This window comes from Orcinus orca, chromosome 17 (assembly GCF_937001465.1).
Source record: "Orcinus orca chromosome 17, mOrcOrc1.1, whole genome shotgun sequence".
NCBI classification, from domain to species: domain Eukaryota; kingdom Metazoa; phylum Chordata; class Mammalia; order Artiodactyla; family Delphinidae; genus Orcinus; species Orcinus orca.
In genome coordinates, this window is record NC_064575.1 from 35,167,643 (window position 1) to 35,311,821 (window position 144,179).

A 144,179-nucleotide genomic window follows, 5' to 3' on the forward strand; every position below is an offset into this window, starting at 1 on the left:
CTGTTTATTTTAAATGTTCTCACTGTTGACAAATTTGGCTGCTCTGCAGGGGGAAGGTTGGTGGCTGAGCCAAGATTGGCCTCTCAATCTCCGGAGGTCCTCTGGAAAGATCCGTTAACCAGCACTTGGCGTGGTCCTGATCCTGTGTTGATTTGGGGACGTGGTCACATGTGTATCTTTCCCAGATCAGCGCCTGGACCTCGCTGGCTTCCTGAACGCTTAGTCAAGCAAATAGATGGCTCGCCACAGCTCACCTAGTTCAGAAGATGAAGAAGCTCTGCATCTCTCCCGAAAATTTGACAGTGTTGATTCAGAAAAAGAAGAAGAGGAGACCACTTGCCAGGACGACTCAAAGGAGTGATGTTCCAACTTGGGGACAAATTAAACAACTGGTTTCATGAGCTCAAGAGTCAGTGAAACAACAGAATAATCCTGTTACACCTGTAACTTTATTGTTGGCTATGTTGGCAACCATTTCATGTGTTCCCTCTGTTAATGCAGCAACTTACTGGGCCTATGTACCTGATCCTCCACTATTACAACCCATATCTTGGTCTGAAGCAGAGTTTCCTGTATTTTACAATGATAAATGTTTATGGGCCTCTTATTGGGAATATAAAACAAATCAATATGTCTGTAAATTATACTAACTGGCTTAGTACCCATCCTGTCTGTCTTAGCCCATTGAATCTGGAAACTGGACGTGTAAAGGCTATTAGTTATGAGCATACAGATGTTTATGAGGGAACGGATCAATCAATTAGTTTGTCAGGCTCTCCAGGCATCCTTCGTTTTACAGGAACCAACATTACTCTTACATGCCACGCTACCAGCCGACGAGAGGATCTTAAGGATACCATCATTTGGTATAAAATGGGCAAGCTATTGATATTAGAGGTCAAATCTCATACGCCTCACCACTTAGGGATTCCGCTATTACTATAGCCAAGGTTACAGGTGAAGATTCAGGAAATTATTTCTGTATGAAGCGTTTACTTGGAGGACAAGGGATACTTATAGCTGAACATAAGGTTACTATGCTTAACAGAAAATCAAAAAATCAATTTCCTCCCCTTATGACCGTTAACTTTCCTGGATCCAATTTTGAACATTGCAATGCATCTTGGAATAATAACCAAATATGGTGTACTATAGATTATACCAAGGTGTCAATTCTTATCTCTTCTTTTCCCATCATAGATAGGTTTATCACATTTCAAAAGAACTGGGATATATGGAAACTAGCTCTAACTTATTCCAATACACCTGTTATAACTTGTGTTGCTCCTCCATATACACGTTTGTGTGGTTCTATTAACATTGGTAATTCTTCCAAAGGAGGATATAATATTAGCTGTGTTAATTGTATTTTTAGCAGTTGTATGTTCCCTTCTGCAGGAACGCAATCTGTGCTTATACTAAAGCAACCCATGTATGTTATGGTGCCTGTACATCTGAGAGAACCTTGGTATGAAGATACTGGAGTACAGGCATGGGTGGAACTCTCTAAAGCCTTGCAGAGAGGAGACACTTTCTTGGGTGGCTAATAGTAAGTTTACTTGCGTCGGCTGCTCTGTCTGCTACCGTGGCTACTGCGGGTCTTGCTCTTTCACAGAGTATTCATCATGCTCACTTTGCTAATCAGTTATCTCAACATAGCAGTCTTGCTTTATCTTTACAAAGTCACATAGATTTACAGATTAATAACAAGTTAGATGAATTTAAAAACGCAATTTTGGGGATTGGAGATCAGATGGCAGCATTAAAATTGAGGATGCGTTTAGCTTGTCATGCAAAGTATACATGGATGTGTGTTGCTCCTTAAAAGTACAATGACTGTATTTGGGAATGGGAAAAAGTAAAAATGCATCTGCTGAGTGTTTGGTCAGATAATAATATTAGTCTTGATCTTAAGAAATTAAATGCTGAAATTCAGGATATACAAAATGCACATATTGATGATATTTCGCCAGAAGATGTAATTCAAACTTTACTGAACCATTTAAAGTGGTTAAATCCTCAGTCTTGGATTACCGGAAGGTTGTCAGGATTTATTACCCTGGCCATAATTTGCCTATTATTGATATTAATCTTCTCATGTCTGTTTCGTATCCTCATGCAACAGTATACTACTCTCAGCACTAAACTTCATGGAATTATTTTGCAGCAAAAGTTAAAAAATAAAAAAGGGGGACCTGTGGGAAGCAGTCAGCCTTGAGAGCAGGTAAGGACATGCCAGGCATGCGGCCGCTGCTCGAAGGGACTGTCCCTACTTGTTCCCCTCCTTGTTCCTTTCCATGGGAGATAAATCACCAGGGCCCAGAAATCAGAAAGAATGTAAAATGAGACAAGCAAAGCTGTCTCCCCCCTGCACATGCAGGTTATTTTTGATGCTTCTGGGGTTTATGGGTTTTCTCCCAGGGAAGTTAACCTTGAGCCGAGACAGTCTGTAGATAATGTAAACCACCATCTGGCAGCCTTCCTTTTTCTAGTCTATATAATCTGCAACTGTAGCATAATAAAATTTGCCTTGCAGCCATCAGTTGTCTTGGTCCTTCTGACCCCATCCGTCGGTGCTACTTCAGTTCCTTACTCCTTCCCTTCTGACCCTGGGCAGTGAAATCCTCTTTCTCCGGCTGGTCCGCGGCACACATAAATATATGTTTTTGTCTTGCTGTACTGCACCTGTGCTGTCTAGTAACAGATATTTTGTCTGCTAGTAGTGTTCTAGATTATGTCTTTCCAAAGCGCTGAGGCAGTGCACCTATTCTGTAGTTGCAGCTGATGCCTGAATGTAGCCTAGCTGACAAATTATTGATTAATAAGGACTTGAATTTCTGAAAGATTTGTACTGTTAACCAAAATCTGAGCAAGGAGTCTCAAATGTAATTCTTAGCCAGAATTACATGTTAATGAACTATTTAACAGTGTAAATCAAGGAACATCAGTGTAAGGATTTCTTTTAATTTATTTTTTACCTGCTTGAGATATCAGTTAAAGTTTGCCAGCTTGGTTGCAGATGAACGGACGTTTGAAGTTCACCAAACTACTTAATGTGGGATAGGATAATAGACTTCCAGCGCCCTCAAGGCTGTGACCTTGCAGCCATTTTACATAGCACATCCTCCTCCTATAGGGATGAACCTTTCCCTGGCCCGAAAAGTAGCAGCTCTGTTGAAGCTTTGCTTATTGTAACAGGATTTTGTTTCCAGGTTACATGTCTGTGGAAGACTTAATTCTAATAGAGATATAGATATTACTGGAAACTAATTGTTTTTTCTATTATACTCTGATTTATCAAAAAAGTAAAACATTTAAACTGTGCTACAGAAATTCAGAAGTTGTCTTGCAATCTTTAAACAATAAATGAATGAGTTGCCCTTAAAAAAAAAAAAGGATTAAGCAGTTAAGCTGTTGGTCCCACATCAGACAAATTTTCCTATACCTTCCGTCAATATTGTTAACAGAGACTGTTATTTTATTAATCCTAAGATCCCGTGATTCTTTCTTTCATGTTTCAGGGCACAGCAGGTGAGAGTGTGGATTTGTTAAGCTGGGTGGGTTTATCCTTCTTTTATGCGTTCATTCAATTTTATGTTCATTTACTTATTGTACACACATGGTAATAGAAGCTGCTAAAGCAATCATTGCTATTCTGCAAAACAACAAGGCACAGAAGCAGATGTCTTATTTCTGAGATTTCTCCCCCCAGGATTATTATGATTAAAGATCCTTTCCCCCCACTCCCTGGAGAGGACAAGGGGCTGCTCGCCGGAGGTTTTTTAATGACTTGGGGAAAGGCTCAAATATCCCCCCATTATGGTAATCCACCCCAGGGGCAAACCACACAAGAATATTATGAATTTATTTTATTTTTCTATCCTTGCAAAGGTAATACTCAGCTCATTAGAATATGAAAACTATACTGTCAAATTTCAGAATTACATGGATGAAGAAAATCACCAAAGTGGCATCATATCACGTGTGTTATAGTTGTATTTACTATATTGACTATATTAACTATGTTGTGTTAACAATATATTGTATAACTATATATTGAAAGGCAAAATGCTGTAACTTATTTCAGAAAAAATAATTATGTTGGCAAACCCCAAATTGTACACTGTAGACAGGTCCTAGGAAAAGAAGATTTAATTCATAGTGGACAAGAGGTTAGCTTCTGTTTTCAGCCATGTGCTATTTCAAGAATTAAACGTCATGAATAATACAGGATATAAGAGGAATAGTCTAAAGACGGAAAAGCACATTTTGATTAGGAAAGAGAATTTAAGGCTTAAGTCTTTTTTTTTTAAGGAAAACTGCCTTATTACTATGAGATAAGAAAATTGTTTCCTTCTTTTCTTCCTTGCTTTCTTCTTTTTCTTTTTTTTAACCTTTTTAATTTTGGATATTTGACCTCTAAGCTGAGATGACTGAAAATGCCTCCTCTGGGCATCAACCTTTTTGAAAGACTTTTTCCCCCTCCCTAAGGGCTATTTGTCTCTTGGAGGCAATGCCTGCATTACTCACCAAGAGGCAAGCATTTGTCCTTGCACTAAATGCTGACATCTCCTGATAAGAGGGAAGCTGCAAAGTAGAAGAATTGAAGGTCAATATGTTGATAGTGGTCTCAAGAGCATTGATGTACATTTGTGTATTGGGGAAGGGGAGAGAAGCTTGAGAGTGGGCCAGTGGGGAGGGGTAAATATTTTGTGATGCTGTCTACCTATGGGCTTATAAAGTTTACAGCTGCATTAGGAGGACAAGCATTACCATTAGCATGAAAAGTAGGGCAGACCTCAGTTGCAAAAGCTTCTAGCCATACACATAGGGCAATACGTAAACGATACACCTTATTGCATTCACCCATTCACCCTCCCCTGTTCATGCTAATTGGAAATTTCAGTCCATTTCAGAGAAGTAACACAACTATCGATCATTTTCCCTGGCACGAATCTTCCTAGAGCTCACGCACTAGCCCATGTGTCTTAGATTTACTATCTGCTCACTAGCTGGATTGAAGCCAAGAGGTGGTTCCCAAAGTTGCTGCACATTAGAATCACCTGGGGAACTCTGAGACCTCCCTGTGCCCAGGCTCCTCCCTAGACCTACTGAATCAAAATCTCTGGGGCTGGGACCCAGACACCAATGTTTTTCTTAAAAGCTCTTTAGGTCATTCAAATGAGCAGCAAAGCTTGAGAAGCAGCCCAATAACGGGAACAAACTTACTTCACACAGATAAAGTGGGGCAGTTCATATGTTAAAAGAACATGAATATATGTCCATGCCTCTCTCACGCTTTGTCACAGTTTACCCTTCCCCCTCCCCATATCCTCAAGTCCGTTCTCTAGTAAGTCTGTGTCTTTATTCCTGTTTTACCCCTAGGTTCTTCATGACATTTTTTTTCTTAAATTCCATATATATGTGTTAGCATACGGTATTTGTCTCTCTCTTTCTGACTTACTTCTACACTGTTGGTGGGGATGTAAATTGGTGCAACCACTATGGAAAACACTATGGCAGTTCCTCAAAAAGCTAAAAATAGAGCTACCATGTGATCCAGCAATCTTACTCCTGGGCATATATGTGGACAAAACTATAATTCGAAAACATACATGCACCCCTATGTTCACAGCAGCACTATTTATAATAGCCAAGACATGCAAACAACCTAAATGTCCACTCACAGATGAATGGATAAAGAAGATGTGATATATATAAAATGGAATACTACTCAGCTATAAAAAAGAATGAAATAATGCCATTTGCAGCAACATGGCTGGACCTAGAGACTATTATACTAAATGAAGTAAGTGAGAAGGAGAAAGACAAATACCATATGATATCACTTATATATGGAATCTAGAATATGAAAGAAATGAACTTATCCATGAAACAGAAACAGACTCACAGACATAGCACACAAACTTGTGGTTCCCGAGGGGAAGGGGGAGGTGGGGGAGTGATGGATTGGGAGTTTGGGATTAGCAGAGGTAACCTATTATATATATGATGGATAAACAACAAGGTCCTACTGTATAGTACAGGGAACTATAGTCAATGTCCTGTAATTAACCATAATGGAAAAGAATATGAAAAATTGTATATATGTATAACTGAATCACTTAGTTGTACAGCATAAACTAACACAACATTGTATATCAACTATACTTCAGTAAAATAAATTTTTAAAAAAGAAAAAAAACATGAATATATATATATACATATATATATATATATTTCTTTTTTTCCTCTTTATTCTGTTTGTGTTTCAAATAGGCTTTTTTTTTTCCTTCTGCAAAAAGCGTTATTGTTTCCATTTGGTCCAAGGCTTGGGAGAGGGCTCCAGGGCGGTTACAAAGCTGCCTAGTAGCTGCAGAGCAGGGCTTCAGGCAGAAGCTCTGATGCCAGAGGGGCTCCTCAGAGGCCGCTGGACTTCAGAGACTCCTGTTTGTGCTCGAGGGTGAGCCTTTCAAAGAGATACTCGCCCAGCACAGCCTGCGGACCAGCCAGCCTGCGGAGGTTGGTCAGGTGGTCGCCCATCTTGATGAGTTTCACCTGCTCCTCCAGGAAGCGGCTCTCCAGGAAGTCACAGAGGTGGGAGTCTGCGCGGGCGGAACCCAGGGCGCGCAGATCTTATAGTGCCTGGTGCAGGCTCTTCTCCCTAAGAATGGCGGCTTCCACAGCGTCCTGGGTTTTACCCCACTCATCTTGAGAAGGCTTCCGCGCATCCTGGAAGAGGGCGCGGCCACAGCACTGGTTTTGCATTTTCAAGAGATGCTGGGCGCCCTCACACTTCTCCTCAGCCAGTTGGCGAAAAATGTGGCCTGCACTGTCCAGAGTCCCATTGTTGCTGTCAAAATAGAAGCTCAGAGAGAGGTAAGTGTCCCCAGATGCATGTTGAACAGGCGGTGGACGGCGGCCTCCACCTCGATGGAATAATTCTGACGCACCTGGGAACTCGTGGTTGATCAGTGATAAGGAGCTAAGCTCAAAAAACGGTGTTGGCCTGTCCTGGAGGCTGAGGATAGCTGAGTGGCTGATTCCAAAGGTTGCGACAGGAAGAAAGATTGGAGGGTGGTCGGGGGCTGGAGCAAGGAGCGTCCCTGGGTCTGTTCATTCCAAACACTGTTGAAGCAAAAGACAGAACTGCAGGACTGCCGAGCGCACTGCCTCAAATAGGCTTTGATATAAATGAACAAGAAGTCCAAGCAAGGACAAAACTTACCCTTCCCCCCACCAAAATAGCTGGCGATACTAGAATCTAGACCTGGGAAGGGATTCTTCCATTACTTTCTGAACATTCCAAGCCACTAGAGCAGTGGTTCTCAAAGTATGGTCACCTTGTAACCAAGCAGTACCCTATGGGGCCTTCCTAGGACAGACCCATCCCCCATATCCTCTGCTGTAGTTCCTCTCTGAAGTACTCAGATAATAGTATCTCAGGCATATTTCTTGAGTTTTCAGATGCTCAAAACCACCACCCAATGGAAGAAATTAACTCCTTGATGATCATGAGCACGTAGCCCCCAGACCTTCTGGCACCTAAGGATGGATAATGTTACCTGCCCTGTGGCCTCCACATCAACCAATCAGAGGATTGTGCACGAGCTGATCACATTCCCTGGGACGTCCCTCCCTCACCTGGCCTTTAAACATGCTTTGCTGAAATCCTTTGGAGATTTCAGGGTGTTTTGGAACTCGGGCCACCCCTCTCCTTGCTCGATCCTGCAATAAACCTTTCTCTGCTCCAGACTCCAACCTTTAGGTTTGTTTGGCTTCACTGTGCTTCAGACACACGAACCTGCATTCGGTAACAACCTGACCAGTTTTACCAGCGTCCCCTGATAATGTGTCAGATATTCAAGTTTTAGGGCCCTGTCCCAGCCCTATGGAATCAGCAGCTCTGGTGGGGCTCAGTGATCTCTGTTATAACAGGCCCTCCAGATGATTTTTATTCACCTTAAAGTTTGAAAATATCTGCATTGTCAGCTGGCCAAAGCGTCCACCAGCAGGTGAAGGGGAGTGGTGCCTGGAAAAGATAGGGACCAGCCAAGGCAAGTACAGCGGCATTTGCCGTGGTAGTAATGGAGAATGCCTTTTCTCCACTGGTTGGCACAGACTAGGATCTGGGAGCAGTGGCAGGGTTATTTAGGATGCTTTACATTTCAATGTAGAGGGACCGCTGTCCTGGTTTGCCAGGGACTTCCCCTGTGTGAGCACTTAAAATCTCATCCTGGCAAACCCCTTAGCCCTGGGTTTGAAAAACGTAGGGAATAACATGAAATTTAGGGGAAACATGATCTAGGTTTTGGGCGAGTCACAAGTGCTAATTAAAGCTAAGCAAGTATGGACAACACTAGCGTTCTTTAGCCCTTTGCGGGGAGGTAAATCTGATTGGGTGAAAGGACTTATTGTTAAGAGATCTTTGTAGAAACATCCCCTTCTGCTTAGTCCGCTGGTTCTCAGTTCTGGCTAGACATTGGCATCGTCTGAGGAGATTTAAAATGATTTTATTGGTCTACGATGACCAACCGTCAGTGTGAGGGTTTTTAAAAAGTGCTTCAGATGATTCTAATGCACAACCAAATTTAGGTGCCACTGCTTAAGCTTTTGAACCGCTGCTGCATATTTTCACCTCATCTTCCTATGAGAATATCCAACTGTACTTGAGGTGTGTTTTTTTTTTCTTTTTCTTTTTTTAACTGTCTTATAAGATTTACTGTCTTAAATAAGGTTGAATGTACAGAAAATCTTGCTAGTCCATCTGGTATAGCTGGATACTTAGAATAATATAGTTAAGATATATACCATCTAAGTATTGTGACTGGCCTTTTTTTTGAAATTAACATATGCATTGAATTAGTATGTTCTCTTTTGAAGTTGTTATGTTGGGGAGCTATACCTCTAATCTGCCATTGCTAAATATCTGGACACCTCTTATTAGGAATTGCTTTTAGAAATCTTTAGGGATTAAAACCAAGATTGCTGTATTATTTGTACTGGAACCACAAAAACCTCACAGAGTTCCCCCGCTGTACCTTCTACCCCCATCTCTAACCCTTGGCAACTTCTAATCTGTTCTCCATCTCCACGGTTTTGTTATTTTAAGAATAATATGTAAACATAATCATGAATTACTTAATCTTCGGAGATCGGCTTTTCAAAATTTTTCCCTCGGCATCATTCCCTTGAAGTTCATTTCAATTTTTGCATATATTAATAATTTGCTCCTTTTTGTTGCTCGGTAGTATTCTATCATAAGATTTTATCACAATTTGTTTCAACATTCATCCACTGAAAGACATTTGGGTAGTTGCCAGTTTTTGGCTATTATAAATAAAACTGCTATGAACATTTATGTGTAAGTTTCTGTGGGAACTTAATTAAGTTTTTGTTTCTTTTGGATAAATGCTCAAGAGTACAATTACTGCGTTGTAGGGTGAATCTACTTTTAGGATTAAAAGAGACTGTCAAGCTGTTGATCAGAGTGGCTAAACCATTTTATTTTCCCACCAGTGATGTGATATAATTTTTCTATGTACTCGCCAGCATTTGATGTTGTCACTATACTTTAATTTTAGTTACTCTCTGACATCTCATTATGGTCTTAATTGGCATTTCCCTAATGGCTAATGATGCTGAGCATCTTTTCTTGTGCTCCTTTGCCGTGTGTATATTCTCTTCCATGAAATGTGTGTTCCTGTCTTCTGCCTATTTTCTAGTTGGATTTTTTTAAGTTGTTTGGAGAGTTCTTTGTATATTATAGATACAAGTCATTTGTCTCATATGGGATTTTCAAATATGTTTTCCTACTGTGTAATTTGAGTTTTCATCCACTTAAAAGGATCTTCTATGAAGCATTTTTAACTCATTTTGATGAGATCCAATTTATCAGCTTTTGCCTTTATTGATCATACTTTTGGTGTCAAGTCTAAGAATTATTCCCCTAGTTCTAGATGCCAAACATTTTCTCCTATTTTTTTTCTAAAAATGCCCTGCTTTTACATTTAAGATTATGATCCACTTTGATTTAATTTTTGTGTAAGGTGTGGAGGTTAAGGTTCATTTTTTGTTTGTTTTTGTCGAGGGATGTCCAACTGTTTCAGTACCATTTTTTGAAAAGTCTATTCTTCCTTGATAGCTTTTGCACTGCTGTCAAAAACAAGTTATATGTATTTATGTCAGTCTATTTCTGGGTTCTCTATTCCATTCCATTGATCTATGTATCTACCCTCCATCATTACTGCAAAATCTTGAAATTGGGTAGATTAATTCCTCCCATTTTCACCTTCCTTTACAAGTTGTTTTAGCTATTCTTCAGCCTCTTCTTACCATATAAATCTTAGAATAAGCTTGTCTATATCCACAAAAACCTTGAGGGCATTTTAAGAGTAATTGTGTTAAGCCTCTTAACTTGGGGAGAATTGACATCTTTATCATGTTGTGTTTTCTAATCCATGAACAAGGTGTGTCTCCCTATTTGTTTGGGACTTAAAAATTTTTCTTCATCAGCATTTTGTAATTTTCAGTCTAGAGGTCCTATAAATGTCTTATTGGGCTTATATTTAAGTATTTATTTAGGTCAGTTGTAAATGGCATCACATATTTTTATTTAAGCTTCTACACATTTGTTATTAATATATAATTTGATAAAATTGTGGTGATCTTGTACTCTAAATCATTTACAAACTAATATTATTTCTCAAGCTTTTTGTGGATTCCTTGGTATTTTCTCCATTTAGATTATCATCTCATCTTCAGATACAGACAGTTTTACTTTTCCTTATTCAGTATAATAGGATATATTACTATTCAACATTCAGTAGGATATGTTCCTTCCTATGCAACGTAGTAGGAATAGTCCTTTTATCTTTTAAATAAACTTTTTAAAAATTTAACTTTTAAATTTATGTATTTATTTATTTTTGCTTTATTTTCTTACTAGAACCTCCAGTGATATATTTAATAAAAGTGGTGAGAGCAGATATCGGTGCCTTGTTTCTGAGCTTACAGAGAAAGCATCCAGTCTTTCACAGTTAAATATCATGTCGGTATAGGTTGTTTGTAGATCATCTTTATGAGTTTCAGTATGCTCCTTTTCTATTCCTAGTTTGCTTGGAGTTTTTTTTCTTCTTTTTTTAAAATCATGAATGGGATTGGATTTTGTCAGATGCTTTCTCTGCATTAATGGATAGGATCACATGACTTTTCCCCCTTAATCTATTGGATATGGTGGATTACACTGTTTAATTTTCCAATATTTAACCAACTTTGCATAACTGGAATAAATCCCACTTGGTCATGGTATATTATTCTTTTCATATATTTCTGGATTTAATTTGCTAATATTTGGCTGAGGGTTTTTCAGCCAATTTCATAAAAAATATTGGTCTGTAGGTTTCTTCTTTCTATACTATCCCTGTCTGGTTTTGGTATCAAGGTAATACTGGCTTCATAAAATTAATTAGAAACTGTTCCCTCTACTTGTATTTCTTATCAAATCATGTAAAATTGGTGTTAATTCTTTAAGTCTTGGGTAAAAGTGAAACATCTAAGCCTGAACATTTCTTTTGGGAGTTTTTAAATGAAAAACCAGTATTTCTAATGGTTACAGGAAAGTTGAGATTATCTATTTCATCTTGGCTGAGTTTTGGTAGTTTTGGGTGTAGAAACATTGGCCCATTTCATCTACATTTTTGAATTTATAGTGTAGACTTGTTCATAGTAACTTGTCCCTCATTAACCTGCAGGATATGTCATGGTATCCCTGGTTGCATTTCTGATATCTGTGATTTGTGCCATCTCTCTGTTTAATCTTTGTCAGTCTTTCTAGATCTTTATTGGTTAGATTGCTTATTTCAAAGAACCAGCCTTTTGTTTCATTGATTTTCCCCCCTATTTTCCTGTTTTCAGTTTCATGGATTTCTGTTTCATCTTTATTATTTCCTTCTTTCTGCTTGTTTAGTGTTTTTTCCTCTTCCTTTTTTACTATTTTAATATAGAAAATTAGATTATTGCTTTGAAATATTTTCTTTCCCAATTTAGTGCTATAAACTTCCCTTTCAGCATTGCTTTCACTTCATTCCGCAAACTTTGATCTGTTATATCTCCATTTTCTTTTATTCTATACATTTAAAATTTTTTCCCTTGATGCTGTCTTTTTTACCCATGAGTTATTTGGAAGTGTGATGTTTAGTTTTCATGTGATTGAAGATTTTCCTGTTGTCTTTCTCTTATTGATTTCTAGTCTGATTCCATTATGGCTAGAGAACATACTCTCTATGATTTTAATTCTTTTAAATCTGCTAATGTTTTTTTATCGCCCAGTATATGGTATATGAGTGAATGTTCCATGGACACTTGAATATGTATTCTGCTCTTACTGAGTGTGTTCTTTAAATGTCAGTTATATCCTGTTGATTGATGATGTTTTCAGTTCTTCCATATCCTTGCTGATTTTTCTCTCTGGTAGTTGTATAAATTGCTGTGTTGAAGTCTCAAATAATAATTGTGGATTTAAAACTTTCTCCTTTTACCTTTTTCAGTGTTTGCTTCATGCATTTTGAAGTTCTGTTGTTTGGTGCACACACATTTAGTATCACGAGGTCATCTAGGTGGATTATTCCTGTTATCTTTATGTAATGACCCTCTTTGCCCCTAATAATTTCCTTTGCTCTGAAGTCTACTTTATCTGATATTAATATAGCCATTCCTGCTTTTTCTGATTAATGTTCACATGATATATCATTTTCATCCTTTTACTTTGAACTACCTATATCATGATGTTTAAAGTAAGCTTCTTATAGACAGTATATAGTTGGATCATGCTTGTGATTTTTTAATCTACTCTTCCAATCTCTGTCTTTGACTTGGTTATTTAGATCATTTACCGTTAATGTAATTATTGCCATGTCAAAGATTTGGTCTACCATGTTATTTTTTGTTTTGTCTTTTACCTTAGTTTCTCAATCCTGTGTTTCCCTTATTTTTCCTTCTTGTGGGTTACTTAAACATTTTTTAATAAGTCCATTTTAATTTAATTCATTTATAATCATTTGTGTATACTGTTTGTATAGTTTTCTTAGTGGTTGCTTTTGGCATTACAGTATACATATGTAACTTATCATAGCCTACTGGAATCAGTGTTTCATTACTTCAAGTGAAGTTTCAAAATTTTACTTCCATTTAGGTCTCTTAATATTCCCCAGTTTTAAAGTATGATTTTCTGTAGTATTTCCTTTCTCTACATTGAGAACCCCATCAGATGGTGTCATCATTTTTGCTTTGACCATCATATAGAATTTAAGAAACTCATGAGGCTAATGATAGTCTCTTATATTTACCCCATTTGTTTTCACCCATTCCATTGTTCCCCTTTTCTTTCTGAAGTTCCCAGTCTTCTGTTATTGTTTATGTTTTCATAACAGTAGGTGATATCTTGGATTTCCAGTGCAGCTGGATATGAGTTTCAGGAAACACTGAGCCTGGCTCACTTAATGCTACTGAGTTGGCGGGTTTGTATATGTTGGGCCTGTTGGCACAGCAGATGCTAGCAGATTAGACTAATGTTGATGGGACTAGTGCCACAGGAGGATGGGTTCCCATTCAGGCTATGCTGCTGCTACAGTAGATCAAGTCCCCCTCTACCCCAAGTGTGGGGCAGTGACCTGCTGCTGTCACTGCTTTGTATTAGGCTCCTTTTGCCTCAGGTGTGTCGTGGGATCCCTTGGAAGCTGCTACTGCTGCTGCTGTCAATCACAAGGTTAAATTCATTTCAGAAATACTTAAGTATAAATATATAGCCTGGCTCTTGTAGGACCTCTGTATTTTTTTTTATTGCTTTCATACAAATTATCCCAAATTTAGTGACTCAAAGCAATGTAAATTTATTACAAGTCTGACATTGGTCTCAATTGAGTAAAGTAAAAGTGTTGGCAGGATCGACAGATGAATGGATAAAGATGTGGCACATATATACAATGGAATATTACTCAGCCATAAAAAGAAATGAAATTGAGTTATTTGTAGTGAGGTGGATTGACCTAGAGACTGTCATACAGAGTGAAGTAAGTCAGAAAGAGAAAAACAAATACCATATGCTAACACATATATATGGAATCTAAAAAAAAAAGAAAAAATGGTTATGAAGAACCTAGGGGCAGGGCAGGAATAAAGACGCAGACATAGAGAGTGGACTTGAGGACACAGGGACGGGGAAGGGTAATCTGGGATGAAGTGAGAGAGTGGCATGGACATATATACACTACCAAATGTAAAAGAGCTAGCTAGTGGGAAGCAGCCACAAAGCACAGGGAGATCAGCTCTGTGCTTTGTGTCCACCTAGATGTGTGGGATAGGGAAGGGAGGGTGGGAGGGAGATGCAAGAGGGAGGAGATATGGGGATATATGTATATGTATAGCTGATTCACTTTGTTATGAAGCAGAAACTAACACGCCATTGTAAAGCAATTATACTCCAATAAAGATGGTTAAAAAAGAAAAAAAAGTGTTGGCAGAGCTACATTCTTTTCTGGAGGCTCTTAGGGGTGTTTCTGTTCCCTGGACTTTATCCGCTTCCAGCGGTCACTTGTAGTCCTTGACTCAGAGTCCCCTTTCTCCACCTACAAACCCCAAAATGTTGCATCTCTCTGATTCTGCTTCTATTAGGACATCTCTCTCTTTCTCTTTCTACAGTTGGGAATGGTTTTCTGCTTTTAAGGACTCATGCAATTAGATTTGTTCCATGAGGTAATCCAGGATAATCTTTCTATCTCAAGGCCTATAACTTCAGTCATATCTGCAAAGTCCTCTTTACCATGTAAGGTAACATATTATTGGGTTCTAGGGATTAGGGTGAGGGCATTTTTAGGAGCCATTATGCTGCCTACCACACCCTTAACAAGTGACCTTGAGAAAATTACTGAGACTTTAAAGCCTTACTTTCCTCAAACATAAAATGGAAAGAAAGATAACTAGTTAATATCATGAAAGTGAAACAGTATATATGAAATCAACTAATTCAAAAAATAAGATTTCTTCTTTTTCTTTATGATTGGCATGATTCTCAGAGTTCAGCTACTTGAAGAGTTCCCTTTTTTTAAACAGAACTAAGGAATTTCAGGGTTCAGGTGCTGTAAGATTGTCTGAATTATCTGAGTAACAATTAGCTAAGCACAGGTGTAAAGCATTTGATTTACTCCCTGGTGTCCTTTATCTTCTCATCCCACTAAATCCATATCCCTGTCTAGCTCCAGCCAGTAGAGTCAGAGCTTGTTTTACTGTTTAACTAAAATTCAATTTAAGTTTGCTCTACATCTCCAGATTCTCAGCCCTGGTTGCATATTATAATCACCTGGGGAGACTTCAAGACCTACTTGATGCCAGAGTTTTACCTATCATGGATATTTGAGGAGGGACCTGGAATGAAATGCTCTAGCTTATGGTTTGGGGAGCCAAATCATAGTCTACACTGAGCCAAATCATTTGCGAGATTACCTCTGAAAAGGAATTTATCTGTGGTGACTGATGCTCTTCCTTTGTCAGTATGCTTGTCCCTCTTTGGGGGAAAAAAGAAGGGGAAAAAACCCCCAGCGGTTGGGCTCCCTGAATTATAACCTGATGCTGTGGAATTAGTGTTGGCTCAGAGCGCACATCTTCGGATACCCATTCTCTCTCCTGCTTCCTTGCATGAGCTTATATCCTCGGGCAGTTTTTCATCCACCACCCTCTTTTGCTTCTAATCTTAGCAAGTAAAGTCTCTCCTTAATGAAACAGCATTTCATGAGACTTACTGGGAGCATAGGTCTGTTCCAGACCTATCCTATGTTAGCTAAAGCAGATATAAGTGATGTATTTTTGGCATTCATCCTTGTGGATTGGAGAGAGAAGACAGAATTTTATCCTTCAGGTGTCATATGACTGGGCAAATGGGCTCATTCCCTCTACTGCCTACCATGTAAAATACTGAGGGTGTTACCTCTAGAAGGTATCTTCTAGGTATCAAAATAGCTCAGATAAGTCATATTTCTCAGTAAAAGGTGACAAAACTATGGCTTAGGTGGTGAATTTTCCATGTCAATTTGTCTGGGCCACCATGCCCAGTTATTTGGTCAAATATTATTCTGGATATTTCTGTGATGGTGTTTTTGTGTTTTTTTAAATTTTTATGTTTTATTTATTTATATTTTTGGCTGCATTGGGTCTTCGTTGCTGCACGTGGGCTTTCTCTATTTGCAGCAAGCGAGGGCTACTCTTTGTTGTGGTGTGCGGGCTTCTCATTGCGGTGGCTTCTCTTGTTGCAGAGCATGGGCGCTAGGTGCACGGGCTCAGTAGCTGTGGTGCATGGGCTTAGTTGCTCCACGGCATGTGAGATCTTCCCAGACCAGGGCTCAATCCCGTGCCCCCTGCATTGGCAGGCGGATTCCTAACCACTGTGCCACCAGGGTAGTCCCTATGATGGTGTTTTGGGATGAAATTCATAACTAAATTTGTGGTGGACTTTGAGTAAAGCAGATTATCCTCCATAATATGCATGGGCTTCATCCAATCAGGTGAAGCTCTTAATAAAGACTGACCTCCCTGTCGCAAAAAGGAATTCTGCCGGAAGACTTACAGAAATTGAACTGCAACTCTTCCTAGAGTTTCTAGACAGCCTAATCTGCAGCTTTTGAATTTACCAAGCCTCTATTATTGTGTGAACCAATTGTTTAAAATCTCTCTCTCTCTTTCTCTATCTTTATATAGATATGGATATAGATCTAGATATCAATATCGATATCTAGATCTATATCTCTCAGTATATATGGGCACATTGTATACACATGCTGTTGGTTCTGTTTTTCTGGAGAACCTTGACTAATACAGTGGCCCATATAAATAAAAGGACGAACCCAAGTCCACCCAGGTAGAAAGTAGTACAATGAGAACTGGAACTTAAGGCCTCATGACTCATTCAGCTGTGAACACTGACCCAGAACTGGCGTCCGCACACTCTGGCCCACTGATCAGATCTTGCTTGACTCCTGGTTTTGTACATAACGTTTGGCTTGAACACACCGCATCCATTCATTAACGTATTGTGCATGGCTGTTTCTGTGCTACAGCAGCAGATGGGCAGTTGTAATGCAGACGTATGGTACAGAAAATCCAAAATATTTACTATCTGACCCTTTACAAAAAAGATCTGCTGACCCCTGCTCTAGGATGCCATCTGATTTCTGATAGCACCGAGGAGAATAATTCATGCACATTGGGATAGATTGTTAATCTCATGTCCTCCTTAGGTCAAAGATCTCTTAAATGCTCACCCTTGCAATAGCCAGCTTGGGGAGCATTGTCTGAGGATGCAGAAATTTTTCTTGCCAGGTCTTTCCAATCCACACTGCTCCCTGACTATGGTTCTTAAAACCTATTTTTTAAAAAAATTTTTATTGGAGTATAGTTGATTTACAGTGTTGTGTTAGTTTCAGGTGTACAGCAAAGTGAATCAGTTATACATGTATATATATATCCACTTTTTTTTTTCTTTTTTCAGTACGCGGGCCTCTCACTGTTGTGGCCTTTCCCGTTGTGGAGCACAGGCTCCAGACGCGCAGGCTCAGCAGCCATGGCTCACGGGCCCAGCCGCTCCGCGGCATGTGGGATCTTCGCGGACCGGGGCACGAACCCGTGTCCCCTGCATCAGCAGGCAGACTCTCAACCACTGTGCCACCAGGGAAGCCCCACTTTTATTTTATTTTGGAGTCTTTTCCAAATAGCCCATTACAGAGTACTGAATGGAGTTCCCTGGGCTAATAAGAAGAGCAGGTTCTTATTAGTTATCTATTTTATGTATAGTAGTGTGTATATTTCAGTCGCAATCTCCCAATTTAGCCTCCCTGCCACAATCCCCTGGTAACCCTAAGTTTGTTTTCTACATCCGTGCCTCTACTTCTAAAACCTGTCTATTTTAACCAACTACCACTCATTGCTTACTGTCTCTGGCTTCATGTACTTGATAATAAATCTACTTCTTGTTCTATCCTGGATGACATGTTCCAAGGACTGAGATAATATCTTATTCTACATAATTTGTCCTTGATATTGTCTATCTTGGGGTCTTCATCTATGTCCCAAAGAAGACAGTCACTCTGTCTTCTAGTACTACTACTAATACCACATTTTATGGCATGAATTTGACCCAATGCACTGAACTATCCCTTTAGAAGCTGTACGCAACCTGTCACTGGGTTTTAGCACAGGGGTAGAACTCAGATTAGTGATCATATTTAAACAAATCTACTTGACCAGAAACTTTTTGTCTCACCATTTATTACACAAGTAACTTCTGTCTTTGCATCTATGATGTAAATATTTTTAATTTCCTAAATTATCTGAAAAATTATTTAGAGCTTCCATTTCAGTAGGCATTGGAATTGCTGTGTTATGACTATTTCATTATTTTATTTCCAAGTGTTAAATTAGGCTTCAAGCTTTGGCCAAGAGTAGACAGGAAAGGGTTTCAAAGAAATGAAGAGTGGGAAAAACTTCTGATGCAAGGGAGACTTAATAAAGATTTGATTTTGAATCAATAATTTATAATAAAGGTTTGAGTTTGAATCAATAATTTATGTCATTGCAAAATAGCTCCCTGGTAAAATTCCATTCTTTGGTAATCATTAAGTACAGAAATTAACAATCAAAATATGCAGTGATCTTCTTCATTTTCTAAAAACAAACCTATATCTAGATGAGAGGAGAATTCATCTCATAACTCAGCCTCTGGACTTACGACTCCAAGTCCTGTCTTCTTTCAACCGTACCTGCTAAGTTTCTGTCTAACTTCTTGAGCATGAGGTAATGGCGTCAGCTTTCATCTCCTTCCTCAGTATATAGCTTGGTGAGTATGAGTAAGGGATCTAAAACTTGAGAACCTGGGTTCAAATCTTGACTCTAAAATTTACTTGTTGAGTACTCTTGAGCATGTTATCTGTTTTTGCCTCAGTTTTCTCATCTATAAAATAGAGATACCATTACTTCTCTCAGAGAGTTGCTATGAGGGTGAAAGAGAAAATTCATACAATGCAAGAATTTATCAGTTCTTGGAACACAATAAATACCGAAAAATAATGTTAGCCATTATCAAGGCCCCCTCATTTTATGGATAATATAGATTAGTTTATATAGGTCTAATATTTACATATGCATAAACATTTACCTATGTGTGTGTATACGTTCTTCTTAGAAATTGAGCAGTCAACATTCACATCTAAAAATCTGTGCTCTGTGAAATGTAGATATCCTGTGTACAGACACAGTGCTATAGTTATCTATTGCTACATAATAAAGAAGTCCAAACTTAGTGGTGAAATAAACAAAAATTTTAATATGTGCCCAGATTCTGTGGGTCAGCAGTTCAAACATTACACAGAGGAGATGGCTCGTCTCTACTCCATGACTGATATCTGAAACCTCAGCTCATGAGGATTCGGATGGCTGGAGCTGGAATCATCTAGATAATTTTAATTCACATGTCTGGCCCTTGAAGACTGGGCCCAACAAGGACTGTTGACTGGAGTGCCTATAGATGGCTGCCCAGGTGGCTTGGACTTCTCATAACGTGGTAGTTAGGATTCAAGATAGAGTATCCCAAGAGAATGAGTGTCCAGGGTTGAAGCATTCCACGAGAATCATGCAAAAGCTGCATGACCTTTTATGACCTAGTCTTAGATGTTACATAGCATCACTTTCATTATATACTATTGCAGGCGTTGGAGACCTTTTTCCATAAAGTGTCAGACAGTCAATATTTTAGGCTTTACAAGCCATACAGCCTCTTTTGCAACTACTTAGCTCTGCTGCTGTGATGTGAAAACACACACAAACAATACATATACTAAGGAACATGGCTGTGTTCCAATAAAGCTTCATTTATAAAAGCTGGTAGAGGCCTAGACTTGGCCCACCAGCCATAATTTACTGACCCCTGCTCTATTGTTTGAAGCCATAGAAAGCCTGCCTAAATTCAAGGGAAAATGCCCACATCTGGATGCGAAGAATGGCAATGAATCTGAGACCCTGTATTAAAACCACTACATATGGGATATTTATAAGAGGATCTGTCTGCATACCTTGTTTCTCCCATGTATGGTGGATATGATGTATTGGGACATCTTACATCTCTGTAAGCCTGGGTCAGGGTCAAAGCTGGAATCTGAACTCAATGACCTTGATTTCTGGAATAATCGGTAACTCTAATTATGATTTGCTTACACTCCTTACCCCAATAAATATACCACAAAAGATAGATTTCAAGTAAACAATTGCTTTATGGCAGAGTTTTATTAAGTCTCCATTGACTGAATTATTCCATTTTGGTTGGAAAGCATGAGCTTTTTTCTTTCCTAAAGAGATCTGCAACTTTTCAGATGTGGCATTTCATTCTACTGAGAGGATGATGTAGGTTTTTATAAACGGAAAAAGCAGGGCAGGCTGAGTTCACTCAGATCGTACTAGTGCTTACAGGAATAACCGAAACTGGAACACAGGCTTCCAGGTTTTCCTGTCCTGTGCTCTTTCCTGTAGGTGCCATTGTCTGCTGGGTCTGGCAGTAATAATTTCTGACCTTTACCTCTCTACGCTATTGTGAAGTGGTTTTGGGCTTTGTTAACTTTCTTATTAGTGTGTACTAAATTGTGTCCATAAAGTAAGCTGAATTCCTCAGGGAAGGATAGCTGTTACTGTGTTATTACTGCAAATGTTGTGTTGGTTACCTTTTTTTCTTTTGTCCAGTTGTAACCTGAACTTAAAAGTTATATTATCCGAAATGAAAGATGTGCATCTGGTAGAAAAGACTAATTTAAGAGATGAAAATTCCTGATGATTGCTTCAGTCAACCCTTAATACACACCGAGCTTCATTAGTAAATAGACAACTCTCAGACCATTCCCTTGGAAGAGGTCACGTAATCAGCCTTTGTGTTGATTTCGCGTTCTGGTCGGTAGAGACAGAACAAATTAGAATAATTAGCTGGTACAGGAAAGCACAAAGAACTTTCTTCTGTTTTTGTGATGCATCTCGTAATAAGGGTTGAAAATGAGACTGGGGGTAAGAACGTGAAACTCAGAAGAGCAAAGGAGAGAGGATATTGTTTCTTTGAAAATAGTCTTTCAGTGTTGGCCCAGAAGAAATATGAAGCTGAGGAAATTTTTTTTTTAATGATGATTTTTGTGTTAATGATGTGAGTGTAGAATTAGTAAGAATCAGGAAGCAAACATCCTTTTCCACCACGGACTTGGGAGCAAATGAAACCATAAATACTCCCTGCTCTTGGAAACCCTTTTGGAGCAGTAATCAGAGAAGGGTAAAGGCAAAGCCTCAGGGCAGAGGTGTTCAGAGCAAAGGGATAAGAGGAGAACAAAAGGAGAGTGGATATGTTTAGAGCTGTCATTTTGAAATTTACCTGCTTCTGATTCAGTGCTGCTTTGCTGCTGTGTTGGTCCAGTGGAAATCCTCAAAGCAGGAGCAGCCGTATTTTAAAATAATAAGCTTAGAACAACTGACTTTAATCCAGGTCTCTTTAGCTCAAGAGCACAGAGGAGAGTATGAGGAGTGAGGCCACAAGGAATTGTTCACTGGGTACCTTTTCCCCAAACCTCACTAACTGGGAGAAACTGACCACTGGATTATGTGCCTTGAAGGAAAGCAAATATGTTGAAAGGAAGGAGTGTGGAGCTTGTTTAGAAAGCAAGCTGTATCATTTGGTCACCTGCTGATGATAATAGCATTGGCTGAGACCTGACCGTTTACAATGAAGGCACTTCTGTAGGTAATAAGTTCCAGGAGGGCCCGAACTGAGTATGTCTGTTTCAGCATTTAGCATGGTCTAGCATCTGAGAGGCCAGTACATTATTGGCATATAGTAGACTTAAAAATGAATATTTGTGGATTGTCTGAATGAGTGGATGTGTGTGATTCACATCCTATTTGCAGGTCCTATGCCCTACAGTGGATTTTCAGTGTCAGGTTGTGAAAGTATTTATGACGGGGATTGGCATTGTTCCCTATCTAATGGAAAAAGATTACACATGAAAGGACTTTACATTGACATCCCAAAAGCCTCATAGGAATTACTTAACAAAAAAATAAAATTGGATTCTGTATAATTTCTAATTTGTAAGCTGGCCAGAACACTGGTATTTCAGCCAGTCCTCTGGTAGTTCCGATGACGTCCCCATGATCGCCCAGGCATAATCAGAATGGCTTTAGGAATTGGGAGCCAAAATCTTCCTCAGTATTTATGGCTTTGTTCGTCCATTTAAGAAAATGGACTATTGAAAAAATAGCTTCAGACACAATATGGCATTATATGATTTAGCATGAAATCTGAGAAATATAGAGGTTATCGGAAGCCTGCAGTGGTAACGTTCCCTCTGCTATTGAAGTTATTGTCTTTAAACAAAGATTCTACATCACTAATGCTATATATATATATATATATATATATATATTTTATGATATTCAGGTTAATTTCCTATTCTCTCTAAGGAAGTAATTGGTTGGTGGGTATGAGAGATGGTGTGGCTTCCAAAGGTGAAAAGTATTATTTTGTTGTAATTTCCAGCTACCTAAGGATGGGAGAGGCCAAGGACACTGCAGTCAATATATTATGTGGAGCAGGTTATATTGTGGTTTCTTTATGAACTTTTACGTGTTTATTTTCTATGCAAGTTTGTGTGCTCCTTTTTGAGTTTTGGTAGATAAGTGTTTTGTAACTTTGGAATACTTGGAGTTATATATATAACTTATATATATATATATTTTTAATGTAGTAGTTAAAGCCGTGGAGTGTACTAGTCTACCTAGGTTCAAATTCTGGCTTTACCCTATGACTTCCCTGTGGCTTCCTCTGCTCACCTATTAAAAAGGAGGATAATAAGACTGCTGTGGTGAGTTATATACTAAGCGCTATTTAAGCATTTGCTATAATGATCATGTATACTCGAAGGCAAGGAACTTGCCCCTTGATCGTCTCTGTATTCCTAGTGCTTAAGAATTCCTAGTGCTTTCCTGGTGCATTGTCTTAGGATAGAGATAGCTCAGTATAGTTCTTCTCACTATAAAGTACTGTTACGTTGAAAGTCTTTGCTTGTGTACTAATAATCTATGACATATCTGCTGAGGACAAGGAAAGGAATGGTTTTAAAAGTGCAATGGATAACAAAAGATTGTATGATGTAATGCCTTTATTATGTAATTATAAAACTAACAAATGATCATGGTAGAAAATTTGAAAATCTCCTAGACAAAAGAGACATCAACAAAATTTGGAGTAACTTTCAGAGTGTAGAGTTGTCCATGAATATTAGTGCTTTCATATTTTCCAGGACTTTAAGTAGACTCTGCTTCTTAAGAGTCTATTCATGATATTTTACTTTAATGATGTTTTCATCATGGGGACACACACACACAGAAATCTGTTAAAAAAAAAAAGACATGTAAATCACTGATGTTTCAGATAGCCACATGAAATAAAGTGAGAAAGGTCAACAAGCTGAAAGAATGTGGAGTAGCATCTCCTTAATTGCTTACATAACTCTGATAATTACCTCTTTGTGGATAAAGTAATTAATGGGGAATCTAATTCAAGAAAAATGTATGAACTGCAAGCCTTCTCGAAGCCAAGTATTTCTTTCCACAAAAGGTTACTTTCCACGGCTGTGCTTCCTTATTACCAGACAGGGAAAGAGTATTGTATGGCAAAGGATCTTCCTGAAGGAGGGTGCTTCCCACACTGATTGTCATAAATGACTTCGGAATTACTGTTGCTGTATTAGCAAAATCTTAAACTAGGATATTTTTGACAAATGCGGTCCTTAGTTAATTTTTAGAACTACAAACTGTCAGATGGCTCTGAAATAACAATTGTCTGGCTATTCTGCAGGGTGATCACAATATGGTAATGACGTTGAGGTATCACTAAAAAGCAGGAAGGTGTGAGTCTTCCTTTGGTGCCAGAGTGAAATGCGAGTTGGAGTCGGAAAAGAGGCCCACAACCAAGTGATAGAGAAGGAAATGTGAGGTCATTAGTGAGACACCAGGTTGAAGTTAAGGTGAAGAGGCATGACGAAATGGGCAACTGTTCCAGTATTACAAAGATCATCAAGAAGCATATCCATGAATGTGGTTTGTATTGCAATCTGCTGAAAAAGAGACAAATATCCTGGCCTGGCCTTCATGGAGATTATATTTTATTGATTCTGATAATAGATTATTGTTGATAAGGGCCTCCTATAAATTATAACCATGCAAAGGCAGCAAGATAATTTTTTTTCTTTATGTATGTGTTTCTCATTCCTACTCACTTCTATCTTAGTGGAAGAGAAAATCACAAAAAGCAAAAATGTGAATTCTCAGCTATTCGTGTTCAAAATAATTTTTTTTCCAAATTCCAGTGGAGGCAATAGGTTAACTGTTAAGATTTGTAAGGCTCAAAAAGCTAGATTTTTACAAAGTGTAGCCAAATTTTATTACATAAATAATAGCTTTAGAAAGAATATGTGGTGATGCAAAGTTGGAAAAAGGTGGTTTTTCTTCCGTGAATGGCTTCACTGTGTTGGGAGAAGAGGCACAGAAGAAATCAAAGTAATTAAACATGGGGTGAGTTTTCCTGATAGGGGACTCTAGTGCTTTAAAATAGACTAGATAATCCTAGGGATAATCTGAGGGTAGAACAGACCAATGCCTCATTTCCAATCTGGTACCCTGGAAGAAAACAGTGTATTTCCTTTGAGGTCTTGAGAGGTTTTTCTTCTGCTTTGTTTTGGTTTTGGTTTTGGTTTATTTTGTAATCAACCCTATTAAGGTATCATTTACATACAATAAAATGCAGACATTTTTAGTCAACGGTTCAGTGACTTTTAATTAATGTATACATTTGTATAACTACCACCCCCATAAAGATAGATAACAATTCTAAAACCCTAGAAAGTTTCCTTCCAGGCTTTTGCAAAAATATCCCCATCTCCTACCCCAAGGCAACCACGGATCTGTTTTTTATCTTTAGAGATGACTTTTGCCCAGTTTACAATTTCATGTAAGTTGAATAATACAGTAGGTGCCCTTTTGATCTGGCTTCACTTGCTCAGCATATGGTTTTTGAGATTCATTCATGTTGGGATGTTTTAAACCAGGACTTTAGCCTGGGTGGCTGATGTTGTCTGAAGGCACCTATAGGTACATCTGAGTCTCTGGCATTGTCACTGTCTGTTCTTGGCTCAGTATTTTCAACTTTACTAAGAAGCACAAGGTTGAAGTAAGGAAGATCATTGTCAGTATAATGGAGGTGAAATGGGTTCTGTTATATAATATTCTCAGCAAAAATTGACCTGCTTGGAATCATTGTGTTGATAATCGACAAGGATTCTCTTCCTCCAAAAGCCTTGATACTATATAAAACTTCTAAAGGACGCTGTCCTAGGACCCTTCTTTTAGTTTTCATATTTTGGGAAACATTTCTGGAAAATTCAAATGCTCGCAACCTGAAAGAAGCAATTATTCACCTGAAGGCTAACTCTGCTAAAGTTGAGTTGTCCGACCTTTACATGCTGATAGAACCCAAATAGCCTTGCAAAACAATGCTCTCTTGTTGGATATAAGCATATAGATTGGTTAAGATGGACGTGTATATGCAGTAAAGTGAAAAAACAGAGAATCTTTGAGTTTCCCTTGCTGGGTTTTTTTATTTTTTCATTTAAGTTTCTATAGCATATGCTAATAATTCACAGTAACCTCAGGGTAGTTTTAGGTCCACTCTTTACATAAATGTTGAAGTACTCCATACCCACCTTTTTTCTACCTTCCTTCTTTTCTTCCATCTTTCCTAACTTCTTATAATCCATTATACTTAATCCTGCATTTGCTGAGGTGACAATTAGTGTAGTAAAATACTGTGAAATTTTGCTGTTCAGAACGCATGTTGACCAAATTCTATATTGAGAAAAGGTCTGGATTTACCCAGAGTAACCCTTTCTCAGCGTCTTTGAATAAAGGGCATAGAAAGTGGGCTATATATAGTATCCTGACAGGTATGTAGAATTCATAGCAATTGCCCTCAAAGAGCTTACCTAGCGTAGATGCATATGAATGCATTTAATGATTGCTTTATTGGCAGCAGTGCCAACGTACGCAGTCTGTTTGGTTTTATATCATTCTCATTACCTGCTCTTTACCACTGTATACACTGCTAATGGCGTGGTTTCTATGGCTTGTGAATTTCACGGCCAAATAGTATGTAATTTATTGCACACTTCAGTGTAGAAGATGGAGACTCCATAACTTTTCGTGTGCTCTTTGCCCCTTTGGAATGTATTACACCGAGACCAGTCAAAGTAATAAATTTATTTCAAATGTGCGTGATAGCTAAACATCAATTAGGACTGATAGGCAATATTTCTGCTTCCAGCAACATAACAGTGTTTAAAGACTAAGTCATTGAACGTGGAGTTACTGAACATGGGACTCAGTTCACTGGGATCCTTCTTAGAAAAATAAAGGACAACTTGAATTGGATTTGTGTGGCTTATTCAAGTAGTAACTAATCAGCTACATCTTGGTGAACTTAATTTGTCACAATCGTTTGGTATTTTATTAACTCTCTTCCCCTTCTTCCCCCAACTCTCACGAGAACGGATCATGAGTATCTTAAAACATACTAAGTCGTCTTCCATCCCTGTTAATCTAACTACAAAAGTACATTTTCCTTATCCAATGCAACTTACTGTCTTTTAGAGTAGCTGTGCTTTTAATTCTCTATAAAATTAAAACCAGCAAAGAGAAACATTTTCAAGGAGCCACCACATTGTAGCGCTTTAGAAAGAAGACTTTAGAATTAAGGGCAACTGTATCATTTTATAGCTAAAGCACCTGAGGCCTAATGAGGGAAGGTAACCATCGAGGTTAGGGAAAGGGGTGGAAGATCAGGTTTCCACCTGAGAAAGAGTCTAGAGGGACTCAATCTGAGCAGGTCAAAAACTGAAATGAGGCCACGAATGTTCTGGGAAGGCTGGCATCTGGCCTCAAGTGTGGGATTCAGACAGAGAGTGGACCCGGGGGGAACTGAGCTTCTGCAGTAGGCAGAGAAGTCCACCTCATCTCCGGAAAGTGCCACTGACATCGGAGTTGAGGGGAAAGAGCAATGAATTCCAGTCCACCTGAGAAAGCAGGCCAGTCTGATTAACTCTGAATTTAGGCTTATTTCAGATACTTCTTGAGAAAGAACTTGGACAAGAGCAAGTCCCACGCAGCCTCTTTTAAATCCATGCCCAGTATTTTCTGGTGGAGCTGCTAAACCCTCCAAGTGACTCCAGTATTTTAATTTCACTCTATATTTAATTCTGACAGTTCTATGATGGATTATTTAATGGGAAAATAAGTAGGGTCACAAAAGAGTGTAAATGTATTTTACAAGATGATGATGGGCGGAGTGGAGCAGTCTGGAATGGGACACAAATAAAAAGGGATGTTGGTAAAGAAAAACGTCTATTAGAAATGGAGAGGAATTCACAAGGAAATTAGTGCCTGACACCACGCCCTTCTCTCTTCATGTTTAGAAGCTAGTTTCTAATTTTATTTTCATAGGAGATGTGCCTGTGATGAATTCTCTTTTACCGCCACACCATTTATCACATGGACATATTGTGAAGTTTGTGTGAGAGAAAGCAAGTATTAGAATTTGTCTTGTAAGGAGCTATAAACACTTCCTGGAACAATCTAGGGTAGAAGGAAAAGGAAAGGAAGGTGGAAACAAAGGAGAAAGACAGCTGATGATGCTGGAGTCTCTCGCTGGGATTTGTGGTATCTCTTTTTGAAACTAAGTACAGAAAGTCAGAACTTGACTGATTGTTTCTTGATCACGGTTTGTTTTCAGTTTTGCTGTTTTCTTGCTCTCTCATCAGTTATTCCAGCCATTGGTATGTCATTTTCAGTTTCAGTAAGCATGCCTGTCTTGTTTCCATTCGCATTATTCATGCAAACGTTGATTGAAGTGATGACCCCGAGTTATCAAGGAAACATTAGATACACCAGTAGATACATTTCTTAATTTTAGAAAAAAATTACCGAGTGAAGGTTAAAATAACTCCTCTTCAACTTGTCATTTTAAAAATACTTCTCCTAACATACAATACCTCATTGCCTAACAATGCCAGATAAATGAAGAATTCCTATGTATTCATGAATGCAGGCTAGTCTGTATATTTTTTGGCAGGTATGACCGTTACCGAGCGTAACGGCCTGGTTTGCCGGCCATGTCCTGTCTCCTAGAAAGTTGTACTTTCTGTTGTCTTTCAGTTGGTCCATTGGGTATCAGAGGTGAATTTATAAAACTATACTTCCCTTTACACTTAGTTTTTTCTTTTGTTTTGTTTTACTTGAAGTATAGTTGATTGACAATGTTGTGTTTCAGGTGTACAGCCAAGTGGTTCAGATACATGTATTTCTTTTTCAGATCCTTTTCCATTATAGGTTATTACAAGGTATTGAATATAGTTGCCTGTGCTATACAGTAGGACCTCGTAGTCTATCTACTTTATATATAGTTTACACTTACTTTGTGTGATACACGCTGGTCAGACCACATGATTATTTTCACTTCTGATATAATTTTTTCTGGTCCAACCTCAAATCTTTGATAAGATATTTTTTAGCATGTGTGTGCTCTAAATTCAACAGTAGTTATTAGAGATATGGTTTTGCACTAGGTATTCTTCATTCTTTTGTTCTCGGCCAACCAACTGAAAGTTCGCTTTTATTTTCTGGTTGGTTTGCTAGATGTTTATGACTATAATAAAAGTCTTACATTTTCCCTCATATCTTAAAACACAATCTGAATTAGCAATGGATATTGTGCTATACATAGGGGCTGTGATATAAATATAGTTTCTAACTTCAAAAACATATAGCCTAGAAGGGAACACAGACACATATGCAGCAATTATGGCAACTGCATTTGTTTACTAAGTGAAAGAGCACTGAGATGGATAAAGTGCTAACAAGGCTTGAACAGCCAAATCAGCTTCAAAAATAGACGTGCAGTTCTTTAAAAATCTTTTTAACATTTTTCCAGCTACATGTAGAATATAACTTAGCATAAAAACGGTATGGGTTTTATTTTAAGTAATTTAGCATTTTGATATCCTCATAATGAAATTAAATCCAGAAGGAGGTTTCTCTCCATGATCTCTTGAAATGGTCCTTGATCATCCACAATATTTCCCATCATCACAAAGGTGGTACCAAGGGCAGGAAACTCCAGCATTATTACAGTTTCATAAAGCAAAGTCAATTTTAAGAATATAATGTCCCCAAACTGATAAAGGTCTTGACAGATAATTTCAAGGGAAGCATACATTATTTTTTGTTTGTCAGAGGGCAAAAATATTTAGGTTGAGTTAATGAATGGTAGAGTTTTTGAGTGGAGAGTGTCCTTAAAATATTATGTAGATCTGTACTGTCAACAGATGCTAGCCACATGGCATTATTTATATTTAAACAAATTTAAAAATAAGATTAAAAAATCAGTTCCTCAGTTGCATTTGCCATATTCCAAAGATGTTTATTAGCTCCATGTAGCTATTGAATACTGCACTGCACGGTACAGATATAGAATATTTTCATTATCACTAAAAATTCTATTGAGCAATACTAAAATTATACCCAGATATTCACAGAGAAGGCAACCAAGTCTCAAGTAAATAATATAACTTCCCCAAGATCACACAGCTATGTTTTTAAAGAAAAAGAAAACGACACAAAGGAAATAGTAACAGAGGCATTAATGAAACCCAGTAAGTTTCTGGAGCAGTCAAAGTAGGGTTTAAAAGTGCATACTTAGCTGTTAGCAGGGCTGAAGCTCTTGATGGTTGGTAAGATCTACCTGCCTGAATTTGGACATTAGCATTTTCTGCAATGAATTAAAAGCAAAAGATCCTTTCAGCGAATGGCTACCAGCTCCATAGTTTTAGCCATTGCCGTGCTTCCAGGTTATGTTTATCACTTTCATATACAGGGCACCACTGTGAGATGTGATGGTTTATTTGACCCCAGAGAAATCAAGAAATCTTATGGGGGTTATGGCTATATTTGAAAAGGTTGGTTTTTAAATGCATCATGCAGACTGGCCCTGTTTTAAAAGGGATTCCTGCCATCAAATAATCAAAATGTAAACTCTCTTCTCACCTTGCAAAAGTCAAAGATAGTCCCTGCATCTTTATTATTTCGTTGAAATCCAAATATTATTTTTCCATTCTCTAACTTGTTTTCCTCACAGTGTGATCAACTATTGCCAAGGAAGGAAAGGTTAGATTTATCAGTCAAAGTTTCCTAAAGGCCCCCTAGGTAACTGAACCCTCAGGAGAAACAATCGTCATGTATTCTTTTTCTGTTGTTTCAGTATCTTCGTAAAGAGTCATTTCAGTATGTTTGGTTCTGTAGCAGAGGTTCTGTGAAGTGCTTATCTTCCTCAGAGGTCCAGAAAGCCTGTGAGTCTGTGGGTAAAGATGGATAAGGAGAGAGAGGGAAGGAGGCTAGAGAGAGGCTCAGTGCTGATAAGGACAGAGTTCTAAAGCCTCCTGGGGGTGAGGCTGGGGTGTACAAACACCCACGACTAATCTAGACAGAAACTGAATCATCAAGGGGATGACCACTGTGAAGTCATGTGGTCACCTCTCCCTCTAGAAATAAACATTGCCCTCAGTAAGTCTCCCCCCTGCCCCAGAAGAGCATTAGGAAGGTCTGGAGAGGGGGATTATTGGCAGAAATGGAAAAAGCAGGTTGAAGGGATTAGCCTGGAGCAGAGAGCCCAAGAAACCCAAGCCAGTAGATGGAAGGCAGACTTTTCATGGAAGTCTCCAAGCCCACGTCAAGTTCTGGGACCACCAAGTACAAGTCAAAGAGTGCTCATTTAACCCCTTTGGGCCCCCACGGGAGTGGAGGAAGGCTGGACAGAGAGGGAGAAGGGGCCATTGAAGGTACAGTATTTACTATGGGATTTAACTCCTCAAAGGCCTCCCAGTAGCTTCAGATCTGCTCAAGAATCCTTCATGTCCTGCTGGTTTGCAGTGAGTGGCTCACAGCTTCAAGGCCTCCTCTGCCAGATGGAGAACTATTTCAAACATCCTGCCTCTATTTTGTACTCTAGCAATGCACACAGGAAACGTGACCCCATTTTCAGGTTCTAAAGAGAAACTGTAAGTACCTGAAAGACTGAGGAACATGGTGGCTTTTATTTAAGATGTGGAGATAGAGAGCACATACCTGGACTTGGCCCTGCAGCAGCACCAAGTTGCACCAAGAGTTCCCTTTATTTTCTCTCGCATCTCTGTTCCTCCTTTTCTCTCTGCTGGATTAGCCATGGGGACTCCCAAGTTCTTCACTGTGTGGTCCTGGTACCAAGATTCTCCTGGGAATTATAAAGCTATTCACCTTCTACATCGAGCACTTCTTATTTTTTCCCCAGCAACATAAGTCATCCTTAAGAAGGGTCAGGGTGCTAGCTCTTAAATATATATTAGTCATCCCTTTGTACATTAAATTCTCTTTCTTGGAGACTGCTCCTGAGATGGTGTTCACCGTGCTCCCAGCTGGCCTCCTGAAGTTCTGCCCTGCCTTCCCCACCAGGTACAGTTCAGGAGCTGCCTACCTCAGGGTGATAGGTTATCTTCCAGTTGCTTTATTCCTTTCCGTTTTACATTTAGAGAGTATAATTGGAATACATAAACTTCTCTGTGACAGCTTTATTTGCAACCCACAGGTTTTGTTATGGCATATTTTCATTATCATTGAATTAATAAAATTCTAATTCCCATTGCGACTTTATCTTTGACCTACATAATGATCAGAAGTATGTTTTTAATATCCAACTATTTGGTAAAATATTGGTTATATAGGTTTAAATTTCTCGCTTATTCGGAGTCTTGTTTTATAACCAGAATATAGTCAATTTTATAAATGTGCCACGTGCACCTAAAAATTTCTGCGTGATATATATATTCCATCATTGTTGGTGCGGTGTTTTATGTAAATTTAGGCCGAAGTTTTTAATGATGGTATTCAGATCTTCTATAATCTGCTGATTTGTTGTGGTTCTATGTTACTGATCTAGGTAATTTAGATTTTTCTATTTCTACTTAGATTTTTGGAATTTCCCTTCATATATTGCATTGAAGTTTAGATTTATAATATATTCCTTGTAAAGTAACAGTGGGTTTTATTATCCTGCCTTATCGCCAGTGATACTTTTTGCTTTCAAATCTATGTTAACATTAAAAAATCTTCTTCAATTTTGCTTATTGTTATGCCATAATTGTTGAATCCTTTCATTTTCAATCTGACTCTTGTCTCTTGTAGGTGGCATAGAATTAGGTTTTTTGTTTGTTTCAATAATCCTTGTCCTTTAATTTGAGTATTTACAGTTAATGTATTTTCTTACAGACCGTATACTCCTTGTTTACTATTTGTCCCACCTTGTTATGTTCCTTTTGCTCTTCTTTCTTCCTTTGAGATTTCTTCAAATTCCATTTTCCCTTGTATTAGCTTGTTACTTTTACATAAATAGCAGTTACACATGTACCATGACTTATTAGCTCTTTTACTGCTTCTCAAGCAATGCTGAGATCTTAAATTTCTTTTACTACTTTTTCCTCTTCCATTTGTTTTAATGCATTCTAATTTTTGATATATTTTATTATTACCCTTTTGTGTTGTTAGATTTTATTTAGGTTTATCCACTTATTTATCCTTTCTGTTATACATAATTCTTTATAAAGTCCTTATTTTCATCTGTGATAATCTTCCTTCTGCCTGCAGGTCTCCCTTTATAATTTAATTCAGTCAGTTCTGATGAGAAAATATTTTCTAAATTTTGTTTGTCTGCAAATTTCCTTATTGCATCTTTCCTTCCAAACAACATTTTCTCTGCCTCTACAATTCCCAATGGGCAGTTCTTTTCTTTAGCACTTAAAAATGTTATTCCATTATTTTCTAGTATCCATTCAGTTTCACTGAGAAGTAAGCTGTAATCTTAATCCTATTGTTCCTTTGAAAGTAATCTCTCTTTTTCGTTGGGCTGCTTTTAAGATGTCATGCTTTTCTTTGCTATTCTGAATTGTACTGTGGTGATCTTAGGTGTGGTTTTCTTTGTATTTGTTCTTGTTGCGCTTTTTTAGTGCTTATTGAATTTATGGCTCCATATATTCCTTTTAGTTTTAGAGAACTCTCAGCTGTTAATATTTCTGAAATATTGTTTTCATCCCAATCTCTGTCTCCTTTTTTCTTTGGACTCCAGTTTATACATATGATAAAAATGTTTACTGTGGCCCATATGTCTCAAATGAGCTTATGTGTACTTTTTATTCTTTTCGTTTCCCGTGCTTTAGTGTTAATATTGTTACTACTCTATCTTCCAGTTCACTTACCTCTCTTTACCTGTGTCCAATCCACTACCGAGTTTTAAATTTCATATAATTTTTAATTCTATCAGTTCAACTTCAATCAGTTTATAGTTTCTAGTTGTCAAGTTAAATTCTTCACCTTGTCATCTATTTTCTTGAACTTGATAATATTTACCAAAATATGTAAGATCTTTAATGTTTAAGTCATCTATGATTCTGATTCTGTTTTGTTTTTTATTCTAATTCTCCTTTTCTTGGTAGTCTTGGTGGTTCTTCAGTGAATACCAGACTTGGGATATGACAAGTTGTAGAGAATCTGAATGACATTACAGTTGCCCTTTGGACAACCTGGGTTTGAACTGCACAGATCCACTTATACATGGATTTTTTTTTCAATAAGTAATACAGTACTACATGAGCTGTGGTTGGTTGAATCCTCAGATTCAGAACCACAGATAAGAAGGGCCGACCATAAAGTTATATGTGGATTTTTGACTGCACAGGGAGTCAGCGTCTCTAACTCCAACATTGTTCCAGGGTCAACTGTATTTTCTTGAGGAGAGAATTTCCTATTCTTAGGTAAGGAGCAGAGGGGAAGATCACCTCAGTCACCTGGACCAACTTCATACTCATTTTCCTTCTTTATAAGGTTCAATGTAGATGTTGCATCAACCTTCCTAACACACACACACACACAGACACACAGACACACAGACACACACACACACACACACATATGTAGAGACTTCCAATGTCCTAATTCATATCATTAGTTTTCCATTGGGCCACAAATCTTTCATAGGTTCTGATCCCCAATTTTGTCTCTTCAGCATTATGAGCCAACTAAGTCTTTGCTTTGACTTCAGTTAGCTTTTGTTTGACTTCTTAGCATCTTGTCTTGTCTACCTATTATACATGGAAAATACTGCAAGGGAACACTGTTGCTGAATCCAGCTCTGTTCTCTGAATCTTTACTCTCTCTGTGATTTTGGTCCTTAAAATTCTAGCTGCCTTGTTATTTCTCAATTCCAACTCTGGTTTCGTTAGTCCTATGACATTGTCCTAAGTTCTACTGGCTTTTCTACCTCCTGGGAGCCACATTTGGTTTCTCAGACTTTTGCTCTTCATCAGTAGTTTCTAAATGACTGGGCTAGAGATGCATGTGCAGAATATTGTTCTCACTTCAGTGAGTTTCTTTCTCTATTTTACTTTTCTAGGTCATGGCTACCTCAGTAGCTTTCTAACGCTCACAGTCAAATGTTGCTTATGATTTATCTGGCCTTTCTAGTACGTTTTCCTAAGGTAAACTGATATAGTTGGAAACAGAAGTTGGTACCCACCATTTAAAAAATTCTGTTTTGTCTTTCTATGAATTCTCTTTTTGTCCCATCTTCTGTCACTTTTTCCTACCCAAAATTCCCATTCTCACAGATAGATTATTTTAAGATTAAAAATTATTATTAAGCTAATATGTTAATTTTGAAAGAAATTAATTTTGCTTTGAACAAGAACACAGATTGGTGAATGGAACATGGAAGAATCCTTAAGACCTTTTTCATCTCTAAGAGTAGTATCCAACCATCGGTACCATCATAAGTTTGTCAACTATGGAAGAAAGCAGTCTTTATAAAATCAGCATTTTTTTTCTTATTTTTTTGGGTGTCACCAGGACTTGCCTTAGACCACAACTCCTGGCAACACCAAATATAAATGAACCCTGTTACCCATGGGCGTTTACTTGGCTCTGCCACCCTAAGAGTGGCCTCCTGGCTCCTTAACCCCAGGGGACTCTAAGCCCTGGGCCACATTCTTGAACCCAAGCCCTGCTCCTCTGTCAGTGGGCAGAATAGTCCTGATACCCCCTGGACCAGGGACTGGGCACATGGCCCACATCTGCCACCACACGGGTCAGGGCGAGAGGGAAGAGGGACCTTGACATTCTCTTCTGGTTTCCCTCTGGGGCTTGGAGTCAGATCCAGGCAAAGACCCCTCCCTTCCGTGTGGAGCTCCTGGCCCCTCATTTGCAGCACCCAAAACCTGCCTCTGGGGAACCCCTCATTTTGCTCCTTTCTTTGGCTGAGGGTGGCTCAGGAAGGAAGCACTGCTGAGACCCAGAATCCCAGGCCAGAAGATGCCCAACGAAGTAGGCTAGGCCAGCCCCAGGACATGATGCTGGAACTCCCTCCTAAACAAGACTGAACTCATCACACAGATGGGGAAACTGAGGTCGAAGAGGGCAATGGCTTACTGGCGGAGCCTGGAGCAGAGTCTCTAATGGACACATTCCATGTTACCACCAAAACATGGGATTTCTAGAGTGCAGCTCACCCCGTGCTGACCCCCCCCCCTTAGCCTGGCCACCAAGGTCTCGCCTCCATAATCCCATCCCACGACACCCCCTTCCTGTGTCCCACACAACAGCCAGATTAGACCCCTTGCCCTCAGGCTGTCGTTCACAGGGCTCCTTCTCCCACCTCTGCCTGCCCAAGTTCAACCAGCCTCTTTAGGGTCCGGCTCAATGCCAGCTCCTTCGTGAGTCACCCAGAGCCCTCATGCTCCTCTAACCTTCCGAGGTGCTTTGCCTCCACCCTCACACCCCGCGCTCTGTTGTCCACGTGAGCTGTGGTTACGGAGTGTGAGCTTCCTGAAGCCGCAGACCACCTCCCCTCTGGACCCCAGCACCTGGCGCAGTACCCAGCACTCAGTAGGTGCTCAGTAAAATCTCCTCCTCATCTGATGCCCTGCCATGTCCTACCGATAACTGACAATAATGCCTATTGTTTATCGAGCATATACCATAAGCCCGGCTCTGGTACTGTCTCCCATCCTCATGTGATGGACCCAGGTCACAGAGGTTGTGTGACTTTCCTGAGGTCACAGCTCTGGAACTGGAACCCCACGGGTTCTTGTGCCTAAATGAGTCTCCTTTCCTTGCCACTCACCTCTTCTAGGTCAGACCACCATCATTTCCTCACCCTGTCCTGTCACTAAAGACTTCCCATGACTCCTTGTAGCCCACTAGACAAAATCTAAACCCCTGAGCATGGCATCTAAACTCTGTGACATCTGGCTTCTTCCCTCTTTGCAGCTTCTCCTCTAGTCTCTGAGCATCATCTCAGTTTCCAGCCTACTGTACCTTGATTTACTTGTAGGCTCTGCACATGCTTTGCCCTCTGTCTAGAACACCCTTCCCCTACTTTTCCTCCTGTGAACTCCTACACATCTCTCAACATCCAAGATCAAGGGTTACCTTCCATTCTAGTCAGATGAGACAAGCAGCAAACGAATTGGACACAAAATTGAGAGTTCTACGAGGGAAGGACCTGTGTCATCGTAGTATCCCCAATGCTTAACCCATAATCAGTGCTCTGTCAACATTTGTTGAATGAATAAATGAATACTCTATATATTCTTGTTGACTAAACGGAGAAATGGCAAAAGAATACAAGGCCACAGTATGCAGGGCTGGAGGTGGAAGGGAAGACACTGAGGCCAGGAAGGCCAAGGACGTGGTGGAGTACAGTAACAAGTACTTCAGGGGCTGCTCTGCAGCAGAGCCACGCTCTTGGCAGAGGGAGTGTTTGTGAGAGACAGAGGAAGGAAAGTGATGGTGTGAGGGAGGCTCTGAAAGTGTGTGTGTGCACGCACACGCGCATGTGAGAAGGCGGTGGGGATGTATGCGGGGGAGTGTGCGTGTGTGAGTGTGCTGCATTTGTGAATCAGTCTGTGAGAGCGGTGCTGAGGAAGTATGTGAAGGAGCGCGTGTACGTGGCTTGTGGGTCTGTGGCGGAGAGCCCGTGCGTTCTATTTGTGCATGGGGGTCTGCGTGAGAAGGCGAGGGTGTGGGCCACGAAGGCTGTGCCGGAGGTTGTGCATGTCTGCAGGGCGAGGGGGTGGGGACAGTGATTGAGAAAGACAACAAGGAGGGGACACCTAAGAGGGGTGTGAGGGAGAAACCGTAAGTGTGCGGGCGTGGAGGGTGTCGTGAGCACGTGCAGGAGGAGACGGTGTGACCGTGAGTGTGCACGACGCGGAGGGTAAGGTAGGATGTCAGGGCGCTGCTGAGGGTGTGGCTGCATGGCCTCGGCCACGGGCCGGGAGCCAGAGGTGGGGGCTGGCCCTGAGCCCAGGGTGGGGGGCTCTGACCGAGCAGAAGGTTCCTCAGAGTTTTCCCTGGAGCCACGGGTGCCAGATCACCACATCCCCAGGTAGAGAGGTCGAGCAGGAGGCCCAGATGTGTGTGTGCGCCTCACATTTTGTCCACAGCAAAACCTCTGGGCATTTATTTGTCTTTGTCTGTGTCCGGGTGTGCACGCCTGTGCTTGTGTGCGTGCTGCCGGCTGTGTGTCTGTGCCTGTCTTTGTCTCTGTATGTATCTGGGCCTTTGTCTCAGTGTGTGTGGCGGTTGGTCTAGGCTTGCCCACAAGATTGTGTCTGGAGTTGTGTGTGTCTACGTGTATCTGTGCCTGTGGGGCACCGGGCGTCCTTGATCTGTGCATGTCTAGGTAAGGCTGCGAGCGTCCCCCTGGACCGCCTGTTTGTATCTCTGTCTGTGTGGCCTTAGTGTGAGTGGGAGAACGTTGTGCTTTGGAGACTGTGGATCTAGATCTCGGTGTATCTTTAAGTGTGAGTGTGTGCTTGTGTATCTGCATGTGAGAGTCTGCCATGCGTTGTAGTATGGAAATGCTTATGTGTGTCTGTGGAAGGTGCGTTTGTGAGACCAAGGATCTCCGTGTGTCTCTGTGCCTCTGTGTGTGTATGTGTGTGTTGGGTGTGAGGGGTTTGTCACAGACTGGTGAGCAAGTTAATCTCAGACTCCGTGACACGTGGAATAAAATCACGCTCCCATAATGGAAGAGAACCAACTCTTCACCCTCTGCCCTGGGGGAGCCAGTGGGGGCCAGGGCCAGGCTTAGGCCCCTATGCAGGGCCCCCTGTGGCCTCAGCACCCTACCCCCGCCTCTCCTCTGCCACACCAGGCTCATTCTGCCTCCAGAGTGCCCCGGTGCCCACTGCTGGCTGGGCTAGGCTCCAGGACATGTGACGGAGCCTTAGAGGCCTGTCCTGGGCCCCCCAGCCCCACCCACTGCTGAGGAGGGCCCTGCCCCAGATGGGAGGGCGGGTGCAGGAAGGAATCTTTGGGCCCCTCCTCCTCGCGGAGGGGAGGGATGAGCTGCAGGCCCGACCTGGATCTTCCATCTCTCAGCAACAAGATTCCTGGTGAGCAGGCTGCGAGGCTTGGCAGGGCACCTGCCGGAGACCCGCCCTCACCCGCCAGGACGCCTGGGTCCCCAGGGCCGGGCAGCAGCGGGTTCCCTGGGGAGCTAGGAGGGCGCCAGAACTTCAGGCTACAGCTGCCCAGGACTATGGGAAAGCCAGACCCTTCCAGGCTCCCACCCACAACCACACACGGCTCCTCAGCCCCCCAGGCAAACTGCCACCCTTCTTCTGGCCTCTCCCCAGCCTCCGCCTTTGCTTCAGAAAGCAGACCAGCCACCCAGCACCACCCACTCCCTACCTGAGCCTCAGCGCACACGCAGCCTGAGTTCAAGACCTCACCTCTGGGTTTGAGGGCTCTCAAGGCCAGGACTGTGCTGCTTATCTCAGAATGGGGCTTCTGAGGACAGGGCCATGTGTCCCGCAGCTGTGAAATCCCTCTTGGTCTTAGCACTCCTTCCTGACTGAGCAGTCAGGCACCAGGAGAGGATTTCAAACCCAAGGCTGGGGAAACTGAGGCAGTGAAGCTCTCTGCCCTGCCTACTGTTATGAATCAGAGGCCAAATCCAGTAGTCTAGACACACAAGTTCTTAATTCTGTCCAGCGGCCGTGGCTGCAACTTATTCTTCCCCATAGGGGGTGCAATTTCGGGGTGGGGGAGGCATCAGTTGGAGGGAGAGGGGAATGGGCAGGTGGACCCCCCTCAACCCTCAGACTTGGATGAGCAGCCGGAGAGGTTTGGTAAGAGATTAAGGTCGAGGAGAGGAGAACCCAGATGCTCCAAGATTTATGACCGTAATTCTTCTCCCTTAAATTCCCCTCCAAGCCCCCCAGCCCTAGCCTGGTCCCTCCAGGGTCATGCTGTGGCCCCAGGCCAATGTCAAGGCCTTAACGCATCCATCAGTTGTTGCCAGGGAGTTTCCACCCCAATGGGTCCCAAAGGGAGGAGATCAACTGACACTACGGGCCCAGACCGACGGGGAAGGGGCATGGCCCTAAAGAGGTGGCCAACAGCCCCCTGCCCCCTCCCAGGATGTAGGGGCTCACAACCTCCAGGGCAGAAGCTAGGCTGGTGGGTGGGGTCCAGGAGGAGGTGACCTCCCAGCTCTGGCACCACTCCCAGCCCCGCCCTTCCAACAGGCCAGGAGACCTGGGATCCCATGGGGCCCTACAGTTTACAGGGTGTGTGGCCTTGGGCCCTTGCTGCTCCTCTCCAGGCCTCAGCCTCCCCACCACACAATGCAGGAAGTGGTCTGGATACCCCAGGCATCCCCCTTCAGCTCCGCTGCCTCAGTGCTAAGCCCTGCCCTCTCTCCAGTCCAGGGGTGTCACCTAGAATCTGGGCCAGATGGGGTGAGGCTTTGACAGTTAACTGGAGGAGCCCCTGAAGCCACCCAAGTCAGAGCTGAAGAGCGTATGGTGCTCACTCCTCCACCGCACATCCATTTTCCAGAAGAGTGAAACTGAGGCCCTGAGAGAAGGTCGGGGTCTGCGCCAAGACCTGAGTGTTACTGGTGGGATGGTTAAGAGCACGGGCTCTGGGGACAGAAAGACTTAAGATTAAAATGTCAGCTGCAACAGAAACTTGTTATGTGAAGTCCCTTGCCTTCTCAGCCTCAGATTCCTCATCCATAAAATGGGCAATAGTGCCTCCCTCCCACGACTGCTGAGTTGAAATAAGAAAACGCACGTAAAGGGCTCGGCCAGTGTAGCAAACTCTTGGACAGTGGTAACTATCATGACTGTGGGTAGTATTAACACAAAGCCAAGTGGCCGGGGGGAAGGGTAGGTGGGGTCCCGACCTGGCTCATCCTCCAGACCAGGAGGGCCAGCCAAATTCCTCAGAGCCCCCCAGCTGTCTCCCCTCTTCGTTAAAGGCCTCTCATTAGTGAGCCTGGGCACCTGCCCCCCCACACGTAATAAGCCTCATTAGTATCTTAGCCCCAAGCTCTGAGCCCAGAGTCTGTGCATGTGCACACGCGTGAGGGTGGGGGGCTGCGACAGGCCACCAGCCAGGAGACAGCATCCCCGCCAACCACAGCCCCTGCCTGTCATCAGTAGGGCCCGTCACCACCCAGCTTGTCACCTGCCTGGCTCACACCTGCACCACCTGTCACCCACCCAGCCCATCACCCACCCAGCCCATCACCTGCACCACCTGTCACCCACCCAGCTCGTCACCCACCCAGCCCATCACCTGCACCACCTGTCACCCACCCAGCTCGTCACCCACCCAGCCCATCACCTGCACCACCTGTCACCCACCCAGCTCGTCACCCACCCAGCCCATCACCTGCACCACCTGTCACCCACCCAGCCTGTCACCGGAGCTGCCTGACAGGCCTCTGGGTGGGGGACAGGAGATGGGGAGGAGAAGACCACAGGGGTGTGGAGCTGGGGGCCCCAGAGACCCTGTTAGACCCCCACTTCAGCTCGGCATCCTGCAGCATCGCCATGGCAACGTCTCAGCCGCAACCACTTTCCCAAACATCCCCCCCGCCCCCCAGGCCCTGCTCTTAGCTGAGCTGAGGCTGAGAAGAGCCTTGACTGACAGCAGAATGGGACAGGAAGGAGCTGCTCATCAGCTGGCTGGCCTTGGCCATCCCTGCCCTCTCTGGACTTGGTTACTCCATCTGCAAAATGGAGGGGCTGGAACTAGGGAGGCCCCTGAACAGTGGGTCATCCCTTCCCAGCCTGGATTTGCTGAGCCAGTGGCCAGTTAACCTGTGAAGGCTGGTGGGGGCGGGGTACAAAAGGACAGGGGGTTCTGGGTTCTTCCACACTCCTTTGCCCTGGCCCAGCTCACACAGGCTGGGCCTCTGGCCCAAACTCACATAATAAAAGAGGAGCAGCAGGCTGGAAGGCAGAGGGGCTCTGCCACAGGACTGCCAGCTGGAGATGATGCCACAGTGGGTGACCCAAGGCTGAGTTGGCCCCCACCTCCAAGCTGCATTATTTATAAAACCCAGAGCTCCTAGCCGAGCAACAGCTGCGGTGCCGCCCCTCCAGGGGGCACAGGCAGCGGTGGAAGGGTGGTGCCTCCCCGGGGGAGCCCCCTGGGGTCCCGGGCTCCCTCCACAGCTGGCTGGGGCAGAGGCTGAGGTGGGAAAGGGGCGGCTGCGCCATCCTTCCCCTCCCAGCCCCCTCTCCTCTCCTCTCCTCCAGGCAGGCGGCGATAGGATTACTTCTGCATGACTGCCCGCTCCACAGGGTTCCAGAGACCCTCCTGCCTGCAACAATCTAAAATTCCTGTAGCCCGGCCTCTCTCCCTTTCTCCCCACAGTGAATGCTCCAGCTTCTAGCACAGTGTGCCCGCGGCCGCCACCACCACCAGCGAGCTGGCCGGGGCCCCAGGTCCCCGGAGCCACGGGCAAAGGTAGACCCATCCTCGGGGTGTCCCTCGGAACCCTCTGAGGCCCAGGCCCTGGCCCATCCCCTCCGGCCCCTGGTGCCCGTCAGGCCCCACAGGGCAAGGCTCAAGCTGCGGTCGGGCCTGCCAGCTGCGCCAAGGAGGACCAGCACATACGTGCAAACACACCTGGTGGGTCCTGGCGTGCCTGGCCACATCCTCTGCTGCCAAAACCTGGATGTCCCCACCTCTGCTCTAACCGCCCCCTCCCTAACCTCACTAATCCTTGCTACCCTGGGGTGGGCAGACAGCTGGGCCAGGCCAGCGCCTGTGGCTCCCCAGGGCACAAGAAGCAGGCAAGAGATCGATCCACTGAATTTTTTAAGGCTCTAATGGAGCCTGCCTCCCCAGACTTGGGGCCTGGGACACAGGCGATCTCTCAGGGACCCCTCCCTCAGCATTGCAGTTGCTTCCTCTTTCAGGTCTAGGGGGTCGGGGCACCTTTCTAGGAGCCTTTCCCCCAACAAGAGAAGAGGCACGAGGGGCCCCTGGGAAAGAGATGGGATTGGGGGGCTGTGAGCAATACCCAGAGGCCCCCCCAGTCTCCCCAGCCCTAATGCAGGCAGAAGCAGCTCAGCCTCTAAATCACTCCCCTCATGCTGCCCTCTGAGGCGGATTCTGTGCATCTGTAATTAGGGGGTGGAACAGATGGTGGAGATTCTGTTTAAAATCATGCATCTAGTAAAGTAACCTTCACTGTTGGAACTGACTCCCAGGGAGACCAAGCCCCAAGCCCGGATCTGGGGGTGGGGTGGGAGGGGAAGCATGTCAAGCCAGCACCTTCTCCATCTTTTTTTCCTGAAGCTCCAGACCCAGTGTCCCCCTCAGGTGAGCCCAAGAAGAGGGGGATTTGGCAAGCACCTGAGAATGTGCAGGCTGGGGGTAAATCCCCCTGCCCAGACCCCCCCACCCCAACCCATACACGACAGAGTCAGGGCATGGCTGGGTACTCAGAGTTCTTGGCTGACACACCAGGATGACCAGGTGCCAAGAGCCCCCAAAGAGGCCCCAAACCCCCAAAGCCCAGGCCAGGGTGCCCAGAGCACAGGGTCTTGGGTGGGGCAGCTTTGAACCAGATGTACAGCCTCACTGTCCAGGAATGAAAGGCCTGGGGCAATGAGGGCGTTGGAGATGCCTCCCCAGGCAGAGGAGGCTCTGGGAAGTGGGGGAGGACCAGGCAGCCGAGAATGAGAGAGAGCACGGAAGAGTGGGCCAGTGTGTCTGCAAGGCTGAGGCTATCTGGGGGGAGGTTGGGGGAGGGAGGCTGGGGAGGACAAGGTGGGGTGGGGGAGCGGTGATGGAGAGCGCTGAGGAGGGAGGCTGTGCTGGAACGTGTGATGGTGGGAGTGCGGCTGCAGGGTGAGGTGTGGGCGCAGGGCGGAGCTGCTCTGAGGGGTGACTGGGCTGGGGCCCTGTGTGTTTGTGTATGAGTGCAGGACTGGTGTTTGGAGAGGGGTGGGGGCTGTCCCTGGGCCCTTGGATGGCTGAGGAAAGTACTGGAGCTGCAGCTTGCTGGGGAACACACAGAGGACTGCTTGTTTGCGGAGGTGCTGGGATCTGGGGGGGTGTGTGCGTGTGCGGGATGCGCATGCACGTGCACGGCCTGGAAGGTACGAGAAGCTGAGAGGACATTACTGTTCAAAGATGCACCGTGTCTGTGTGTTTGAGGTAAATGGTGTGGCTACAGGGGTGTCCTCCTCCGCGTGGGTGTTGAGGCGGTGTGTGTACGTGTATGTCGCGGGGAGAGTTTGGAAAGGTGTAGGGGGCTGTATCAATGTGTCTGGGGACGTGATGAGCTGCAGCGGAGGGAAACGCTGGGGCCATCGGGAGAGTCTGTGGGTGTCTGGTTAGCTGCTGGGACTCTGAGAACCTGAGTGTGTGGAAGGTATTAGGGCTACAGTAGGGTCCTGGGTGTATCTGGGGAGGTGCTGGGATTGGAGGAAGAGTTGATCTGTTTCAGGATGTGGTAGAAGCCTTGTGTGTGTGTTGGGGTGTCTGGGGGTATATTGGGGGTCATAAACATCTGGGTTTTGGTTAAGTACTAGGGCTGTAATATGTGTTTGGGTGGGTAGGCATGTGGTGGTTGTGTGTTTGGGGGCGTGCTGGGGCTGTGTGTTTAGGGGTGCTGGAGCTGTGAGTGGGGAAGTGGTTGTGTATTTAGGAGGTACAAGGGGCTGGAGTTGGGCCCCTGTGCCCAGACAGGTGATGGGGCTGCGGGGTGAGGGCGGGTGCCCCTCTGAGGAGGTGAAGGGCAGAGTCCTGGCCTTTGCTCAGGGGCCCACCTGGGGGCTGCCCGCTAGAGCCCCTCTGCCGGTGGTGCCCGCCCACCCCCAGACCCCACGTCCGGGTGTCGAGACAGGCAGTCCATCTGTCTCTTCCTGTGCCCAGGCCGAAGGAGCAGTGCCGCCTCCTCGCTCCCTGGGGGGGCAGCAGCAGATCCCAGCCCACCCATCTGCCTTCAGATGGTCGAGGCAGGAGCCTCCACAAAGCTGCCTGGAGGGCATCCCTGTGTTTGAAGAGGCACGGGCTGGGGGGTGGGGGGAACTGCACAGCAAACAGTCCTCGTGGAGGCTCCTTTGAAAACCACTGACGCCAGGAGAGACCAAGAGGGAGGACAGGGGCGGGTATGTCTGTCCTTGTACGTCGTGCGGGTCAGCGCCCAACTGTGTGCCTTGGAGCCCCTTCGCATGTGTTCATGCCGGTGGCCTCTGTTCAAGCAGCATCCTTGCCTTGGAAAACAGCCCTCCAACCCAGGCTACGAGCTCACAGCCTCACACAGGCAGCTACCCCCTCATCCATGCACCCTGCCTACACTACACTCACACGCAAACATCCCCCACACCTTCACATCTGCAGAACACGGCACCCTGGTACACATGCCCCTCAGCCCCAGAGTCCCAGTCCTTCACATGTGTACGCCCATGACACACACCCGCACACTGCAAAGCCAGGTACAGCCACATGCACCTGTCACATATGCATGCCTCCACACAGACATACCCGACAAGTAGCTGTCACACCCACACTCACACACTCCACACACCTTGAGGAGTGGATCTCCCTGTCACACCCATATCCCACCTCATATGCACTCAGTCTCTCTCATACACATTGTAACAGATACTCACCATCCCTGATACCTGTACATACGCGCACATGTTTGTACACGTGCATACACACTCTCACCAGCTCTCAGCTCTTTCACACCAGCCAGTTTCTCTGTGTCCAGGCCAGGCCCTGCAGGAAGGCTGCCACCAGCTGAAAGTGTCTCCTGCCTCCCTGCCCTGCCAGCTAGGTCAGAGTGGGGGGCATACCCCCCCACCATGGCTCCCTGGGAACCCTGATCTTCCCCTCCAGAGAGAAAGAGTCCTCTCTCTGCTCTGGGGTGTCTGCCACTGTTGTGTGAGAGTGTGACTGTGTATGTGTGTGTATCAACATGTTTTGAGAAGCCACGATGAGGCCTGTGTGTCACTGCCTGGATGGGTAAGAAAGCATAGGGACAGGTTCACCGGTTATGTTTGTGAGATTCAAGATGAGTGTGAGAGCAGAGACATGTATGCCACAAAATGTGTATTTGTGAGTGTGTGTGAGGCCAGGCCCCTGTGGACAGGCGTGAGTATGGGGGGGTGCACTTACACAAGGAGACACACAGTGAGTGTGAGTGGGGAGTGAGTGGGAAGTATTCTGGGATATTTTCTCAGACAAGGGGTATGTACATTTGTGAGTAGGGGTCAGGGCTAGGAGAGGCACCCTCCGCAACTCCCTCCCCCTACAAAGAGATCAGGGGAAAGGGGTCTCTGGGATCTGGGGGGAGTGTGTGTGTGTGTGTGTGTGTGTGTGTGTGTGTGTGTGTGTGTGTGTGTGTGTGTGTGTGTGTGTGTGTGTGTGTGTGTGTGTCTGTGTGTGTGTGTGTGTGTGTGTGTGTGTGTGTCTGTGTGTGTGTGTGTGTGTGTGTGTGTGTGTGTGTCTGTGTGTGTGTCTGTGTGTCTTCCTCTCTCTCTTTCTCCCTGACCTCTTTAGCAGCTGGAAACTGAGCCGGGGGTGGAAGGAATGGAGACTTGGCTGGCCTGGGGGTTTGGGGAGGGAAGCAGGAGAAAACACCTTCCAGATTCTCATCAAATCCTTGTTTGTGGTTTGTAGCCTTCAGTCTCTCCTCTCTGTTTCTCTCGGTCTGGGTTTCCCCCTTTCTTTATCTCTTCCTGCCCCTCCCTCTCTCCCCCATATCTCTCCTTCTCCCATCTCAGTCACCTTGTCTCCCCCCTTGGATCTCCCTGTCTCCAAGTCTCTGTCTCTGTCTGTCTGTTACTCTCTCCCCAGGCCCTTCCATTTTTCTGACTCCTGTCTCTGCCAGCACCTCTGTATGTCCGTCTCTCCCAGCCCTGGTCCATCTGTCTGTCTCTCTCCGTCTGCCTGTGCGTGGGTGTCTCTGTCCATCTGCTCCGCCACCCATCTGTCTGGTTGTCTGTGCTAGTCCTTCTAAGGGTGCCCACTCGCTCACCAAGACACCCTCCCCCAGGTCAGCAAAGGCCTCTCCTGGCTCAGGGGGCGGGGAGGGGGTGCAGAGCTGCAGCTTCTGGAAGCTTCAGTAGCAGCTGGCTGACCTGGGAGTTTGGGGCCAGCCAGCTGCAGAAGTGGCCCCTCCCCTGGGCTCCCAAGCCAAGGACCCCAGAGCAGAGAGAGGAGAAAGCAGGGCCTCACTGCAGCTGAGTCTGTGTGTGCACGCGTAGGGGGAGGCAGGGGGCCTCACTTTGCCTTCACTTCACCGTTCCCCCCAAAGCCAGGCCCTGTAGGAGAGGAAGCTTCAGTGCCCACCTCCCTCATCCCCTCACCAATGGAAGAGATGCTGGGGATCCAGGAGGGAAGGGCTGGGGGATGCCAGGCCTTGGACGAAGCCATAGCTTCCTGTCAGATGGGTGGGAGGGGGGCTCCTTCCCTCCTCCCTCCCAGGCAGTCCCTGGGGATCCCTCCAGTGCTGGTCCCAGCTCCGGACACGAGGGGCCCCATAGGCAGTTCTCACCAGCTCCCACAGGGACCATTCCTACCTCCCAGCTGCCCCAGAGCCTCTGAGCCACAGGGATAAGGCGGAGGGGGGTGGATCACAAGGGTGTCTCCTCCCTCCCCAAATGGAGGTTGGCTCTGGACATCTGGAGTTCGTGGCCCTGTCTACGCCCTGGCCATCCTGAGAGGCCCCAGGCAGTTCCACCTACCATTGCCAGCCCGGCACCACACACACACACACTGCACCCCAGCACTCGTGGCCCACCACCGCCACTCCCTGGCCCAGCAACTCTGAGGGCTCAAGAGGAGCCCTACCGCGGAGACCTGCACCCTACACTGACTGGTGGCAGCCTCCAGCAGGGCCCCCGGCACAAAGCCAGCAGCTGGAGGAAGTACCCCCCAACACTTCCCAGGAGGCTCTGTTCCTCCCTCTCTAAGAAGAGCTCACAGTCCAAATCCCACAATAGATGGGGAAACTGAGGAAGGGATGGGATGACACAGTCAGTCATTCTTCCTGAGACCCTGGGGTGGGATCATAAATGAGGAATAGGGAATGAAAAGGACGCCGCAGGGGCAGAATCTGGCTCCTTCCTGACCTGCCACGGGCAAAGTCCATGTTGGCTGCACAGCCCTGCACAGCCCTACCGCTGGGCCAGGGCCAGGGGCTGGCTCCCTCCCTCTAGAGCTCTCCTTGCCCCTGGCTGGGACCCCTCCCTCTCCTCACTTCTGAGCAGCCCTCCCTGCCCTCTCCCTCCCAGCTCTGGCTCTCTCATCCTCAGCTCTTGGAAGCCTGACTCACTGTTTCCCCTCCTCTCTCCCCTCCCTCCCTCTCTCCCGGCAGCGGCGCCTCCCCCTCCCCTGGGGGGGCTCTGGCCACAAGGGTGCCCGCCTGCTCCTCTCCCCAGGCTCTGGCCCCCTCCGCACCCAGGAGGCCCCCTGCAGCTGTTCCAGCTCTCTAACTACAGAGGTGGACGGAAAGAGCCTAGGTCCCAGGCAAGCAAGGGGAGGGGACCCCTCTAGACTGGATTTCCTCCTGTCAAACAAGGTGGGGGGGATCCAACCGGATGACACCCCTGGTGTCTCTAACAGTCCTAATGTTCCCCACTTTTAAAAGCCCGGTGCCTCCTGACAGAGCGCCCACAACCTGTGGGGTGCTGTACCTGCCTCAGGCTCCGCCCCCAGGTCCAAAGAAGAGGTCGGCTCTGTTCCCAGACATTTGGGGAGTGGGGAGACACTGCCCTGGGGCAGGAGAATTAGTCAAGTGACCCCTGGAATCCTCCTGTCTCCCCGGTCTCCCTCCTCCTGTGGGAGAGCTTCCTTCTCTCTCTCTCCCACCTGTCCTCCCTTTTCCCAGAGACCTTTGCTTGTCTCTCCTTCAGATACTATCCTAGCAGCAATTGATCTTGGGTGAGAGGCTCTCAGTGCCCACTCATTTTGGGCTGTGGGGTGGGGAATGGCACATGCCTAGGCCTTCTTGGTCCCCTGGATGCCATCTCCAGGGGCTGTGATCCTGGCTCTTCTCCTTGACCGTTTTCTCTCTCACCCCCTCATCCCTGGCTTCTGTCACCATCTTTTCCTCTTTCCACCTCATGTCGGGCTCTCTGGGTCTCTTTCCTCCCCACCTCCCCCAGCTCTCTCCCTGGGGGGCCCATCTGCTGACATTAGCAACAATGTTACCGTTGCTCCCCCCCCTTCAGTTCCCAGCTCCACCCCATCCTGGCTTCCCCCTCCCCGGATCTGTCCCAAGAGACCCAGGGGACCCAGAGGCAGAGCTGGGCTCCATCCCATAATGGTGAGTCTGCTTGACCTCACTAATCATACCAGAAGTGCCTGGGCATCTGGTATGAAGGCATGGCACCCTGTGGTCTTGGGTGGCTGGCCTGAGGCACAGAGCTCTGTATTCCACAAACCAAAAAAAAAGAAGTTGACTTGGGGTGGGGCAGAGCAGAGAAGAGGGGAAGTGAGGGGGATCAGGTTTGCCTGGAGGAAGCCCCTGTCCAATGGGGAACAGAGGCAAGAGGAGGTAGTGATTCGAGCCAGCACTCCAGGCTGATTGAGAACAAGCAATGTCCCTCTGGGGCTCTGCCGGTCCAGATCAGCCCCCGCTAAAAAAAAAAGGTCTTCTGCCAGGGACAGTTTGCCCTCCAAGCCTCCAGCACAGCCACACCAAGCAGGTAAAGTTCCCATCTCTGTCTCTTAATCTCCTGTAGAATCCAAATCCATCCTCCCTACAGTACACCTCCACTTAGCTCAGCAGGGGGTTCCATAAGCCTCCCTGCCCCAATCTAACCAGGTGGAATGGGAGGGGACAAAGCCCCCCAGCTCCCAAGCCCCCTCACCAAAGGCCCCATCAAGGGCTGGGGAGCAATGCAAAACAATCCTGGAACCCATACACCTTCAAACTGAGAAGCAACCCTGTCCATCCACGGCACCTGGGGGTGCTGGGGCTCCCTGCCCCCACGACCCTGTTCCAGACCCCCCAGCCCAGCAACCATAATAAACAGCAAGCTCTTTTTCTTTATGACACCAAATTCCTCCAAGCCGAACAGCTCCTTCCATCACTACCTCAGCCATAGATCACATTAAAAACTCACAGAGGGCAACTTAAACACATCACATTTGTTTCTCTCTATATTATTTCAACAGTAACGGCATTAAAAATGGATTTTACTACAGAAAATAAATATCAACACGTGGGCCGGGAGCCCAGGCAGGGGGAGAGAGCCCACCAGGAGAAGGTCCCTGAGGGCTTAGGCACAGCTTAGGCACCGACCAAGGAGGTGGCTGAGAGGACAGACTACACCTGGGGTGGGGTGGGGTGTGGGGGGAATGCCTGGGGAGGGGGCAATGCCCGCCCACCTGGGCACCTGCCCCAATGCCAGACCAAGAGGGACAAAAGTCACTGGTTTGAACTGGTCCCCCAAAGCTCATGCCCTCACTGATCTTTGCAACCTCTGGAGGGTAGGAGCTCTGGGGCAAGAAGTTCACTAGTTTCTAGAGATAATTCCAACTATTGACACAGCAGAAGAAAAAAATGAATTCAACTTACTATCCAGTTTGATTTTCCATTACTATAAAAATATACATCTGCTCAAAGGAGGGAAATGGCAAGCTGCAGGCACATGCCACCTGGGGGGGTCCCCCTGCAGCTCACCACCACAACCCAGCCTGCCCCTCCAGGCGGCAGGGGTGGGGGCTGTGTGTGGGTGGGGGACGACCAACTGGTAATCTGTCACCTACAGCCCCAGCTCACACAGCTACACACACCGGGCCACACGGAACAGGAACAAGCCAACAATAGAAACACCCCAAATGCTCCTGGCAGGACTCTGCACAGGCCCGGGCGCATGCCCCCGCCCCGCCGGCAGCAGCAGCGGACGAAATGTGGCCACCCTGACCCGAAGGCAAACTTGTCCTCACACCCTGAGCTCTGCCCAGGGAACTGGGGCCAAGTCCCGCCTGACACCAACTGGTCTGGTGGGAAACGCCTGCCCAGCCAGACAGGCACAGGCCCCCCAAGGGTCCCTCCTTGTGCTCAGGGGCCAGGCTGGTGCAGCCTGGCCCTACCTCCCAGGGTGACGCCTGGGCCCAAATTCAGCTGGCCCTGCCAGTCAGGCACTGGTGCAGAACGGAGGGCACCAGGCTCAGCCCCGCCCAGCCCCAGGGACCCCAAGCTAGGAGGGAGGGGGGACTCCCCACCCCTCCACATCTGGCCCTGGCCCCCAGGGTCTGCGGTAGAGAATTCCCGCCCCCGCTTCTCTCTCTCTCCCTCCTCCCTCTCAGTGCCCGCTGCCCGTCTCAGGGACAGCCCCAGCTCCCGCCTCAGGCCAGCAAGGCCCACATCCTTCCTCCCTCAGCTGGCCCCTTCGCCTGGCAGGAGGCTGGGGGCGGTCAGGCTGCTGGGGAACCCCTCCAGCTCCCATCAGTCTTCATCCCCAGCCCCCAAACTCTGGGTTGCTGTCCCTTTTCCTGTAGAACAGGAAACAAGGTTATTTCCTAGACTCAGAGCCAGCCCTCTGCCCCTCTGGCTCTGCCTGGGGACCAGGACCCAGCAGGGGAATGCGCCCTTAGCCAGAAAGCAGAGGGATTCTGCAATTCACCCCCAGCTACCGGCCCAGGGGGCTGACAGCTGTCACTCAGCACCGCACCCCCTGGGGAAGAGGGGGCCGATTCCATCAGAGCCTCAGAGGAAACGCATTGATAGGCGATTATTTATTTATTTATGCAAAAGTGAGCCGACTTTGTTCACCAGGTAACCGGGCACGCGGCCCAACCCCTACGGCCCTGGCCGCCCCCAAATCCCTCCTACGCCCCACACCCGCTCCGGGTCATTAGGTCCCCGCCTCTCAACTCCCAGAGCACCAGCAGAACCTTGGGATTTGGGGGTTGAAGGGGAGGGGCTCCTCCCTCCGCAGTCTCCCCCTTTCCCAGGGCCGTTCCTAAAATCCAGCCTTGTTCTCCGGTCCCACGGTCCCCCCCTTCACCCACCCCCGCCACACACTAAGCAAGCTGGAGAGCAAATTACAGTTTTAAATCCAAAGACGGAGAGAGGGGGAAGGAGGAGGGGGCGCGCGGCAGCGCTGGGCGCGCACCTCGCCCCCGAGCCGGGGGAGCCGCGGGGCGGCCAGGAAACCCGGGAACCCCCCCTCCCCGCGCCCCTTTCTCCTCCACCTCCCCCTCCCCCTTCCTGGCGCTGCCTGCCAGGCTTCGAGCCGAGCCCAGCCGAGCCGCGGGCCCCGGTGGAAACAAAGACCGATCGCACCGCGGGCACCGCAGCCACGGGGTCCGGCGGACTGGACCCCGGGGCGCGGAGGGGGCGCAGAGCACCCCCGGTGCGCTGCACAAAAGAGCCCGGCCGGCCCGTCCCCAGCGGGGGTCTAGGGCTGGGGAGGAGGCGCCACTCACCGGAGTGCTGGGCTGCCGGCTCCGTTGGTCCGAGCCAGGCGAGGGGCTTTGGGGGGCGTCTGTCTTGCGGCCACGGCAGCGACGCGGGCGCTCGGCAGCTTCGCCGCTCACCCTAAAATCGAGATCATATTTCCCTTTGAGTCCTAACACTATGATAATATAATCTCAGTTATGGTATAAAGCAGGTAACTGATTTGAGAAGGGTACTGAGTTTGAGGACATATTGACTGATTCATTCCACAAATACTTTACTAAGCGACTATGCTAAGGGCCTGGGATCCCATGAAACAAAATGCCAGCAGAAGTGAATCTCTTTAATGAAACAAAGTATGTGGAAGACAAATCATTAAATGCTTACTTACAGTAAAGCATGCAATGTATCCTGAAATAGGATATATAAATGACTATATGTCCAGGGCTTGCCCCAAGAGCAAGTCTTCTCTAAATGGATTATTTTCTTTTCTCTTTCTTTACCTTGTCTTCCCCACTTATACCTCTACTCTCTGCTTCAGTGAAAGATATTTCTCCTTTCCACTTCTAGCTGAAAAAAAAACAAGTCTCAGGTGTCAATTTACTATGTAACTGTGGGTCCCTCTCTGTATTACAAAACAAGACTCAGGAGACAGTGAGTCCTGATATCATGACCTCCAAAAGGGTCACAAGGGATCTCTGAAAATTTCAATAGTTTTAGTGTCTTTTCTACATCTTTTCCGATGATTCAGGTATGGAGGTTTCTATATCTTGGGCCTAGAATTCCTTCTACTGAGTGGTGAGTTGATGTGGTTTTAGTGCTTATATCCTATAAGTTCTTTTAATTAGTGTCTTATAGCCTCCCAAAGTGTTTATATATACATATATGACTGGCCACCATTTAAAATGAAAAAAATAATTTACATTGCTACTTATCCTCATTGAGTTGCCCATTTAAGAAGCAGAACTACACTGTCAGAGCATCCACTTTTGTAATACCTTAGCCATAGTATTTTAACATATATAGTAGTTCTCAATATTTACAGTGTATTGGAAGCACCATATTAGTCAGGGTACTCCAGAGAAACAGAACCAATAGGAGATATATAATAAATATAATGTAATATATGTAATTGCTTTAACATATGTAATTGCTATTAAACATATTAAATATTAAATATATTGTATATTAAATATAAGCTGGAAACTAGGAAATCCAGGGGTGTAGTTTTCAGAACTGACGTAAGCCACAGTCAGAGGGCAGGGGATCAGATCAAACACTCAGGCAGAGAGAGCAAATTCTCCTTTCCTCTGACTTTTTATTCTTTTGGGGCCCTCAAGAGATTGGATGAGGCCCACCTACACTGGGGAGGGAAATCTGCTTTACTCCATCTACCAATTCAAATGCTAATCTCATCTGGGAACAGACCCACCCAGAAATAATGTTTAGCAAAATATCTGTGTATCTCAGGATATAGTTGAGTTGACACTTAAAAATTAACCATTACATTCTGCAAACCTTAAAATATACCAATGCCTCAGTCCAACCCCCAGAAATTCATATTTAATTGGTATAAATTACAGGCTGGGCTTTAAGATTATCAAAAGCTCCCCAGGAGATTTTAATGAATCACCAAAAGTTAAGAACCATTAACATCATAGAACATTTCTTTCTTGATGAGAAATCAAAATGCTTCTCACTTTTAGCGTTGATGCCCTGGGAGAGATATTATCTACCTCTGTAAGGTGCCTTCAGAGTATCCCACTGTACCCCACGTAGTCAGTATTTTCAAACAGGCCACTGCAAACATGTGCCTCCAAGTCTGGTAAAAGTCAATCCAAATATTTTTCCCCAATATGGTAGTAGATGGGTGGAATTTCTTTTATGATCACCACGTTGTATGGTAGGCATAATTATTCCCATGTAGAGGGTGAACTGAGATTCAGAGAAAAATAGGGGTGCATATTGCCACAAAGCTAGCAAATGTAAAAAATTAGGAAAAGGTCAAGTTTTCTGATCCGAGTTAAATAAGTAGTAGGTATCATTATTTTATTTATTCCACAGATACTACTGTCAGGGGTGAGTAGAAAAAAAGCAAATGAATAAAAATGTAGTCAGCCTATGAACGGGAAGATTAGCTAGCATCCTTCACACAAAAGACCTGATATGTATTCGGCCACTAGAGAGGTTTAGTCAGCTGTATTTACAGTCCCATAAATGGAAAGAAGCATCATGACAAAAGGAAATTCTATGAATCCAGGAAAAAACACATCAAATTAAATAAATAATTCACAGGCAGAGCAAAGATTACAGAGTTGGCTCTGATAACAAAGTATCTAAAATAAGTGGTGATGTGTTTCTCCAACCACACAGGCTGCCAGTCCAGGTGCAAAGGAAAATAAATAAAACTATTATAGATCTAGTAAGAGTTAAACAGACAATAAAAACCAACAATGGAGATGAATTTTAAGTTGGTGATTCTTTGAACAATCTTCAAAAGGTTTCATTTGCTCTGTTAACTCAATGTCAAGTCCATTTTAGAAATAAAAGAACATTTTTCTGCTTGCTAGAGTTTAGACATAAATCCTTAAACTGTATTAAATCAAGATGCTTCTAGAATCATAGCGCTAAAGATCATCAAGGATTATTAAAGAACTATAATCACTCCCTCATTTTACAGGTGAGAAAACCAAGGTGGTAAATGACTGTGTGATGGGCTTAAAGTCCACATGATTCCCATCAGTGGCCAAAACAAGATTAGAATGCAGGTCTCCCATTTCCTCTTCACTTAATTATTCATCATTCTTTAGTCATTTTGAGCACAACTAGTGCACTGCTGTTTGAAACCTGACCTTTCCAATGGCAGTCAAAATGCCATACTTTAATAGTGCTTCCATTGTCTTTGACCAGAATATTAAATAACTGGCAATCACGTTCTGAGCTTCTTTCCAGATGAATTATACGTTAAGCTCTATTTCAATATTGATTTGTAATATACTTTAAAGCATGTTGATCTTCCTCTGGTCTCTTCTTACAGTTCTGAGCTACATGAATGCTAGAGTTCCTAAAATTTGTGATTTTCTGAATGGCCATCTCTACTATGTCCACCAACCCAACAACAGTCACTGCTTGTTGCTAGACAGAAAAAAAAAAGTTAATAAATTTACAAGTGAAACCCTGTGTTCATTTTTTTTAATGAAAAACAGAAACCTATTTCATTTAGAATCTAAACCCTAGAAGCATACACAGGGCTTAAAGAAATGTATGATTCTTCTATGGAATATTGGAGAATTCTTGTTTAATCAATGGAAGCACATCGTTAGTTTACTCAGGTCCCTAAAAAGGCGGAGGACCTCACTTAAAAGAAACAAGTGACTATCTTAGTTAATGTAAATAGAAATGCATTTCCAGCTTATTTATGGTTGTTCATTTCTATACCATACAGTGGTCTGTTTCTCAGGACATCAGTATAAAAGGTAAATTGATAGGTGAGAAGGGTAAGTGGTATAATAAAAAAGTTAAAAGCATGGGCTACATGACATGGACAAGTTACTCAGCCTTTCTAATCTTCCATATGCACATCTATAAAACAGGGAATAAAACATATTACAAAGAGATATGCTTCTCCTCCCACCATGCTTTGGCCTTCACATGTTTGGGAGGCATAGGAGATCCAGTGCCTTTCCCCTCCATCCTATTCTTGGAAGAGGAATTGTTAATGTTATTGGTCAGTAACCAGAACATCTATGGAGCAATGAGTAGAATTATTACATTTGAAAGTGACAAACGTGTCACATGGTTCTGTCTCAGTAGCTCAGCTTATGTTTCACAGAATAAGGCATGTTAGCTTAAGCTTGTCCCATGACCTAGTCATCTGTGATTTGGGGGCAAGAGAGAGAGAGAAGGAAAGCCTCAATTAGAATTCCAAAATGAAGTAACAGCGACTAGCTCACTAGTAATAAATAATACTTTGGTCTTTTCTGATTATCGTTTCTTGTGTATGGATCCCTTGGCAGGAAACTTAACCACCCACTTCAGAGGTCTGTTATGAAGTCCGATATGGTATAAAAAGTGCACAGTGCAGTGCCTCATATGCAATAAGCTGTCAAAGAATATTATCTAGATGACCTTGGATTTGCACTTAAATGTTTGTTATTAAATCAGTTTGCATGGGACTAGTATCCAGAGCCTCAGGATAAAGTAGATTCATGTGAGTTAATAAATGAAAAGCTCTCTGAAATTCTAGATGGCAGGTCATGCTAACTCAGGTAAGTGGAAGCTGGTGGCTGGGCGTTCCCTCAGGACACGTGTTTTGATGGAATGAGGACTCAGGGTGTAGAAACCAGCTTGGCAGTGGATGGTAAACCATTGCCCAGCACATGCTGCCTCCTGTTAAGCAGAAGGCTCTCATGCAAATTGCTTTCTGAATCATTAGCTGTCGGCAACACTCATCTCTCCTCCTGCAGCTGTTGTTTCTGATTTTGCCTGCAAACTTTTCATATTGGGCAGGCTCCCAAGCCAAACAAGTTGTCCCTCTGCAGGCTTTGTTCCTGGGGGCGAGAAGTGAACCTCACAGATAAGTCAAAGTAAGGATGCACCATGGACTAATACACACTGAAGGAACAGACTCCTGTAAGCTAAGGTGATGAATGCCTTTGAAAGTAATTTTCATGCGGCTTCCTATGGGAATGTCAGCCAGGCTCCAGAAGTTATATGCTGCAATTTTAAAATTATCTGCCTCTGTAGACTTCTAAAGGTTCTATCAGCTAAGAAGTATCTTTTTTAAAAAAGAAAATATTTTTATACAATTTTAAAGATTACTTTCCATTTATTACAAAATATTGGCTATATTCCCCCTGTTGTATAATACATCCTGGAGCCTACTTTACACCAAATAGTTTGTACTTCCCACTTCCCAATTCCAACTCTTAAATTGCCTTTCCCCCTCCCCCACTGGCAATTACTAGTTTGTTCTCTATATCTGTGAGTCTGCTTCTTTTATGTTATATTCACCAGTTTGTTTTATTTCTTAGATTCCACATATAAGCGCTATCATACAGTATTTATCTTTCTCTGTCTGACTTGTTTCTCTTAGAATAATGCCCTCCAAGTCCATCCATGTTGCTGCAAATGGCAAAATTAATTTCATTCTTTTTTATGGCTGAGTAGTATTTATATATATATATGTATGCAAATATATAAATTTAAATTTTATATATATATATATATATATATATATAAAATCTTCTTTATCCATTGATCTGTTGATGGACACTCAGGTTGTTTCCACGTCTTGGCAATCATAAATAACGCCGCTATGATGCTGCGAACATTGGGGTGCATGTATCTTTTTGAATTATAGTTTTGTCTGGATATATGCCCAGGAGTGGGATTGCTGGATCATATGGTAATTCTATTTTTAGCTTTTGAGGGACCTCCGTACTGTTTGCCACAGTGGCTATACCAATTTATTACATTCCCACCAGAGGAATGTGTGGGAAATCTCTGTACCTTGTGCTCAATTTTACTGTGAACCTAAAACTTAATTAATTCCCAGCAGCATTAGCAAATAAGACCATGCATTTTTTTAAAAATCTTTTTTTAAGGCATCGTAAATATTTGCTGAATAAAATGAGAAACTCTATCTCGATTGGGTGGATTAAATCAGCAGAAACTAAGCTCCACCTGTGATTTTAGCAGCTGAACTGGTTGAGAAATTCAAAGCAGAACAGGCACAAGTCCTCTCTGAACAAGGTAAGGTACAAGAAAAGGAAGGATGGATGTTGTAGGCAAATCATAACACTCTATCATGGCTAAATATAATATCAGGAATTAAATAACTTGAAATCATATAAAAATTTCCTTTACTCGTATGCCCCCTCCCGCATAAAGTGGAAGGTGAGCACAAATGTAAATCAAGCAGGCAGAGGCTCCCACTATCTTATATATGAAATCAAAATTTTAAAGTGTTTTCTTCAGAATCCCTTTTGCCTGGGTGCAGAAGAAAAAGTAGCTGATCAGTGCACCCAAAGGTAAAATGAAAAATAGTAAAAGAAAGTTCTTCTACATTTTTGAATTTAAAATCTGAAATACATTTCTTTAACACTCTTCTTATTTATACCCATGTACCTTAAAAACCAAAATTAAAATTAAATTGTATTAGAGCAGAGGAGCAAAAATTTCCAGCCAATCCAAAGGTTAAGTGGTGCCTGATACACTGTTTGAATAAAGTTACGAATCCATATCCAGACTCAGCTAGAAAATTAAAGCGTGCTGTGATCACTCGGTACGAAGAGGGGTCATGGCAATTGATTTTACTTATACACACTTTCATACATAATAATTTATCAAATTTGTCCTATGCCACTTTCCATGCTTATTTAATCCTCATTTAATCTCTACCAAATGAATACTGTGAAACATGTTTAATCATTATTCCCATTTCCAAGATGTGGGAACTGAGGCAGGAAGTATGGTACATCAAAATTCAGAAAGTTTGTCACTCCAAATATATCCAGGTCTAGCTCTTTAACCTGTATAATAGTCTTTTTCTCTTTTCCTTGCCGTGTGAACCTTTCATCTTCTCCTACTGTCAAATTCAAGTGTTAACTCTAACCTCTCTTGACCTCCGCTATCCACTGAAGGATGTCTTCTGGCTTCCTAGAAAAGCTTCACCATTCTTAGCAGAGTACTTGAGATCTAGCAGGTGCTTTGTTAAGTGAATGAGTTAATAAACATATAAGAGAGCATTCAAATTGCCATTTAAGGGATGGAGAAGCAGGCTCTGAAAGATTAAGTAACTTCCTTCATGTAAGGGGTCAAGCTGGAATTCAGATTCTAAAGCCCAAGTGATCATCCTCAGAATAATCTAAGTTATCTTCACTGGGATAGAATATGCTCAGTCTATATCCCTCACTAGACGCTAAGGAACAAGAAGGCAGTACTTAGGTACCTAATGCACTTCATTTTGGGTAAATTTTTCATTTATGCAAAAATACTTGTGTAAAGATAGACTAAAGCCTTAAGCTTTCCCTGCTGGATTCCCTGCTCAACTGTGAGTACTCCTGTGATGAAAACTCGCCTAACGCACTGAATGACCTTGACCAAGCAGCTTTCCTTTACAGCCTCCATTTTCTTTTCTGTAAAATACTGTTGACAGGACATGTTCCACCTGCCTCATAGAAATGCGTTTATAAAGCACTTTGGAAAGCATGAAGCTTTTTTTTTTTTTTTTTCGGTACGTGGGCCTCTCACTGCTGTGGCCTCTCCTGTTGCGGAGCACAGGCTCCGGATGCGCAGGCTCAGCAGCCATGGCTCACGGGCCCAGCCGCTCCACGGCATGTGGGATCTTCCCGGACCGGGGCACGACCCTGTGTCCCCTGCATCGGCAGGCGGACTCTCAACCACTGCACCACCAGGGAAGCCCAAGCATGAAGCTTTCTTCAAAAGCAAGCAAGTATTTTAAATGTCATTATTATAGGACTCCTTAAAAGGAGCCTTTTTATGGTGAAAAGAAACCTTAGCTTATCAATTGTGCAACTCAACCACAGAAAATTTAAGGCGGAACATGCATGACACAATAATAATTCCAAATAAATCCTTCTAATAGTTAAGTAAAGAGAAGTCAAAATTCTTCTCTGGACTATTTTGATTTCATACAAAGGGCATCCCTTTAGAAGTTATGGAAGTTCAGATACAGAGCCTCAAACTCTAGATTGCAATGAGACATTTGTTTCTGAACTTCTGCTGCCAGTCTTGCTAACAGTTCACTTGCAATGTAATATATTACTGCATTTCATTTCTAGGCAAGAACATTATTTACTCACAGAAGAAATACTTTCCTGAGGAAAGACTGTCTTTGGAAACTTTCAAGGACATCTGAGAAATGCTTCAGCCCAAGCCACAAAATTATGAGCATGCTTTTGTGCCTCTCTGTTCCCAGGGCACCATTTTTAAAAATCTTTCATTTAAGTTTATTGCAAGCATCCATCTTCCCTTTCCAGAAAAAATAGCAATTAACACAACTTCATTGATTTCCAGTTTTCCTAGGTGTCATTTCATAATGCATATACTGTAAGCAGTTCACATCATCATTTTCATCGCTTTCAACATTTTCCATGTTGTCTCCCTACCTGAATTGTGACTTTTTGTATGGAAAGTTTTATTTATCACTTGCATCTTACTTTGAATAAATCTGAAATCAACATTCAGTATTATTTATTTTTATTTTCTTCAGTATGTTTCTAACTTAGCAAACTATGGGTAAAAATGCCATGTAACAACAATATGTAATATTTACATAGAGCCCATGTAGTGAACATAGTCCTAAACTCTTACCAAATCCTCACCAGACCTTATAAAGTAGGTACTATTAACCTTGTCATTTGACAGATGAGAAAACTGATGCATAAACTGGTTAAGTAACCTGTCTGAGGTCAGATAGCTAGTGATTACTTTCCCCATCACCGCCATTGTTTAGTTAATGCGTCCTTCCCATCTCAGTTCAAATGGCACTGACACAAAAAAGCCTTTCTTTGACCTCCTGAAAATACTGGGTCTCGTTGCTTTTACAGCATCATATGTTTATTATTCATTTCACATATTTGTGTGATTATCTAATTATATTTGAACGTATTTTTCCTAAGGGTAACTCTAGTCCAGCTGTGCTTTCCAAATTATGAAATCCGGGACTACGTGGGCTATGTCTGTTTTGCTTATTACTGTACTTTCAGTATTTGGTGCATGGTAAGTATTCAGGAAATGTGATGGATGGATGAATACAGGACTTTGTAAGGACAAATAAATAAATGACTGGATCAGTAAATTTGGCTGATCATAACATAAACAACAGTGCCATATTAAAATTTTTCTCTGGGTCTATACACAAACTCTTCTCAGACAGGGTTCCTGTTTGCTGTCTACACTGCCAGTTGGAAGAGAAAAAAGCCAATCAAGGTCTGACTGTCATGTGTACAGGCTGAAGCTGATGCATTAGGCTGAGAGACAGGGTGATTTAGGAATAATTTTACTTCTGGCTGAACTATATATAGAACAAAGTCTTACATAATAAAAAAAATCTACTTTTAATATGATTGTGTGAAGAATGATATAGGAGCATCAAGCCCATTAATTGTGATATTTAATTATATTGTCCCATTTCCACATTCATTTCCATGAATCTGGATGCTTTTAGGTCAAGCCAACCCAAGCATTTACACCACCATGATAAATAGTGAAATATCAATGGATACACAGAAAGAAAATTTCCCAAATTTAGCAGAGGACACATTAGCATGAACATGTAAATTTAACATTCAAGTTCATTGGTGTGCAGAGAACCAAGTGACTTTTGTTAAAGTAGGAAATTTTATGACTATGTGAGGATATGAACATTGAGAAAGTGCTCCCTATTTTAAAACCAGGACATTAGAAATATTTTAATGAATTTATTTTTTGCACATCTGCCATCTAGGTGACAGTAAAACTCAATATTTATACATCAGATTTTTAAAACATTGTGCATATATACTGTATACTGCTACAGAATATAAGTTGCCCCCAAATCTCCAAGATACAATATGGGATCAAACAAACAAACAGAATGACAAGAAAAACCAACTGTAATATTTTGACACCTCTTAATTATTAAATAATTATGTTTAGAGAAATAAAAGTTAAAAAATTGTGCTCTGAAGAGTATTTAAAATATGAATGAACCTTCAAGATGGCAGAGGAGTAAGACGTGGAGATCACCTTCCTCCCCACAAATACATCAGAAATACATCTACATGCGGAACAACTACAGAGCACCTACTGAACGCTGGCAGAAGACCTCAGACTTCCCAAAAGGCAAGAAACTCCCCACGTACTTGGGTAGGGCAAAAGAAAAAAGAAAAAACAGAGACAAAAGAATAGGGATGGGACCTGCACCTCTGGGAGGGAGCTGTGAAGGAGGAAATGTTTCCACACACTATGAAGCCCCTTCACTGGTAGAGACAGGGAGCAGTGGGTGGGGGGAAGCTTTGGAGACATGGAGGAGAGCACAGCAACAGGGGTGCGAAGGGCAAAGCGGAGAGCATCCCGCACAGATCGGTGCCGACCAGCACTCACCAGCCTCAGAGGCTTCTCTGCTCACCTGCCAGGGCAGGTGGGGGCTGGGAGCTGAGGCTCGGGCTTCAGAGCTGAGATCCCAGGGAGAGGACTGGGGTTGGCTGTGTGAACACAGCCTGAAGGGGGCTAGTGTGCCACAGCTAGCTGGAAGGGAGTCCAGGAAAATGTCTGGATCTGCCTAAGAGGCAAGACACCACTGTTTCGGGGTGCACAAGGAGAGGGGATTAATAAAGCACTGCCGAAACGAGCTCCAGAGACGGGCGCGAGCCGCGGCTATCAGCGCAGATCCCAGAGACAGGCATAAGATGCTAAGGCTGCTACTGCAGCCACCAAGAATCCTGTGTGAAAGCACAAGCCACTGTCCACACTTCCCCTCCCGGGAGCCTTTGAAGCCCACCATTGCCACGGTCCCGAATTCCAGGGACAACTTCCGCGGGAGAACGCACGGCGCGCCTCAGGCTGGTGCAACATCACGCTGGCCTCTGCTGCAGCAGGCTCGCCCCGCACTCCGTACCCCACCCTCCCCCCGGCCTCAGTGAGCCAGAGCCCCCGAAGCAGCTGCTCCTTTAACCCTATACTGTCTGGGTGAAGAAAAGACGCCCTCAGGTGACCTACACGCAGAGGCGGGGCCAAATCCAAAGCTGAGCCCCAGGAGTTGTGCAAACGAAGAAAAAGGGAAATCTATCCCAGCAGTGGAATACCTGAATAGACAATGAATCATCCCAAAATTGAGGCGGTGGACTTTCTGTGATTTTGTCTGTATAGCTTTGCTTATACCATTTGTCCTATGGTTCTGTCTGTACGTCTTTTGTTTCTTTGCTTTTTAGTATAGTTTATAGGGCTTGTTATCATTGGTGGATTTCTTTTTTGGTTTGGTTGCTCTCTTCTTTCTTTCTTTCTTTTTTAAAATTACTTTTTAATTTTTAAAAAGTTTTAATTTTTTTTATTTTAATAACTTTATTTTATTTATTTTTTACTTTCTTTTTTTCTCCCTTTTGTTCTGAGCCGTGTGGTTGACAGGGTCTTGGTGCTCTGAAGGGTGTCAGGCCTGTGCCTCTGAGGCAGGAGAGCCAACTTCAGGACATTGGTCCACGAGAGACACCCCCAGCACCACGTATTATCAAAAGGCAAAAGCTCTCCCAGAGATCTCCATCTAAACGCTAACACCCAGCTCCACTCAACGACCAGCAAGCTACAGTGCTGGAAACCCTAGGCCAAACAACTAGCAAGAGAGGAACATAACCCCACCCATTAGCACACAGGCTGCCTAAAATCATAATAAGGTCACAGACACCCCAAAACACACCACAGGATGCGGTCCTGCACACCTGAAAGACAAGATGCAGCCTCATCCACCAGAACACAGGCACCACTCCCATCCACCAGGAAGCCTACACAACCCACTGAACCTACCTTAGCCATTGGGGGCAGACACCAAAAACAGCAGGAACTACGAACCTGCAGCCTGCAAAAAGGAGACCCCAAACACAGTAAGTTAAGCAAAATGAGAAGACAGAGAAATACACAGCAGATGAAGGAACAAGGAAAAAACCCACCAGACCAAACAAATGAGGAGGAAATAGGCAGTCCACCTGAAAAAGAACTCAGAGTAATGCTAGTAAAGATGAGCCAAAAGCTTGGAAATAGAATGGAGAAAATACAATAAACGTTTAACAAGGACCTAGAAGAACTAAAGAGCAAACAAACAATGATGAAGAACACAATAAATGAAATTAAAAATTCTCTGTAAGGAATTAATAGCAGAATAACTGAGGCAGAAGAACAGAAAAGTGACCTGGAAGATAAAATAGTAGAAATAACTACTGCAGAGCAGAATAAAGAAAAAAGAATAAAAAGAATTGAGGACAGTCTCAGAGACCTCTGGGACAACATTAAACACACCAACATTCGAATTATAGGGGTCGCAGAAGAAGAAGAGAAAAAGAAAGGAACTGAGAAAATATTTGAGGAGAATACAGTTGGAAACTTCCCTTATATGGGAAAGGAAACAGGCAATCAAGTCCAGGAAGCGCAGACAGTGCCATACAGGAAATATCCAAGGAGAAACATGCCAAGACACATATTAATCAAACTATCAAAAATTAAATACAAAGAACAAACATTAAAAGCAGCAAGGGAAAACAACAAATAACATACAAGGGAATCCCCATAAGGTCAACAACTGACCTTTCAGCAGAAACTGCAAGCCAGAAGGGAGTGGCAAGACATATTCAAAGTGATGAAAGGGAAAAACCTACAACCAAGATAATTCTACCCAGCAAGGATCTCATTCAGATTTGACGGAGAAATTAAAACCTTTACAGATAAGCCAAGGCTAAGAGAATTCAGCACCACAAAACCAGCTTTATTACAAATGCTAAAGGAAATTCTCTAGATAGGAAACACAAGAGAAGGAAAAAACCTCCAATAACAAACCCAAAAGAATTAAGAAAATGGGAATAGGAACATACATATCAATAACTACCTTAAATGTAAATGAATTAAATGCTCCAACCAAAGGACATAGACTGGCTGAATGGACACAAAAACAAGACCCCTATATATGCTGTCTACAAAGGAACCACTTCAGACACATACTAGGGACACATACAGACTGAAAGTGAGGGGATGGAAAAAGATATTCCATGCAAATGGATATCAAAAGAAAGCTGGAATAGCAATTCTCATATCAGACAAAATAGACTTTAAAATAAAGACTATTACAAGAGACAAAGAAGGACACTACATAAGGATCAAGGGATCAATCCAAGAAGAAGATATAACAATTGTAAATATTTATGCACCTAAAATAGGAGCACCTCAATACATAAGGCAAATGCTAACAGCCATAGAAGGGGAAATCAACAGTAACACAATCATAGGAGGGGACTTTAACACCCCACTTTCACCAAAGGACAGATCATCCAAAATGAAAATAAATAGGGAAAGACAAGCTTTAAATGACACATTAAACAAGATGGACGTAACTGATATTTATAGAACATTCCATCATAAAGAACAGAATACACTTTCTTCTCAAGTGCTCATGGAACATTCTCCAGGATAGATCATATACTGACTTGTCACAAGTCAAGCCCTGGTACATGTAAGAAAATTAAAATCGTACCAAGTACCTATTCTGACCATAATGCTACAAGAGTAGCTATCAATTACAGGAAAAAAACTAAAAAATACAAAAACATGGAGGCTAAACAATATGTTACTAAATTACCAAGAGACCACTAAAGAAATCAAAAAATACCTAGAAACGAATGACAATGAAAACACGATGGCGCAAAACCTACGGGATGCTGCAAAAGCAGTTGTAAGAGAGCAGTTTATAGCAATACAAGCCTACCTCAAGAAGGAAGAAACAACTCAAATAAACAATCTAACCTTACACTTAAAGCAAATAGGAAAAGAAGAACAAAAAAACCTCCAAAGTTAGCAGAAGGAAAGAAATCATAAAAATCAGATCAGAAATAAATGAAAAACAAATGAAGGAAACAAGAGCAAAAATCAATAAAACTAAAAGCTGGTTCTTTGAGAAGATAAACAAAATTGATAAACCATTAGCCAGACTCATCAAGAAAAAAAGGAAGAAGACTCAAATCAATAGAATTAGAAATGAAAAAGGAGAAGTAACAACAGACACTGCAGAAATACAATGGATCATGAGAGATCACTACAAGCAACTCTATGCCAATAAAATGGACAACCTGGAAGAAACACACAAATTCTTAGAAATGCACAACCTTCTGAGACTGAACTAGGAAGAAATAGAAAATATAAAGACACCAATCAGAAGCACTGAAATAGAGACCATGATTAAAAATCTTCCAACAAAAGCCCAGGACCAGATGGCTTCACAGGCGAGTTCTAGCAAACATTTAGAGAAGAGCTAACACCTATCCTTCTCAAACTCTTCCAAAACATAGCAGAGGGAGAAACATTCCCAAACTCATTCTACGAGGCCACCATCACCCTGATACCAAAACCAGACAAAGATGTCACAAAGAAAGAAAACTACAGGCCAATATCACTGATGAACATAGATGCAAAAATCCTCAACAAAATACTAGCAAACAAAATCCAACAGCACATTAAAAGGATCCTACACCATGATCAAGTGGGGTTTATCCCAGGAATGCAAGGATTCTTCAATATATGCAAATCAATCAATGCGATAAACCATATTAACAAACTGAAGGAGAAAAGCCGTATGATCATCTCAATAGATGCAGAAAAAGCTTTCAACAAAATTCAACAACGATTTATGATAAAAACCCTCCAGAAAGTAGGCATAGAGGGAACTTGCGTCAACATAATAAAGGCCATATATGACAAACCCACAGCCAACACCGTTTTCAATGGTGAAAAACTGAAACCATTTCCTCTAAGATCAGGAACAAGACAAGGTTGTTCACTCTCACCACTATTATTCAACATAGTTTTGGAAGTTCTAGCCACAGAAATCAGAGAAGAAAAAGAAATAAAAGGAATCTGAATTGGAATAGAAGAAGTAAAGCTGTCACTGTTTGCAGATGACATGATACTATACATAGAGAATCCTAAAGATGCACCAGAACACTACTAGAGCTAATCAATGAATTTGGTTATATAGCAGGATACAAAATAAATGAACAGAAATCTCTTGCATTCCTATACACTAATAATGAAAAATCTGAAACACAAATTAAGGAAACACTCCCATTTAACACTGCAACAAAAAGAATAAAATACCTAGGAATAAACCTACCTAAAGAGACAAAAGACCTTTATGCAGAAAACGGTAAGACACTGAGGAAAGAAATTAAACATGATACAAACAGATGGAGAGATATACCATGTTCTTGGATTGGAAGAATCAACATTGTGAAAATGACAATACTACCCACAGCAATCTACAGATTCAATGCAATACCCATCCAACTACCAACGGCATTTTTCACAGAATTAGAACAAAAAATTTCACAATTTGTATGGAAACACAAAAGACCCTGAATACCAAAAGCAATCTTGAGAAAGAAAAACAGAGCTAGAGGAATTACAATCCCAGGCCTCAGACTATATTACAAAGGTACAGTAACCAAGACAGTATGGTACTGGCACAAAGACAGAAATATACATCAATGGATCAGGATAGAAAGCCCAGAGAGAAACCCACGCACATATGGTCACCTTATTTTTCATAAAGGAGGCAAGAATATACAATGGAGAAAAGACAGCCTCTTCAATAATGGTGCTGGGAAAACTGGACAGCTACATTTAAAAGAATGAAATTAGAACACTCCCTAACACCATACACAAAAATAAACTCAAAATGGATTAAAGACCTAAATGTAAGACCAGACACTATAAAACTCTTAGAGGAAAACAGGCAGAATACTCTATGACATAAATCACAGCAAGATCCTTTCTGACCCACCTCCTAGAGAAATGGAAATAAAAACAAAAATAAACAAATGGGACCTAATGAAACTTAAAAGCTTTTGCACAGCAAAGGAAACCATAAACAAGATGAAAAGACAATCCTGAGAATGGGAGAAAATATTTGCAAATGAAGAAACTGACAAAGGATTAATCTCAAAATATACAAGCAGCTCATGCAGCTCAACATCAAAAAAACAAACAAGCCAATCCCAAAATGGGCAGAAGCCCTAAACAGACATTTCTCCAAAGAAAATATACAGATTGACAACAAACCCATGAAAGGATGTTCAACATCACTAATCATTAGAGAAATGCAAATCAAAAGTGCAATGAGGTATCACCTCACACCGGTCAGAATGGCCATCATCAAAAAAATCTACAAACAATAAATGCTGGAGAGGGTGTGGAGAAAAGGGAACACTCTTGTACTGTTGGTGGGAATGTAAATTGATACAGTCACTATGGAGAACGGTATGTCGGGTCCTTAAAAAACTAAAAATAGGACTACCATACGACCCAGCAATCCCAGTCCTGGGCATATACCCTGAAAAAATCATCATTCAAAAAGAGACATGTACCAGAATGTTCTTTGATGCTCTATTTACAATAGCCAGGACATGGAAGCATCCTAAGTGTCCAGCGACAGATGAATGGATAATGAAGATGTGGCACATATATACAATGGAATATTACTCAGCTGTAAAGAAAAACAAAATTGAGTTATTCATAGTGAGGTGGATTGACCTAGAGTCTGTCATACAAAGTGAAGTAAGTCAGAAAGAGAAAAACAAGTCCCATATGCTAACACATATATATGGAATCTAAAAAAAAAAAGAAAGAAAGAAAGAAAAAATGGTTCTGAAGAACCTAGGGGCAGGACAGGAATAAATACGCAGACATAGAGAATGGACTTGAGGACATAGGAAGGGGGAAGGGTAAGCTGGGACAAAGAGAGAGTGGCATGGACATATATACACTACCAAATGTAAAATAGACAGCTAGTGGGAAGTAGCCACATAGCACAGGGAGATCAGCTCAGTGCTTTGTGACCACCTAGAGGGGTGGGATAGGGAGGGTGGGAGGGAGACACAAGAGGGAGGAGATGTGGGGATATATGTATATGTATAGCTGATTCACTTTGTTATAAAGTAGAAACTAACACACCATTGTAAAGCAATTATACTCCAATAAGGATATTTAAAAATAATAATAAATAAATAAAATGTGAATGACTGTTTTACATGTGGTTCATCACAAAATCTTAAAAGTGCAATTCTCCATTGTATATGTTTAAGAATATATTCATGATGCTGACTAAGGTCCTCATATGACTGTGGCTTTGGTCTTGAAACATGTAGAAATTTTTTCTTGAATTTCTATCAAACACAACTACCCAGCTGCCATTAACAAGTGATGTGCAAAGTCAGAGAGGGTCAACGCTTATAGGATTTGGGAAAATTTTCTCCATTCTGTGAAGTGTTGAAGTCATTTATTGAACACCCACTAAGTGTAAAACAGGGCAGGATACTAAAATACTGAAAAAATGGACAACATATACTTTAAGTCTTCAAAGAGGTGATACTGACATTAAAATACGTGAAAATAACCAACAAAATGAAGAGTGCTATACTATCATTTTAGATAACAAATATGTGAGTTAAAATACATTTCTATGTGATCAAATATAAGCTGTTATTATTAAGGATTGACAACTACATTTGTATTGAGGAGAACTGTATTGAAGCAGCCTATGAACTTATTAATGGTTTATTGATTGATTGACTTATAGATCTTGGAAAGCAAAAATTTTCTTAAGGTCAAGTTGTAAAGGTAGGAAAGTAAAGACCATGTAGTATTTAAGATTGTGAAGAAGTTGAAAGACTTCCTAGGCAGATGAAATAGGGATATATTGGAATATAAGGAAAAGAACTTGTACTCCAGATGAGTGAATGCAGTTGGGTGAATGGATATTTGCTGTATGAAAGAAGTGGGGAGAACTACTGGAACTGGATTTTGGTGGATTAGAGTATGAGTATCTTGAATGCCAAGCTAGGGGATTGAGATTCCATCTGGCAGGCTGTTTTTGAAGGATGGCATGCTCAGGAAGCCAGGGCTGAGTAGTTCATTGCTAGTCATAGTCAGGGACTCAATCATTCAGCCTGGTTGTCTAATTTTTCTACTGCAGGAAATTCATCTGAAGAAAGGTTGGGTGGAAGACTGTGACGGGCTGAAGACCACTTATCCTTACCCTTACTACTAAAATCACTAAAATGCTAAACCTTTAATGGAACAGCCTTCTGGCTTGACTAGGAACACTACTTCACAAAGAAAGGATGAAACCAAAAGGTTTATCCAACTCAGACCTAGAAGTGGGGAGAATGGTGGGAAGGCTGCAAATAGTCAATCATTTAATACTGAATGGAGAATTAAGGTCTCTAGTACTAACCTTTGGAGAAAAGTAAGAACAGAAAAGATAAGATTTGGAACACTCATTATTATTCCTGTTTTCATATAACAGGGTTTCTTGTCATCCAACTATTCGTTATCTACATCCTAATTTTAAGGTGTCTATAGATTCCAGCCCTTCTAAGTCAGCAAACTGCTCATCCTGTTTCAGAAAATTACTCACTGATGGATTCATAACATAAACATAATACTGTATAATAGAAATAAAATTCAAATCAACTTTAAAGTGAAATTCTGAATTTTAAAGATATAATATCATGAAGCCATTGTAAATAATACCAGAGATCTGCTGGGTTAAACATACAAAGCCATTGATAAATGAGGATGTGCAGTTAACAATTTAAAAAAGAGATACAATAGAAGTAAAAGAAAAAACAATTGAGTATCAAATAATTAAGAGAAGGCCTTGGAAAACCGTTGAATTTTTACCAGAATTAGCCTGTTTGAGCTGCTAACATTGAACATGCAGGGAAGGACAGTTTACTGTCCCATAAACCAGTTTTGCTGAAATAATCACTCGAAATAGAATGTAATTCTTTTTTTTAATTGTAGCACTTGTGCTTAATTAAAATTTAACCTAAATTTTACTGGCTATAAGAGAAAATATACTGGATTCGTTTATATCATAACATATTTTGACATAAACTTCAAATGAAAATTATTTTCAAATGTATTTTCAATTACTCTTCAATCACTATTTACAGATGATTTTAAGTATATGGATTTTTTTTTTTATGTACAAATCATCCTTGAAAAATAAGGATTCTTTTACTTGAGTAGGACTTATCTTAATCCAGAGATCAGATCTAGGTCCAATAGACAAAATTTTAAAACTTAAAATTTTCTGAGAGTAAAAGGCACTTAAAAAGTTAAAACCTCCTAACAGACCAGCATTCCGACTATAGAATCAGCTGATTTATGGGTAGTGAGCATTTTGTTATCAAAATACTCATCCACAGCTGAGTGAGCCTATAGCATGGATACATGGTAGATTTCTGTACCAGAAATTGGATGAGCTTGTGTATGGATCTCCTTCCAAATGCTAAGATTTCAAGGGCTTAACTGAGACCAGAACAGCATTTTCCAAAGTTGCTAGAAACAAAGAGTCCTTTAAAATGTTCCACTGACAAAGGGTTGTAGAGCCAAATAAAGTTTAAAAACACTTCAGACCAAACTCTACTTAACAGTGAAATTCACAGAGCACATTATAGCTCATTCCACATCTCAAAAGTCCTCCAGTCAAGAAACATGTTTAAATTTCCTGAACCCAGGATTTCTCAAATTTATCTTACTACAAAATCCTTTTTCTTACTTTTTTTTCTTTTTTGTTGACTTCACATTCACTAATGTCCCATGGGAGCATAGGTGATATTCAAAATATTTAACAAACTTCAAGTGAAGGCACTAAACAATCAGAAGGCTGTCTGACTAATTAGAATGACCGTAAAACTAGTGTTCTTTGGATCACTATTTAGAGGAAAAATCTGGTTTAAAACTGAGATCTTAAATGATAATCTAACGCCATCAATCTACAAAGTTGCCTTAATTAGTAGGGTTTTTCTTTCTTTTTTTTGGTTACAGTTGCTGGACTTAAAATGTAGCTGATATAATGTAAATCATTTCAAAAAGGTCAAATGTATGATGTCACATGTTCTCTAGCATCAAATCCATTTCACTAAGTCTAAAATAATCTTTCAAGAGACGCAATATTTTTTTAACCCTGGAAGGTTCGGTTCTAACCTTAAAACAACTTAAAGACACTTTTCAAAACTAAACTAAAAATTGAAAAAATAAATAATAAGTAGAAAAGGGCAAGAGCTAAAGTAAGAGACATTTTCACTGGCCATTCAAAAAATTCTCTTCTTAAATCTGATTTTTAAAAATTAATAGAAAAGACTGGCAATTAACTTATTTTCCCTGGTGACTACTGCCTGTTTGGGGTGACACAAACAATTACCTAGATAACTGTGCTTTAGGAGTAATAAGAATTATATTTTTGGTCTCTGTCCCAGTTTCTGCCAGAGTTTCTAAAACCCTTGGGATTTCCTAAGTGATGAGATGATAATGGTGTCTTTTGTTATGTTAACAAGGTGATCTTTGGAAAGCACCTAAGGATGGAAGCAGGCAGCCTGTGGAGCCAACCTTGTGATTAGAGGTTGGAACTTTCAGTCCCACCCCCTTGCCCTCAGGGCAGGGAAGAGCCACTCAAGATTGAGCTCAATCGCCCATGGCCAATGAGTTATTCAGACACACCTGTGTACTGAAGCCTCCATAAACCCCCAAGGACAGGGTTCAGGGAGCTTCCCAGTTGGTGAGCACATGGTGATTTGGGGAGAGTGGGCTCCATGCTTTCTCTCCATACCTCGTCCTATACATGTTTTCTATCTGGCTGTTGCTGAGTTTTATCATTTTATAATACACCGGTTAATCTAGTTAATATAATATTGCTGTGAGTTCTATGAGTCACTTGGGCAAATTAATTAAAGCTAAGAAGGGGGTAGTTGGAACCTCTGATCTGTGGTACAAGGGTCAGAAGAACAGGTGACAACATAATACTTGGTGACTGACACCTGAAGTGTGTGTGTGCATTCCTGCTGGACTGAGCCCTTAACATGTGAGATCTGATGCTATCTATAGGCAGATAGTGCCAGAATTGAGTTGAATTATAGGACACCCAGCCGTTTGAGCACTGCTACGCTCTCTCAGTGGAAATGGGGTGCCCAGGACCACTTAATGCTTTCCAGGCTCTGGCTTCTGTGAATTCATGACAACAGTAATTTCTGAAACATACACATGTACCTTTGCCACAAAAAACTTCTGATAGACACATAAGAAATTAGTAAAAGTTGCTAAGAAAGGGGGCAAGGGACCTAACGTTGGTTGGATGAGGGGCAAAAATATTCCAGAAGGAATTACTACTACTATTTATCTTTTGATATTATGTGATTTTTAAATATGCGATATCATTAGATTTTCCAAATACAAATAAACAAGATAATTATCATTTTTTAAAAAAAGGCTGAAGAAAATGTAGTTTTATATACTTCAGAAAAAAGAAAATTGAAGGAGGATTTGATTATAGCATTCAGTAGGCCAAGAAATGTGAATAAAGAAACAATTACTATAAAGGGGCCAGAAAAATGATTTAGGAGACAAGACTTTAGGAGACACTTTCTGATAAGCAGAGCAGTAACTCTTGCCCATTTCCTTTGTTTTTGGCCACGAATGGTTAAAGACTCCTGTGACAGGGCTACAAGGGGACTAGTGTCCACATCAAGTAGATAGCTTAGATCCTGATACCAACTACTGGAAATTATCCAGGGCCCAGGAAAGAAGTACTGGTAAGTTGCAGTTGCCAGCACGGTGCTTGGTAGATGTAAATATTTGTGGGTCTGCTAAATTAACGGTAAGACTATAATTCATAATATCTTGCACACAAACTAGATTGGTAAGTTTTCAGTGGATGACTTTATTACCATTCCGAACTCAGTTAGATGGAACAGTACTCCTCAATGATTGAGAAATCAATCTTCCTCAATCTTCATGTATCACCATCTGCAAACATTGCTCTCTCTCACAGATTACCTGCCTTCAGCTATGGATGAGACAGTGAGATGCATTCCATTCTCCTCTTCCTGCACACACAGAACAATGACCTTTTCTAACCTCCCTTGGAGCCAGGCAGAGGTCAAGTTTTTGCATTCTTGTTGAAAGTGTATGGGTCTACCACTTTCAGGCCTGGCCAGGAGATATTATGCATGACTGCCCATGTTCCCTTCTGCTGTAGTTTAGGTAGTCATGCATTTAAGACAACACCTCAAGGTGGAGGGGGCATGGGTTCCTGATTCACTACTTGAAAGCAATCTGCTAAGAATGAACCACCTAATTCACACTGGTCTCTGACAAGAGAAATAAACATTTATTAAGTTAAGACACTTGGCTTTCAGGAGTGTTTGTTAGACTACCTAGCATCAATTACCTTGAGTAATTCATTGCTAAACTGGTACACCGGTAATAACCACGGACTAGTGATGAGTCTACTTAATTCCAATCCTCTCCATTTCTCATTGCTGATTTACTCTATACTCACCAGAAATTATTTTTCATAGGACTTCCTGATGACCATGTCAGTCTAGAATTATCCATAGTACCTCTATGTCTATCTCTTCCCCCAATTCAACTTCCCAGTAGGGGACCTGGCATTACCCCTCTGTGTAGATACAACCATGGAGGATCAGGTCCTAACGAGATCGTATCTAGAAGGGCCCTGTTCTGCAAGGTTTATGGTTTATTTTGCTATACCTTGGATTCATATGTTGGTTTAAAATAAAAAGTGACATGATTTCTGAAGGTTGAAGCTGAGTGGCTGAACCAAATTTCTATAATCAAGTTAACATATATTTTCCCCCTGAGTCTGTACTAGGTCATTTCTTAAAAATTATTTTTTCTATCCTATGAATCTATATGTTTACATAAGCATTAGCTATTATTCCCAACGTCTATGTTATGGACGGAAAATAGGATTCTTCTCGTGTCCCAACTCAAATCAAACAGTAAAGCATTGTTTACATTATACAAGGTTTACATTGCACAGGACTGTTTATATTCTACACGGATCCTGAGGTCATGTCTAGACCCAATGGGAAAAAATGTCATAATAGATTAGTAAGGACTGTAATGAAGATGGAAGGGGAAAGTGGTGGCATATGTGCTAGGCATTTATTTCCCTAACTGAGGTCATTTCCGTGTCATGTATCACAATGCTACTGTAGTTGCTCATGTGCTGCAACCAACTGCTCACCCACCACCCATCTAACATTTTTGAGGACTTAATCTGTGCCAAGGACTCTACTCTCTGCCTGAAATGCAAGTGAAAAATACAACCCAGGTCTTTCCTGAAAGAGCACATAAAGGAAGACTGATCTCTGAATAGTAAGTGACACAAGATAATGGCTGAATGGGTGGTTTCTTTTATCGTGCACTTGCAGGATAGAAAGCAGAGAGGAAAATAGCTCCAAAGAGTTGGACAGTTATATTATCATTGATTTTCGAGTGACCACCAATTAAAGGGCATGCTTAGCAGCTAGAAATGAGGACCTCATTAGATGACTACAAGAGCCAGACACTTTCCCCTAAACTCTCAGTTCCATTTTCATTTCATGAAGAGACAGCTTGGGAAGTAAGAGGTCACGCTCTTGTCTGTCCACAACAGGGATGATTTAAGGCACCGGTAAGCTCCTGCTGAGCTGCCACCCAAAGTCATACGACTGTGAATCATGGCGGGATATAATGACTTGGGCAACATTCTTTCCTGCAAATACGTACAAGATGGATGATGAATAGTATTGAAGTATAATATATGGTGCCGATCATGAATTTAAATTCCCTCAGAAATGGAGGAGAAACAATTAGCAAAGGGCATTCTTGACTTCGTTGAGCAGCAATGCCTCTCTGACTCCTGAGACACTCATTTTCAGCAGTCAGGCCACAAGATGTGTCTTCAATTTCTGCAAAATCTAGTTCTAGCTAGATTTTGGGCACTAATGGGAACATGATCTTAATGGATGTCTCATGTTTCTCATGCAGTGTGGCTGTGGAAGTTAATGGGATGGAGTCAACAAAAAAGACAGGTCCTTTTTTACAGCATTCTTTATATCTGTTCAATCTTGTCACTACCATAGTGTCCTACTAAAAGGACATTTCAGGGATTGTGTGAGGCCTGGTACAGTTTGTTTTTATAGTGAGAGTGGGTCAGCGGATGGAGAATCACATGAGAGAAAACAAGAGGATGAGGTGCTATTCCTGGCTCCGGCTTCACCTCAGAGAATGACCTTGGCAGAAGCACTTAACCTCACTTTGAATCTTTGAACCTCAGTTTTCTCATCTGTGAAATGAGGAAAGAACATCTGCCCCTTTGCTCCCTCTCAGGGTTGTTGGAGGATTAAACAGATCAGGGCTATAACCTGAACTACGGTGACCCCATGAGGAAAAAAGTTAGACATCACTTAACTATATAATATTCTTTTTAATCATTACTAATTTCCAAAGGTGAAGCAAACCTTGTTAAAAAAATATGTAAGCTGATTGTTTTTCTGGAAACAAAATAAAGCCTCAACTAGGAACCCTGCATTAAAAAAGAGAACCTGAAATTCACATTCCAAATCTACTTCGAGACAGAAAGACCCCCAAATTCCTTCCAGTTTCCTAAGATTTTTCCACTGTAATTTTTTTTCGTTATTGTCTTCTTCATCAAACGTTAGTTATATTTTGGGGGTTTGCTATTGCACAGTTTAGCATATATAAGGAAATCGTCTTTCCAATTCACTAATAAAAAAGGGAGGACAGGAGAGAAGAAGGAAGAGAGGGAAGGAGGAAGGAATAAACAGAGAACAAACCCACGTGGCTAAAAGAAACTGACCTGAGAAGACAAAACAATTCATAATTTAAAATACTATATAATACAAATGAAGTTAAAGATGTGTTTGCCCAGAAGAGGACTGACTTGAAGTAAACTGATATGATTTTCTGGATAACACCCTGTATTTCCCTCCTTTAGTGAAACAGTCAGTCATAGAAGAGCTCTATCTACAGGGAAATTATGAGAGAAATAATCTTCATTTCTCCATGATTCTTTAAAACCAAATTGGACTTTATTCCTTCTTATGTCTCTCTCAAACTCCACTCCTCGACATAGAAAATAGCATTCTGGAATGACTTAGAATTAGAGAGCAGTCAATATTTCATGATTTTAAGGTTCTTCATTAGGAACAATGTGAATTTGGGCCCAATAATCCTAATCCTAGCTTTTTCTTTAGTTCTATAGTTCTATTAGGCCATGTTGTTAGAGCACTGTTCACACTTATTGCCAATAGTCTCTGGATTGGAGGTCAAACTGTCACTTACCTTCTTCAGCATACCCTTCAATGATTAAATGCCCCCAGGGACTTTTAAGAATCATTTTCATCTTGTAAATATTTTTAAATTGACATCTTAACTTTATAGTTGCTTCCCCTGTGAGGGAAAGAGACTAGGGTGATGGAGGGTTTTTGCTTCTTACTTTGTATTTTTTCAAGTACTTATTACTTTTTAAATTAAAATCAAGGAACCAGCACAAGAATGCTAGTAAGGTATAAGTGAGATGTAATGCTTGGTGTGCATAAGGATTCAATAGTCCACTGTGAGAGTGCAGCCTGTTGAACAACCTCAGTGATAAGTGGGAACCACTTGTCCAAGACTATTTTATTTAAGATGCAATACTCATTTCTATCCCCTTCAATACATTTTAAGTACCCCAAGCTAGAATAATGGGGCTAGAGGTGCAAGAAGAATATTATACCAAACAGGGGCAATATAAAAAAACATTACAATCAAATTTTCCTTATTAAAAATATAAGTCAAAAACCTAAATACACTATTATTCCACAGAGTTTTAAGGTATATTAAAAACATTGTGATAGGATGTTTCAAAAATTATGGTACAATCCCCTTCTGACACCCTCATTCCTGAGTCACCACTTCAGCAGGACTGGGTTTGGCATACTCAACCCACATGATGAGACAATAGCAAAAGAGCTTGATGGCTCAGTTGCCGAGAACTAGCCCACTAGGTTCTGAAGACAAGTGGACCAGGTGCTCCCACTGTCCAAGCCAACCACCAAACCTGTGAGTGAGGCTGTCTCGGACCAGCTCTCACTCAGCTGATCCATCAGTTGACTAAAACTGCATGAAGGAGCCCAGATAAAACCAAAAGTAAAACACTACCCAGATGAATCCAGTCCCAAATGGCCAAGTAATTGCTATTTTAAGCCACTAAGGTTTTTTTGTTGTTGTTTTGTTTTTCTTATCTTTACGGGAGTATAATTTCTTTACAATGGTGTGTTAGTTTCTGCTTTATAACAAAGTGAATCAGTTATACATATACATATGTTCCCATATCTCTTCCCTCTTGTGTCTCCCTCCCTCCCACCCTCCCTATCCAACCCCTCTAGGTGGTCACAAAGCACCAAGCTGATCTCCCTAAGCCACTAAGTTTTGAGGTGGTTTGTAATACAGCAAAAGCTAATCTATACTATAATACGATTTGGTCAAGTGGGTTTATCCTTGAGAATGCACGGTTGGTTCAGTATCAGCCAGTCAAATCATGTGATTCCCTGTATTAGTTAAATAAAAGGAGAAAATCATATCATCATTCTTTTTAGATAGGAGAGATAAAAAGCATCCCATGAGGTTCAAAATCTATTGGGTAGGGTAAATTTTATAAAACTAGATTCAAATAATACCTATCTTTCCTTGATAAAGGCTATATACCAAAAATACATGGCACATGTATACACTAACAAAAATTATTATACTACTAATTTTTTTTAAAAATTAGCATTTCCTTTAAGGAGAGAATTGAGATAAAGATTTCTAACATTACTGGTCTATTGGAACCGACCTTTTTGGAGCTGTGTATTGAGAGAAATAGAAAGAGAGAGAAGGTTTAGAAGAATATAGATAAAAATGTCATATTTATAGATTGTTTTGATTATGTATGTCATTGGAAACACAGGAAAATCAATAAGCTATTAAATCTAAGAAAAGAGCTCAACATAGGGGCTGGAAAAAAATTAATACACCAAAATCAATTGTGTTCCTCCATAGCATCAATATCTAGATACAATACAAGATGAATTTACCATAGTAACAAAACCTATAGAGAGTATGGGGTTTCACCTAATAAATTATGCAGAAAATCTTCATAATGAAAACTTTATTAGAGGACAGATGAGTAAAAGAAATATATATCACAGGTATGGATGAGTTGACTTACTGTAATAATATAAATGTCCTTATATTAATCTATAAAATTAAATGCAACTGTAATAAAAGGCCAAGCTCGTTTGTTTTTTTTTTTTTTGAGGGACAGCATAAAAAAGTGATTCTAAAATGTCTCTGGGGGACTTCCCTGGTGGCGCAGTGGTTGAGAATCCGCCTGCCAATGGAGGGAACATGGGTTCAATCCCTGGTCCAGGAAGATCCCACATGCCACGGAGCAACTAAGCTGGTGCACCACAACTGCTGAGCCTGCACTCTAGAGCCCACGAGCCACAACTGCTGAAGCCCACGAGCCTGGAGCCTGTGCTCCTCAACAAGGGAAGACACTGCAATGACAAGCCTGTGCACCACAACAAAGAGTAGCCTCCTGCCCCACCCCTCGCTGCAACTAGACAAAGCTCACATGCAGCAATGAAGACCCAATGCAGCCAAAAAAAAAGAAAAAAAAAGAGCAGATTGCTCTATCTTCTATAAAAAAATTAAAATAAAATAAAATAAAATAAAATGTATCTGGAAGAATAAAGTTCTCCATACAGCTAAGGTAGTTTAGAAAAATAAGCTCAAAATAGAGAATGTGCCCTACACATTAAGATATATTGGGAAGTCATGATAGATAAGAACTGTGTGATGCCCTTGGAAGAAACAGCAAACAAGAAAACAAATCAAACAGGTGGCCTAGAAATAGAGCTATATACAGATAGGAAGTTGGCACATGAAAGAGATGGAATTATAGTCCAATGGAGGAAGCTGAATTACAGCTTTTGGGGAAACAGTCTCATTTTAAAAAGAGATATGAGACTGGATCTTAACCTAGTGATATCACTTATGTTGTACCCAGTCCTATATAGCTCACCTAATCTTCACAAGAAAATCCACAAGGCATAAACTATTATCCTCATTTTACAGGTGGAAAAACTGAGGTATGAGAGATAAAATGACTAGCCTAAGAAGTACATGGTGGAGCTGGAACTTAAACCCCACAGAAATCATTCTATTAACCATTATGTTATATAATTCCACCTAATGTACAAAACTAAAATACAATAGTTTTAATATCTAAATGTGAAATATAAAATCTAGAGAGAATAAAAGAAATTGCAAGGTAATATATTTGTGATTTCAGGGTAAGAGATGAAATAGATCTTTGAAAAATAAAGAAGCATACATTGTATGAAGCAAAAGTGATGAATTTAACTATATATTAAAATTATAAATTTAGTAATATAAAAAATCTGATTTAAAAAAATGGGCAGAAGACCTGAATAGACATTTTTCCAAAGAAAACATACAGATGGCCAACAGGCACATGAAAAGATGCTCAACATCACTAGCCATCAGGGAAATGCAAATCAAAACCACAATGAGAGATCACCTCACACATGTCAGAATGGCTATCATAAAAAAGAACAAAACTAACAAGCCTTGCCGAGGATGTGGAGAAAAGGGAACCCTGGTACACTGTTGGTGGGAATGTTAACTGATGTAGCCACTAGAGGGGTGGGATAGGGAGAGTGGGAGGGAGACACAAGAGGAAGAAGATATGGGGACATATGTATATGTATAGCTGACTCGCTTTGTTATAAAGTGTTAGAAACTAACACACCATTGTAAAGCAACTATACTCCAATAAAGATGTTAATAAAAACAAAAACAAAACAGAACTACCATATAATCCAGTAATTCCACTCCTGGGTATATATCTGAAGAAAACAGAAACACTGATTTGAAAAGATGCATGCACCCACATCCAGTGTTTATAACAGCATTGTTTACAATAGCCAAGATATGGAAGCAACCCAAGTGTCCATCAACAGATAAATGAATAAAGAATACGTGCCATATGTACACAATGGAACACTGCTCAGCCATAAAAAATGTTAAATTTTGCCATTTGCAACAACATAGATGGACCTGGAGGGTATTATGCTAGTGAAATAAGTCAGACAAAGACAAATACTGTAATGATATCACTTATAAGTAGAATCTAAAAAATAAGACAAATGAATGAATACAACAAAACAGAAACAGATTCACAGATATAGAAAACAATCTAGTGGTTACCAGTGGGGAGAGGGAAGCGAAAGGGGCAAGATACAGGCTGGGAATTAGGAAGTGCAGACAACTATGTATAAAATAAATGAGATACAAAGATATATTGTAGGGCATGGGGAATATAGCCAATATTTTATAGTAACTTTCAATGGAGCATAATCTATAAAAATATTGAATCACCATGTTGTACACCTGAAATTAACATAATATTGTAAATCAATTATACTTTAATAAAAAATTAGAATTTTATGTACAATAAAGGATACCAAAGTCAGACTGAAAAACAGTTGATGGGTAGAAGACATATACATTATCTGAAACCTAACAAAGGACTCAACATCTGAATACAAAAACTTCTACATCTCTAAAGACACACAATACTCAATAGAAAAATGAGCGAAGGTCATGATAGGCAATTCATAGAATGGAAAGCATGAATAGCAAGAAAGTATATGAAGACCTAACTTTTCTAGAATCAGAGCAATGCAGAATTAAAACACCTTACTTCATATGAATCCACACATGCCAAATTTCCAGAAGTTAAAGTGCAAATTATGCTGTGGAGCAACTCCGCCTGCACGCCACAACTACTGAGCCTGCGCTCTAGAGCCTGGGAGCCACAACTACTGAGCCTGCGCGCCTAGAGCCTGTGCTCCGCAACAAGAGAAGCCACTGCAATGAGAAGCCTGCGCACCGCAATGAAGAGTAGACCCCACTCGCTGCAACTAGAGAGAGCCTCAGTGTAGCAACGAAGACCCAATGCAGCCAAAAATAAATAAATTGATTAATTTTTAAAAGTGCAGATTAACAGCATGTGGTGACAAAGGATATGGCAAGAGAGAAATTCCAAGTATTGCTGGTGAGGGGAAAATGGTACAGCTATTCCAGGGAGGAATCTGTGAAATAAGGCATATATATGACTTCTACCTCAGCCATTCCACGGCTGCACTGTTACTCTGCACTGTTACTCAAGGGGACATGTGGAAAGAGTGTATTAATGCTTTATGGTGGACATAAAGTGTTGAAAATAGCCTAAGTATGTATCACCAGGGTAATGGATAAGCAAAACATGGTATTAACATATGGTGGAATATTAGACAGTGGCCAGAAGCAATAATTTCTATGGAGCAACACAAATTTTAAAACAATAACTTTGTGTAGAAAAAATAAAAGAATAGGATGTGATTTTTAGTCGATACTACTTTTGCAAAAATTAGAAAATACAAAACAATTCGGTATTTCAAATATATACATATGTTTAAAATAACTATGAAAGGTGAGTTGGGAAATTACATATTAAATGGCCCAAATGGTGCTATATAGGGGAAAATAAAGGAAATAAATCTGGCAGAGGAACGTCGGGGCCAAAACCAATCTTAAAAGTATTAGAAAATAGAGTGACCATACACACTGATGATCGAGTGACATGAACTGAGGCATACGGTCCCTTTTGAGTAAATGCCTTAAATACAAACTAAAAAAATAATGTCATAAGATTTACAAGTACTATAAAAATATTTAGCATTATTGCAGTAGATAGTAGAAATATATAACCTTTCAACTTAAATAAAAACAAGACTGATGAAATATCATCTTTGTTCCCATGTCATCCATGCTAAGGAAGAAATAATAAATCAGCTTTTAAGATAGAATTTTTTACAATGAGAGTTAAAAAACAAACAAAAAGAAACCCTAACTGTTTATCCCATGAAGGGAGAAAAAAACAATTTGAAAAGTCAGAGTAGAACTCTCTGAGGACAATATTTAACATCAATTTTTGTAAAACAGAATTTTAAGAAGCTGGTTTTGAATTGTTTATAGAGTTTCTAATTAGCATGCTGAGGAAATACAGGGTCCATCTTAATCCAGAAGCAAATAAAAAGTTCTGACTCTTAAAATTCTAGGTTCTAGAGTAGGTGCGTGCTGGTGTGCTGGTATGTATGTGTGTGTGTGTGCACATTTGCTGTATGTTTTCAATAAACTCAAGAGTACATAAGGGTGTATGTTATTACATTGTAACAATTCTTGAGCAAGTCTATCTGAAGGTCAGTAGCAAACAAGTAGATGCCGCTTGGGTGGCCCCCCAAACTCTCAGGTAATGAGCAGATCTGGCTTGGCAATCATGTTCTGCTTTTAGACATAATGCATTTTTATGTTCTTGTTAGCATTGAAAGACTAACTTGAATATTCTGCAACTGATGAAATGGACAACAGAGCAGTAACCTAGAGTTTACAAGTATTTGGGGCAGTAAAACTTTAGTTCTAGATTTAACTTGGATTTTAGTCCTAATTTAACTTGGATTTTCTACAACGCATTTTTTTCCTATAAACTGGAGGTATATACCACCATAATCCTAAAAAACCTGTGACTTTGGGCTTCAGGGGTCTAAGCCTTCTCTCTAAGTGACTGAAAGGTACAACTGGATATTAGACCTGTCTAAAAATTGTCCTTTTCTGTCCTCACATACAAGGGTTCAGCTTGATTTTTGGATAGCTGTCATTAAAAAAAAAAAAAAAAAGTGCAAAGAGCTAACGCCTTTTGCTACAAGACAAAACAATTTCTCCTGGACATGCAGGAATAGGAGGCAATGCCATGTGTTGGAAGCATGCACATATTTTATGATAGATATTAATCTGGAGGTTAACAGCTAGATGCTCTGGTTGAAGTAGTTTATTTCAAACATACATATAATGTTAACCCACTTTGTAACAAAGCCTTCAACATTTCATATGCAAATTCGTTTTTCTTTCTAGTTTAAGCCCAAGGAAATCCCTATAAGTCTTGTCTCCAAAGAGAAAATATAAAGAATTCATAAGATTAAAGAGTTCTTATCAATTGTATAAAAAACTAGAAATGTACTAACTAGACAAAAATGTAGACGTCTAAGAGAACGTCCAACAAATAGAAAAGTAGAGGACTGCACTGAGATTGCAATCCTGAGAAAAATACATTATTTCTCAATGAAGAAGTAAAAGGAGATAGTATAAATTAAAGCCAGAAGAAAATTTAAAACCTACAAAAATACGAGTCAATACAAAGTTAAAAACCCATGAATTTTACTATATACCCAAAGGCTTCACAAAAGATCTCATGAATATCACAAATTAAAATAAAACAAACAAAAGCCAGAAATACTGTTTTCCCCAAATTGTACTACTACCTGCTTATTGCTTCAGTGGTAAGAAGAAAAATTATCTTCAAATAGTTAAATTGTATACCTACTTATATTTTAACTCTTAGATGGATCTTGTTATATAATATATATGATCTTTAAAGAAAACTTGTTGATTGTTTATTTTGGCATCTCTTAGGAAATTCCTATTAGATAAATCTCCTTAGATAACTCTTAAATAAAAATAGATGCAAATACAGTATGTTTCATATCATTCATTTTAGACCTCTAAGAGTTGGAAAAGCTCAACCTGGAGAAGAAACTAGTTTTATTGAGGGAAGAAACTACTTTCCAGTTTAGAAGAGGAGGGATTATCCCATTTCTGTAGAGGAAGCAATCAGGAAGATACAAAAAGAATGATCCTTGCCTAGTGCTAAGGCCAGAACTACTGTGCATATTGTACCAGATCTTGTAAAAACAGTCAATGTGCTGGCACTCACAGGCCTGGGTCATGGTGTGTTCAACAATAAAACTTTGTTCCAAAGGATGGAACTCCTTCGGGCCAAAAAGCTTTCACCTGTATTACATTAACCTCACTGTTTTGTTATGGGAAATGCGTTTATTTTTTGAAATGACATTGAAATATATGCTTAAAAGAACACTTTAGGTCTCAACAAGATTCTCTTCTCTTTCAGCCAACACATTACCTTTTAGAAATCAACAGTCTACTTCTTTCTTTAAATCATCACATTTCAAAGCTGTAGCAGCTAATAAATGTTAATATAATTTTTCCAAAACTGCAATCTCCCTAAATTTCTATGCTGTCTTCTTTATCCTGTCTTTTCAAGGTAACGGTATCTTTCCAGTTTTCTTAGCATTATCAGGATTACGGATTTTGTTCATTGTTAAAGTTCGTTATTTATGGACATAAGTTAATGTAAATGCAAAAATATCTCGTATTATTCACAAGCTGGCTGACTTAAATCACTCGCTCTTAAAACAACTTTACTGCTCTCCAATCTGTTCAAATGCATGGAAATATAAATTCAGGATGATGTGGCTTTTCTGCAATGCTTCCTTTTCAGGCTGCAGTCTACATGACAGCGTTATATCTTATCCTTGCTGCTGTTGTTGTTCAATCTATAAAATCTCTCTTGAAGACCCCCAAAACAGCTTGTAATTTAAACTTTTACTTTTGGTGACTCACTGTTTTCAAATTGCCATCTCTGACCATATCCCCCTTCCAGGGGAATTTATGCAGACTCTTAACCCATAATTGCTTTACTCTTTACCTCTATTTCTGGGTTCTTAAATTAACTGTTACATCAGTGTTCTTCATTACTCAAATTATTTTTTCTTAGGAACTTTTCCTGGAAGTAAGTTCATGCTATTTTTGACAAGCAAACATCTGACCTCTGAAAGCATTCTTACAGAAATGGGTTTATATCCCAAATGCACCACCAAAAATCTTTGTGACCTTGCATAAACGTCCCTTACCATTTCAGGTGCTATCTTTGCTTGACTCCAAAGGGAACTGATTAAAACTATGAGCATCTAGCTGTTATGCACTTTTGTCTCAGTTTGGTCAATGAAACTCTCAAAAATCCATCAGATTTTCATTATTTTTATCATTAGCCTGTTTGTGTAAAATAAGTTACCATTTATGGAGCCAGTGTTCTCCTTTATTCTGGCATCCAATCATTGTAAATATTTCTCATGGACACATTCTTAGAAGGCCTATGAATAACCTGGACTCTTACTGATTCTCCCTTTTGGAGTCTTACTAGCGAGACTTCCCCAATAACTTTCAGAGAGAGTTTTGCCCCTTTCCGGGTCTTCTTTTTGACTTCTACACGCCATAGAACTTTCAAAAGTCATCACACCAATACTAATATTACTACATACCCTCCAAAAAGCTCCAAGCTGTTTATGCCTATTCATTAAGTTAATACTTTATCAAAACTTGTCCAATTGAGTAGTTTTAGCACAGATATTTACCCAGCTTCACCAAGGTACTACTAAATTTTTTACTCTTATTCTCCTCTCTTTGCTTCATACTGCCATTGTCACCAGCCCAGTCAAATTCACTTTTAATTTTCCAATGTTAATGAAGGAAGTAGAAGGTGGAAATTGAGGTTAAAGGAGGAAACTTTAATGTTACTCAAGGATGACTTCATCTTAACTTCCAGCCTTCGTCTACCCATTCTCTGCTCCAGTCACACGCAGAGTATTTGCTATCTCTTCCGTAAGTCTTGACTTTTCCTGTCTTTATGCCACTTTTCTTTTCTCCATTTGCAATGAATCTCCCTTTCCCTTGGTTCTTCACCATTTCTTACTCCATACTCTCCATTAAAATTCAAATCTACCTTTAAAGCCCAACTCATATACCAGTTCTGTCCTGCAGTCTCCTGGATCTGCCAAGTCAGAACTAACCACTTGCTCCTCCGTGCTCCTGCAATGGCAATGATGTTAGAAGGGCGAGTGATTTTACAGCTCGCTCACCACCTATGGGAAATATGTCCTATTTGCCCTTCCACATCCTTTCTCCACCCAACTCTATATGGATGGCTTGCATGGCCTATCTTAGTAAGTGTCCTTGCTCTGGCTTCTGTTTGGCTCAGCAATGAAGAGTACCAATAGAAGATTGTAGGGAATGAAGGAGGGGAGTTAGGGTATTAATTCTTGCCAAATTGCTGGGAGTTGGCTGCATCCCCCAACTAACATATAGTGCTTCTCTGTGGGGCATCACAGCATCTTTGGGGAGGACTCTCTCTCCAGCAAGGCTTCCTTTCTCTTTCATCTCCTATACAGTAGCCACACTTTTACTGAACCCAGGGCACTACACTATCTCTTGATTCTCTACATTGGGCTCAATTTATCCTTATTGATGTACCCCTGATTTCCTGCTGAGACCCTGTCTGATGAACTTCGTAATATGCTCTTCTAAGCTGTTAATTTTACAAACCACATTATTACACTTATTAGAAGAATGTCTTCAGGATATGTCAGTAAGCTCTGATTGATGATAATGGTAAACAGCTAGAATTTATGGAACATAAAGCATGCTTTGGTTACTCTCTTGAGTACACCGTATGCATTATTCTAATTAATTAAAATCACTATTAGCTAAGCAAGGCACACAGATGCTAAGAGGTTCCCAGAAGTAACTTGCTCATGGTCACCCCAGTGTCTCAGTAGTGTTTAGGACTCAGATCTGTCCAAAGCCTAAACCTTAAGTTCTAGGTCTAAGCAGTGGCTCTCAAACTTGAGTATGCATCAGCATCACCAAGAGAGCTTGCTGAAACAGGTAGTGGGCCCCACCCCGAGAGTGTCTGAGTCTGTAGGTCTGGAGCAGGGCCCAAGACTTTCACTTCTAAAAATTCCTACGTGCAGCTGATGTGCTGGTCTGGGTACCAGACTTTGAGAACCACTAGTCCAAGCATTTTAGGTCCAGAATTTCAGGTGTTAGAATAATTTTCTGGTGATAAATGTCGAAAAAAAAAGCACTGCATTTTCCTGTTTGTAAGGAGGTAATACATTCAATGTTAAAGAGTCAATAATGGGGCTAAGTATCTAAGAAAGAAGAGTTATTCTCCAGGAAGATGGGAGGAGATGGACATTCTAAGGACAGGAATGCCCTTTCAGGAAACTTGCAAAGGGAACAGAAAAATAACATAGTAAGGTTCTGCTATCCAGTGTTCACAGAACATGAGTGGGATACTCTTGACTGTAAAATGGGAAGCCAACTTTTGCTCACCATATACATACCTTATTCAGTACAAATGTTTATTAAGAATCTCCAAAAGCTAGACACTAGGCATCAGGGCTACACTGATAGAGCAGATAAAGTGCCTGGCCTCACGGAGCTTGTGCTTCAGAGATGTACATCAGCTAGACAGACTGAATGATGCATACTATATTGGGTTCACACTTCGTCTCAAGAAAAACATATATCCATAGACGTGATCCAGGAGTCAAATGACAAAAGACCTAGCCTCAAAGTGAGTGTTAATTTCACTAAATGGTAGGTAAAAATTATTTTATATGCCGAGATAGGCTCTGCTTAAAAGACACAATATTCCTCCAAACGTATTATTCAAGCCAGCTTATAAACCTGTGACTTTTTCTAGGAGAAATGTTGCCTTCTTTCCCAAGAAGGGAGCAGTAGGGGTCGGGGTGGAAAGTTTCATCATCAGAGGCACAGTCTCACTACTACTGCTCAGCTCCAATTCGCAACCTTCTGAATGGTTTCCAGACTAAGTAATTTAGCAAAGTGATGAAGAAAACATGGCCCATTAATCTTATGATGCGTGTCATAACTTAACTCTGGGTTTAGCATACGAAAAATATTATTTGCATTGATTAGATATATGATTTATGGCTGCATATATTATTCACTCTGAACATTCTAAAATTATTAGCTGGGTTGACATGATGAACTGCACAGGAGTACTTCTAGATGACATCTCAATGTCATCTGTTACTCACATCATATAGGTCTAGGAATCAATATGTATTTTACTCAATATGAGATCTTATTCCAAACACCAAAATATGCCTGTTTTTATTCGATGGTTATCATCATGAAACTACCAGCTAAATATCATTTAGAAAATTCAAAGCAAGTAAATTACTGTATTAACTGTCCAACTATGATTATGACTTTCCTCCACTTATAGCTGAACCTAATATAATGATCTGGTCAGTCTGACTAGGAGGATTTATTCATTAATTTACTCAAATGTTCTGAGGTATATTTTGAAGGACTTAAATTATGGTCTGGTTTGTAGGATCCAACAGTAAGGCTGCAGGTTTATCTCCTACAAGCTCTGGGACCTTGCCCAAGTGACTTAGCATCTCTGAGCCTCACCTTCCTAATCTGTAAAATGGAAACAATAATAGAACCCAAGTTGTAAAGCTGAAGGAAAAAAAGTAATATGGTAATGTATTTTGGCACAAAAGAGCAGTTACGCTGATGGTCATTATTTGTGAATACTGTTGCTAAGATTATTGAAAACCTGTTTTGTGTTAGGTGCTGTTCAAGGACTAGAATTTTAAGACTGTTCTTCACCTTTATCCCAGTTTTACCTGCAAAGTTCTGCCATGCACTGGAAAAACATACTGGTATTTCTAGGGAAGGGGACCACTCAGGTGACATTTTTGTTTCACCAGGTATATAAAGTATACAAAGGTTATAGTGTATCTTTTAAGTCCTTTGGACGTCTAGTTACCTTTCACTAGAATGATTCTAGTAGATCCTGATAGATACCTGAGACAAGGTCAGGTCAGTGATGTTGGTACCTTTTCTGGCTTAAGAGCATAGGGCAGGGCTTCCCTGCTGGCGCAGTGGTTGAGAGTCCGCCTGCCGATGCAGGGGACACGGGTTCGTGCCCCAGCCCGGGAAGATCCCACATGCTGCGGAGCGGCTGGGCCCCTGAGTCATGGCCGCTGGGCCTGCGTGTCCGGAGCCTGTGCTCGGCAGCGGGGGAGGCCACAGCAGTGAGAGGCCCGCGTACAGCAACAACAACAACAAAAAAGAGCATAAGGCAGAAACACAGGAAGAGAGGTCTTCCTTTTCCACTCCTGTTACTAAGAACCCTCTCGAATAATGACAATCTGAAACAGATCACTACATTGTTCATGTTGTAGAATCAAAGCAGTGTACAAAGCAAAGAGCACTGGCCTCCATTGTACTTGCATTTCACTTGAGATTCACTTTTCTAGACCGTGGAGAAAGCAGATGTTCCAACACTTTCCAGGTACTGGAATATTACAAGCTGGCAATCTCCACCACTGCATGTTTGATCACACCATTCCCTGCAAATGGAATGCTGTTCCATCAAGGTCAGACTGACCAGTGCAAATACCTCATTTTATCGTACGGTGAGAACCAAATTAACTTACTGAAATTCTGCCCAGCTCAGGGTCTACCTTCTCTGTGAAACCTCCTGTGAGATCCCAAGTTACAAACAACTCTATCTTCTTCAGAAGACATTGTATACTATATAAATAGTAATTTACATATAAATATATGTATATGTGTGTGTATTTCTTTGTTACATTAAGTTACAGCTCCTGTGGTTTCTCTTCTTAACTAAACTGGACCCCCTTATCATCACAGTGGCCATGTACATCATTGTATCCTCCAAAAAATCCAGATAATAATATCATGGATTCAGTATATAGTTGTTTAATAGAAAACAATTAACTAACCACTGCAGAATACTAGTGTCTCTCAAGGTGTGTTCAGTGGATCATAAATCCTATGAGACAGTCCATGAAGGAAAAGATTTCAAATAAATTTGGGATCTGTTGTCCACTACATCTCCTTATCAGAGACTCATAATTCACAAGACTCGTAAAAAGCTCTGTAGCAAAGAAACTGTTGACTTAGTTTGACCCAGTATTTCTCTTACAAGAGTATCAGTTCTGGAGGTCAAGGACATTTTCCACCTCTAATACAACATCTCTACTGCCTAGTAGAGTGCCTGGCACTTAGTAGACACCTAATAAATATTTGAATAAGTTTCAACATACATTCCCCTTTTAAGCTATAGAAGAAAAACACAGTATATAGTAGATTTTGATTTACTTGGGGAGAATAATAATATGAATAGATAAATTTACACAAATCATTTTGAAGTATATATATTTGACAATACTTTTTTCCACAAATCTACATAATGGCACATTTAGTGGTGATAGCAAACAAACTACATTTGCTTCGGAAAACTTGCTAAGAAGGATGGCTACTAAAAACTACAACTTGAACCCAAAACAATTGATTTAGTTCATTGGTCCCCACTCCTTAGCAGTTTTAACATAGAAGAAAATAGACGCATATATTTCTTTTCTGCCATAATATGACATCACATAAGGAATGCTATGTTATTAGCTAGAAATAAGATTTGCTTTTGTTATTTTAGTACATGTGATCACATAAGAATAATTCTAGATTTTCCCCCTCCTGTGACTCTCACAGCATCCCCATCTAAAATAGACTTTGGAGATTTAGATCAAATGTCATATCAATTGTCCTAGACTGCTTACTATGTGCTTTCACTATAGATTTTAATGGCAATAGAGAAAGGAGAAGGAAAAGTCAGAGGCAAATGAAACAGGTGTATGCAACACCCCTCTCTACTACCGACATTTCTCAGAATTCTGGGGGAAGTTGCATCTGTAAGTGGAAAGTTTTTCACCATGGAACTCACGGTGGTTGAACTTCTCATGAAGAATTTTTTTTCACTACTGAAGAACAATATGTTTGATTTTACCATAACTGAAAAGTTCTCCTGTTTCTACTTCTGAGGTTTGCCCTCAAGACTACTGTTTACCTAATGGAAGGGACTCCTATGCATGGAGGAAAGAGTGCACCATTTGAAGGAAAAGCTAAAGGAGTGATATTCAGGTAGCTCCTCATTCCACCAATGAAAACATACACATAGATTTTCCACTTTACACCTCATTTTCCACCTTATTTTCATGATTTTGAAATGAATATGTAGGGTCTGATGAGTTTGTCAATAGTCTATAATTATTAGTGTTATTAAAATAGAATACAAATGATAAGCCATATGTAAAAATGCTGTGGGAATAAACTGCTATACCCCAAATAATACAAATGAGTGAATGGCAGTAAATGCTAAGAGAGATTAACAACATAAAGGATATTAAAAAAATGATGACCGTATTTCATACTTATGTGTCTTCTTCTCTCTCACTTTTTTTTTTTTATTGCGGTACGCGGGCCTCTCACTGTTGTGGCCTCTCCCGTTGCGGAGCACAGGCTCCGGACGCGCAAGCTCAGTGGCCATGGCTCACGGGCCCAGCCGCTCCGCGGCATGTGGGATCTTCCCGGACTGGGGCACGAACCCGCGTCCCCTGCATCGGCAGGCAGAACACTCAACCACTGCGCCACCAGGGAAGCCCTTCTCTCTCACTCTTACTCAACTCCTCAATAACTAAGAGAATATGCTCACAAATGGTAAGCATGTTTTGGATGTTCGATGTGTGTTTGTGGGAAAGAACAAAAAAAAACCTGCCTCAGTTAGGTCAAATATCATACAAGAGATGAATGAGATTAGAGTTGGGACTGGGATTTGTGTTAGTTACTCAATAGCTAACCAATCACGGATATGACAGTGCAGTGCAATATGCAAATATACTTTTAAACACCTTCTCTTAAGTTATCTACTGTCTGTAAAGACAATCACACTCAACTGCTCTGCACTTAACCCCAGAGCTTCTGAGTTAGAATCTCTTAGAAATAGGTACACGTTTCATTGCTTTGGCAACATTTACATGGCTCTGCATCAGGCAATACAACTGCTAAGACCACACTCTGGGAATTCAGGAAAGGCCAGTGTCCAGATCTGGTCGTTCTACCACCCAACTGTGATCTAGGGTAAATTCCTGATAAAAAAAAAAAAGAAAAACCCTGAATATTCTGAAACAGTATTTCCTACTTCACAGGGTCGTCATGGGGATAAAAGGTCATTAGGATAAAGTGCCTCTCACCCAGGAAACACTGATAAATGCTACTGACGCTACCATCATCATCATCATGACCGATCAAGAACATATTGCCACATGGAAATTCAACATTCCCTGGGCCATTCACAACTCTCCTTTAAAGGACTCATATTCTATGTGGGGTCTTAACACCTTCAAATAACAGAAAATACAAGTCTTTACGCCTTTTTTTCTGTAGCTAATTTTGGCATCTTTCACCTCTGTCCACTTAACTGTTGGTTTAGCACATTCTTGTCACACAAAGAAGCTACTTCCCAAAGAGAGGAACAATGTGTCAAGTGACAAAGACATTGAGTGAAGTCTTTCACATCCTAGATTGCCCACGGTACAGCTCAGCTGGTCTCTGGGTTGGAAGGCCTGGGTCTACCTTGCTCGTCTGTTACAGGGGAAGGGACATGGTCCTTAGTATGTGCTCTGTGAAACAGAGGCAGCTGCAGGTAGAATTATAACACAAGCAGAACTGGCTTCAATTCTTCCTTCTTAGGTCTTTTTCTTCTTGTTCAGCTGTTCAAGGAACTTGCCTGCCCTCTGTCCCTGCCAGGACGATGTTACATCTGCCTGGATAAGTAGGTCACCATTGTATATCAGGAAAGGTCTTATTTGTAATCATCAGGAACCAGATACGGCTAATTTGAGCAGAAAAGGAAACTTTTGGAAGTTTATGGTTAGGTCTCAGTAACTAGACTAAACAACCGAAAGCCAAGGCTATGCTATTGCAATTATAGGATCAGGCCAAAGTGATGTTATAAGTCCTAGCTGGCCTTGCTACCAAGCAGGAACAGGAAACAGGAGGTTGACCCAGCACTGCTGGCCTTGCTTCTTTACATCATTTATTTGTAATTCAAAACCCAAGAGGGGGTGCAGTTGGCCAACCCGAGGTCGCCCGACTGTTTTCCATCTGTAAGGGAGACTGAGCATGTGAGTAAACAGTGTATCTGACATGTTCAGCTTGTATAACGAGAGGAAGGCTCTGTTTCTCACCAAGACCCACAAAGTGGAAAATTCCCCAGAGAAAGGAATTTCAGATCAGATGCTTGGAAAGTTAAAAACAACAACAAACAAATGCAGATGTGGAATTAAAGACATGGAGTCATTAAGAACCTCTATGTGGAGTGATTCAGACCTGAGTTCACATCTGGAGCAAGCTACTCAATCTTGCTGAGCTTCAATTTTCTTTAAAGGAAACAACGTGGAAGATGATATCCACATGTAAATTGTGGTACACATGAAGGAGGGTAGTACAGTATATGATGCCTGGCACATCCTATGCATTTGCTAAAACTACTAGTAGTACTATTATTATTGTTACTTATTATACAGTTTATTGTAGAAATTAACAGGGAGAGTATTAATAAATGTTAATACAGTGCTAAGTGTCACATTTATGATCTCAACTAATTATTTGTTGATTCAACAAACATTCCACATATCAGAAAATAACCTGTGTGTGTATATATATATATATATATATATATATTTTTTTTTTACAGAAGAAAAGAAACCCTGAGGCTTAGAAAGTGTAAACAATGTACCAAAAGTCACTCATTTAAGAGGTAATGGAGTATTATTCAGCCTTAAAAAAATGAAGGAGATCCTTTCATTTGTGACAATATAGATGAAACAGGAGTGCATTATGCTGATGAAATAAGCCAGACAGGATAAATATGAATGATATCATTTATATATGGAATCTAAAAAGAAAAAAAGCCACACTCATAGAAACAGAGTAGAAAACTGGTTGCCAGGAGCTGGGGTGTGGGTGGGGAAAAGAGGGGAAGACTGGTAAAAGGGTACAAACTTTCAGCTGCAGGATGAATAAGGTCTGAGGATCTACTGTATAACATAGTTACTACAGTCAATAATACTGTATTGTATAACTAACATTTTCTGAGAGAATAGAACTTAAGTGTTCTTACCAAAAAAAGAAAAAAAGGAAAAAGGTGTCATAAGCTGTTAAGATGTATTAATTAACGTGATGGGAAGGATCCTTTTACAACGCATATGTATATCAAATCATCATGATATACTCTTTGACTATCTTACAATTTTGTCAATTATTCCTCAATAAAACAGAAAAAAAAAGAGGTAATAAAGAAGAGATTCCAATCCAGGATTATCTAGCTCAAAAAACTACACTCTTAACCATTAAAATATAGTATCCATCCATATGTTGTAACTGTAAAATGCTTAACACAAAGGAAACGTTAAATAAATGGTATTTATTCTAACTCTAATGCTTACTAGATATGTTATGTGGTATGTTTTACTTCTAACTACAAGGGTATAAGGTGCAAATTCTTGCTACAGAACATAAAAGCCCCTGTGGTACCCTGTAGGATAAACACAGTACCTGTAAATCTCTCATCTCTCAACCCAGAGTCTCCTCAAGTTGGAGGTCTTTACCCCCTTTATAATGTGGGAATAATGCCTTTCCCACATTTGCACTGGGCATGAAAATCCATACTTTCAGGTGTATACTGAACCTCCACTTAGCTCCTCGTCACCTTGGAATCACCAGACCAAAGATCATTTGTTCCATTAATATAAATGATGTAGGGATAGAAGTACAGAATATACAGAGAGTATTGGAGGAATCCAAACAACAAGTCCTCCACTCTCAAAACAAATTTTAGAGTTCCAAAAGTAAAGAGCAATGTTTGGAAATAAAACTAAAAATGAAACTAACATCTACAATTAGCCAAGTATTTATTATGGGCCAGGCTACTTACTAGGCACTTGATAAACATTACAGCTCATCTTCCTGCAGTCCTTCAAAGCATATAATAATGTTTCTATTTCATAGAGAAGAAAATTGTATCTAAGCAGGTTAGTGATTAGCCCAAGACCACAGGGCTAGGCTGTAAGAAAAGAAGGCCAAAATGGTGATGGATGTTATAACTAGAAGATTATGGCTAATCAAATAAAAATATTCAAAACGGTCCTAATGTATTATTAGGATTTCTTTAGAATAACTTGGGTGCCTTAGTGAATACAGTAGTGGTAGGCACTACAGTCTCTTTAATTTGCTAATCATACAAATCTACTTTAATATTCTTGGTGACAAGGAGCTAACTACTGATAAGACAGCTTCTTCAGTTTGGGGGCTACTCCAGGGTGAAATGCCGGAACGTCTTACTGCCTGCAATGTTACCTAGTTCTACCAGGGGGAATAAAGCAGAACAAGTAGCCACTGTTCTTGACAAATGGATACAGTTTCAGTTTTTCAAACTATAAGTGTCAGATTCATTCATTGTATCAGATATATCTGTCAAATGGCTTTGCCCATTTACTAATGGATGGCACACTGCAGACACACGTTGGATCAAAGGACTCAATGTCACCTCATTGATACTGTTATCAATATAATTTGTATTGGCATTTTGTCTCACCCTGACTTTAAGGACTATGTGAGGAGATCCAAGTCTCCAGACCATGGACTGATCACCTCTGCTTGACACAGTATTCTCTGCTCATTTCCAGAGGGGACCAAGGATGAGCTCTTGTACTTCTGAGTCTATTCACCCTACCTGGCAACACATACTAGCTGGGCTGATTGGATCAAGCAGGAGCCCCAGAGTTTAAATTTCCAGCTGCATTGGAGGAAACAGAGGCTATGCCCCAATCCCATAACCCCTCACTTCTTACTGCTAGCCTATCCTAGGCTGTTCTTGCTGATAGGAGTACTTCATGCTAAAAATTAATTTTGCTTACCTGATGGCAGTCACACAACCTCAAATGCCATTTTTATAAATAAGGCAACCACCAATGGAGTGTGATTTAGGGTTTTTTCTTCTGTAAACCCTGTCTACCCTATAAAATCTCCCATTACTGCATCATGGAGACTATAATCCCTTTCCGAGGGAATAGATTCTTTCCAACCATAAGATGAAATAAGAACTTACATTTCCATACTGCCCAAAAGGAAATACATTGATTACAAAATGCAGGAGAATGACTGATTTTCCACATTTGTTGTGTTCATTAAAGGGTTTTTGAATAGACTTGACAGTATTAAAGAAGTTCAACACATCACAAAATAAAAATTAATAAATGAAGAGAAAAAAATTGCATTTACAACAAACAACAAAATAAACACATTGATATATAAAAGGTTGTTATACATCGATGAAAAATGGATGCCATAAAGTCACAAACTAAAAAGTATTAACAGCCAATAAAGATATGAAAATATGTTCAACCTTGCTATTATTAATCAAAGAAATACAAATAAAATAATTCAGGTGTCATATTTTACTGACTAGAATGACAAAGTTTTAAAAAACTTGATAATACTGGTATTGATAGTGATAATACTGGTATTGATAGTGATAATACTGGTACTGATGAGTGTGTGTAAGAAACCACATTGGATGTTAAATTCTTGGTAGAAATAAAAAGCACGGTAACCTTTCTGGAAGACAATATGTCAGTATGTACCAGAACTGACAACCAGCCATTCAAGTTCTAGAAGTCCATTCTAAGGAAATAAACAAATGCTCAAAGACGTATGAACAAGGATGCTTTTCTCATTGTTTAGCAAAGCAAAACAGGAATAATCTAAATGTTGAACAGTAGGGACTAGTTAAATAAATAATAGAATGCTGTTCAACCATTAAAAATGATGCTGCAGATTTTTATTAGGTGATGAGTAATCATACTTATATTACTAAATAAAAATGTTATAGAACTGTTTTGTAGTTTGATATAATAATTAAAGGTATTTTATACTTGCACTGTATTTATATGCACCCCGTCACAAAAAAGTTTCAAAAGATACCCTCAAAAATGTTACAGAGATGACTTATCAGAAATGGGATTTTGAGTTATTTTTCCTTTTTTCTTTAAATCCTTTCAATTTTGGAGTTTCTGCAATGAGCCTGTATTATTTTTACAATTAAAAATATTTAAATTTACAACAAAAGGATCTAAATTCCTCCAGTTTTCCATTTATTTTCTACCCTGGCTCAGGGTATTGGTGTAAAAAAAAAAAAAAATCAGCTTATTTTCTCTTTTGTATCAATCTAAATTTACTTTTCATAAGTTAACATTTTAGTCTGGCAAAAGTTTCACACAGGAAAATTGTTAAGGTCTGAGTATTCTATTATCTTTAAAAGCACTGGAAACTTTGAAATTATTTCTTTCAGAATTTTCATGTAATACTGAAAGGCGGGGGGGGAGGTAGCAAAATGAAGGGAAATACATAGTAGTAGTCAACTTCAATTAAGAAAAAGCAACAAGAGGCAGTTTGTACTCTTTTGATACGGTAGAAGCCCCATGTGTCAACTCATGCTAAAAAATGTATATATACACACACATATATATGTTTGTGTGTATTATATGTATATGTGACACACACAATTAATCCACAGTCTTAGGCTAATCACTCATTGTGGCAGAAACAACGAGCTGTTGACTACACTTTAATTAGCTCCTCCAGCCTGCAGAGGCATCACTAGGACCAAGATAGGAACAACATTCTCCATCTCCGCTTGCATCTGGGTATGGTTCTATCCCAAAGAATGTGACCAGAGGTGACCTGAAGAGTTTATGTCTGAAGGATAACGAGTTGATAATTGTAGCTTGCAGCTTCCTCTCTCCTTTCCTTTTTAGGACAAACGTAGAGCCACTCGATGAAGGTGGTGGGTTCCTGAATAACTGAGCAGAAAACTGACCCTCAGACCACCAAAGTCCATACTACACTCCGGAGTGAGTGAGAAATGAACTGTCCATGTGTTGCTCCACTGAGGTTTAAGGTTTATTATTTAGTGTCTAACTAACGCATTTTTTCTTTAAACCTCAGTTGCCTTCTCTGTAAAATAAAGTCTTTGAAAAGGATCCACTGTAAGTTTTTTCCATTGCTTATGTTTTTATCTTAGTTTTTAATTCTCAGAAACATTGCGCGCATTTTACCTTTTAAGTTAGTAAGTCTACTTTTTTTCCCACAAAGACGGGTTCTTCAAGTTATGGAGAAGTCATAGCAGACTGTTGCTTCAGTTTAAGATACGCATTCACATATGAGATGAGAAGGGTGAGGACCCAGAGAAACGCCTTTGACAGAGGGGAGTGAGAGCATACTGAAGAATGTTTAGTAATAAAGAATTCAGATGGGAGAAACGGATGGGTTACATCTAACAGATTTGCTCAAAGGAATTCTGGAAAGGCAAATATGTGAAAATGGATAGCAAAGACATGAAATGCCTTTTGGTCCCTAAATGGATTTCATTTCAAAGACGTGCATATTGCAAATACATGTACCATAACACTTCTCTGTCCACTTCTAGAATTTTCTAAAGCCTGACAGAACATCTGCAGAGAGAGGATGTCATTCCAAGATAATCGACTGCAAGTGACTAAATTAAGATAAAAATGTCCTTAACCTTGAACAGTTTTTAAAGAGATTTTAGAAGAAAGGAGCCCTCCAGGGGGTTGTATAACTATATAATTGTACCCTTTCTAAAAGGCTATTTACAGATACATAATGTTTCCCCTCCATTCTTTAAAGTAAAATATAGGATAAAAAAAAATAGTTTGGGGATAATATTTGTTTGGGACAGCAGGCACTGCTAATCAGTACCACCCTCTCCTTATTCCTTACTATCAGAGCCCTGGTTTAGGAGACCCCATTATCCTTAAGGCTAAGGTGGCCAGTTTAAAATCCGAGCTGATGAGATCTAAGTGCAAGTCTGCTGACCATCTGTGGTAAAAAATTTGCTCTCTGAGTTAGACACTGCCTTTTTTTTCTTACTTAATTTCTTTTTTTTTTTTCCTTTTCTTTCTTCCTGCCCAAATTGTTGGAACACTATTGGAGATTGTGGGGTCACTTTGAAGCTATGTGGACGTGCGAGAGATGTGGAAGCTGGAAGAGCGAAGCAACCCAGTCCCCTGGTGATGCCCTTCAGCAGCTGGACTAACGCTAGAGGGACTATTTCCAAACTTCCTGCTACCCGTGGAAAATAAGGTAAATCACTCATTCACTTTCTGTTACCTACTAACTGATCCAGAACTCTAACCTCAGGGTTCTAGAACCCTTCTCAGTATCCCATAGTCATACTCATGTTCCGGACTCCTGATCATCAGACTTGCTTACAGCAGATGTATGGGGAGGGCGGGCTCTTCTGGAAGCCCTCATACTTCCTCCCCTACCCCCACCACACACAAATAATGAACTTTATGTCCACTCATCCTTCTATCTACACTCAGAGGCCAGGGCCCCCAGGAAGGCTTCACTGACAACCTTTTACTCCTCTATACAAGCAGAAAGGGTAGAGGTGTGGGCTCTGGAATCAGACTTCCTAGACTTGAATTCTTAATCTGTTACTTACCAGTTTAGGACGTGGGCAAAGTAGTTACCTTCTCTGGACACCCCTGTAAAAGAGGAACACTAAGTAGCACCTATGTACCTTACTGAAAGGATTAAATGAGCAAATGCAGGTAAAGTTCTTATAATTTTTTCTTGGGTCAATCAATTCTAGCTGCTATTGTTACCTTTGGCTAATTTAGGGCAGAGTCCCTTTGCCCTCCTTTAGTTCTCTGGGCCCGTCTCATTCATAACACACGCAACCGCATACTGCATTCACAACACACACAACTGCATACTGCAGAGTTTTGAAAGGTGGTTCTCAAAATGTGGTCCCTGGGCCAGCAATATCAGCCACACCTGGGAACTGGTTAGAACTCTGGCACTGGAGCCCAGCAATCTGTGTTTTAATAATATTCTCAGGCAAATCTGATGCACACTAAAGGCTGACGACAACTGAGAACATCTGTCTCAGACTCTCCTGGAGGCATTCACCAAAAATAGAGTTACAGGACCTTACACCTGACCAGTTGGAGAAGGGGTCTAGTAATTGCCCTGGTTATCAGGCTTGTCATGATTTTTCAGCACATAAATGTTTGAGAATCACTGCCATTTTGAATGTGTGTTTCACTTGTCTGTTTTTCCAGTGGACTTTACTTCCTTGCAAGGAAGGTTTGTGAAGATTTGTTGTTGTTGTTTGCATTATTAGTTTTATTATGCTAATTCTAGAATCTCTGGTGCATAGTGCAATCTCAGGCAGGAAGTAGTGGCTCATTAAAACAGGTATTCCAAAAGTCTTAGTAGAACTTCAAGATTAATTCCTTCAGGAAGAGGTAAAATTGTCATTAGATGCAGATGATATGATACTATATAAAGAAAACCCTAAAGACTCTACATGAATACTACCACTGATAAACGAATTCAGCAAGGTAGCAGAATACAAGATTAACATACAGAAATTGGTTGCATTTCTTTATACCAACAATGAAATATCGGAAAGGGAATGTAAAAAAACAATGCCTTTTAAAATCACAACCCCAAAAATAAAATACTTAGGAATAAACCTCACCAAGAAGGCAAAAGACTTATACGCTGAGAACTGTAAGACATTAATAACGGAAAGTGAAGATGATTCAAAGAAATGGAAAGACATCTCATGTTCTTGGATTGGAGGAATTAACATTGTTAAAATGCTCATACTACCCAAAGCAATCTACAGATTTAATGCGATCCCTATCAAATTATCCATGACATTTTTCACGCAATTAGAATAAATAATCCTAAAATTCATACAGAACCATAAAAGACCCAGAATTGCCAAAGCAATCCTGAAGAAAAAGAACAACGTTGGAGGCGTAGCCACCCCAGACTCAGACAGTACTCCAAAGTCACAGTAATCAAAACAGCGTGGTATTGGCACAAAAACAGACATATGGATCAATGGAACAGAATACAGAGCCCAGAAATAAACCCACACACCTCAGTTAATCTTTGACAATTAATCTTTGACAAAGGAGGCAAGAATATATAATGGGAAAGAGACAGTCTCTTCCGCAAGTGGCGTTGGTAAAGTTGGACAGCCTTATATAAACCAGTGAAGTTAGAACACATCCTTTCACCATACACGAAAATAAACTCAAAATGTCTTAAAGACTTAAACATAAGACATGACACCATAAAACTTCTAGAAGAGAACACAGGAAAAATATTCTCTGACATAAATCATACCAATGTTTTCTTAGGTCAGTCTCCCAAGACAATAGAAATAAAAATGAAAATAAACAAAGGGGACCAAATCAAACTTACAAGCTTTTGCACAGCAAAGGAAACCATAAACAAAATGAAAAGACAACCTACAGAATGGGAGAAAATATTTGCAAATGATGCGACCAGGAAGGGCTTAATTTCCAAAATATACAAACAGCTCATACAACTTGATGACAATAAAAGCAAACAACCCAATCAAAAAAATAGGCAGAAGACTTAAAGAGACATTTCTCCAAAGAAGAAATACAGATGGCCAATAGGCACATGAAAAGAGGCTCAACACTGCCAATTATTAAAGAAATGCAAATCAAAACTACCATGAGGTACCACCTCACACCAGTCAGAATGGCCATCATTAAAAAGTCTACAAATAACATATGCTGGAGAGGGTGTGGAGAAAAGGGAACCCTCCTACAACACTGTTGGTGGGAATGTAAGTTGGTGCAGCCACTGTGGAAAACACTATGGAGGTTCCTCAGAAAACTAAAAATAGACCTACCATATGATCCAGCAATTCCACTCCTGGGCGTATATCCAGACCAAACTATAATTCAAAAAGACACATTCACCCGGATCTTCACAGCAGCAATATTCACAACAGCCAAGACATGGAAACAACCTAAATGTCCATCAACAGATGAATGGATAAAGATGATGTGGTACATATATACAATGAAATACTACTCAGCCATTAAAAAAAAGAATGAAATAATGCCATTTGCAGCAGCAACATGGATGCAACTAGAGATTATCATACTAAGCAAAGTATGTCAGAAAGAAAAAGACAGATACCATGATACCACTTATATGTGGAATCTAAAATATGACACAAATGAACCTATCTATGAAACAGAAACAGAATCAGAGACATAGAGAATAGACTGGTGGCTGCCAAGGGGGAAGCAGGTGGGAGAGGGATGAACTGGGAGTTTGGGATTAGCAGACGCAAACTGGTATATATAGATTGGCTAAACAACAAGGTCCTACTATATAGCACAGGGAACTATATTCAATATCCTGTGATAAACCATAATGGAAATGAATATGAAAAAGAATGTATATACATATGTATAACAGAGTCACTTTGCTGTACAGCAGTAATTAACACAACGCTGTAAACCAAGTATACTTCAATAAAAAATAAGTTAATTAAATTTTTAAAAAGATTAATTCCTTCAGAAGAACAAGTACTACACATTCACAAAAAAAGCACCCTTTGAAAGTTTAAATTTTTGAATTTCTTTGCCACTTCCTTAGTTTTGATCATCTTAGACAATATATTTTCAATACTGACTTTTAAAAAGAATTGTTTCAGTGTTTGCTATCCTTAGAGAGACAGAAACAGATAAGTACAACTAAATACTTGTTTTTCAAAAGTCTCAAAAGTATAAGGGAAATGAAAGTAATTATATCTTCAAATGATTTTGGGGTATGTTTCTAATTTCATACTTCTGATGCGATTCAAGAATTAAAACTGTATTAAGACATTTGAGACATGCCGCATTGGTATTAAATGAATTTAATTTTGTGTAAAGTGGCAGAAATATTTTCTTCAGCGAACATACCTGCAGATATAAAATCATAACCATACAGCTACAAAAAAGCAAGCTATTGAATGAAATCTGATTGGTTATTTCCCTGCAGTATGGATCTGTTAATAACGTAATTTACTACTTGCTAACAGAAGCCAAAATTTAAATATACATATATATATGTGTGTGTGTATATATCTCTTCAATTTTAAATCATTCATATATATGAACAAGTATACATACACATATATAACAATTGTTCATATATATAAACAATTTAAATTAAAGAAAGTACATCTGGTGGCCTATCTTTTCCCCCCGATTTCTAAAGAACACCATATTCTATTCTAGGCAGTGGAATGTCAATCCACCTTAAGGGTTGTTCAATGAGCATATCTGAGAAACCACTGGTTTAGCCAATGATGTACTTATTGAGGGAGGCCCTAGTGCCACTGTCAAGAGCTTATCCACAGGAGAGATAAGAAGGTACCTGTTTGGTTTGTGAAAAGAAGGAGTAGTGAGGAATGGCAGGTAGCTGCAGGCTGATGACACGTGATGTCCGTATATATGTAGAACCAACACACCCATAATTGCACCCCTTTTCCATACCCAAATCCAAAGCCTTTATATCATTAATCCCAGGCAAAAATGGTAAGATTCATGTGTGTTACTATCCCACGGCTTCAAGATGCCTATAAACTCATGAGTATGTCTTAGTTTTATCAGTGGAGGACAAACCAGGCTTCTATCACCAAGCCCCATTCCATAACAGGCAAACCAGTCCAACACTTCTCTGAGTGCAGCAGGAGAGTCTATGGAAGGGGCGCTCACTCCACTGTGATGCCTAAAATGCCTTTGCACAGAGCAAACATTCAATACATGCTGAGTGAATGAATGAGTGAACTGGCTCATTTCAGGGAAATTCCATTCAACAGGCTGGCATTCCTTCCTACCCATCTTAACTGTTAAGCTTGCCATCAGACAAAAATTTAATTATAAAACGTTAGAGCTGAGGAAATTTTAGAAACTATCTACTCTCCAGAGGTATACAACTTTAATTTAGTGGTAAAAATCACTAGGAGTGATTTAGGAGTCTATCAGACCTGAGTCCAAATTCCACATCTACCATATTTTGGTGAGCAAATAACTACTTCTGAGGCTCTGTTCCATGTATGCATTATGGGATATCATAATAATACATACATTAATTGTATGACTATCAGGGGATGAAATGACACAATCCATTTGCCATGGTCGGCTAAGTAATTTGCCCCAAGTAAGCACTCAAGACATTACCCCATATTAATAGCGGAGAGATGAAAACAAAACTCTGGGACTGATGCCTACCTTAGTGGCCCCAGTGGTCATAATGACTTTCTTCCATTCAGCCTGCTCTCTTCTCACTAAGACTAAGGAAGAGAAGATGAACAAATTAGGAATAACAATTTGAAAATGGTTTTATACTCCCTGAATGAATGGAATTATAATAAAATGATTCATGAGTTCTGCAGAAATATGATGAGACTTTAGATCTTTATGTTAGTTCTCTACAAAACCAATTGATGGCCCTAAGATGTACCTTCCCACCCAGCCCCATCCTTACCAGGGTCAAATATCATTGTAAATGGAAAAGTCAACCACACATAATCAACAAGCTAAGTTACAAGCCAGTGAAGTCTCAGAGCTTTGATAGAGAAAATTCAGATTTATCATTATATGTGAAAATAAGATGATATGAAGAACTCAATCTAAAAAATATTACCTGGAGATCTATAATCTCTACAATAGTGCTATAAAAAGAGCTAGAAATCTATTTAGATGGTTTTCCTTATAAGAAAGCACTTTCTGTATAACTTTTAATGTACTACTGATGAGAACAATTCAACAAAATTCAAATAAATATCTGCAGATGTCCTACGAGAAGAAAAGAACAGAGTTAGATGTGACAGGGGATAACTGGACTTCAGGATGAGTAAGACCCTATACTTGACCTCAATAAATTAACATGAAATACAGTGGATGAGTCATGTACAGAATGTCAGAATTCTAAAAGGCCAAGCTAAGTACCAAAAGGAACACGTGGGGACTCTTAAGAAGGAAATAAAATATTGGTTAGTTGATTACGAAAAGGCAGAAGGGAGTAGGTTCCCTTTGGCTGCTCTTTGAAGAGATCACTTCCTTTCCCCCCTAGTCCTGAGGCTAGGGTGGCATGGGCAATAGAGGAATGTGGGGACTGAGAATCATTTCTACTCTCACCAGAGTGGCTGGAAGCAGATTTTCTTACCAGGATGTAGTAGTATGCTAATATTTAAGGGTTCTTGAGGTCAGAGAGAAGGGTTTGAATACTCCGGCTCCATCTCTTGCTGTGGGTCAAGTTTCTTACCTTTCCAACACCTCGGCGTCTTTATCTGAAAATTGGGGACAATGATAATGTCTCCCACCTGAGTGTGAGAACTATATGATACAGTGCATACGCAGGGCTAAATTTGGTGCCTGGCAAACAGAAAGTGCTCAGTACGGCAGGCGAGTGTAGTGACAATAAAGGCAAAGATGACGGGGGTAGTGCCGGTGTTGCTTCTGCCCCCAGAACAGGCTCTGACTGGGAGAGAGTTAAAGCACCTTTGGGTTCATGGGGGTTTATATAAGCAACGGTTGATCAATGTGAGCTGGTTGTCCAAATGATTATGTGCAATCTAAGAAAAAAATAGGCCTCGGATCTGCTCAGCTACTTAATAATATTAGCAGTGGTAGTAGTCAAAGAAGCTAAATTTTATTACGTGTTTATATGCCAAACAACGTGCTGAACGTTTTAAAAGGATTTACTCACTTATTACAAGGAGGCTATATGCTACGTCCTGATAATGTTATTCGTCTCTTTCAGATGTTGACTGAGCCTCAGAGGGGTTACAAAAGCACCTAAGATCCCCTTGTCAGTACATGACGGAAATGAGTTCAAATCCAGCCTGTCTGACTTGTTCTTAATCACTAAGTTATGAAATTAAGCATGTTGCCCTTTGCCTGATTCTCCTTCTGAGGCCTGAATATTTCACTTAGCTCTCTGAGTGCAGAAGAGGGAAAATTCTCTCTCCTTGACCCAACTTGGCATCAATATCCAACTCCCTTTCTCAAAATGGGTTGCTTCAACGAGCAGCAATGAATGCCGGGTCGTGAACCAGTCACCTTGATGACTAAGAGTCAGACACTAGGGAAAGAAAATGCTCTGTGACAAACCTACCCTTGTACAGAAACAAGACAGAAATGGGGGGACAGGGCAGAAGATAATGGAATAAGGCATAGGAAAAATAGCACCTGGCATCGTGACAGTAATAATAATAATAGTAGTAGTAGTAGTAATAGTAATAATAGTAGACTTTACTATGCTCTAGGCATTGTATTAAGTGCTTGGTGTAAGTGACTTCATTTTAACATTGAAAACAAGTCTACGGGGATGAAATATTATTAACATCATTTTATAGGCAGGAGTATTGAGGTTCAGGTAATCAGGTAAATTGCCCAAGCTCATATGGTTAGCAAGTGGAAAGCAGAGATTTGAACCAGCACCTACACTCCTAACCATTATGCTGTAACCATTATGCTGAAGACATAAGAATTCCAATGGTCTTTCCCCATAACCCACTCCTGCACTCCAGACTTAAATAGTCCAAGATCAAGAGAGAGCAAGCTTGGAGTTGCCACTCTTCAGTGAATGTCAATCATTTCAAAACAGTGTATTTGCTAACAAGATGCAGTTCCTGTGATAATCTTCTCAACCAGGTATCAAGAAACAGGAAGCAAAGATTCAAGTAACAGTATGTTCCTACTTACGAGGAAGGTGGGACAGCACAGTTGACACTGGGCTTAACTGTTCTGAAAACGTGGTCCCAGTAGGCATACACGCTGGTACATTTTCCCCACCTACCAAATACAAAAGAAGTATTTCATTTCCATGTTGCTCTTCAAAGTTCCACCTCATTCGTGCCTGTCATTCATCCTCTGGCCTCTTCCTGTCTCCATTTCTGTACAGAAAGGTGCTGAGTCTCTGCTCTCGGATATGAAAAGGGTGTGTTAGGAGAGGGAGCCATGGTACCTCGATGTCTTTTTTTTTTCATCTTAATTCTATTATGCCAACTCCACTGAACTTAATTAGAGTGAATACAGAATTACACAATTACCCTCTGTTCTAGTCTTCAGATGTTATATTTTGATAAAATTTACGACATGCTGCTCTCCCCCTGAACACCAGATGAACACTAGAAATGGATGTGTGTTGACATAAAATCTGTTATAATTACAATTAAAGTACAGCTTACATAATGATAGTGTTAACATAAAATTATAGATGTGTAGAGACAACGTGGTCATGCATTTTTTAGTATAAGTACATGCTTAGACCAATATCTGTTAGCGGAATGAAGATGGAAGAGAATTTTGGTTAAGCCACAAAGGCTGTTTAAGGACTTGCAGATAGCTAAGGGGAACTCAAAGACCAGTAAGATAATATTTCCCCTGCCATGTTTGCAATTGCAAAGTGAAGGGAAGATGCGAAAGCAAGTACCCCTATGGAAATTACAACACAAGTACATTTTTTTCCTTGAGTACCTGGGTAAATGCTTAAATTCTAATGTATATCAGTGATGCAAATTTTCAACTGAGTTTGATAAATCATAAAATAATAATTATACATATATGTATATAAAACTGCATGGAACTAGACAGTTCAGAATTACTTCTAATTAAAGAGGTACCCTATGACAACTAACTTAAACCTTACAAAATATGGTTCCAAGTACCCTATCAGTGAAAAGCAGGAGACTGAAAGGTTTATTGTAAATGTTTGTAGTCATGGTGTCTTAACTAAAACTACTATGTCACAAATACTATTAAAATAATTGTGACATTTTATTCACTTTTACTGCAAACAACAAAACAAACTATAGGTATTTTTTCATTTCAGGTAATTATTTTAGCTAACAGTTATTAAATGTTTTGAGAAGACAGAGTGCTAATTGCATTACTTCATTTTATCTTTAAAATAGCGCTTCCATGTAATTATTCTTAATATCTCCATTGTATTAAAGTGTATCTCTAGTTTAGACCTTTCTTCAGAACTGCAGACTTGTGTATCCAACTGTGTACTCAGCATCTCTGCTTGGACGTCACGAAAACATCTCAAATCTTATACCTCCAAAACTGGTCTTTAATCCCCCAAACACGCTCTACCCCAAACTTTTTCCATCTTAGGTGACAGTAACCACACCTTTCCAGTTCCCCAGGCCCTACATCTCGAATTCACCCTTGACCCCCTCTTCCTTTCCATTCTTGCATTCAATCTACCACGAAATGCTGTCACAACCTTCCCAATGTGCCACTTCTGAGAATTACCAGCCGCTACCAGCCTGGTGCAGGCCACCAACATAGACCTCGAGGATCCTGTAGTCACCTCCCGAGATTCTCCCTGACTCCACTCTCTCCCCACATCCTCAAGACCACAGATAGAGTTATGCTTTTCAAACAAGAGACAGTTCATGCCACACCTCGGCTAAAATCCTGCCCCTGGCTGCCTACATTTAGAGTAAAAGACACAATGCATGTGATGGCCTCCCAGGACTTACCCAATCCATCCCATCACATATCCGACCTCCAGCCCTCCTGCTGTCTCTTCCTCCCCACTGACTAAGTCAGTCAGGGTGGCCTCCTTGATATTCCTCCAAGCTGCCCGGCATATTTCTGCCTTAGTTTTGGGACTGGTTATTCTTGCTCCCAGGGAGTGGTCTCCCCATCATACATTCTGACAACTCCCTCACTTCAAGTCTTTGCTCAAATGTCAACTTATAAAATCCACCCTGACTACCCTATTTAAAATCAGAACCTACCTGTAACTCCTCCAGCACTCCCAACCCAAGCCTCTTCAGTGAGCTTCACATCCTTTTCCTTATCCCATAGCGCCCATCAACCTGTGACAAGGCACAGAATTTATTTATAACATCCGTTTCCACACGAGAGTGTAAGGAGGGAGAAAGCATGCAAGAAGGAGCACGCAGGCAAAGGCTCTTGTCTGATTTATTCATTGATACGTCCAAGCATAGAGAACAGGAAGATGCTTGATAAATAGTCCTGAAAAAGATACAGATGAGGAAACTAGTAGTAAAGCTCAGAAAGTTTAAGTAACTTCCTCCAGGTTCTAGAGCTAGAAGAGGGTCACAGTAGAATTCATACTTGGGGATGCCTAACTTCAAATCTCTTAGCCTCTCTGCTATCTTTTTTTTTTTCTTCTTCTTTGCGGTACGCGGGCTTCTCACTGTTGCAGCCTCTCCCGTTGCGGAGCACAGGCTCCGGACGCGCAGGCTCAGCAGCCATGGCTCACGGGCCCAGCCGCTCCGCAGCATGTGGGATCTTCCCGGATCGGGTCACGAACTCTCAACCACTGCGCCACCAGGGAAGCCCCTCTCTGCTACCTTAAGTCCATGCAATTCAGGATTTGTTTTAATCAGTGCCATGGAAATTCTCACTCCACTGAATAGGATCACTAAAGTGTTCTCTGTCTAGATTTATATATATATTTTCCATTTAAACAAAGGAAACAGAAGAGGGGAATTCATCATGGGTTATTGCGGTAGTTTTACAGCAATGTTAGCAATAATGACATTTAAGTAATAGTGATATTTAATGATAGCATAATAATAATAAAATAATAGCTCTTAAATGTATTGAAGACGAGTCGCATGCTAAACTCGGTGCTAAAATATTTCCATGTACATTTTGTGCAAAATCCTTATGAATATTCTATCAGATGAGCTTTATGTGTAACTCAACCAGGCATACTTCTCTTATTCCGTTTTCAAAGATAAGGAAATTGATGAGAAGTGTGGTAACCGTTTGATCAAGATGAGACTGGTAGTAAGTTGTGAGTATGAATTTAAATTCAGGTCTAACTCCAGAATTTGATTCTCAATCCATACATGAAAATTCTGATAATTCCTTTGATAAGGGTATGTTCTCTCCTGGAAAACATCCCCCATTATGTCTGCCTGTGCTCATACCTTCAGAACACAGTCACGTTTAAAACATGATAAAAATGTTTAAATAGTCTGCTTTAATAAATGGAAATATCTTCATCTAAACAATAACACAAAATGGCAGGCTGAGCCCTTTGAAGTGGCTTCGTTGCTATCTTCCATCCAAAACAAGAGAAGGAATCAACAGCTGCAGAGTAAAGAAAGCATGAAACCCAGAGATGGAGGATTCTGTAAATGACCAATTACAAGACTACTAAGCCACACTTTCATAGCAAGAGGCAAAATATTCCATTAAACTGAAAATTCTTCTACCCCTCACTCCAAGGCCCACACAAACATTAATGTTGCATTTATTAGGATGTATTTCCTGTGCTCTATCAACTTGACTTTCAGCAACTGTATTAATACAGTCCTTTCGCTTTGCACATATATCTGAATGATGGATTCCATTACTGGAGTTTTGTAGAAAGAGTGGAGTGAATGAAGTAAAGTTTGGGAAGAGCCATCATAATCCATAATGATGGGCACTGAATCAGGACAAGAAGAAACCTCTCTTCTCATTTATTTGAATGAAAATTCGACTATATATTTATTGCCTCTGTACAGGGCCATGTGTTGAATAATGGAAAACAAGCATCTTTCATTTGGAGGTAGGATTTGTGTGCTCAAGTTTCGATGGGCCTGCAGAATTAATCTTGTTTTAGAAATGAAATAAAATGTAATTTCTTACTGTAAGTAGATGTGGTTAAGCAACTGGCAACTTTGATGTCTTTGAATCACTGCAGTTTCAGGGTAGGCAAATCTATAATTATTTCAAGCACTTCTTTATTGGTGCAACAATTGAGCAGTGTACATAGTGGTCAACAACCTGGGCATTGCCAGACGACTCTAAGTTTGAATCTAGACTTTGCCACTCACCAGCTATGTGACTTTCAGCTATGAGAATCACTTTCTTCAGCTTTACAGTGTGGATTATTATATGCCCTTTGCAGAACTACTGTAAGAACTAAATGTATATGGGCACAGTGGCTCATAGTAAGGGCTCAAATTAGTACTGTGGTCACGACTAGTAGTACTGAAAAGAAATTACAACTTCTATTCTCATAAAGTGGGATATGTGTCCCTTTATCATTGTAATTTCATATCATTTTACTTTTGACCTTATAATTTAATAGCTTGATCCAAGAAACATTTAGCAGTAAATATAACTGAAAGAAGATTACCTGTCAAACATGAAATACTGTAGTATCAAGTGTGCTGGCACAATACTCTTCTCAGATAATTAACCTGTAAAAATATGTTATTGTCTTCTTTTTAATTGAGCACATTCAACATATATATTTACTGTGCCAATTGGCGAAAGGTCCATTAATTAATCAGTCTAACTATATGTTGCATAAACGTCTTCTAAACATAATCGTATATGTATTTTATTTGTTGGGAAAATGTGTTTGAGATTGTTCTTTTCTGCCTATTTAAAGTAAAAGAGGATGAGAAGTAGAGTTAGGCTTAATGTACTTTGTACTCCATTATGCCATGAAAATGCTTCTGTGCCCTGGAGACAACAACAAAAGATTTGCTTTAATGACAAGAATCAAGTATGTTCTAAAGCTTCCAGGTAGGAGGCGTATAGGTTGCAGTTTATATCAGAAGTCTATGCTCTCTCTCTCAACTGTGTCTAGATGGGAAAGATGTGGTCACAAATGCTTCAAGGTGATATAGTAAATGTTGGAAAAGAGGGGGGTAGGAGGCAGAGTTTTTAATATCTCAAACCTGAGCTAGAAGGATTTTATTTAAAGAAAATAGCGGATATGATTTTTCACTTAAGGAATGCCAGTCAGCAAACCTGACATTAATGTAGGAAATTAGCTCTTTTAGCTATGATGCTTTCAAATGCACATGGCTGAAAACAAATTCAAAATAGTCAAAGGAAATTTAAAAACAAAAACCAAACAACAACAACAACCTCAACAAACAAGTACTAGAAATTCAGGGATGCAGCCATATTCAGATACAGTTGGATCTGGACGTTCCAGAGTATCAGCAGGGTTCCAGCTCTCTCTCCATCCCTCAGCCCTGCTTACCTCTGCAAGACTTTATTTTACAGAAAGTCTCTTCTTGTGCTGGATGGTCACTGGGAGTCCCAGAGTCATATCTCCCCAGCTTAGAAATTCCAGAGAGAAAAGACAATTCTTCCATTTTGCTCTGAGACAAAAGTCCTGGGGAGTAGTCTGATAGACTTAGCCGAGGTCAGATGCCTACCCATGAGCCAATCACCTGCTTTACTGGAGTTCAGTCCCTGGGCGACTCATCCCCGGGGCCCCTCAGGAGGCAGGATGGCATTATCTGGCAGTTCTCCAAGAAAAGCCTGCTGTTTTTGTAAGATGAAAGGGGAGAGGACATGGATAATGAAACCTGTATCTGCTTCTGTAAAATCCACAGAATCTTACTCCCTGCCCTGTGTCGATGACCATGCAGTAAGCTGACCCAGGAGGTCATTTTTCCCACAACAGTCTTTATATATATGACTAAGGAACACACTGGTAAAAGAATATGGGAGAAAGTCTGAGTATGACAAGTCAGCTAGACTGATATTAACTAAAAAAGCTGTGTGAAAATATCCTTAAAAAGTTGCCCCCAACTCACTCAAAGTCCAAAGTTGGAGCTGGAAATACAATGTCATGGAGTTTGGATAAGAACAGGTTTTCTCCAAGCTGAACTATGACACAGAGATTAGAGACTTCCAGAAACTCTATTTTTCAAAGAAAAAACATCACATGAGAAAAATGAGGCCTAGAAAAATTAAATGACTTAAGCTAATTAATGGCAGGACTGAGACTAGAGTATACTTTGGGTAATTGGCTATGGCCTTTTTTTTGTTTTTGTTTTTGTTTTGTTATCACTTCAGAACGAGACAAACTTAAAGAAAGGAAACACAACCAAAACTCAGTGGTTGGAAAAGAGATGGATGTGAACGCCCACTTGTTTCTTACGTATAAAGTTACCCGTCGCAGTGTTTTCGAGGAGAAAACGCTGGCTCTTCCCAACGTTGGTTACATACACAAAGATTCCAAAGACAAGACAAGTGCTTTGCAAACAAAGTAACTAGAACCAGCTCAGGCTTCCCCGCGCCGGGTCCTACGTTCCACGGTCAGAACCACCAACTGTATCCCCCCGGGGAACAAGGTGATTCAGAAAAGCTGGCGCCTTCAGAGAAGGGAGAAAACTTAGCCGGGAAGAGAGTCAGGAGGAAACTTGCTCAGCTTCTTGTTGGGGTCTGAAACGATCCCAATAGAGTCCTTAAACCCCTCAGGTTTCCCCAATCAAGCACCCTCGCCTCCAACCTGGGCCACCCCAGATCTGACTATCAGACGACAGAAGTCTGCGGACGCACGGAGAGCTGACCACCCCACGAGAGGGACCTACGCGCGGCCGCGCCCACTCACCCGCCGCTCCCCGGGAGACGGGAGACCAGCCCGGGATCCAAGTGCTGGGCGTGGCAGACTCGCCCCTCTCCGGGCCCGGCTCCAGCTCACCTCGGCGCGGCCCGCCTGGGCGCCGCCATCTTGACCACGAAGGGGGCCTCGCGCCGGAGGCCCCTGAGCGGGCGCCCTGAGCGGAGCCGGAGCGCCGGGGAGGCCCAGGTCGGCGCCCTACGTCCCCCGCGCGCTCGCGCCCCGTCCACGAGCGACGAGAGTCCCGCACGCAGCGCCCGACCCAGGCTTCCGCGGAACCGGCGCCCCGCGCAGCCCGCACCGCGGCTCAGGCGGCGCCGAGGGCGGCCCGGGCGGAAGAGCGGGCGCGGGGCACGCGCTCGGTAACCTGGCAACGCGGAGCAACCCGGCGTCCCCGGCAAACCCCAGCCCTCCACCGCGAGGAAGCACGGACCCCCGCACCCGCCGCCCAGCCCTCGCCGCCCCTCGGTCGCTCCGCCCGCCGCTGCCCGCTTGCTATGGTCTTTTAAATCCATGATACAACGTCTATAAGTAACAAATCTGTTAAACCCTAAATGTTTATGATATTCAAGTAATCCATTTTCTGAATTATTCTTGAAGATAAAACATCCAAAGACTTCTTAATTGTATGGGTATACATACATAAAATACACGTGGAGGTAACTTGAGGGTAAGGGGCTAGGTATTATAAGGGGCTAGGTATTATTTATCTTTTTACCTCGGACAATGTTCAGAATGGTGTTTTGTACCTAAGAAGCACTCATGTGTTGAATGAATCAGAATTGGTTTGCCATTCCCCACTGCCTTTATCTCACAGTAACAGAAACATAAAGTGGGCAGAGCAGAAACGACGGCAAATAAATTGGCCTCTTAGTCACAGAATGCAGTTTCTAGAACTTAAAGAATAATTAGTCGATTTTGAAATAATTTTGTTTTACAAAAATTTCGTAAGATTGAAATACTCCAACCTTAAAGCTCTCGATCAACTCTAAAGGAGGGCTTTAATTGGCTCTTCCTGAGTCAAGTGTTTATTCCTGGGCCGATAACTGGGGCCATTGTCATAATAGAAAGTGTGATTTGTTACCAGAGAAAGAGGAAAGTGACGCTGGGCTTGCAAGATATTATATCTTCAGCCAGAGTGCATAGGATCTGGAACTTAATTGGTGACGCAGTATTTGTTTGAGATTATATGAATGAAAAATCTTTGTGTAAGAGTGATTAATCTAAAACTTGGCCAGTCATTGTCCTAGTGTCATATTAAATTGCAGGAGAATCTAGTTTTAGGCACAAAGATCATAAATATAAAATGTGTTCCCAGGTTTGGTTCTGTGTAGTCAGTAATCTATACTCACCCACTCATTAGTAAAAATGAAAGTTAAGGACTCAGTCCTATCTTATATGCTTAGCATTGTATTTTGCTAACAATCTCAGTTTTATTTTCTTTGTTCTCCCCTGTCTATCATCTTCTGCAGAAAATAATGTCTCCACTTTCAATTCCCTGTCTATTTAAATCCAATTTGTAATATATAAAGTTGTCCTCCTTAAGGGCTGCTGCTTCTGCCACAGTAATGTACTCTGGCCATTATTATACTCTTCCATCTTTCATGGAGGTCTCCATCCATAGGTTTTGTTTTCATAGCTTTTTTTGTTTTGGCGGTACGCGGGCCTCTCACTGTTGTGGCCTCTCCCAATGCGGAGCACAGGCTCCGGACGCGCAGCCTCAGTGGCCATGGCTCACGGGCCCAGCCGCTCCGCGGCATGTGGGATCTTCCCGGACTGGGGCACGAACCCGTGTCCCCTGCATCGGCAGGGGGACTTTCAACCACTGCGCCACCAGGGAAGCCCTATACTTATGATTTTATATTTGCTTATTTACTTTTGTCTCCCCCCTCAGCTCAAGAGAGACTATATTCATCTGTGTTAATCACTGCTGTGTTTCCTGAACATGCCTATACATCATACTGAAGAATGGTGCCTGAAATTTGGTAAGGGATCAATCAGTTTTCTTGGCTGGATGAAGAAATGTGTTCATAAATTAATGAACAGATCTTCGGGGCTTCTGACTTGAGGACTAATGGGAAGAGGATGGCAAATGGTTGGGACAGGGTACTGCAAGAAGTAGTATTTGGAGTACTCTGATAGCTATCCTAACAGATAAGATTGTGTTCATTTAAGTAGTTCTAATGAGAGAGCTGGGAACTAGGGACACACAGCATTAAGGTTTTTATAATGCATTCTGTAGAGTTCTTTTTAAGTCTGTACAAATATCATTGAAAATATATACATACATATACACCTCTGTTACTTTACTTAGCGCTTTACGAGAATCCCTCAAGGAAGGGGTAGTAGCAACTCTCAGTATCCTTCCTTTATGATGAGCTTAATTTATTCAAAGTTACATCATAATTTATTTCTAACTGTGAAACTAGACTTAGTTATTGAATAGACCCTCCCTAGAAACGTATGATGTTAATAAAACGAACAAAACTTTGTTCAGTTTCCAATGATAGACACTACAGACTCAATTATGGGCCATCCAGTTTAATGAAGGGAAGAAGTGATTGAACAAATATAGAGCAAACAGAATATGAAGTTTTATCCTCCATTAATATTAGTAACGGATAGTGTGGGCTCCAATGCCTTCAAGATAGCTTGAGACCATCATCTCTGTGTCATGGGCAGGGGGATGTTCAGCCAGGATGTCTTTCACTGTCACTGAGAAAAATTTCCATAATATATAATGATACCTACTGAAACTGATATGGGGCATTTGGGTAATAAGGAATCCATTAGCATATTTTTCCGGAAGCCTTGACTACAAAATGAAGACAGTAGATTTGGACACTTTCAGCCATGAATAAGTTGTTTGGATATTCATCTTTATGCCTAATGAAATAAGCTTATTTCATCTCTGCAGCTTCCCATATACCATTTTCCCACCTCTGTTTTATGTTTGGAAAGACTTTTAGAAATTGAAAGTCAAGTTAAAAAGTGAGTGACGACTTAAATGATATATGGAATATTTTGCTGACTTACAAGAGCATGCAGAATTAAATATGACCCAGTTCAAATGTTTATTTTAACGTGTATGTTGAGGTGGCGTTTCCAAGGTGCCAAAAAATGAGAATTCACCTTCCAGTGTGTGTTACCAGTTCTGTTCATTGCACAGAATCATCTTCATAAAACATACTGTTTTCTATGTACCTGGTATATATCTCAATTAGTTTGAAGAATTTCTCAGATACCTCTTAATATGTAGTGCTCCAATTCCAATCTTGCCATGTCCTGTACCAGTGACACAGCACACAGGAGTTTTATTTCTCTTTATTTCTCTGGGTTGTTCAGAACCCAATGAAAGAACAATGGAATGGGATCCAAGAGATCAGGGTTCTTGTCCCACATTTACCATAAAATAATTGTGTCCTCTTGGGAAAATTATAGTCATTCTAGGTCCCTTTTCTTTACTTTGACAGAGCTGCACTAGATGACCCCAAATAATATAGCCCTCTTTCAGTAGTCGCTTAGATGTTATTGGTATTCTGAAACAAATGAAGACAATGACACATGGAGCTGTGCAACATCTCTGTAACTCTGTTGTCTTAGAGTTGCCTCCATTTTACAGATGATAAGATGACTGTGCATAGAAGTAGATGTTTGGAACCAGCAGTTCCAAAGTAAGTGGAGGTAAACCGCACATTTCCTTCCTTCCTGAAGCTCACTTAGCCAAAACATAGGCTTCTGAATATTAAGCTGTAAAGCATATTATCAGTACATTTTAGAAGAAGCTATTCTTCTAGGATTTCCAATTAATAGCAGGAGGTTTTGAAATTCTTAAAAGATCATCTAATTTTGTGAGATTTACAGCTCTATTTTCCTGTCAGGCACGTTGTATTAGTGCCAGACAATCATCTGAGCTTCTGGATGCTTCTCTGAACCTCTTGAAGTTTTCTTCTTGCTATCTGAAATTCATGCCAGATAAGCCTTTTTCTAGAGTGTATGTACAGACTTGTGTATTTTTATATAGGAAAGCGATGCAGTGAGTCAAGTCGGGGGTTAAGCCCTCATTCTCAGAGTGGTATTGAGCTCCTGGTGAAATATAATCATCATTTCCTCAGAATCGAAAAGCAGTTATCTCAGGTGTATAATCCCATTAACTATTTATACATTTACGTATGATACATGGATTTATTGTACCTACGAGGTGTGTTCTCTTTGGGAAGTACAAAGCTCTTTGAGACATAGGTGGTTCATTTTTTTGTTTTCCCACAAATACTGTGACCCTTTGAGCAGGAAGGTCTATATTTTACTAACATCTAGAACCAGCAGTTAACACGGTGTCTAAGATGTAGTCAATAAATATGAAATAGATAAATGAACACATTTTTATGTAAGGGCCAGGACATGGACAAATAGAAATTTTTCGTTTTCAGTCACAAAGCAACAACAGACATAAAAATGATACAACAAGTGCTACGGTCATTCAAAGAAGGCATAGAATAGATAGAAGGATCTCCTCTATGGCACAGGGAACTATACTCAATATTTTGTAATAACATCTATATGGGGCACCTGCTCCACACCAGGCCCTATGACAGGTGCTTACATACTTTCCCTCTCCCCCATCCTATGGGGAAAGTACCTCTGCTATAGATTTAACATTTGCCTCCCCCAAAATTCATATGTTGATTCAAAGTGATGGTATCAGGAGGTGTGGCATTTGGGAGGTGATAAGGTCATGAGGGTAGAGCCCTCATGAACAAAATTAGTGCCCTCATAAAAGAGACCCCGCAGAGGTCCCTCGACCTTTCTGCCATGGGACGTTACAGAGAAAACACGCCAACTGTGACCCAGGAAGAGGATACTCACCGGACTGTGAATCTGCTCGCACCCTGATCTTAGACTTCCAACCTCCAGAACTATGAGAAATAAATTTCTGTTGTTCATAAGCTACCCAGGCTCTGGTATTTTGTTATAGCAGTCCAAATGGATTATGATCACCTCTGTCCTTAGGTTTCAGACCCAGAAACTCAACTTTGTAGAGGTTACGAGGACCCTAAAGCCACTCAACCAGGCAGAGGCAGATTTGAAATTGAAGTCTCCAATTCCACATGTAAGTCTATCAGACCCTGTCTCCAGACATGATGTCATGAACAAGAGCTAATGCAACAAAGAGTTTACATGCAGCAAAACAATTAGCAAACAAAGTAAGAATATAGTAGACCGACTGTTTTGGTCACCCAATAGCCATTCACCACTCTTCCAGTTGAACAGAAGCCATGCCCCGTGGGCACATTCAGCCCTGCTGTTTTCACTTCCCAGATTTGAGGGGTAGGAAATTATTATCCCTCCTGGCCATCAGCACCCTGACCTCTACCACCCACCGGGCCAGCTTCAAGAACAGCTGGATCCACCTGTTCAAATCAGATAAACAGTAACTGTTTTAGTAGAAGTATGTTGCATGCAATGTTGAAGACACCCTAAAAAGTCGTGGTTTTCACCTAAGGTTCAGCTTTAACTGAGCGCCCCGTGTGGGCTTTGCCGGCTGTGGTGGGCGCCGAGCGGGGTCGGCGGGGACGGGGTGGGGGGGACTGTGGCCCGAGCCGGGTTGCACACCCAGCCCACAGCGTGCAGGGAGAGAGGGGCAGCCTCGTCTCCGCTGCAGGAGCTGAGACGGGGAGAAGGGGAGCGCCCCAAAAGGAAACCAGCTGCCCCTCCCAGGAGAGAGGAGATGGCTGTTCAGCAGCCAGAAACAGCAGAGGAGCCAGAGCACAGAAGCGGCGGCCTCTGAGGACGCGGCGCACATATTTCTGGTGGGCGAGGGGCACGCGGGCCGGTCCGTGGGAAAGAGGGGAGCCCGCGCCGGCCCCTCCGCCTCCCGAGTCTGTGCGTTTCCCTAAAAGAGCAGCAGCTGTGCAAACTGACCGTTCACAGTTGTGATAAATCGCCTTAGGAAAGCACTTCGATTAAAGTCACATCTAACTAGAACGCAAGAAGTCACCCCTGAACAAATCAATTGCGAGAGGGGCAGCTCTGGGCGCGCCCCCACCCCGCTGCTGTTTTGCTTTCCCCGCAGGACGAGGGCCGCTCACTGGGTCGCGGGGACAGCGCGCTGTCTCAGCTGGGGAAGAGGCGCTTCCTCAGGACACATGCAAAACCCAAAGTGTGAAAGGAGGCCTTTATTCCATTCCTTTGGGGGATTTCTTAATGACGTAAAGCCCAACTTGGTTTCAGATCTGCCTGTCGTTTCCATGACAGAACCTTCCTGGGGGGTCCACCAGCAGCGGGGTGGCCAGGCGCCACAGGGCTGTGCTCTCCTTCCCAAGCCAGTTCATCTCCATCTGTAGCATTTTCAGAGAAACTCTCGGATAGGTTTTCTCCAACAGGTTCTTTTTCCTTCACTTTATAAAGTCATTCTCCTGCACAAAATGAACGGCCTGAAGACATCACTGAGCCTCTTTTTCTCCCAGGGTCAGGGCCAGCACGGCCCCCAGACCACAGGGGCGCAGGACCTCACAATGGGCTTCAGGCCTTCCCCTCCCCTCCCGCCCCTCCCACCGCGCCCTACCCCTCCCCTCCTCCCCTGCAGAAATCACATCCCTTTCTCCAGACTCCCCACTTCAGCTTGACTTCCAGCAGATCTTTACCCTGCCAGTTAGTAATTCAGGACTAATTAGGTGATTGCTTTCATTTATGGTAGCAGTTGGGGCGGGGGTGGGGGGGTGGGATGAAATGGCTTTGCCCCTATTCTTGTTGGAAAAATAAATCACACCCACTGTCACTTGAGATCTTATTTTGCCCCCAATCAAGCAAATTAGCAGCGTGGTTCATTTCCCCAGCATTCACTCCTGAACAGACGGCAGTGCCCTGGAACATGACTTAGAGCTGTGTGGTCAGTGCAATTGTTTGGGGCTGTTTGTGCCGACAATGAGAAAAGACGCCTTGTCTCCGGAAAGAAAAGTGGCCCTTGTCTTGCTTAGGCCAACGAGCTGCCCAGAGCGCTGCCCGCCTGGCTTCTGAGGAAGATGTACACCGCCATCTAGTGGATATGAGGGCTCACTGCAGTGTGCTCGCTCTCCCGCCTTTCCTTCTGGCCGGTAAGGACAAGCAATAATGCTTCTTGTAAATTCCTAAAAATAGGGAGGTCTCATTATATCACCAGGAGTGAAATGTTTGCCTCAATGTCTGTAATGAAAGTGCAACCCCATGCTTGCACAACGTCTGTCTTGTCAGTAGCCCTCTTTCATCCCGATGTTTAGGTCCAAGACAGGATTGTCATTGTCTGAGCAATGGGTATATCTGTGAAGGTGGGTAGTTCTCCCCTGTCCCAAGTAGTGTGGGAGGAGACAGTCAGCACCTTCAGAGGCGCCTTCATCTCTGCAGCCTTGCCATCACTCCTCATCTCGCCCACAGCAAGCCCTATTCCAAAGTGCACAGGGTAGAGGCGTTCGAAAGTTGGCTTGTTCAACCAGGGGCATTGCCACTTCCCAGCGGGAGCCACAAACACACCCACATCCTAAGACGCTTTTCAGTCTTGGTGTTGAGGGGGTTCCCACTCTGTCCCCTGCCTACACACAAGTCAGCGTCTTTTTCCTTTCCACTCATTCTACCTACATGAAGAGCACGTTGATCTCCCCAGTTTTAACACAGGAACCATGATTTTCTTGGGTTTTGTGTACTGGGGTGGGGGGAGATTGAGAGAGAGAGCAAGTACATCCCAATATGGAAGGGCTTGGGGCCGTGGTTCTCCACCAGGGGCAATTTTGCACCCAGGAGACATTTGAAAGTGTCTTGGGACACTTTGGATGGTCACAGCTTACGCGAGGCTAAATGTCCTTCCATCACAGGACAGGCCCACAGCAAAGAAGCATCCAACCCCACCCAGCCGTCGTGCTGAGGCTGAGAAAGCCTGGTTTAGGCTCGCAGATATCGCCCTCCAGCAAGCCGGTTGGAACACTGATTGTCCTCAAATGGGCCACAGTGCAGAGGCTGTGGATAGATAATTCATCCTCTCCCAAGTCAGTACTGACTGCCGTTTTTCTTCTTTTAGACTCTTCCATTTTAAACATAATTTAGCTGTCTCTTTTTTGTCCCTCTGCTCTGCTGGGAAGAGAAAGGATTGGAAAGGGGGAGGGGAAGGTGACAGAAAAGGAGGATTAGAGGCCTGACCTGTTTCTCCTGCAGAAGCTGGGCACATTCCTCTCTCACAAGCTTTGTGACCCAGCAGGGTACAATTAAAAGCACAACAATTTGCTTGTTATTCAAGTCAGGCATTAGTCCGGGTAATGGCATGCTTGGTAGAGAGATGGATTTCCTTGTTCGGAGCTAAGCACAGGACTAGCTGAATTCTCCATGGAGAAATCTTGATTTGTTCAGGTCTTTCATGTTTTCTACAGAGAAGGGATTATGTCTTCCTAAAGAGGGGCCTTGCTTAAAAAGCTACAAAGGTATAAGAAAAGGATTTAGGGCAGAGGGGCCTGTGGTTACGTAGCTGAGGGGTACAGGGAATTTCAGAGCCAAGGATTATTTAAAGCCATAAAGTTAAAAAAATAATTGGTTTAGGGACTCCCCTGGTGGTGCAGTGGTTAAGAATCCACCTGCCAGTGCAGGGGACATGGGTTCGAGCCCTGGTCCGGGAAGATCCCACATGCCACGGAGCAACTAAGCCTGTGCGCCACAACTACGGAGCCTGCACTCTAGAGCCCGCGAGCTACAACTACTGAGCCCAAGTGCCACAACTACTGAAGCCCACGCGCCTAAAGCCCGTGCTCTGCAACAAGAGAAGCCACCCAATGAGAAGCCCGCGAACCGCAACAAAGAGTAGCCCCTGCTCACCGCAACTAGAGAAAGCCCGTGCGCAGCAACAAAGACCTAAGGCAGGCAAAAATAAAAATAAATAAATTTTTTTAAATTTATTTTAAGAATTAGTTTAGCACTACTGCATCCGTGCTGGCGAGTATGCTGTAAAGGCAATTAAGCATGAGCTAAAATTCATTTTACTTTGGCTAATTACTGCATGAATCCAGGAGAGGGAGAGGAAAGAAAACATGCCCCCTCCCTGGCAATCAGGGAGGACGTTGGTTTTGGTTTCTTTGCCTTATAGGCACGCTTATTAGTTGGGGTGCCCAGAATCCAGCTGTCACAAGGGCCTTATTAGTTAAAACACAGGAAAATTGTTCTCTTAAGGCAGAACAGTGAATGCTCTGCTGTCCCAGTGACCAAGCAGAAGCCACTATTAGTTTTAACTCCATCAATTATTGTTAGCCAGAGAGGACATGACATACACAGTCCTAACTTCACCCATGTGCCTGCTGAGCCTGGGTCAGGGGCTCTCAACCCAGAGCAACTCTGCCGCCCTCCCCCCAGCTCCCCGCCCCCGGGACAATTGACAAGTTCAGGAGCCATCTCTGCTGTCACAGCTGGGGAAGGACTGCTGGCGTCCGCTGGGCAGAGGCCAGGGATACTGTAGGAGTATCCCACAATGCCCAGGACAGCCCACAGCAAAGAATCATCGGACACAAAATGTCACCAGTGGCAAAAGTAAGAGGTCCTGGTCTAGACAGAGGCAATTTCCTCTCCTTGAGTAGGTGAAGATCTTCAGAATCTTCGCTTCCTCAAATACATAATGGACAAGTCATCAGATGACCATATTTCATGCTAACTAACACGTTTTTCTTCCCCCTTTTCTACACTGGGTATTCATTCTGCCACTTCAGGAAATCGAGTGACGCTAAGAAAAACGTGCCCTGGAAGCATGGTCCACGGGGGCGAACCGAGACCCAAGTCGGTGCCCGCCCTCTCCTTCCCCGATTCACACACACGCACCCAAGAGAGAAAACAGCGAGCTTCTCTGCAATCCCCCGGTTCAGAGTTTTGAGAAGTTTTATTCCCTTCTCTGAGATTACCCATTCTTCCCTGCATGAAGCATGTTCAGCGAAGTCATTTGTCCTGCAGCTTTACAGGAGTTAAGAGCCCGCAGCAGTGAGATATCCATTTCCTCCCTGGAGAATGAGGACTCCCGCTGAGGGAGGTTAATGCTCAGGACAGGAGCATCCCTGGAGCTGGTGACAGCCAAGGGGCTGTGACTCAGGACTGTCCCAGGCAGGCCATCAACTCTCTGGGAGAGCCTCAAGGATGTACTTAGCCTCCGTTTACAGGAGGTGAGGAGGGCAGAGTGCTGCAGACGGGGAGCGGGGCGGCCACACCCAGACTGAACCCTAGCTGGCACCCTGCAAGAGACAGAAAACCTCTCCCCTCAGGTCCCACCAGCCCTGCTCTCCCCTTCTGTGCACCCCTTTCAAATGCGTTTTTCTGCTTTGCCCCCTCCCATTCAATCCGTTCTAGGTACAGCAGTCACGGTGATCCTGGTTAGTCCCAAGTCAGATCGTGTTGCTCAGAGCTCAAAACCCTTCAGAGGCTCCCATCTGGATTCAAACAAAAGCAGTCTTCTTCCCCTCTCCCCCTCCCCATTCCTCTCTCTCTCTGTCTCTCTCCCTCTCTGTCTCTCTCTGTCTCTGTCTCTCTCTGTCTCTCTCTGACACACACACACACACACACACACACACACACACACACACACACACACACACACACACACCGGCCCTCCCCTTCCCTCAAGCCCTTCCAGAGACACTGGTGTGCTGTCGCTGGCTGTTCCTAGCAGCTCCCTCCCCATAGCCTCCTGCACTTACTATTCTCTCTGCCTAGAATGTTCTTTCTCTCCATAACCACAGGGGCTGCTCTCTCCAGTCTGTCCACATGTCCCCCTCAACTTAGGGTAGCCCTCTTTCCCTTTGATGCTTTATTGTTCCCGTAACCTACATCATCTGGTAACATGCTAAAAACTTCCATGCTTTCATTTGCGGGTCCTTCCCTACCCCACCTCTCACTCCCAGATTGCAAGGATCTCTGTATAATTTTTTCACAGCTGTCTATCTCGAGGACCAAGTACAGTGACTGGCTCCAGCAAGCACTCAGATATTCGCTAAAGAAATTAGGAAATGGACCAGGCTACTTAGCTTCAGAAGCTCTTTCATGGAAGTTCCCATCCCCTCCGTACCAGTTCTCAGCTAGTTGACTGAAGACTAGCACCCTGACAATGAGGCAGCTCTAAACTGTGAACGACAAAAATATTTACTGTGTCTCCGAGGGGCACTTGTGTTTGGTATTTTATTTTTTAAATAATTTTTTTAATTAAGTTTTAAATTTATTTATTTATTTATTTTTGGCTGCGTTGGGTCTTCGTTGCTGTGCGCAGGCTTTCTCTAGTTGCGGCGAGCGGGGGCTACTCCTCGTTGCGGTGTGCGGGCTTCTCACAGTGGTGGCTTCTCTTGTTGAGGAGCACGGGCTCTAGGTGCATGCACTTCAGTAGTTGTGGCACACGGGCTTCAGTAGCTGTGACTCGCAGGTTCTAGAGTGCAGGCTCAGTAGTTGTGGTGCACGGGCTTAGTTGTTCCGCGACATGTGGGATCTTCCCGGACCAGGGCTCGAATCCGTGTCCCCTGCATTGGCAGGCGGGTTCTTAACCACTGCGCCACCAGGGAAGTCCATGTTTTGTTTTTATTTGTAGTGAAATGCACATAAAATTGTATCATCGTATCACTTATGAGTGTAGAGTTTAGAAACGTTCAGGACATTCACGTTGTACGGCAGCCAATCTCCAGAACTCTTTTCTTCTGGAAAAACTGGAACTCTCTGCCCTCCAGCAACCGCTACCCCCAGCCCCTGGCACCCACCATTCGACTTTCTGTCTGTATGAACTTGACCACTCTAGGTGCCTCATACAAGTGGAATTGACAGCATTTGTCTTTCTGTGGCTGGTAGGTTAGCATCATGTCCTCAAGATTCATCCATGTTGTAGCCTGTGTCAGAACTTCCTCTTTAAGGCTGAATAATATTCTGTTGTGTATACATCCCGTTTTGCTTATCTATTCATCTGTCAGTGGGCAGTTGGGTTCCTTCCACATTTTAGTTATTGTGAACAATGCTGCTATGAACATAGGTATACAAAGTATCTTGCAAAACCTGCTTTCAGTTATGTTGGGTATATACCCAGAAGTGGAACTGGACCATATGGTAATCCTACTTTTAATTTTGAGGAACCACCATAATATTTTGCACAATGGCTGTGCCATTTTACATTCTCACCAGTAGTCACAGGGTTCCAATTTCCTACATCCTCATCAACCCTTGTTCTTTTTTGTTTTCATAGTAGCCACCCTAATGTGTGTAAGGTGGTATCTCACTGTAGTCTTGACTTGCATTTTCCTAATGATCGCTGATGCTGAGCGTCTTTTGAGGTGTTTATGGGCCATTTATGTATCTTCTTAGCAGAAATGTCTAATCAAGTCCTTTGCCCATTTTTTAGCCAGGTTGTTTGCTTTGTGGTTGAGTTTTAGGAGTTCTCTGTGCACTCTAGATATTAATCCCTTATCAGATATGTGATTTCCAAACATCTCCTCTCATTCTGTGATTGCCCTTTTCCTCTGTTGATAGGGTCTGGATGCACAGAGTTTTAAAAATTTTCATGAAGTCAATTTCTCTATTTTCCTTTTGTTGCCTGTGACTTCGGTGTCATATTCAAGAAATCATTGCCAAAATCTAATGCCATTAAACTTTGGGGCACTTGTGCTTTTTAAAAGGACCTTTTAATGACAAGTTCCCCAGTTTGGGGAGTTCAGAGCCCTGAAACCTAATTATAAGTGTTCCCAATGCAGAACGTACATAAGAACCAGAGTGCTTAATCAACATTTCTGTTGGCAAGCAAGGTCCCAAGGAGCGTGTGGAAGCACAGCAGAAGTAACATGGAGGACTTTTAGGAACGTTCTCTGCCACCTTAGTTTCCTCCCTCTTTCTCCATATATCCCTCCCATTTTTCCTTCTTTCCTTCCTTTCAGATAACATGTCTGGGGCAGGATATGGTGAGGAAAATGCTTTTACCTCACTCCCCTATAACAACACTGACCACTCCATGAGCCTTGGAGAAACAATCTGCCTAATTTGGAGAGAAAAACTCCATTCAAGCCCTTCTGGGATGCAAGTTCAAATCTGCATGACCACAAAACCCATGTTCATGGACACACTTGCCTCTATTGCTTTTTTAAGCTATAGGAATGCTGGATGAGGAATGTTGTCTGTTATTAACTAGCAAAACACGATCCCCCTTTGAGCCTTCATGTCATTATCTATAAGATGAAAATGGACAAGCACAGCACAGTTCCAGTGTTACTTTTGAAATTTTCAGTGCTATTTTACATGAAAATAACTTGAAGACACAGAAGCAAACCTGCCTTATTCTCCCTTATGCCTTGACTTCTTGGCCTCCAGAGAGGCCTCCAAGACCCTCCTTGGACGATCCAGGGTTCAGCCCAGCACTGAGCTAGACGACCACGGGCTCCCCTTCCAGCCCAGTGAGTCTTTGCATGACTGTTTTGGGTTTTTTTTTCTAGACTCCCATTTCTTAAAAGTTTGAGAACCAGTCACAGACCGCCATTTCACCCAAGGGCTGGCATGTCACGAGGTCACCAATATTTGTTTTATGTACTGCTAAGAGATTAAGGGGCAGTATAATTTCAGAGAAAAGTTAGGTTCCCTGGAAGTCAGGAACCCCAGCATCCTGCCCTTAAACACTCGAATGACCTTGAGCAATGAAAGGTCTCCAGACCTTCATTTCTCATCTTCAAATGAGAAGACAAATTGGACAACATCACTGTTTCCTAAAGTGTGGTGTGTACACCGCTGTGGAAAGTAAGCAATAGGTAGAAAAAAGTTAGGTGCTTTTATCTTATGTATATATCTATAAATACTTAAATAGCCTCTCAGCTCTACAGTATCTTAGCTATTATTGCTACAGCAAGGCTGAAGTCGGTGACACACACACAAGCAAGACCCAATGCTAGTACATGCGGTGAAGGTATCGCACCTTCAGGAATTGTCCTTTCCACCCAAACTGTCCAGAAAGATTGACACCGATGAAATGGATCACTATTGTGGATCCTCATACACCAAATTCCCATGAGCTTTGCTGAGAAGACCTCAGCATTGCATCAAAGCATCCCTTTGATGCAATGTGAATAAAGTTTAAAAAAGTTATTAATGTGGCTAGTAACTGACTGCAGTTTGGGAAATCCTACACTTGATTTCTTGGTTTCTTCCATGTCTAGCTGTCTTTGACGTGTGACGTGCTTAGACGAAAGTCAGTGTGCTCTCTTCAGGTCAGTCTTAATTTATAACCTGTGTTATACATGTGCCTCATTAAGGACAAATTGCTAGCTCCAGATGGGGAATTTGGAGCAGGCTCTTTTTTCTCTAAATGAATGGGGCTCTACTCCAAGAACACAGACTTCACATATATGGGTATAAACACATACATACACCAAAGTCAAGTCACTTTCTATCCCTCTATTCACTGTTTAGGCCCTGAAGGTATTGTTTACAGCCGGACACTTGGCTTGCAGGGAAGAATCTCATCCACCTGAGATCTTAGGCACAGTGCCTCCAATCCCCTCCTCTCTTTCTGTTAAATTTCTGCAAAGGCAGGAAGTACCAGAGTGATGCAGAGGTTGGCTGGAAGGTTGAGAAGAGGCCCCAAAGATGTAAGGCTTAGGATGACCCTGAAGAAGAGATGGGGTTTGGGCAGTCGGCATGGAAGCTAGAGAAAATTCCAACTGGGCAAGGAAGGAGTGGGCACTATAAATGGGAGACAGGGAAAAGACTGGAACACAGGGTTTGGACTGGGAAGCAAAGAAGATGGTATAAGACAGGTTCGAGGAGTGGGTTAGAGAGAGCCTGATGGCCCACTAAATCTTTTAAGCTCCACTCTGTGCCACTCACGTGCTACAAAAGGATTTATTTCAGTGTGAGGTAAGATGTAAGTGCTACTTTAAGAATTTAACTGAACCAAAATGACCTGGGGACCAGGATGCTAGTCTACTGTTATAGGTACTGTTCTCCTGGGGAAAAAAGCCAACATAAAATGGTGCATTAGTCTGTTTGGGCTGCCATAATAGAATACTAGAGACTGGAGGCTTAAACAACAGAAATTTCCTTTCTCACAGTTCTGGAATTTTGCAGTCTAAAATCAAGATGCCAGCAGAGTTGCTTTCTTCTGAGGCCTCTCTTCCTGGCTTGCAGACAGCTGCCTTCTCACTGAGTCCTCACATGGTCTTACCTGTGTGTGTGCATGGACAGAGAGAGGCCGCTGATGTCTCTATCTTCTTATAAGGACACGAGTCCAGTCTGATTAGGGCTTCACCATTATGACTTTATTTAACCTTAATTACCTCCTTAAAGACCCTATTTCCTAATACAGTCACATTAGAGGTGAGGGCTTTAACTCAGGAATTGGCAGGGGCGGGGCGTTTCTGCCCTACGTGAGAGGGGTGGGAATGGCACAGAGCACATCCCGCTGAAGGCTGTGCCTGTGCTGCCCTTCCCACTTTTTCCAGTGGTAAGATATAGGCAGAGAGGGAAGAGCGTTCTAGAACAGGCTTCATGACTTGCTTCAGTTCAAACCTATTCAAACCCAAGGACAAGCATTCACTCTTGTGGACCAGCACAGCTTACCAGATTTTCAGGGGTTGGGGGAGAGTTTAAAGCCCAAATAAAGTGTTAATTTCTCATTGGCCGGGGGCACAAGCCACCCACACAGTGTGGGCAGGTAGCTCCCTCAGCATCCAAACTCCCTCTGTGGGGAAATGAAACCCCCGGGGTCATTTGGAGGAAAGGTGCCGTTTCAATACACCCATACAAAGGGAGTAGAGTCATAAGATTTATTACTTTCAAAAATAGATAACTAATGAGAACCTACTGTATAGCACAGGGAACTCTACTCAATGCTCTGTGGTGACCTAAGTGAGAAAGAAATCTAAAAAGGAGGGGTATATGTATACGTGTAACTGATTCACTTTGCTGTACAGCAGAGACTAACACAACATTGTAAAGCAGCTATGCTCCAACAAAAATTAATTTAAAAAATAAAAAAATGATTTATTACTTATATATCCCAGAAGCAAAGGGACACAGTGAGCCAGGGGAAGGGCAGTCTTTCACCCCAGGTCACAAGCCAGCAGGAGATAGAGCGGGGTAGCAAGCACCTAGTCCTTACAAGGTGATTGGGGCAGAGGCTACTAACTTTTCACAGGCTTAACTCTAAGTGGTTATTTTTTTTTAACATCTTTATTGGAGTATAATTGCTTTACAATGGTGTGTTAGTTTCTGCTTAATAACAAAGTGAATCAGTTACACATATACATATGTTCCCATATCTCTTCTCTCTTGCGTCTCCCTCCCACCCTCCCTATCCCACCCCTCTAGATGGTCACAAAGCCCCGAGCTGATCTCCCTGTGCTATGCGGCTGCTTCCCACTAGCTATTTTACGTTTGGTAGTGTATATACGTCCATGCCACTCTCTCACTTTGTCACAGCTTACCCTTCCCCCTCCCCATATCCTCAAGTCCATTCTCTAGTAGGTTTGTGTCTTTATTCCTGTCTTACCCCTACGTTCTTCATGACCTTCTTTTTTTTTTCCCTTAGATTCCATATATATGTGTTAGCATACGGTATTTGTTTTTCTCTTTCTGACTTACTTCACTCTGTATGACAGACTCTAGGTCCATCCACCTCACTACAAATAACTCAATTTCGTTTCTTTTTATGGCTGAGTAATATTCCATTGTATATATGTGCCACATCTTCTTTATCCACTTAGGTTGCTTCCATGTCTTGGCTATTGTAAATAGAGCTGCAATGAACATTTTGGTACATGACTCTTTTTGAATTATGGTTTTCTCAGGGTATATGCCCAGTAGTGGGATTGCTGGGTCGTATGGTAGTTCTATCTGTAGTTTTTTAAGGAACCTCCATACTGTTCTCCATAGTGGCCGTATCAATTTATATTAAAAAATTTTATTTAAAACCCGCTTAGCTCTAAATTTTTAAAAAATTTTATTTATTTATGTTTTTTGGCCACACAGTGTGGCATGCAGAACTTCCGTGACCAGGGGTCGAACCCATGCCCGCTGCAGTGGAAGCTCAGAGTCTTAACCACTGGACCACCAGGGAAGCCCACTCAGTGGTTATATTAAAAGGTTCCACCGGGGAAGGCAAAGCAGGAACCTGTGGGGATACCCTAAACCTATCTAAAAGTCCAGACTCTGAACTTTTGGTGTTAGTAGGGTCACCATACTGTAAAATGCCTAGGCAGCCACTCAGAAAAACAAAATTTTTTCCTCAAAGTTGTTTTTCTCATCACACCTTTCTAGTTTTGACCCTCTTGCATTATTATCCTAGCTAGGACAGGAGGTGACATGATGCAGCTGCAGGAAGGGCTTGGGGGAAAAAAGCTCAGTAAGGGCAGCCTGGAGTGGAGTAAGATAGATCCTGGGTGAAATCCCAGCTTCACCACTAGCTGTGTGACCTTGGGCAAGTGACCTCACCTCTCTGAGCTTCCATTAAAAAAAATTTCCATTATCAAAAATTTTAAACAGAAAAATAGAAAGAGAATACAATGAACACTTATACATCCGCCCAGATTCAACAAGTCTAAACTCTGCCATATTTGCTTCAACTAAGCCACTTTAAAGTAAATTACAAACGCTAAGGACCATCGTCCCTAAATACTTTAGCATTTGTGTCCAACAAAAGAGAACATTTTCCCCCATAACCACAAAACTATTACGCCTCAAAAAAAACAGTTCCCTGGGACTTCCCTGGTGGTCCGGTGGTAAAGAATCCACCTTCTAATGCAGGGGACTCGGGTTCGATCCCTGGTCAGGGAACGAAGATCCCACATACTGCAGGGCAACTAAGCCCACGTGCCACAACTACTGAGCTCCCACGCCTCAACTAGAGAGCCCGTGTGCCGCAAACTACAAAGCCCACACAACCTGGAACCCACGCGCCACAACTAGGGAGAGAAAACCCGCACGCCACAACTAGGGAGAGAAAACCCGCACGCCACAACTAGAGAGAAGCCCGAGCCCGCACGCTGCAACAAAAGATCCCGCATTGCCACAACTAAGACCTGACGCAGCCAAGAAAATAAATAAATAAAATAAATAAATATTAAAAAAACAATTCCCTTATATATATATATTATTTAATATTCTGGCCATATTGAAATTTCCCCAATTGTTCCCAAATTATATTTTACAGATGGTCCATTCACACCAAGATCCAATCAGAGACCTTGCATTGCGTTTGGTCATTATGGATCTTAAATCACTGAGTTTCCATTCTGCTCATCTGTAAAATGGGAAAAGAATAATACATACCTCACAGGGTACACAAATTAGACATAATACATGTTAAGGGGTTAGGCTAGTGCATCCAAAAAAGTACACTATTATTATTAGCTTCCTTACTGGACTTGCTCTGCTCAAGGCAGCAGTGCATTGGGATGGAGTGTCTTGAGATGTCAGTAGCATGGGCTAGAGATAATGAGGCAACAGGTCCCAGCATCCTCAGGGATGTAGACCCACAAGCTGCATTTTGCCCAGCCCTGGCCTGGGGATGGAGGGAACCAGTCTCACCTTGACCACCTTCAGCACCCCCGATTCCTGGTCCAGCCCATGCTCCCCCTGGAAGCTCTGCTCCCTCAGGAACTGCTCCACTGTCTGCACAGTCTCCAACACCTCTTTTTTCCACTTCTGGCTAGGATGAAGGCAGTGAGCCATGAAGGAGTTCATCCTGGAAGCTGGGGTGACAAAGAGCTCCGGGGGCACTGCCATCTCTGTCTTGAGAGTACCACTGGTGGCTAGATATATACCCACACACCTACCCAGCTCCTGGCACACACACTCTTCTTTAAGGGGACTCCTCCTCAGCTGACCTCCAGCACCCTGTGGAATAAAGGACCAGAGTGGAGAGGAAACAAGGGGTGTCTGGCTGACCAGGGGATCCTCTTCCTGGAGGCCATTCACTGCCGCTGGGGTACCGAGGGACACTGGGTGAAACCACCTTAACAGACGGGGCTTTTAGTCACCCTTTCTGCTGTAGGTTTCCTTTCTCACCTCTTAGTTTCCCTTTACAGCTTGGAAACTGAAACTGGCTTGAGGATGGCCCTGGGAAAGGCAACTCCCCCAGGAGATGGGAGTTGGATGGTATCCACCAATCCCATCCCCACAACCTTGTCACCCAAAACAGGCTCAGTAAGAGCAGGCACTCACTGGAGGTTGGGCTGAACAGTGGGAATTCTAGGGTTCCACAGAACAAACTGGAATTCCAGTCTGCCCTTTGCCAGACTCTTAACCTCTCTGACCCTCACAGAAATAATCCTTAAAATGGGTTTAAGAATAATACCTACCCCATAGGTTGTGTGGATTAAGCAAGAGAACATTTAGCAGAGAAAACATTAAGTAAATGCAAGTATTGTTATTCGTTCACTGTACATCTATTGAGTGCTGGCTGGGTGCCAGACATTGTGCGAAGAAGACAACGTAAGACGTGGTTCCTGCCCCAGGGGCTCCCAGAGCAGTGGGGGAGACAGAGGAGACACAGAGAGTCCAGTGTCCTGTGTACTAGGAGAAAAGAGGGCACAGAAACTTGGTGGAAATTCAGGCAGAAGAGTTTCTTTGGGGTCACCTGTGGTGTCAGTGAACACCTGCTTGAGATGAGTCTTAAAAGACTGGGAATGCGGCCACAAGACAGAGGGCACAAGACAGGATAAGGCTGAGAAGTGTGAATCATCCTGCTATGTGCCAGGACTCGGCTGTCAGATCCACGTTGGCATGGAGGGCAGGGAGGGGAGAGGGGAGAGCTGTGCCTGGACAGGTGGGCAGGGATTGAAACTCGGAATGCCATTCATTCATTCATTCAACAAACATTTGTTGAGTGCCCGCTATGTGCCAGGCAGGTGTCCTGGGGATACAGCAGTGAATAGGCAAAATTCTCGGACTGCAGAGAGCTAACACTCTAATGGTGGAGACAGATAATAAACAGGATAAATAAGTAACATTATAATAATTAAGACGGTGATAAGTGCTAATCAGGAAAATAAAGCAGGGAAAGAGGTTAAAAGGTACTGAGTACGTGTGTCGGGGGGGTGAGAAGTGGCAATGTTCAGGGGTTCAGTCTCAAGAAAGGTGGCTAGGGAAGGTCTGAAAAGGAGACATTTGAGCAAAGACATAAAGGAGGCGAAGAGTGAGCGGTATGTATGTCAGAGGGAAGAATGAGAGAAAGTGGGACTTCCCTGGTGGTCCAGTGGGTAAGACTCCACTCTCCCAATGCAGGGGGCCCAGGTTCGATCCCCGATCGGGGAACTAAATTCCACATGCATGCCGCAGCTAAGAGTCTGTATGCGGCAACTAAGAAGTCCACACGCCCCAACGAAAGATCCCATGTGCCGCGACTGAGACCCGGCTCAGCCAAAAATTTAAAAAAAAAAAATAAATAAAAACAATTAAAGAAGAATGGGAGAAGGAACAGCAAGTGCAAAGGCCCTGTGGCGGCAGTATGCCTGGTGGGATTGAGGAATAGCAGTGTGACTGGAATGGAATGATCAAAGGGGGAGAGTGGGAGGGGATGAGGTTTGAGTACAAGGGTAGGGGGCAAATTGTGTAGGATCTTGAAGACTACTAAGACTTTGGCTTTTACTCTGATTGAAATGGGGAGCCACTGGGGAGTTCCAAGCAGAAGAGGGACATGGATGGACTTTCATTTTAACGGTATCACACTGGCTGTTCGTGGGAAGATTGGATTAAAAGCAGAGGGTGGGGAGTGGAGGTGAGAGCAGAAGCAGGAATTCAGTTAAGAAGCTACTACAACAGTCCAGGCAAGAGATATGGCGCCTTGGATCAGAATGGTAGCAGTGAAAGGTAGGGAGAAGTGGTATGATTCAATTTTCTTATTATGGAAAATTTCAAACATGAACAAAGGTAGAATAATACAATGAACCTCCACGTACCATCCCCCATCTTCAACAATTATCAACCTGTAGACAGTTTTTTAAATGTTTATTCAGGTCTTCTGCCCATTTTAATTTTTATTGGCCACCCGGCATGCGGGATCTTAGTTCCCCAACCAGGGATTGAACCCATGCCCCCTGCAGTAGAAGCACAGAGTCCTAACCACTGGACCACCAGGGAAGTTCCAACCTACAGACAATCTTGTTTCAATGATATCTCCATCCACATCTCCCCTCCTGTATTATTTGGAAGTGAATCCCAGACCTCATATCATTTCACTGGCTATATTTTGAGTATAAACAGGTCTTGCTAAAGGATAGAGTGTGATGTGAGAGAAAAATTAGAGTCAAGGACCACTCTAAGGCTTTTGGCCTTAGCACTGGAAGGATAGAATTGTCCTTAACTGAGAAGGGAAAGACTGGGCCAGGGCACAGCGTAGGCATGAAGGTCGGGAGCTCGGCTTTGGAAGCAAACTTGAGTGTCTAGTGAGATCCGAGTTGGCTAGGGAGTTGCATATTTGAGTCTGGATTTCAGGGACGAAGTCTGGGGTTGAGATACAAATGACCAGCATAGATATGTTTAAAGCCATGAGGCTGGGTGGGTTCACCAAGGGAGTGAGTATAGAGCAAGGCAAGAAAAGGACCAGTGACTGGGCCCTGAAACACTTAATAGTATTAAGTGATTGGGGAGAGGCAAGCATCCGGCAAACAAGAATGCGAAGGAGTAGCCAGGGAGGTGGAAGAAAAATCAGGAGTGTGTTTTGATAGCCAAGTGGGAACATTGTTCTAGGAAAGAGAAAGTGATCCACTGGGTCACATATCAGGTGAATCTGCGCTGACTTTGTCCTGAGGGCAGTGGCAAATCAGAGGAGCGACCAGAGGTGAAATGACCATTCTGGAAAGATTGGTCTGGCTGCTTCTGTGGGGAGGATGGATTGCAGGGGGCAGGGGTAGATATGTAGGGAGAGGTGTCAGGACACTGTACAGTGATCCAGGTGAGAGGGAAGGTGCCCCGGACTTGGCTGGAGAAGGGATGGGATTCTAGGTCTACCTTGGGGGAAGGGTGAACAGGACTTGGTGACTACAGGTAGGAGGTGAGGGAAAAGACAGGATGGCTATCAGCTCTCTGGCTTGGGTACCTGGGTAATGGATGGAGGGTACTATTAACAAAGGGAGGAAGATACAAGGAGGAGTGGGAAGTGGGGAGGTCTAAAAGGGTAGCTGTTTAAGCCAGAGAGCTTAAAATAGTTGTCCACATTGCCTAATGCTTCCGATAAGTTCAGGAATATAGGTCTGAGAAGCACCCAAGAGGCTACTGGTGATCGTTGTGGGTGAAATGTAAGGGAGAGCTGGGAGCAGAAGCCAGATCTTAGGTGCGGGGTTGAAGAGTAAGTTGGGTGAGGAGGATGGAGACCAGGAGTGTAGATAACACTTTCAAGAACTTTGTCGTGAAAGGGAGGAGAAAGACCAGGTGTTAGCTGGAGGAAGTGGTGGGGTGGAGGGTGTTTGTTGTCTTAAATACCATTTGGGGGAAAAAAAAAACCCTCAATCATGACACGTTTCAATTTAAACTCTCCAACTGGCTAACCCCAAACGGAAAGAATCACATTTTTAATTACATAAATTCTAAAAGTCTCCATATTTTCAAAGTTTGGTAGTGCCTGGTCCTTAAACAGTCCTATATTATAACTGTTTAAAGAGCAGTGGCAATTTCGCAAACCAAAGTCAACAATAAAGTGAGATTCCAAACATTTGTCCTATGTTTATAATGACAGATAATGAGCTTCAAGGCAATATAAAAGTTATTCAAACAAAAGTTATTCAAACATTCAGACCTTACATCTTAGTTTAAAACATTTTTTTTGACGTATAATTGATTTACAACACTATATCGGTTTCAGGTGTACAACATTGTTATTCAATATTTTTACAGGTTATACTCCATTTAAAGTTATTATAGGCACTTCCCTGGTGATTCAGTGGTAAAGAATCTGCCTTCCAATTCAGGGGACACAGGTCTGATCCCTGGTCGGGGAACTAAGATCCTACAGGCGGCAGGGCAACTAAGCCCGCACGCCACAACTACTGAGCCCATGTGCCCTGGAGCATGCAGGCCACAATTAGAGAGAAACCTCCACACCACAACGAAGAGCCCACGTGCTGCAATGAAAGATCCCGCACGCCTCAATGAAGATCCTGCGTCTCGCAACTAAGACCCAATGCAGCCAAAAATAAATTAAATAAATAATAAACCTTTGAAAAACTAAAGTTATTATACTATATTGGCTCTATTCCCTGTGCTGTACAATATGTCCTTGTAGCTTATCTATTTTATACACAGTAGTTTGTACCTCTTAATCCCGTCCTCCTATTTTGCCTCTCCCCACTTCCTTCTCCCCACTGGTAGCCACCACTTTGCTCAATAGACCTTACATATTAGTTTTGATTCATTTCATTATTCATTTTCATGAGATATCTGGGAGTTCAGCAGCTTTCAAGATTTCAAAGGGGGGAATTCCCTGGCAGTCCAGCGGTTGGGACTCTGGGCTTTCACTGCCAGGGACCAGGGTTCAACCCCTGGTCTGGTATTTAGGAACCTGCAGGCCTCGCAGTGTGGCCAGAAAAGAAAAAAAAAAACGATTTAAAAAGGGAACATGGGGCTTCCCTGGTGACGCAGTGGTTGGGAGTCTGCCTGCCGATGCAGGGGACATGGGTTCGTGCCCCAGTCCAGGAAGATCCCACACACCACGGAGCGGCTAGGCCCATGAGCCATGGCTGCTGAGACTGCGCGTCCGGAGCCTGTGCTCTGCAACAGGAGAGGCCACAACAGTGAGAGGCCCGCATACCACAAAAAAAAAAAAAGGGGGGGAACATGCAGTCGATTGTGTATTGGTTTTATGGTTTGTAGAAATGCCACGCAGTTGGGCACATTTCTATGGCGGTGGGGGAAGAGCTAGTAGTTAGGAAGGGTGTGGGCTGGGTTTTAGGAAGGAGGAAGATGCATAAAGATGGGTTTTCTCTTAGCTTGTGTTCCTCCAAATGCAGAGCCTGAGACAAGGATTTGCATGAGACTTGTTTTGGGAAATGATCCCAAGGGACAGGTGTGGGGGATTGAGAAGGAGGAAAAAACAGTCCAAGAAATATCATGAAATTGATCACTACTGTGGGCAGCTGAGCTTTGATCCCACTGGGGACCCTCTAAGGAGCAATGCAGAACGTGCCCCAAAATTATCCACCTGAGAGGTGGAGGAGGGGAGTATGCACTCACTGCACTCGCTGGTTCCTGTCTTTCAATGGGCCAAGGCTTACTCCCTGGGGTGTTAACTCCCTGGAACTTCCATATTTGCTCAGAATTACTTGGAAGGCTTGTTAAGACACAGATTGCTGAGTCCCACTTCCAGAGAACCTAACTCAGGTAATTCTGGGCTAGCTGCTGAGAATTTTTATTTCAAAGAGGTTCCCAGATGATGTTGATTCTGCTGGTCTGGTGTCCGTACTTTTGAGAATCAATAACTTAGAGGTTTGAACTTTGAATGGTGACAACATGGGGGAGAAGGAAAGTTGACTCAAAGTCATGGAGTTGTGAGCCAGCATTCAGTGTTCTGGAATTGCAAGTGTTTGGCCACGTCTGGTATGTTTTGAGAGTGACGAGGGGAGACTGAGAGGTCAGCAAGAGCTAAATGGTCAAGAACCCTGAATGCCAAGCAAAGGAACTTGAACTTGATTCTGTAGGTAATAGGAGCCATTGGAGAATTTTAAGCAGGGGAGGATTCTGTTTCTATTTATGCTTCAGAAAGAGCACAGTGGTTTGGGTAGAAAGGGGTGAGCTAGGGGGACATGACCATAGAAGTCTACAAAATGAACAGCCTGATCTTGGCACTCGTGGGGATGTGGGGCCTCTCTTAACGAGCATGATGGTGTCACAATCCTTGATGTGCAGTCTGAGAAGCTATTGATTCCACAGTTTCTGGCCCCGGGACCCTCCATGTAAGGTCCTCCAGCCTCTTCAATCTTCTCTTTCAAGTCGTGGATGGAGTCATCAGGGTCAATGGCGTAAGGCTTGCCCTGGCCACTGGAGTCCTTCATGAAGACCTGGATCTCAGGAGGGAAGGTCTCCAGCACCTGGAGGCTCCTGAAAGGAGAGACAGTGGTGTCCACTGGGGCCACGTGTCCTCTTGTTTTCATAGTTTTGCCTTTCCCAGAATGTCTTATGGTTGGAATCATCCAGTGTGTAGTCTTTTCAGACCGGTTTCTTTCAACTAGCAATATGCATTTAAGCTTCTTCCATGGCTTTTCATACATCACCACTCACAGTAACAAATTATTTTTTTCTTGTGATGAGAGCTTTTAAGATCTACTCTCTTAGCAACTTTCAAATACACAACAATATTGTTAGCTATAGTCACTACACTATACATTACATCCCCAGGACTTATTTATCTTATAACTTGAAGTTTGTACCTTTGGACCACTTTCAGCTATTTCACCCACCTCCCACCTCTGGCAACCAGTCTATTCTATGTATCTGTGAGTTGTTTCTTCTTTTTTTTTAAAGATTCCACATATAAGTGATCTCATACAGTATTTATGTTTCGCCCTCTGACTTAATGCACTTAGCATAATGCCCTCAAGGTCTATCTGTGTTGTCACAAATGGCAGATTTCCTTCTTTTCATGTGGCTGAATAAAATTCCATTATCTATCTATCTATCTATCTATCTATCTATCTATCTATCTATCTATATCTATATGTCACATTTTCTTTATCCATTCACCTGTTGGACATTTAGTTGTTTCCTAGTCTTGCTTTGCCTATTTTATTTTATTTTTTTACACACACTGCATGACATGCGGGCCTTAATTCCCTGACCAGGGATCAAACCCATGCCCCCTGCAGTGGAAGTGTGGAGTCTTAACCACTGGACCACCAGGGAAGTCCCCTGCTTTGCCTATTTTAGAATCAGATTATTTGTTTTTGTTTGTTTGTTTGTTTGTTTTTTGCTATGGAGTTGTTTGAATTCCTTATAGATTTTGGATATTAACCTCTTATCATACATGTGGTTTGCAAATATTTTTTCCCATTCCTAGGTTGCCTTTTCATTTTGTTGATTGTTTCTTTTGCTCTCCAGGAGCTTTTTAGTTTGATGTAGTCCCATTGGTTGCTTTTTGTTTTTGTTGCTTGTGGTTTTGTTGTCATACCCAAAAAATCATCACCAAGACCAATGTTAAGGAGCTTTCTCTTTATGTTCTCTTCTAGGAGTTTTACAGTTTCAGGTCTTACATTTAAGTCTTTAATCCATTTCAAGTTAATTTTTACAAATGGTGTAAGATAGGGGTCCACTTTCTTTGTTTTGCATGTGGGTATCCAGTTTTCCCAACACCATTTACTGAAGAGACTATCTTTTCCCTGTTGAGTATTCTTGGATCCCTGTCAATTAGTTGCCTGTATGTGTGTGGATTTATTTCTCGGCTCTTGATTCTGTTGCATTGGTGTATGTGTCTGTTTTCATGCCAGTACCATACTATTTTGATTACTCTAGCTTTGTAGTATAATTTGAAATCAGGAAAAGTGTTGCCTCCAGCTTTGTTCTTCTTTCTCAGGATTGCTGTGGCTTTTGAAGTCTATTGCAGTTCCATACGAATTTTAGGATTGTTTTTCCTATTTATGTAAAAAATGTCATGGGAATTTTGATAGGGATTGCACTGGATCTGTAGATTGCTTTAGGTTGTATGGACATATACTCTCCGAGTGAGATGTGCATGTAAATGATTTGCCTAAGACCTATTAAAGCAAAACAAAAAAAGTCAAAGAAACTGCTACATTAGAAAATACTAAACGAGTAGAGTATGGGCGGCTGGTGTGTGCTCGGGATGACCCAGCCCCCTCCAGGCCAGAGAGGTGGGTGGGAAGTAGCAATTACAACAGAAAAGGATGACCCTCCCTGTTTACCCCTCCCTCTGGGCCCATTTTATTCCGGGCTGCATCGTTTAAACTCAAAACACACTTTTAATATAGGGCCCTTGTAGCCATCTTGTGTGCTACTCTTCACAACCCATGAGCAGGGTCACAGGAAACTGTAAACAGGTCTGGCTTTCCATGTTACCACTCATACAAGCCAGTGCTTTTCCACACTTGATCTACAGATCACAGACACGTGAGGATTATGCAAAAGAACAAGAACAAAGCTTTATTATAAGTTTCACATCGAAACAGGGTCCACACGAGGCCCAGCCTGGGAGGAGGTGGACACTGATGGCCTCGCCCCAAAGTTATTGGCTCAGGCCAACTTCCTCCTCTTAAACCCCAAGGTAATGAATCGAGACCTGGAGGAGAATGACTTGGTCGATGGCCCAGTCGTTTTTTGTCCAGCCAAGCCTTGGGCAGGTGATGAGGGGGCCCTAAGAGCAAGGCTGCACCTTGCTGTGCCCACTGCGGAGCTGAGGCTGATAGGAGTAGAGGCCGGAACCGACACACCCCTAAAGTCAGCCTTGGCTGGGCATGGGCTGCGCCCTCCGCTGGAAGTAGGGGGGCCCTGCCTGGGTGTGCCCCCAGGGATGTGAGTTAAGATGGGGGCAGTAGTGCCTCCAAACCCAGGCTTCTTCTTAGGTCTGGGTCCCGTGGTCACCATGGGGTGGCTCTGGTGAGGAGGGCCCCAGGAGTTCAGGCCCACGCTGCCCCCATTGCTGTGTGTGGTGCTCGGGGGCCCCCTCTTTCTTGATGTCACGCTGAGAGCTGCAAACATGCAGCTCAGATCATCTAGGGCAGCCGCTCTGCTCCCAAAACCCAGCTGTGTGCTGGCATGGGTGCCCACGGTGGAATTTCTGGATGATGAACACCCAGAAGATGCTTGTGCGGGGCCGCCCGAAGCTGGGGGGCCTGGAGCAGAGGCAAAGCCTGGAGCTTTCCGTTTCCTATGCTGGGGAGAGCTGCCACAGGCGGTGGTTCCTCGCTGCTGCCAATCAGGGCCCCCAGGGATGTGCATTAAGATGGGGGCAGTAGTGCCTCCAAACCCAGGCTTCTTCTTAGGTCTGGGTCCCGTGGTCACCATGGGATGGCTCTGGTGAGGAGGGTCCCAGGAGTTCAGGCCCACGCTGCCCCCATTGCTGTGTGTGGTGCTCGGGGGCCCCCTCTTTCTTGATGTCACGCTGAGAGCTGCAAACATGCAGCTCAGATCATCTAGGGCAGCCGCTCTGCTCCCAAAACCCAGCTGTGTGCTGGCATGGGTGCCCACGGTGGAATTTCTGGATGATGAACACCCAGAAGATGCTTGTGCGGGGCCGCCCGAAGCTGGGGGGCCTGGAGCAGAGGCAAAGGCTGGAGCTTTCCATTTCCTATGCTGGGGAGAGCTGCCGAGGTCCCTGATGGCATAGGTCTCACCCCGCAGCGCTCTGTTGATGCGCCAGAACGCTGCTTCCTTCTCCGAGTCTAGGTCTTCGGCGGTGACCCGGAAACCCGGCTCAGGGGCTGGAGGCAGCCTCAGAGGCTCCCCTCGCCTGTGCGGCAGCAGAGGAATCCTGCGTTTTCGGGGCCTGGGACTGTCAGATGTGCAGGAGCCCTTCCTCCAGGGCCCTTTCTGCCCTCTTGCTGCCTCTGCATTTTTGTCAGGCTGGCTTTTCTTCTGGTAAACCACCAGAGCTGCAGAGGGCGATGGAGGGCCCTCCTCGCCCCCTGTCTTTGCAGACTTCTGGGGCAGCCCTTCCGGTATGGCGGGACCCCTCCTTCTTTCCACTGGCAGGAAACCTCGGGTGGAGCTATATGAGCTCGTGATGGCGTTTCTTTGGGGGCAGGAGCTCATACAAGAGGTCTGTTGTTTCCTGGCAGATCTGTCCTCTGCCCACTTGGCGTGGAGGTCTCTCTGCAGAGGTCCAGGCCTGGGCACGAAGAAAGAGCCCCCCAGGGGCCTAAATGCAGATCGTGCGCCCCCGGTGTCATTGGGGCTTCTCTGGTCATCGTTCTTCCCTGTGACTGTGGGGACTTCCTCCTGCTTGGCCATCCCTTGCCCGCTCTCTCCCAGGGCCCTCAACACCGTCTTCTCTGTGCTGTAGTTCAGGACACAGCTGGGTGTCGTGGCCGGCACTGGCTGCCCCCGTGCCACACTGACAGTGACTGTGTCCACTGCGGACACTGAGTTGCGGGACGTCGTGGAGGTGCGAGCACCCATCACTGCCTTCTTCCGATGGCCTCGCCTGAAGATGGAGATAAGGATCCCCATAAGGAGTGCAGCGTCTGCGGGATGGTAGAATGGGGTCTCAGAGACTCTGTGGCAAAGCGCAGATGGCAGAGTCACTGGACACTTGTGGGCCGGCCTGCGAGTGGATAGCCGGCCATAGACAGCTGGGTGACCTGGGCCGGCCACGGGAAGTCGGTGGGCGCGGGGAGCGGGCTGGGGGCAGCCGAGCCCTCCTGGCAGGTGCTGGTCCCCCAGTGCCCGGGATGAGGGTGAGGGGCAGGGCCTACCTAAGTAACTGCTCCTAGAGAACTTGGGTGAGGTCGGTCCGTGAATACAGAGCTGGGCTCCGAGCACTCTCCTTCAGCTGCCAACTCGGCCAAAAGCGGAGTGCGCTCTCTTTGGCCTTTTGCCTTTTTATACTCTGAAACCTGTGAGCGAACAATGGGCGTGCGTTGGCGGGGCGCAAAAGTTTAGGGAGGGGTGGCGCATGCGCAGAGTACACGTCAGGCCCTGGGGCGCACAGGTGAGGATGCGCGCCCCTGGACCGTCTAGCGCTTCTGAATCTCCCGGGGGTCTGAGGGCTGGAGGTGTTTGCCTTGAGGGTGATGAGCTTCTTGGCAGGACAGCTGGCCCTTCTCCCCTGGCCGCGCCCCAGTGCTGTCGGGGTAACTAACTGTACTGGACGGGATCCCCGCCCAGCAAAGTGGAGCAAGGTTGCTGGCTGTGCAGCTCCCACAAGAGGCGGCAGCTTTGGCAGCAGCGCCTCTGCGTCCTCCTGCCCTTTCCCCTGGCGGCACTGGAGGGGAGTCGCTAAGAACGGAAGTGCCCACACCATCCAGATCCTGCTGGGGTGACACCTGAAGTGGTGGCCAGGGCTGGCTGAGAGGGCCATACTTACCATATGACCCAAAAACCCACTCCTAGGCAATTAACCAAGAGAAAAACTTTTCACAAAACACATATGTGAATGTTTTAGCTATCTTGTCCACAATTCCTAAATATAGGACTATTGAGGTTATCCAATTTTCTTGAGTTTGTCATTTTTTAATTGTTCTTGGAATAACACTATGTATACATATTGTTTCACAGTCTAGAGTTAATATTTTACCAATTAAATAAAATTCAGAAGGCTTACATCCATATAGATTCTTTTACCTTCCACTCTTCGTTATAGCTGTCATATGTGTCACCTTTATATGACGTCAACGCCACCCTCTGAGACTGTGGTATCCTTTTTTCATACATATACAGGGAATTCCCTGGCGGTCCAGTGGTTAGGACTCAGCACTTTCACTGCTGGGGCCCCGGGTTCAGTCCCTGGTAGGGGAACTAAGACTCCTTAAACTTAACCCCACTCTGGGGCAATGTCCCAGCCAGGCAGAAACTGCAGGTGGAGCTGGAGACCTTGAAGAGTTTCGCTATACTTCCAGCTCAGCCCAAAGCCCAAGGATGATTCTGGACTTTCATTCTGACTCGTGCATTTCAGATCTTTCTGGGTTTGGACCTGGTATATATGTCCCTCCCAGCCTGCCCTGCCTGCCCCTTCAGTTGTCACCCCAGCAGGATCTGGTTGGCTTGGGCACTTCTG

At 42.5% G+C, this 144,179-nt stretch overlaps 2 protein-coding genes and 1 pseudogene across 8 annotated transcripts in view; 1 reads left to right on the forward strand and 2 right to left on the reverse strand.

The window, feature by feature from the left end:
* Positions 1-2,112, forward strand: part of LOC125961794 (UDP-N-acetylglucosamine--peptide N-acetylglucosaminyltransferase 110 kDa subunit-like) — a 12,251-nt gene extending 10,139 nt beyond the window's left edge. For all 3 annotated transcript variants that reach the window (XM_049700808.1, XM_049700810.1, XM_049700809.1), the window contains one exon: positions 1-2,112. This exon is cut by the window's left edge. The gene's annotated coding sequence lies outside the window, so the exon portion shown is untranslated.
* A 1,749-nt stretch (positions 2,113-3,861) lies between these two features.
* LOC125961670 (ferritin light chain-like) lies at positions 3,862-18,834 on the reverse strand (annotated as a pseudogene).
* Positions 18,835-23,207: 4,373 nt separating this feature from the next.
* On the reverse strand, positions 23,208-114,056 carry LOC125961817 (uncharacterized). 5 transcript variants are annotated; one of them, XR_007472815.1, is made up of 8 exons: positions 113,513-113,743; positions 112,329-112,437; positions 111,290-111,353; positions 108,924-109,004; positions 106,970-107,094; positions 104,398-104,459; positions 99,777-99,819; positions 23,208-23,456 (listed from the first exon to the last, which is right to left on the reverse strand). XR_007472815.1 is itself a non-coding variant. In XM_049700841.1 (7 exons), exons 1-6 carry the CDS (start codon positions 114,034-114,036, stop codon positions 30,500-30,502), a joined length of 858 nt encoding a protein of 285 aa, XP_049556798.1. In that variant the 5' UTR covers positions 114,037-114,056; the 3' UTR covers positions 29,573-29,941; positions 30,217-30,499. The 5 variants fall into 5 exon arrangements, 1 of the variants encoding a protein (XP_049556798.1); XM_049700841.1 differs by lacking the exons at positions 23,208-23,456; positions 99,777-99,819; positions 104,398-104,459; ... (2 more) ...; positions 111,290-111,353; positions 112,329-112,437 and adding exons at positions 29,573-29,941; positions 30,217-30,524; positions 31,294-31,438; ... (1 more) ...; positions 63,452-63,503; positions 106,876-106,965 and having other exon boundaries at positions 113,603-114,056; XR_007472813.1 differs by lacking the exons at positions 111,290-111,353; positions 112,329-112,437 and having other exon boundaries at positions 106,970-107,089.
* Positions 114,057-144,179: the final 30,123 nt, after the last annotated feature.

Excerpts from the sequence above, each read along its gene's own strand:
- LOC125961817 (XM_049700841.1), bottom strand. The coding sequence starts at position 114,036 with ATGGATTTAAAAGACCATAGCAAGCGGGCAGCGGCGGGCGGAGCGACC. Across the intron at positions 52,070-63,451 it reads GTCTGCCCCCAATGGCTAAG|GGTGAGCGGCGAAGCTGCCG; the intron begins GTAGGTTCAGTG and ends TCTCGATTTTAG. Across the intron at positions 31,439-51,957 it reads GCCGGCAGCCCAGCACTCCG|GAGAATCTTGGTACCAGGAC; the intron begins GTGAGTGGCGCC and ends TATAATTCCCAG.